At 36.9% G+C, this 144,179-nt stretch overlaps 1 protein-coding gene across 1 annotated transcript; it reads right to left on the bottom strand.

Annotated features, from left to right (window-relative positions):
• Positions 1-24,219: 24,219 nt before the first annotated feature.
• Positions 24,220-114,536, bottom strand: Slc15a5 (solute carrier family 15 member 5). The gene is made up of 9 exons (XM_078052401.1): positions 114,176-114,536; positions 108,696-108,918; positions 96,591-96,760; positions 86,410-86,630; positions 82,233-82,419; positions 59,815-60,003; positions 51,580-51,711; positions 28,923-29,031; positions 24,220-24,488 (listed from the first exon to the last, which is right to left on the bottom strand). The coding sequence occupies exons 1-9, from the start codon at positions 114,534-114,536 to the stop codon at positions 24,341-24,343; spliced, it is 1,740 nt and encodes a 579-aa protein (XP_077908527.1). The 3' UTR covers positions 24,220-24,340.
• Between the last annotated feature and the right edge of the window lie 29,643 nt (positions 114,537-144,179).

Raw genomic sequence — 144,179 nt, 5'->3', positions numbered from 1 at the left:
TTTAATTTCAAAAGTCTCATCAATTTTCTTTCTGATTAAGAACAAGTCATTGGGAGCAAGGTCCTGGATTGGACACGACTGTTAAGATTTGATGATTGGTGGAAAGGTTAAAGAAGGTTGGAGAAGGGCCCACAGGTTCTGCAGAAAGGATTGTGAAAAGCAAGTGGATGGGCCTCGCGGGAGAAAGCTTCAAAGCCAGATGCATGTATTTATCACTTGTTAGAAGGTGGCTGCCCCTGGGTTAAGTGGCTTGGAGAGCAGATACACCAATGAGTGTTCCAAAGGTTTTATTTTTGGAGTCCCCTCGCCTTTAATCTGTTTAGGTTGTCCTTTACATTTATCTGCCCTAAAAATTTTCCACGTGATGGGAAGAAAAATTGTAATCATAACAAAGTACATTCTAGGTGAAGAACATTTGCATATTACTTCATCTCATTTCACAGCACTACCAAACAACTTTCAATAATTTCATTCAAGGGAGGCTTAAAAACATGTGGGTTCTTTCTTTCCTCAAATATTCCCATATCCAAATTGCACTAGCCAGTCATTGAGACTTCTTGGCTTTTCAATATTTTTGTTTTTCTTTATACTGCTATAAGGATGACTCCTTTTAAATATTGGTGTCGAAGGTTACCTATGTAAAAAAGATTGAGCCAACAGTCTATTTTTTAGTTATGTTTAGATTTTTTTTGTGTGGGGAGAAAGTTAAAATTATTATGTACTTTGCTTTAATACAGTGCATCATTTTGAGCAGTGGACCATGCATGACTCAGGTGTTTACAAATAGAATTATTTGGGAAAATACACTGGCCAACAGGACACAAATATGTTGGCTACCAAAGGATCACTGTTGCAATAGTTTACAAAATTGGAACCAGAAACCTTTTAAGACCTTTTCAACAAAAAAGTCTGTATCAAAATCCTAGCACATCTTTGTATTGATAATTCAGTTGTTATCAACCTACGTGGCCACTGGATGTCCCCACTCTTCCTCAAATGCAGCTGAGGTATCACTTAACTGGCAGTTATAAAAACAATGCATTTGCAGGGAACCTTCGGAAAGATCCAACAAGAGTTCTGGGTGCGTGTGGCAGCACCACTGCCCCTGGTAATAGCAGGAGGGATTAGAAATGGGTGATTTAAGAGACCGAGTTTGGTGGGAGGAATTCTCTGGGTCCTGCCACTCTGTGTCATTGCATCTTTACTTTCATGAATCTCTCCAGCGCTGTTTTTCTAAAGTGCTCTAAGAAGGAAGTAAATCTTAGTACATTGCTATTAGAATTACTGGAATGAAACAAGTATGCATTGGGAAGGGTGAGAATATGGGGAAATGACAAGGGAAACCTTGTAAAATACATGGAAAATTGCCTCATGGAAATATGGGATATAAAATATATGGCATTCTTTAGCATGAAAAAAGGTCTGAATTTGGACAACTCATTTGTTCTCAGCAGTTATACCTAAGAAGGTAGTAATTTTGTAACACAGGACAGAATGTTGGACTTATAGACTTAGAGTCAGGAAACTAAGATTTAAGCTTTATTTCTATTAAGTGATGACGTGTCTCTGAACCTCAGGCCCTTGTCTGCAAAATGGGATAACACAACTTTCCTCAGATTTGCTGAGAAGCATATATATGCTATTTTATATATGAAAAAGCCTAGGACCTAGTGGTTACAGAGAAAAAAAAATGTCATTTTTTTTTTAAGAATTTGGGAGAAACTCAAAAATTAGAAAGAATTTTCAATTTCTTCAAAATATATTTTTTTAAGTTGTAGATGGACACAATACCTTTATTTTATTTATTTTTATGTGGTGTTGAGGATCAAACCCAGTGCCCCACACATGGTAGGCAAGTGCTCTACCACTTTGCTACAACGGCAGTCCCTTCAAAAGATTTTTGATCTAGTTAAATGGAAGGATTTAGTATTACTTATAATGTATTTCATTATCTACTAAGTGTTAGTAAAAACCGTTTAACTATATCAGCCTCCACTTTTCAAATGTCCAGAAGAGAGAATTACACACAGCTAGTAAATGCCTTACCTAAGAGAGCCCCAAAGATTAGGAAAGTGGAGTCTTCTCAAAAGAAAAGCACTCTAGATAATTAATTCTTAGAATTCATAGAGAAACAAAGGAAGTGCAAATAAAGTGAATTTCTTTACTGATGAGAAGCATGAGCGCAGAGCACCGTGAAAAGTCAAAGCAAAGAGCCTTTGTGCCATCAATCACATTTCAGGGCAGAAGTCAAATTGAGAGGACACAGTGCAGTAGATTTTGTCATTTGTTCTTCAGAGAATATGGAAAACTGAGGATTTCCCTTCCTGAATAGTTCTGATCAGCCTCCTGAATGAAGTCTCATTCCTCTAATTCCATTCTACCACTCGACTATTTTATTTCCATTTAGGGAAAACAATAAAACTTGCTTGTAACTAAGGAGCAGTCCCTGCACACAGTTCCTGCTGGGAAAACAGTATTGGAGCTCATCTACTGGGAGAGCGTGCTTCCTCACTCCTAAGCACCAACTACCGGGCTACTAATTAGTATTTCTCAAAGGAAGAGGCTGACTTTGCTTTTTGGTTATGCATTCTTTACAATAGCATCCATGTCTCTATATTCTGTTACATAAGTAAGTAAATAAATAAAAACCCAGTGGTACTTCTGGCATTGGCAGCTTACATAAAAGTTAAGTCAGATGCTGTCTGTTTAGAATGACTATCAGTAAGATTCAAAGGCTCATATTAGCATTGGCTTGGTTGATTCTAAACTGCTGGAGGTTTGGTAGTTCAGGGGTAGGGTGGATGAAGAAGTCATGTAATTGGAGCCCATGGCCAGAGCATAACTCTTTGTAAATTGGTATATGAAAGCTTTTATTGACCATATTTTGTAAAAAGAATGCCCACAGTGCAACCATGCAAGAGACTGTATGTAGCAAATTATAGTCTCTGCTGCCTTTTAAGATCTGTGGACCTAAGGCATGGATTTGAATTTATCAAGAACTCGAGTAAGGTCTCACAGATGTTTCCCATTTTTGGAAACCAGTCCTATATATTGATTGTAAGTCAAGCACTTTTAATAATGTCAATGGGGGAAAAAATTCCTATTGGGAATAAAAATGATGCAGCTGAAATTCACTTTCCCATTTGGGTAATAAGCCTGACTTTATTTGTCCAGACTGTCTCCCTATGTCCCCATGTTGTCTCGCTGTTCCTAGTTTGGAAGATAACCGAACAAATAAGGAGAAGGGTAGGCGTGAAACTGCCAAGCGAAGTTGGCCCTTCTGTCTGAGAACTGAACTGTAAACCTAATTAGTTCTCAACAGCTGAGTTACCAGTCACAGAAGTCTAAACTGAACTCAAACTTTGGTGTGTTCTGGAGTCACTCAAGGAGCTTGTTTAAAGCATAGAAATTTGGGTCTCCCTCCTAGATATTTTGAATCAGTGGATCAAAAAATAGGACCCAAATATCTATATTTTTAAAAACATTTTTATTTTTAATGGACATGTACCACTGGCACATATCTCTGTTGTGCCATTTCAATACATGTATACGAGGGTTAATGATTAGATCAGGGCAGTGGTGTAGCTATCACCTCAGATATTTATCATTTCTTTGTGTTGGAATGAAATCTATATTTTTACAGATATGACTGGTGATCCATACTCAGATGATTCTTGGACCAAACTTTGAGAAATATTGGTCAATGATATGGGAGTCCTTTTGATTCATAGAGGAAATCAATCAGGATGCTATGAAGAAGCAAAGCTTTACCTTCCTCATTGAGGAGGAGAAGTGATAAAGGGCAGGAAAATTGAGGGTAGAGGGAGGCGTGGAGGAAACAAAGTCAGCTAAATATCTGTAGTCAATACTACATCTTGGGAAATACATGAACATTTTATTTCATCATTGGATAATGACTACCCATTGTCCATTTGGCCTGTGAATCACCACATGGTTGGAAAGTTAGAGGGACCAAGAATATGGACTTGGTAAGTCTGACTCTTGGCTTTGCCACTCATTAGCTGTGTGGCTTGGGCAAAGTTGATCTCTGAGTGCCTGTGTTTCCTCATCTATAAAATGGAAATAATCACAGTACTTATTCCTTAGTGATGTTGTAAAAATTAAATAAATGATCATAAGCAAAAGTGCTCAGAATGGTGCCTGTTTTAGTACTAGATAAAGGTGAGATATGCCTACTCTCATTTTTAGTTCCGTGCTTTTTGGGGAAGGATGATGACACAGGTGATACTAGAATACAAAACACTGGGATAGAGCCACTCAGAGTAGAAGAAAAAAAAATGTAGAGCTTGTGAGCCTTTAAATTGTGCCAGCCCATTTTTGTAGATAGACTCGATTATTTTAAGATATCTCTATCTTATAAACTTGTCTGTATTTGAGCTTCTACATTTTCAGATTTTGTTTTAGGTTTTGTGTTTCCTTTAGTTATTTGGAAAGCCAGTATGAAATTTTTTAGCATCTATGTAAAAGAACCAATGCCCCCCACCACTGCCCCCCCAGCACTCACTCTTTGGCTTCAGAGGATCTTCGAGGTAAATATTTGCCTATAGATATTGAAGTTACATTAGCAGATCCCAGGTGAAAACTTTTCCCCACCAAATTCTGGAAGAGTACAGAGACCCCAAAACATCAGAAACATTCTGAGCTTATTTGGGGCTTTCTCTTGAATCTGTTTTCTATGATCCCCTCAGATGAGTAGTGTTCAGCCAAGTGCAGTCGGTTCCAGCCTCCTGTGGGAGAAGTTGGCAATGTCTTGAAATATTTTTGGTCATCACAAGTAGGTGGTGCTAATGGCATCTACCTGGTAGAGGTCAGGAATGCCACAAAACATTCCATAACGCACAGGGCAGCCATCTACAACAAAGAATTATCTAGTCTGAACGTCAACAGGGTTGAATTTGAAAAACCCTGCCTTAGAGCAGTAACTGCCAATGGAAATAATATTGCCCACTGGGAGGAAAAACCATGCCATTGAAATCAGTTTTCTAGTTCTAATCATAAGCTCAACTTCCTCTACCCAGAATGCTTTTCCACGTCCCCTTGTTGTCTCGATGTTTGCAACAGCAGAAGTCCAGGTGGAGCTCTAGGGAAGCTGGGAACTTTCTGGGGAGAGGTAGCAGAGCTGGGGCCAAGGGAGATGGGCATTCATTCATTCCTTTCTGGGCTGTTCTTTAGCAGTTGTGTGGACTTTAGGCTCCTAATGTTGATTTGTGGAGAGGACACTCCTGCCAAACTCTCTATGGGTCTTATGACTTGGTTCCACGGGATACCCTCCTACCATGTTGAGTCATACCACGTATCCCCCTCGTAGGTCAGATATTAGGTTCACTTAAAATTTGTATGCTTGATTTAAAAGCATCCAATTTAAAATTTCTTTTCCTGTAGCATAGACTTTATCAGGGGAGACATTTTCTCACTTGGGCAATGGAGTCCCTATAATAATTAGCACTAATTGAGATCCAGGTAGGCAGCTTAAGGAGAAAGGCTGATAACTAAATCACTCATGGTGGTGACCTATGGGACCAGTCTCACAGGTCCTCATTTAGTCACACAAATGAAGAAGGAGGATTTAACGACATTAGTAAGTTAGTTTTCAGGAAGCATTATTATTTGTTACAAATAATCAGCCAAATATTTCTTTGGGCTAAATGCCACGTGCCAAACATACACACACACACACACACACACACACACACACACACTTCTCTCAAGGGGTATCTAATCTCTACCTAACAATAATAGAGATCATAGGGCCAGCAAAATTATTCTTTGAATAATATATAGGTCTGTCTGGTAGCCTGGGGACAAGATCACATGCATCCCAGTCATGTCCCTGGGGTGTCTTTGTGTGACTCTCACTTAACTTTTCTTCCGTTTCTCCATTATTAAAGTGACCTAAACCTTTATTGTTTTCTCTTCTGTGAAAGTCCTTCTGTACCTCTAGAGAACTACATTGGAGGTGAGGCCAACATCAGAGAGAACTATGAAATTTAAAGAGATGGGAGTTCATTAGCTTTCTAGAGTTATATCCTAGCTTGTGGGTGAAACAGTGTGGCAGTGAGAGAGAAAATCATACCTGCCATAGAAAATAAGATGTGCATTGGTAAGACTCTGGCTTTGTTGTATAGACCCAGTGAATAGATGCCATTCAAAGTTCACTGGATTTTGACAGTTTCTCTCTAATCTCTTTTTTTTTTTGGAGTACAGAATAAAAAGTGGTTTGGGTTATATGAGGGTAAATTTTTAATAATCCAGGAAAAATGTGTCAGATGCCAAGCTATAAGAGTGGCAGTAATCTTTATACTCTTGCTTGTTCTTTGGATTTTTCCATAAGAAGAGAAAAAAATTATCTAGATTCTAGTTCTAGCTTTGAACTAGAAAAAAGAAAGGAGAGAGAGAGAGAGAGAGAGAGAGAGAGAGAGAGAGAGAGAGAGAGAGAAGGAAGAAAAGATCCTCCACATGCCAAAGTGAAGAGATTGAACTAGATAACATTTAAGTTCCCAAAGATGTTTCTGAACTCCGTGATGTTCAAGAGGACTAAGTTCGGTCCAAAACAACATTCTATGAAAAAAGTGTCTGTGAGAAGGAGAGTGACATTTCTGTGATCTATAACCTGGAAGTTCCTCAATCCTGAATGAGATCTGAAGCTCAGATCTTACCCTGGACAAATTCATCACCACACTTAATTACTGCTTATGAGTTCCAAGCTGGAGTGTAAGCTGCTGTCACCCCAGACAACTGAATGCCTTTCTTATTTTGGCAAAACCAAGCCAGTGAGGTCACCTACCAGGAGACTATTTACACAAGAGCCCTGCAAACTCTATGTATTATTTGTCCAGGGAAGAAATTCTTAGAGAGGGCTAGACACAGCCCTCTCTTAACCACCTGTGGGTGGTTAAGAGAAAGTTGAGTACATAGTAGTGTCCATTTTTTTCTACTTTCCTGTTTACACTAATGCCTCCATAAGACCTGAGAGTTCTTGGCTACTCTGCTTTGGTATTGGTGTGGCAGAGTGGAGCCCAGAATGAGGCAACTCTAATGTGGCATTAGCAAACTGAGGGCTTCAGAATACAAAACAAAATAAATCAAAAACAAAGAAAAAAAACCCACCAAAATGCTCTAGCAGAGTAACTATGACTAGAACAGTCAAGATACTGAGCAAACTCTTTCAAGGATATCTGGTGATGATGGTGCTTGAGTGATTTGGGGAGACCTGGGAAGCAGAATCCTTATGATTTAGGGTCTCATTGTAGGTACCTGCTGCAGCTGTGCTAGTGGGTTCTTCTTGAGTGGCTTTTTTGAAAGTGTGTGTGTTGGGGAGGGCAGGGAACTAACACAACAATGATGTGCTCCATCTGGAATGAGGAAGGCTTCCCTGTGAGAAATTGTGAAGCGTCCTGGGTGAGAGCTGAGTAGGGGAAAAAAATCTCATAATAAAAGGTCCAAGGAAGAACTGGACCAACGTGTTGTATAATGTAAATGTGGGCCCCCACCCCCGTTTTCAGTTCTCACACCTGTAATGCTCCCTTCAACCTCCTTCTGATAATTATTCCTGATGCCAAGATGGTATCCTAAAAATTACACGGTTAAAGGAGGAAATCTCCTGGGGAGTCTGAATAGAATAGAAAGAAACCACTTGCAGTGCTGGGTACTGCAATGTTTGGAAGCCACTCCTATATAAAAGCTAGAAATGATTTAGAGGGTACGACAGGATAATTTGATGGTAAATTTGGGATGATGGTAGCTAGACTGCAGGAGAAATGCCCCAAGAAGCATTCAAGGGGAATATCTTGGAGCAGCAATTTTATACCTACCCTAGGAGCTTAAGATGTCACCCTGTGCCCATCCACATCACCTGGTGGATCTACCTTAGAATGGAGTAACAGTCAACATGAGTTCTAGGACTTTTCCAGCTTCAAAATTAAGTATAATTTCTTAGTTATACTAAGTCTCCTACCCTGACATTCCAGATCAGGTCCTCTGTAATGGTCTTCAAAATTTATTTTATTTTTGTTCCTTGGCACCCATTTACCCTACTTGTGGCAGCTCTAGTCCAATTTTCCTCCGCTAAGGACTCTCGTCCAGCCTTATCCTCACATGTTTTGTTCCATTGAGTTGTTTCTGTCTCCAGCTTCAGAAGGGATGGGCAGTGGGAGAGGGTCCTGGGTAACTAGAGAATCATATTGCTTTGACTGCAGTGATTGTTTCGGAAACATGCATGTGACCCGTTAGAATCAATGACATGTACTGAGACAATTACTGGAACTTCTGAGAAAAGAAGTTGTATCTAGCTTCTTTTATGAAGCTAACTGTTGTTCATAAAACAAGAGTCTGATTTTGAGTTAAACATGGAGGAGAGTAGATGTAGAGAAGAGGCATTGGATTCTGATGTTTTCATGAGCTTTCCATAACACCATATCAAAGGACCAGGACTGACTTCAGGGACATACCTACTGTGTAGTTGTGCAAGGCCCAATGAGCAGAAAGACCTTGTCCTTGGTTTAATGTTCTGCTGTTGCTTCCACTGCTGTTGGAAGTAAAATCCAATAGGAAAATGGAGCAGACATTTGAACAGAAGGGAATGTATAATCTGCATGCCTGACATTTCTTGCAAATAGCATTCATGATGAACCATAAACACAGAACTCCAGTGAGTCCTACAATGTGTCCAGATTTAGTGAGACTTGAAGTGAGTACAAGGTAAGCTTGTTATGTCTACAGTGAGTAAACAGGGTGCTGATATAGGAGAGCCAATTTTCCTTTTGAATTAGAATTTACTTCTAAAGCAGGAAGTAATGATGTTCTAGGAAACACACATGACTAAAGAACATGTTCAGATCCTTTCTTTTGTTATTTCCCATTTGTCAACTATTTTCACTAAAAATGATGATATGGAAGGACGAAGAAAGAAAGGATAACCACAGCTGCAGTTCCTTTTAATCTTTTCTTACTCATCAAAAAATCTAGGATAGCGTGCGGCCAGGGTTGGATCCTCAGCACCACATACAAACAAAGATGTGTCTGCCAAAAACTAAAAAATAAATATCAAAAAAATCTAGGATAGGGCATTGGTAGAATGTGCACACATCAAGAAGTGAAATAAATGCACCAGTAAAAAAATGTGGAAAAAAAGAAGTGAAATAAAAACAGTTGAATTAGTTTTTGCAGGATTCCCACTGCTCAGGGAGGAATGATACACATGTATACATGTAGGTATAAGTTATGAAATATGAATTGTGTGATTTTGGTGTTCTGTAGGTGAGTTAAGTGCTCTTATTATTTATTTATTCTTATTTTTTTTATTTTTAGGTGGACACAATATCTTTATTTTTATTTTTATGTGGTGCTGAGGATCGAACCCAGTGCCTCATGCATGCTAGGTGAGAGCTCTACCACTGAGCCACCATCCCAGCCCAAGTGCTCTTTATTTTTGCATTTAAAAACTGGCAGTACGTGACACAGAGAAGAATGGTGAAATTCATGCTAGTAATTTAAAATTTTAATTTTTCTTTACTTAGAATCACTTAAATAGCAGAAACAGACACAAAACCAAAATCAAACCAAACCAACCAACCAACCAAACAAACAAACAAAAAAACAAAATCACCATTACAAATCAGAAAGAGACCATAGTACTGGGGAAAGAAAACTTATGTTTTAGGACCATTAATGGTTTTTGGAACTATGTAGCCAGCTCTGCAAAGAATTTCTAAGAGTTTGCTAGGATAACAACATACCACAGACTAGATGGCTTAAACAATGGAAATTAATATTTTCACAGTTTTAGAGGCTGGAAGTCCAAGATCTAGGTGCTGGCAAGGATTGGTTTCCTCTGAGACCTTTTTCCTCGGCTTGCAGGTAGCCAACCTCTTGCTTTCTCCTTCCTCTATGCCTGCAGGACCCCAATGTCTCTTTGTGTGGCCAAATTTGCTCTTCTTAGGGATATCAGTCAGACTGGATTAGGACTCCTTGAACTTTGTCTTTCTAAATGCCCCAACTCCAATATAGTCATGTTCTTAGGTAATGAGGGTTAAGGATTCAACATAGACTAGTTTTTCCTTATCCCTAGGGTTCCAGAAACCCTGAAGCCACGAATAACACTGAATCCTGTAATTTCATGCTTTTTGAAATCTTAATTAAGCACTTATTATGTACTATTCTTTGCAGTTGGAGGTAAGTCAACAAAACTAGCATAGATTTTTATTTTCCTTCTTCACCATTTCACAGACAGAAGACTTTGTTAGTAACCTTAGCAGATGACTTCTTTTTGTTTCCTTTCTTTAGGTGAAAAGGTAGAAGTTCAAGTTGAGAACGGCTACCTTTTCGCCTAAAGAAAGAACTCTGATTTCTTTTCATATATCATAATTGCCAGCTTCAATACTTTTGTGCTTTGAGCCATTTTTAAGTAAAATAAGGGCATTTAAAGATAATCATGGAGACATTACAACTGTCGATCTGTACGGCTAGTGACAGACAAACAGGTAGCATATAGAGTGAGGACACTTCGGACAAAAGGATGAATCCTGTCCTGGTAAGGACACAGTGGGATGGTCCAAAATTTTATCACACTGCTCATACAGCACCTGATTTAAAACTTATGAATTGTTTGTTTCTGTGATTTTTCCATTCACTATTTTGGAACATGGTTGACTGTGGATAACTGAAACCATCTAAAGTAAAACTCTGTAGAGGGGAGAATATTATATACATGAGGGTGGGTGAAATTTAGTCCATAATAAAACTTTTCAATGGAATGATCCAATAAATTTCCTTTTTCTTTATATCAAGTTAGTCTTTTTATTTTAATCAATCTGAATTTGAAAGGTTTGAAGACAGTTTCCCAGTACAACCTCTCAGCATCTACTCCGTATTCTACTACCAATGGTCAGAATATACATACACATATTAACTGTTCTTTAGCAACTTGGAAATGAGGGAAAAGAGACAGCTAAAGTTGTCATGAAATGGAAACAAATCCTTGTGAAAATATATCTTTATACTTCATTCAGGAAACTCAGAAAATACTGGTTTTAGTGAAGATAAAGTATTAGCTCCTTCATTTCACAGATAGTAGAATGAGGGAAAAATTGGAGAATTCAAATTAAATCCACATAGCTCAGGAATCAAATACCAGAACCCACAGTCCCATGAAGACTGGGTCAGAATTCTTCCCATTCTACTTGGTGGTACTTACCCCAATTTTCCATAGTAGAGATGAAGGGCAGAATTTTGATCCCTGAGTTAGTTCACTTGTTTGATAAAAACTCATCTCCCAGGTTGTCTTTGTGTATTTTTTAAACAAAGGATCATCTGAATAAAATATTTACCAATATATTAAAATCTCTGGCTAAGTTCAAGCCAGCAAAACAAGAACTGCAGAGGGTTTTTTTTTTCTCATTAAAATAACTTTAAAAAAAAACAGAAGTTATGCAAATAAAGGCATTTCTCATTCAGGAAAAATCACAAATGCCACAATCTAAGCTGAGATTTTTACAGATGTGACTTCAATGGCAGTATGTATAAAATAATAATTATAGAAAGCAACTTCTCTGACACAATAATGGGCCTCAGAATCAGGATTGAAATTTAAAATTTAGAATACACTCCACCCATCCTCTGGAGTTAACTCCACATGCAGGGCATAGACTTTTGGTCTTAAGAACTAACAGGGAGCAGAAATACTAGTTTACTTGCACAATTTTCTAAAGAGGAATCACGTACAGGGTGGATGGATATTTTTTATTTATTGGATGTTCTCAGCATTTCTCATTGGTGTCTCTAAGCAGCAGAACTAAGATCAATAGAAAGGCATAAAGTTGTAAGATGGGAATGAAAAATGAGATTAAGAGTAATGCTTGTAAAAATGCAAAGATACCTGCTGGAGACACAGTGGGGGCTACATGACCCAGGCTCTCTTAAGCTCTCCTTTTTTCTTGCATGACAGGCCAATGCTATGGCTCCTTGGAAAAGGTTCTTTCCAAACGGTGGAGAAATATAAGGCACTGAGGAGACAGAGGCAGTGATAGATAGCATGGGACTCCCAGGGAAACGATTGTTCAGTTAGAGATGAGGTGTTTGTCACTGCCCTAAATACACATGACTGCAAAGCAATGTGGCTGGCTTTTGAGTTGTTTACTGTTTCCCGCAAATATACTAATGCATCCAAATGGGTGTTTTCATTCAAAATAGTCACCTCGACAATCCACATGTTATAACACAGTAGCCAATACTTAAAACATTTGGGGGATTGCCTTTATTCTTTTAATAGATTCAGAGCTAATGAACATTTGTTGAATTTCAGAAATTGCCAGAAGCCAGCAAGTGCCAAGTTTGGTGGATAAAGCCATGATTTAAGTGAATCCTACCATTCACTCCTCCCTTCCTTTCTCCCTCCTTCACAAATGTTACTTCCAAACTGAGAGCTTTGTAGATGTGACTTCAGTTACAATAAGTACGAGGTAATCAATAGAAAGCAACTTCTTGAAGGCACAAGACTGGGTCATGTAGCCCCCACTGTTTTCCCTCCCTTCTTCCCTCTCTTCCTTCCTTCTTCCTTCCCTCCTCCTTTCCTTTATCTCTTCTTTTTTCTCCTTCCTTGTTTTCACAATTTGTAATAAAAATTGAGACTCAACATAAATTAACGGAATTGATTTTCTCACATGGTTTATAAAATGATGCTGAAGACTAAAGAGTTTCAACAATGAAAACATCATAATGGGTGGTTGTTCTGGAGGCTGCTGCATCCAGGTACCTTCAGATTCTTGTAAAACACACAGCTTGGATACAGGTTGTGATATTTTCAAGTATCTTGGTTAGTTACGAAATATAATTTTATTTTATATAGTTCAACTAAATGTACATTCAGAGCTACTATTATTCCATGGCTATAAACAACACAGTCTTAAGTCAATTCTGAGTTTTCTTTCTGTGCTAAGTTCCATCAAGTCATAATTTTTCTCCTTTTTCCTGGAGAAAAAGGAGAAAAATCAATCTAAGCTGTGAGGTTTTCACAGGTCACCACAGTAATGAAGAGAAGAGAGAATCCATCCTTAATGTTCACCTGCCTGCCCGGTTCTCTCCTGAGCTTACAGTTCTCCCTTTGGTCCTCATGCTGCTTCCCACTGCCCTGCTCTCCACTGTGACCACAAGGCCCATCCAGGGACACTTGTTCTTTGTCTTTGCTCTTACTCTCAGTCTCCCCTCTTTCAGAGACAGCCTTCATGTCCTGACATGGAGGTGCTGGAGACTGGGTCTTGGGTCCTCTGTTACATGACATCTCATGAAGTCATTTGGCTCTATTGCTGCCTTGCTGTTGTGGTAAGGAAGAAAAATTCAACCCTATAAGGGTCTACCTGGCACACAGCAGGGTTTCTATGAAGATCTAGCCATTGCCTGATTGAATGAATCAGATGCTGTTTCCGAGAATTCCAGAAGAGAAGTGGAGTGTATGTTTTCTCTTTTTTGGGGGATTCCCCCAATTATGCAAGCATTCTTTTCTCTTTTCCACTCTCCTTCAAACTACTTCTGGATGAGAGTGGGGACAAGAAGATGAAACCTCTTCTGAGAGACTCTGCAAGAATAATTCCAAGTCTCTAAGGATACCCTATGGTAGCATGATCACCCAAGAAGTTGCCAAGTGCCCCACCTTGTTTGGTTAAGTGATACTCTTCTTTGAGGTGTTAGATGAGACCCGCTTCTGGATTTCTCTCAAGACTAGATGCTCTGTCCTCATCCTTTTGTGTTATTAGGTACTGTACTTGGCATATCAGGCACCCAATGCAGATAAGTAGCTAATGTAATTTTTTATAGGATGATTCACATTCATAGTTGAACTATTTTGAAGCATGCTATTTTGACATTTCTGAGTATTTCTGGTGTTTTCTAGACTTCGTTAGTTATCCCAGAAGAATGAAAATATTGTTTTAGGATTAGCTGCATCTTTGTAAACCTCTTAAAGTTTACAAAGTGGGTTAAGACCAAAAGGTTACAATTCCCAAGTAAACATTCTTTATGGTGTCCAAATGTTAGGGAGCTGACCTCCTTTTAAGAGATTGTTTATCTAACTTTTTAGATACTTTCTCAAAATAAATTTTTTTTGGCCCTAATTTAAAGTCTGTTCAAGTGCTTTGGGACAACTTTCGAAATAACAAAGCCAGTAATCATATGTAGATTTTTGGTTATATAACCAACAGTCCATTTCTTATAGTTCATATTCCTCAGTGGCTATAAATGACTTTGAAAGAAGGAGTACTCCTCACCAATAATACAGAGAAATCTCCAATGCACTCTTTGCACAATGAAGATTAGGAATGGCTGGTAAATCTTTAATGGACAATTGGCTCCATTCTTCATGGGTTTATGAGAGCAGCTGCACCAAACCCTCTAAACTAAAGTGTTCTGCATTCTGCTGAGAAGGGTTAGCTTTTCTCCTTCCTTCCCATCCTCATACCTTTTTTCCTTCCCTTTTCTTCTTTTTATTTTCCCTATTATATTTCTAGATAGCATATCTTTAATCTAGTTAACTAGATTTGCACAGAAGTAACTACTTATGATTGGCCTGGGTGTGTGTGTGTGGAGAGTGTGTGTGTGAGAATATTTATTTCTAGTTGCTTAAACCTCATTCTTATCCAATTCAGCTGTATATAGAAGCTACTTTTCTTTTTAAAGAGAAAGAACAAAATCCAAGGAAGATACTAGTAGTCTGAAATACACAGTTTCCTTTCATCTGATTCCGAAACCAGAAAGTTATTATATGTCTTTAGAAGCAAGAAAAAATTTTATCAAATGCATTCAATACTTGATCTTTATTGATTTGGGTTCATTACAGTGAGGCACAGCCAGTAGGAAGGATGGGAGTTGGAAAATATTGTTGCTTAATCTTAGATTTAGGACAGATTGTTTAACTATAGTTTTGAAATCTGGAACTTCTTAAACTGAGGCAAGTCCATAATTCAATGTTTTTTATATGGTATTTTTCTTGTTTAAGTTTTGACATTAGATCTTCCAAACATTAAATGAAAAAATTGGACTATCAAGAAAAATATGTTAAGCAACTAATTGTATATATCTTAGATGCACTGACAGCATTTGTAACACATTTAAAATTTTTAAATTATGGAATAGTTCAAACACACCAAAAAGTAATATGGATAGCATGATAGAATTCTATGTACTCAAATCCCAACTTTGATATTTATCAGCTCATAGCCAGTTTTTATTTATGTAAACTCTCATCCATTTCCTTACATTTCAAATTATTTTGAAGCACATCTTAGGCATCATGGCATTTTTATCCACTGGTATTTCCAGGTAGCTATCTAAAAGATAAGGATTCTTTAAAAAATAATCACTATGTCTTTATCATACATAAAAATTAACAATAATTCCTTAATATTTTCAAATATTATTAGTGTTCTTATTTACCTGATCTTAAACATTTGTTTACAAAATCAAGATTTAAATAAGTCCCAATATTGGACTGGATTAATATGATTTTTAACCTTCTTGCAATCTAAAGATGGATCTTCTCTCTTTTTTTTCTTTCTGACAGAAATTGAACTTTTTATCCTGTAAGTCTCCTTATGTCTTGATTTTGTTGATTGCATCCCTGTGGTGTCACCCAACATGTTCCTACATCCCCTGTGTTTTCTCTGCAGTGTTAGATCAAAAAGCTTAGTCTTAAACATAGGTATGTGTCAGATGAAACCTAATGTCTAATATTTTTTCTTTTACATACATTTTAACATTTGATTATGCATATTATGTTTGACTTTGTTAATTAATGAATATTTTATCTGCCAAGAGATTTTACATGTCTTTACAGTGAGTTTGGCATCCCACACACTTCCTTTTCCAAGGCTGGGCTCGCAGTAGGTGGCCTGTACACTGTTTATTGACTTGCTCTCTGTCTTCCACATGAGAATGTAGTACATAACCATTAGCAAACATGGTGAATCAGCAGACTTCATTTTATTCTTTATTAAGATGCTAAGGCAGGAGTACTGGTGAATTTAACAACTTCTGTTCCTTAAAGAGGAAAATAATTTAAATTTAACTCTACCAGGGATTCCACTGTTTTAAAGAACAACCCTATGTAAAGATTTCATGTGTAATCCAGACCTATTTGTTTCTTTGCTTTTTATATGGTGATTGTCTATGGTATGCTCTAACTCCATCTACAATTCAATTATGAAAGGAAGGAAGAATTCCAATTCCATGGAGTAAACATTTGTTATGAAGAATCGAGAACTTTTTGTTCTGATAAATGAAAATTCTGCCTCTTTATCTCTTTTAGTCTGAAAATGGATGCATTAGGGTTTGATATCAAGGTGAATCTTACTAGTGGGTAAAAATTTTGTTTGGCATAAAATAAATGGGAAAGACAAATGATTTTCATTTTTCTGAAGTAATGATGAGAAATATATTAATTAGTATATGCCCACGAAGAATTTGAGAAATTAATGTTTGGAAGATCCAATGTCAAAACTTAAACAAGAGAAATTCCATATAAAAAACATTGAATGTATATACTTGCCCCAGTTTAAGAATTTCCAAATTTCAAAACGATAGTTAAACAATCTGCCCCAAGTCTAAGATTAAGCAACAATATTTTCTAACTCCCATCCTTCCTATAGATGATATCCAATAAATATTTGATGATGGAAGAGAAAGGAAAAATAGGTGGTGATTCATTGGCATTGGCCATTTCCATGTCTGAAGGTCTGCACCATATTTGTTAGTATATGTGTTGATGTGCAAAATCCTTGGAAGAATATATTCTTACTCTTATTTTGCAGATGTGGAAATTAATTTAATCTCAGTGAGATTAAATAACACGTCAAAGGCTTCCCAGCTACTCTTTGGTAAAGACCTAGTTCAAATTCTGTCTTGTCTGATTCTCAGGCCTATGCACTTTCCACCCTACCAGCACTTACCCAGGATCTAGTAAACACCATTGTTGAGAAGTGGTGCAGTGAATTTAGAAGACTCTAAACACCAAGTCAATTTACAATGCACATAATAAGGCTTCTTGAGAAGTCCTACAGAAATCAAACCAAATTAAATTTATTAGAGCCAGTATTGGACTATTGATACTTTTCTTCTTCCCTAATAATTCTTTGGGAAATATACATTTTACTAAGCTGGACTGAGGAAAGCTGAGGTTTTACTAATTACACAGGTGTTTACCTATGGATAGGTCACATTGCCTATCTGGACTTAGACTTCCTCATTTATAAAAATAAAAATCTGGCTAGATGTTCCCTAAGGTTCTTCTTAAGTGTAACTGTTTGATGACTGCAATTCATTTCTGCATGAACTTTGCGCTTTGTATAGATCACTAAACGGGGAAGAGTAAATCACTGTGTTTTCAACAGACACCTCAAACTCATTATGTACAAACACACTTTTTTCACTTTCTGGTCTTTCTGATTTTATTTACCTAGTTAAGTAGCATGGACAGTCTCTTAGTTGCTTCAGTTCAAAACCTGGTAATATTCCTGGACTCCTTTTTCCTCGTTGCTAGCACATCCAGGTCAGGACAGCTTTGTGATTAACTGTGTGGCCTTCAGTGCTGGGCTCTTTGGATGTTGGCGTTCCCTGGACAAGCAGCCTGACATCTCTGTGTTTCAGTTTCCTTACATATGACATGAGAATAATAAGAGGGATTTATTGACAAAATGACGTGCGATAATTAAATGCTCAGTGGAAATCCAAAATATGGTTTATTCTGATTATTCTATCTTTGAATCTCATCTTTTTTCCTTCTCATCTCTGTTCTATGTTCTATCAATCTAACCCCATACCTCTTTACCTCTGACTGATATTGCCGTAGTCACCTAACTAGGCTCTTTAAGGCTTGTTTAGTCCCTGTCAGTTTATCCTTGACGTTTTGACCAGGTGGTCTTTTTGAAAATACAAATCTATCATCCTACTCCGCCCTTGATGCTTGTGGTGCAGTCACACCAAATGATCTGCCATTCCCAGAATAAGCTATGCTGTTTATTTCTCACTTTGGTCTTTTGCTTATGGTACTTATTTTTTTTTCTTAATTTTTAGTTATAGATGGACACAATGACTTTATTCTGTTTATTTTTTATGTGGTGCTGGGAACCGAACCCAGTGCCTCATATGTGCTAAGCTAGCGCTCTGTCACTGAGCTACAACCCCAGCCCTATGCTACTTTTTAAGGTTACCTGGAATGCTTCTGTCCCTACCCTTTATTTGTCTAGCAGATATCTATCTATCTTGAAATTTAAAATGTACACAGAAACATTTCTGTTGTCGATGAGATTCTAGAATCTTGCTACTCAGCAAGAGATGGTGTCCTACTCCCCACACTATACAGCATGACTACCCTATAGTCATGGGAACAGGAGTCCAGAAATATTACCAGGTTTCAAACTTAAATCTAGACAGAGCTTTATGATTGCCTTAATAAATACAGCAGGGTAGTCATGCTGTATAGCTCTGAATGAGGCATAGAAGGCAATAAGTTTTCTGCCTGGCTTTCTTTCTTTCTTGTATCACTTGCCCATGAATGCCAGCCACCAAGCTCTGAAGAAACTTGAAGCTGACCCAGTAGAGAAACAACATGAAGAGTCCCACATGGAGTTTTCTAGTATAGACTGTTTACCTCTGTACGCATTGCTACAAAAATCTCTGACTTCCAACAGCCCATATTCTCTATAATCTCAAGGTCAAATATAGGAAATCAGAATACTAGTGAAAGAGGTTTCCCTACCCAGACAAGAAAAGAGATTTTGGGGAAGTAGACTTACTAATGTGAAGACTCACTTATTATTTAGCGTGAATTAGAGGAGAAAGCTTGTGAACTAGCTGGTGAACTTCATGGCCGGTTGTACGTTCGAGCTCCTTTGTAACTGAAAACCTTCTCCAGGGTGTTGCATATGGCAATCTGCGCTAGCCGTCTGGGATGCGACTCCTGCTTCAAGAGTAGTGATAAAGTTTCTCGCACTCACTGTCGTTGTGGGAAGCAGACTGTTGTTGAAGTGTTATTATTAATGAGAATTACTGCTGGACAGCTTGAACTAGAGGATAATTTATTCTCCGTGAACTTCTAATTGCAGTAAACCGGTTCATTCACTGCCACACTTGTCCATCTTGTTTGTTCCTGTCTTTCAGCCACGGTTGGCTGCAACGGAATAAGGCAGAACTGCACTAGCTGCATGAAGGAAAAAAGTCTGCATCTCTGGACACACCATGGAAATGGGTCAGAACAGTATAACTCTAAGAGAGGCTTGGGAAAGGGAAAAAAAAATCAGTCTGTTATACACAAGGGGGTCATAATCAACTCCTGCAAATCAAAGCACCTACTATGTGCAAGGCATGGCACGGCAGTTGAAATCTGTGTTTCCAGATGGCCACTGACTACACTCACATTTGATGTGTGCACTTTCTCCTCTGGCATTTCTGAAAGAGAACTCTTTCCCTTATTTTAAAATTCAGCATGTCCTCTCCACTCACTTTCTCATTTTACTTCGATAGATTTGCTTGGGGGAAATTAAAACTGTTCTTGATGTTTTCTTGGTGGTATCTTAGATGATAAAACACCCTCCCCCTGATTTTTGCTAAATTCCTGTCTCCCATGGATTTCATTCTTCTCCTTCTTTTTTTTCCCCTGATAGAATCATAAAATTGTTGCCTTGCTCTTTGCATAAATGTCATGAAATATGTCCCCGACTTGCTGCTACCATGGTAATAGACACTTGTCGTAGGCTATTGACTCATTACTCTATTTACATGCGATTTGGTCACTTGTGGGTTGGCAGGCTTCAGAACAACCTGATTCTCAGCCAGTAAATGGATTCCAACCTGTCTGTGATGGATGATAGATTAGAGTTTGGGTGCTGTTATTATTTAATAGTTAGTAAGGTCTCTGAGTGGGCTAATGACAGTGCATCAACTGGGGAAATGATTCCAGGTATTGATTAGCATATATTTTACTATGGATGACCTTAGTGGGACACACAGCCAGAGAGAGGGACTGGGGAGTCTTGTCATCCGGATCCTTGATTGTCCTAGACCATTTTATACTTGGTGGAAAACAGGGCTGAAAGGATCCTGGGGAGTGTCTGTGTAGGTGCTAAGGAAACAGCCTTGTTGACCTCCACTTCCCATCTTGACTAACGATGGCTATTTTATGCAAGAAACAAGATGGTTTACATTGAGATTTGTGGGACAATGGAAAAATACCCATCTAACAATTCTTAAGTAAATGTACCTGCTCACTGCTATATAGAGTTGTGTCTTTGTGTATAAGTAAGAGACAAGTCATTATTTATGAAAGGGGAAGAGAGGGCACACCCAGGGAGTGTTGAGAGTCATCATTTTGATTCAGTAATTTTTCATGGAGTAAGTCATATTCTTATGTGTTGAGAGATAAATAATGAAATCCATTGTGCTAAGGTGTCTCCCTTAAAATTCCCCTGAGCATATAATATCTAAAAAAAACTATTGTAGACAAGAGTTATGCTGAGAGGCAGCTAGGTGGAGGGAACTAGCTCCCAAATTTTGCAGCCAGAGCCCTTGTGTTCTGGCTTTGTCTACCCAGCTTTCATAACCTGTGGAATGTTTTTAACACCTCTGTGCTTCGGTTTCTTATCTATAAGGTGGAGCTAGTAATTACACTTAACTCAGGGTTATTGTGATGGCTAAATGAGCTAAAATACCCAAGAAGTAGAACTGCATCTCAGGCTTAGTAAGTAGTATGAGAATTTTCACAACTACTAATTATACTTTGGAATAAATATATTTCATTCAAATTGTTCTTTATCAAGGCACTTTAGAACCCACTGTAGTACGCCCAGGTCATTTTGATGAAAGGAGAGCTGAAAGAACAGTTTTGTGTTGGGACCCATCTCTGAATGTGGTCATTTGGAGTGGGTTTTCAATGAGGTGCATTCACAGGAGAATGGTGCCTGGCTCCAAAGGGCAAGGTGAGTGGGGGAAAAGAGACATCAGACAGATGATTTTTTTTTATTAACCATTTTATTAGTGTCTCTAACTTTGATGTGATCTTTTTCTCCCATTCTCATTCCCTTTAGGATGATGTAGAGAGAGTTGCTCTGAAGTGATTGCAGATGATCCAGTACTGATGACATTATGAATGTTGTTTGTAGAAGGAGCTGGCCCTTGAGGGTCAGGCAGACCCAGGTTCAGGTCCTATCTGGGTCACCTGCTTTCTCCGTAACTCTTGATAAATCACTTACTGTCTCAGAGTTGCAATTTCTCATTTACCAAATGGGCATGCTAAAATGTGCCTGCCTCCCCGAGTGCTGGTGCTAATCAAACGTGATAATATGTGTGTGACAGCAACTTGTAAACTGTAAAGGGTGACATAGATATGAGCTGCTGTTATTAGTGATTCCTTTAATTTCCTTGCTCTCTACAAGCAGACCTGAATTTAGCAGCACCTGTGTGCTGTCATCACTTGGTAGCTGATTTTATTTGAAGCTTTTACTCATAAGCCCGTGACCAGTAATTGTACACTGGCTTCTTTTGCAGTAAAGATGGTATATGACCATTGCCGGATTGATCCAGGGGACCAGTGCAGAAGCTCTGTTCTCACAGAACAAGGAATTCTGACAGTTTTCAGAAGAAGTTGTTCTCTCTCCTTCCATTTGTAAATCACATATTATTAATAGGAAACTTATTGGAATCGTGAACTGTTTGGTGCTATTGTTACTCTGAGAGTTGATAAAACACTCAGAAACCAAGGGAATTAGAGGTTGGCCAGGGTGGAATGAATGCTATAAATCAAGATTACCTGAAGGGGATATGAGAGATAAGGGATTAAGCCGAGTACAGAGATAACAAGGGGGAAGTATCCAAAGAGCTTGGGAAAAAAAAAAAAAATCTCCCACCTTCCAGGAACAAATCTGAGTGTTATTTTGTGCTCTTAAGAAAAAAGTCACACTGATAGAAACATTTTCACTGATAAATTCATGTAATAAGAATATGTTTTTCGTCATTTTGTATACACAGGCTCAATGCAGTAATTTTTTGCTACATCCAAGTATTACAAGAAAAAAAAAAAGGAAGAGGAAAGAGATGTCACTGTCAGTTGTGGACAAGATCCAATGGGGTCAGACCTGTGCTCTGTGGGTCACAGAAAACATTTTCAAAAATCTTGCCTTTCAGGTCTCACTCATGGACAGAAATAGAGCACAGAAGGAGCTTCTTAGAGAAGACTGCATTTTTCCAATCTTTCACCACCACTGAAAACTGGAGCAAATGAGTGGCTGGTATAGACCCTTGGCACCAAGTGGCTGGAGTAAATGGAACACTGCAGGGACACAGAACTTTGCCGCCACTGAGCATATTACCAGAGAAGTACAGTACGGAGCCCAGCAGGCTTCTGCAAACAACGCATCCCTTTAAGTTAATTGGTGTTATATAGAAGCTGAAATGCTCCGCTTATTTACAAAGCTACAGATTTATGTAAAGCAAAACCAATTACACTTAATGCCTAAACTATTCCAGGTGCTCAATGATAATGTTGCTAGGCACTAGAGAAGAGACTGCTGTGTGAATGCATCCTGTTCCGAATGGAAGCATGTGTAGTTACCGCAATTTAGCTAATCACAAGTGTCAACCCCAATGTGAGAATTCTAAGCTCTTTTGGTGTTTGCTTTGGGTCAATTTTATAATTCTGTAGATCTTTCATCTCAAAGGGCAAGCGAAAGCATAATGAGCACTTTTTTTATTGTAAAAAAAAAATTAAGAAATTAAGGTGATGAAGGCAAATTGGGGTGGGGGAGGGGGTAACAAAATAAGGCAGATTCTTTTTCTAAGAGGGAGTGAGACTGTTAGAGCTTCCCATTTGTACTGAGATGAGGTGTCCAGAGGTTTCTTGATCTTTTGGGTGTTCATTAAACCCAAATTGCAAACTTGGCCTTTAACCTTTTGCAGTAAGGAAAGCTTCTAAGGCATATTAGGGGTCTGCCTCATTGCTTTGCCAGGGAACAAATGCTAAACAAAGAAGGATTCTAAAAGCAAGGAAAGAATTTATGCCTGCAAGAGTTTATTTGCTTGTCCTCAAAACAAACAAGCAAACAACAACAAAAAAATAATTTGAGTAAGAGAAACACCTGGTGCTTTACAGCTGCTCTTTTGCAATTAAAAATGCATATCATACCTAATCAAGTTGAATAAATCTTTTATTCTACAGATTTAAAATATTTTATGTATACACAGGGGAGGTGCTTAATTGCAGAATCATTTGCAATCAGCTGACAGACCCTCCTACTCTATCCAGCATGAACCATCCTGGAAAGCAGTGCCTCTCAAACTTTAGGGAGCCTAAGAATGATTTGAGTGTTTTTGCCCACCAGTTCCAGGACCTCAAGCTGAAGAAGACATGGGTTAAAGCAGTCTGTCCAGGGCCAAGAAATATTTACCTGAAGCAGGCAGCCTTCAACCAAACTTTGATAAACACTGTGACAAAGAGGAGAGCCATTTTGATTAAAAGAAGGGTGTCCAAATTTCTTTGATTATAAAAAAAAAGAAATCTTTTTGGAAGATGATTTTTCCAAATGCATTGGATTTGTAGCAGTGGAGACCCAATGATGTCATTTGGGTCAGGGAATCCCTGTAAGTGTCTCTACGTGGTTTGGTCATTTACCCTCCTCCTAGCACCCGTTTGACCTTCCATAAATTCTCTTTTCTTTAATCCTAATAATTCTATCATCTATATTGATCTTTCAACTTCTTCAGTGTGTAGATAGTCTCTCTTTGTTAAAGACCTCATTTTAGTAACATTGATTTTGAATTCAGAGAAAATTTCCTTAAGTTTTATCTTGAAAGTGTTATATCAACATCCAATATAGCAGAAAAACACATAAATTTTACTCAGTCTTATATAGTATAAGGTCATAACACCCGAACAGCAATAAAGGCCTAAAAAAATGTACTGAAAGAAAGAATATTATCATACTATTATTTTGCTTCTAATGACTTGTTAAAACTCTAAAAATATCTTACGGGTTGCTTTGAATGGCTGAACCATCGTAAAAAGCTATAAAATATTATTGGCATATAGGAAATTGTCATTTTCTGATGAGAGGAATTATCTATACTTTGAAATTACTTTATTAATATTAATGCATAGCATGTTAATGCACGAGCATACTGGTTAACTTCTAGAAGGATCATAATTGTTTTTTAAATAAAGTACACAGGTAATATTCATAGATTTGTTCTCCTACATATTATCTCTCATACTAAAATGCATACAAATGTTCAACTGAAGAAAAAAACAACAAATACTGTGTTCATAAGACAGGTAGAGTCAAATACAGTTTCATAGGGCTGTCTCCCAAAGATCAATACTTGAAGAAATTTCCTGTGTGCTGCCATAAAATTTCAGAGACTTTTCATGGAGGAGAAGTGTTTCTTCAAGATTACTTCCACTGATGTTCTGGGCATTAAAATGATTTAGATTACAATATCTAAAAAAGAAAGAAAGAAAGCTTTTCTTAGGACCAGATGTAGATTACTTGATAAATCATTTGCTTTCCTCCTGTGCTTGTCTACCTTTTATGATGGGTTCGTAGATACTGGCACAAAGGGATGATTATTTAAGAGTGCTGTTCACCAGAACAGTCTTTTTATAAAATGGCAGGAGGAGTTTTCGTACACGTTAAGGCTCTCATAAGGACCTTTAGGTGGTGCTGTCTTATAATCTGCACTGAGCCCCTTCAGTGCTACCAGTGAGACTGTGGAACCCTGTTGACCTTCTGGATTTGACATTTAACATTTTGCAGCAAGGGAAAAAGTTGCCTGCACCCATAAAGACATATGAGATGCACTGAGGACTTGTAAATATGGTGTTGAGACTATTTGACTATTTTAGACCATTGTCAAAGAAGGGATCCATGACTATATTTCTAGAAATGTTCATTCTTCCACCCTCAACTCCTTGCCTTTCCTGAGTGTCTTGTAAATAGCAGACACCATGCCAGGGAGGTATGGAATCATCCCCACACCACAGATTGGAAAACTGAAGTTTTTAGGGCTAAATAGATTTTTTTTTAGGGTTTATATAAATAGTAGTAGGCAGAGCCTGGCTTTAAAACCAGTACTTGATTATTTTAAATCCTCGACTTTTTCTATGGCATGCTGGTCCTAAAATTATCTAATATTGCCCACTATATTCCTAGTGCCTAGACCAGGACTTACTTAATATGCTGCTGATGTTCAATAAATAGTTATCCAAGAAACAAAGAAATATGATCTAGAAGTTCAATTTTATCAAATATACATAGGATTACCAAGACCAAAACCAAACAGAAGATCGATTTTTGATACGAGAAGATTTCAAAAACTAATTGTACCTTTTTTTCCTTCTCAATATACTGCTAAAAATAACTTCAGGAGAACGAATACCACCTGAATAACTCTGATTATTTCTCTCTGATTTATGTTGCTTTCAATAATTGTTACAGGTTATGCACAGATAATTACTTGTTATCATTGACAAAATAAGTGCAGCAATAGCACCTTTAGATGTATTCTACAACACTGGAGGAACAGTGTCGTTGTTATAAAAATCAATGCTCTCTTGCCCCTTGCCCTCAAACACCTTTATTTTTATTTTAGCATCCAATATGGGATACATTTTTACATTAAGCACGTTAAGTATATTTACCTAATATTACTTTTCAGCAGGGAAAAGACATTTCATCTGCTTCATTCCTTCACCCCCAAACAGGCTAGCTTCAAGTATGACATGTCACCACTGCACTGTGTCAGATGTGGTTGAAGAGAACTCTAATATAGAGAGCAGGAGGCCAGAGGCTGTTTTCTCTTTGTCTTTGGTTTTGGTTCATGTAAGAGGTAATTCTGGCTTGACATTCATGGATAATTTCTAACTGTATTCTGCTGAGGATTTGAGGTGATGTCCCAGAGACCCTGACAAACTTACTTGGGTTTTAGGATTAACACTAGGTTTGTATCCCATGGATATTTGTGGGAGGAGCACCTTTTGGTACTAATACAGACCTAAGGTCACCTGCATATTTGTAAGGATGTTGTTTCGTAATGAATCCACTAACTTCAGTAGGACTGCTCTGTTTTTGATAGATTTGCCACAATTACCTGGCTCTGAACAGGTAAATCTTTGGATCTGATAAAAATTGGATTGTGATAGGAAGTGTCCTGAGATCAATCCTGACTTATAAACAACATGTTTCACTAATACTGTCCCTGGGACGTGGTGAATCTCCTCATTCTTTGCATCCTCTGATTCATTAGTGCTTGACAATAATAGTATAGAAATAAGTTGGAACCATGCCCTCCTCACTGTGGACACTCATCTCAGCCCCTTCCATTCCATAGGGCTCTTTGCTAACTGCTGACTTGGTGTGTCCAATCACAATGGCCAATAGGTCCCCAGGGAAGTGCATGCTTTCACACTGACATAGTTGGTTCTACCTATTACTCTTTGGAGGCAAATTTTCTGCATTCTTCTTTCTCCTTGTGCAACATCCATTCTTTTCCTGTGGGGCTGCTGATCAACAAGTGGTAATGAGTGTAGTTACTTTAATTAAAGGGACTAGTTTTCCCCTAACAGACAAGAGTTAGGAGTTGTCACTCTTGTCTGGTACTTAGAAGCTGAGTTCCTATACCCTTAGGAGTAAAGAAGAATGGGCTTTGGAGACAACCAAATTTGTGTTTGAGTCCCAGGTATGAGAATGTGGTAAATTTGATTACTTGTCTTTGAATTTTAGTTTTCATATTTACACAGTGGTAAGATCTATGTGACAGGGAGGTGTTGGAAATTAAATGAAGTTGTTTGTATGTAGATAGCATGCTAAGACACCATATGCTTGACACATGGGAAATTAATTGTCCTTCATTCTTTGTTTTCTACTTTCTCCCCTCCTCCTCCTCCTCCTCTCCTCTCCTCCTCCTCTTCTTTTTTTTCCTTCTCTCTTTTAACCCCACCCCACCCCGTCTCTTCCATAAAAATATGTAGGAGAAAAGAAAGTAGATGGAGATGGAGGCGATCTTGAAAGAATTAGATTCATTTTTGAATAAACTCTACATTATTACTTAGTACTTTAACTTTGGTTCCTCCAATCTCCAGTGCCTGGTATATTCTTATTCTTATCTCCTTCTCTATCTCTCAATTCCTTCCAGGAATTCATTTGTTGAACAATCATCACACTTGAATATTTTAATTTGAGCACTCATGTTAGCTTCATGTAGGCTGGTACTTTGCTTGGTTTAACTCTATTTCTCTGATACATGGAACAATGATTATCATTTTGGTTGAATGCATGAATGAATGAGTAAATCCCTGGGCTAATAGATTCTGATTCCAGTGCAAGTTCTATCTGAACTGAGTCCAAAATCATGGTCCTCTTGCTCACACCTCAGTATAAGTCTAGGAGAAGAATAAAAGGGAGGAAGAGGGGAGTACAAGGCTAAATCTGAGGCTATTATTATCATTACTAACATTTACAATTACTATTCTTTCTGTTTCTATTTTACAAACAAAGAAGCCCAGGCTTAGAGAGGTTAAACAGTTCCTGAAGTTCATACAGCTGATAAGTTGTGGAAGTGGATCTAACTAAGCTAACTCTGGAAACCACCTTCTAAACCACTTCATGGAAGACAAGGTCAAATCGTACAGAAGGATAAAGAATGAGAATTTGAGAGACAGTGCAGATTTGTGTGAGTTGACAGATAGACATTCCTAATGAGTTTGGAGATGGTGGATGAAGAGGAAAGAGACTTTGCCTTCAATTTCAGTCTCCATTACTGAATCTGGTTTGCTGCAAAGCTGAGGAAATTCCTGTCAGATCTTTCTGTAACCCTCAGATTCTCTGATTTCATTTTCAATCTAAAAATGAGACTGGCACTTAAGGAAATTACGTAGTCTAGAAGAACAATTTGAGAACTCATAGACTTTGGAGGGTAAGAAATGCAGAAATCTGGGGAGCCTTAGGCTTTTAGTTTTGTTGCCCATTCCACCTTGCATGGGGTTTAAGTACCTCTCACCCTGGACCATGAGCTCCATGAGAGCAGGAGCATGGACGTCATTCTGTGAGCATTCATTCCCTTACTGGCTTTTCATCACTCAGTTGACTATACTACCTCCATGAAGCTAATGTTCCAAAAGAGATTTAGAAATGAAGGATTTAGGCAAGGGAGAAGTGATGACAAGTGAGATCATTTATGACTCAATAGATAAATGGAGGAAAGTAAGGAAAGTGCTTAGTTCCTGCTATATGGCAGACATTACGCTTAACCCGTTTACAAAATTCATTTCCCTAAAACCTGGAAGCAATTGATATTATTGTTTCTATTTTACATGTGTGAAAACAGACACCCAGAGAGGTTAGAGAGTACACAGTCATCCAAGAATATGTGGGATATGGAAAGACAATGACCGGATGGTAGATGATACATATGCAGTCACTGAATGGTCTCAGGTGACTGGCTAAGAGATTTTTGCACCATTTTCAATTGACCTTGAAATGGTCACTGCTGATTTAAAGGCCTGAATGGGATCCAAATCTCAAGCATCATTAGATTCCTAGCTATTTGTTTAATAAAATTTGCTTTTAATGGTAATGATTTATTCATTCTTATTATCAATATGATTATTTCTAATTTTAAAGTGTTACTATGTAATGAAGATCAAAGTCTTATTTTATAATGCGTTTTAGAATTGAGTAAAGCACTATTTTATTAGGAGGATCGGTGGGAAAGTGAAGTCTAAAGTGAAATTTCTTGCTCTGAACAATCTGTTAAATTTCTATAATGTGCTGATATGTCCATTCATGGCCTACTGGACTCCCATTGGCTCACTGATGGTTCCTGGACTAATATTTCATGGACTCAGAAATTGTTCATCTTACCACACACTTACTTACCTTTGCGAAACACTCCAGAATCCCAGGACGTTCAACAATGTTAATGATGCCAGCAAGAAGAAGAAGCTTTCTAAATTGCCTTTGTTTAATGTGTTTGGAAACCAATTGCCTGTTTGGAACAAATGTAATTGTTATTCAACTGCAGAGTTGTACGTTTCTGTGAATATTTTATCATTCCACAATTCATAGAGCTTTATTCGCTTCAATAATATCTACAAAGCAAAAAAAGCTCATCTAAGCCTTTATTGTCAACATTCATTTAATTCTGTAATTAACAGTAAAATGATAAGCAAAGCACCCCAAATATTTTGAGGTGAAAAACAAAACCCTGGGTTTGGAAGGTAATCCTGATTATGCTATTAATTTGTAGGAAGCATGTTTGTCTTATTTATCCTTATATTTTCAGTATCTAGAGCAGTGTCTGGCACATGTCAATTGTTTAGTAAATATGTATTGAATGAATGAAAAAATTTTCATGATTAGAGAGTCTGTTGCATTTGCTAATTGTTAGACAAGTGAGATAATGCAGGTAGATGATAGGTGTCACATTATTTTAACAACTTAGATAAATCCCGGATTATTTTATAATACAATGTACCTATGTCAAATTACTTCAATTGCTGATTGACATGGAGATTTTCTTTTGACTCAATGAATAATTTCTTCAATTTAATACCCCCCAATAAAGTATCCCCTCTTGCTTATGAGGTCAAGTTGAGTATATACAAACTTATTCAGGATTCAAGGCAATTGCTTTAGTTTGCTCTTAAATATTGAATATTGATTTAAATCATTGCTATAATTTTCTTCCCATTTTCTATATCTACATGTACCTATATACACACTCAACATATCTTCAGTGGTTTCTGATACATTACTATTCAATATATTATACATATTACATATGCAACACTCAATTTAAAGCAATACTTCAGAAATAGCAATGACATCTAGTATTAACAACTATACTACAGATATATAATATTATAGAATGTGTAAGTACAAACTTTATCCTTACTGAGAGAACTTAATTCAATTATAGTTCTGAATGGGTGGAATATTTTCAAAAAAATATGCATTAGGAGAGCAGAAACAGGTCAACCTTGAACATTGAAATGCCAACATTTTGGCATTTTTGTTGTCTTTTTAAAGGAGAAGCTCCTACAATGGGTGAGGAAGGGGAGTCCGGGACCACAACAAACAGTCTGTGCCTAAAAGGTTGGACCTTCAGTGCCATCTTTGGCAAATGGGTTGTGGATTGCCACTTGCGCCGTAGCAACTGAGAGGCCATTGTTTCTTGGTCTTTCCCTTGACAGTGCAAGCGTTTGAGTGGGATTTGAGTTAAATGCTCTGTTCAAGGTTGATAGCCAGCAAGTGCATAAGCACGACAGCTGTGATTAATTGTGCCATTTCCCATTTAAAGCTGTTTCTCTTCTGTCATTTAACTTCCCAATGACCATTATTGTGGATCAACCATGAAAATTAGCTTGTGTCCATTATAGTCTTGGACCCATAAATAAAAGTTGGTACTGAGTTTAGAGCTATTATGCAAGTTCTACTTCCCCATTTTATTAATTTGGTGCCATTACAAAGGAAATTTATGGTTTTATTGCTGTGTTGACATGATGCCTTCATCTGGTGTTTAAATGAGCAGTTTGAGTATTTCCCTATATACCTGTGTATTGGATATTGGGTGGCTCTTGTGTGTGTGCCTGTGTGCGTGCACGCATGCACAAATATTTGGAACCAAATATTTGGTTGCACTTAAATGGGGAGAGTTGGAGTAGAGGTCAAGATAAGGTGAGATAACATTCCACTTACTTTCAGGAAGAACTAAACTATCCTGCTAAGCCTATTCAAATAGTCCTATTTTCTTTTTCTCTTGAATTAATATCCCAATCATATTTCCGTCCTTTTCATTTCACATCAGCACTTTGCATGTCATGCGATTATACCATTTTATCACCGTGTTTCTCTGGCTAGAGTAAGAGGAGTTTGCACAGAGTATGTGAAGCTTCAGAATTAACATGACATTAATTCTTCTTGGAGCATGAATTTTGGTCCATAATAAGTAATTGAAAAGACTATCTTTATAATATAACAAAGTCAGATGAGGGAGAAGAATATAAATTTTGTAAGATCTTTAAAGGTAAAACATAATATTTCTAAGAGATTGTGCAATTACAGCAGATACCAGCCTTTCAGGAGACAATACCAGATCCACTGGCATGCCAACACTCTTGTGTCTGTCATTGGGGGGGACACCATGGCAGGCACAAATGAGAAGCACTGTGACTTGGTATATGAAATGTGGGGTGACAGGACAGAAGGATATAAAGCTAGCAAGGTTAGAGAAAGGTGGTAGAAATTTAAAGATATACACAAAACACTTTTTGAGAGGAGTTATTTAGGAAATAAAATGGAAGACTGCCATATCACCTATTCAAATTCCTGATAATGCTCTTGTATTCCTTGTTTGATATCATTTTTAGTGTTCGGCTGTCTTGGCAGTGCTGGTCTTCACTCTGGTTCCATATTCTTTACTTATTTAGCTATAACCTGACACTGTCTACAGAGCTAACTTACATGGCGAACTCCACAGTAAAGAGAACCATTGTTTGAATTAATTGCATGGGACAAACACTAACAGCAAGATGGACAGAGATTCTTAGAGCTTGGCTTTACCTATACGGATATTATCTATGTGATGAGGAATATGGGGTCTCAGGCAGAGAGATTTTGAAGTCAAAGCTTGCTTCTATTATTGGGCAGTTTTGTTACTGAGCAAGTAAGTGGACCATTTGAGCCTCAGTTTCTCCTAAAATGATGACACCAATACCTTCTTTGATGAGTTGCTATGAGAAGTAGAAGAGATGATGGTTGCCAAGGGCTGGACCCAGCGGATGCACTCCATAAACTTAGATTATCACCCCCCTACCCCGTCCCTTTTAGAGGTAGCTCACACGAAAATCAGATAATCAGAGACCGATCTTGGGCTCACTTTCTGTCGGATCTTTCTTCATGTTCTGTGTGCCTTTTTTTTTTTTTTATCATTATCTCAGGACTGGTTGTAAAATGTTCCATTTAACATTGTCAGTTGACTCAGCTCTTAGGTACTATAACTTTATTTTAGTAGCTTATAAACTTTTATTGTCGTAATTCACATTTGTGCCATTTTTCATCTGACATTTCTAGTAGCTGATTGAAACCAGGAGCATCCTTGCAAAAGGAGACAAAGACTTCAGGTCTTGAATGAGACTAACTCAACTTTCTAGAACACTGCTCTTGAGGACAGGAAAGGGGCAGCATGAGAAAGAAGGGCCCACATAAGAGTCTGGTGGTTCATTCATCAATGCTCACTGCAATCCCTAGTTCCGTGTTAATAATGTAAACTGCTAGTTTGTAATGAGTGTTAGACTGTTGAGGTAGCAGAGCACCGGTGAAATACTTGGCATTGGGTGAAATACTTGGCATTGTTCAGAATTCCCCCAAGTAGCACTTACTCAGCTTTATCTATGTGTTCATTGAAAATCACTTTTTAGAAATTTCCATGCGCCAGGAAGTGGACATTCCAAGTTGCTTAAGAGAAGAAATTAATTAGAAAGGGACATGATACTAATACTCTGGAGCATTAGACTAAATAAAACTAAAATGTTTCTATTTATTTTAACTTATATGGCCATTTTAGTAATAAACAGACCATAGAATTCTCTAGACCAGTTCTTTTATTTCATAGACGGACTCACAGAAAGGTAAAGCGAGGTATTACACAACAGATTCCTCATCTTCCCGCCCTTAAAACAAAGGTACTGTGATAGTCCCTTACTAAGGGAATTGCCATTGTTATGACTTTTCTTAGCTCCACAGTTAAAAATGTCTGTGTGGCAGTCTTTGAAATAGCTTTACCCAAGTTCTTTCTTAAACACCCAGTACAATACAATACAAATCCTGGGACTCACATTCAACCAACTGTGTGGGCTTTGAAGAAATTTACATTACATTTACAGTTGTTAAAACTGGATTGAGAAACATACATACATGGAGGCCCACACATGCTATGTTACTGAAAAAAAACATGACGTTGCTAATATGAAAGGGAAATACATTGTATTCTACTCCGATTGTAAGCCACAAATTTCATGTTCTGCTTTGAGTGTCTCAGCCTCACAGAGCCCCAGAGGCCTAACTGTGTTTCCCAGTTCTCCTTTCATATGCTCCCATCCAGAAGGAAAGTTCCCACATGATTAGTTCCCCTCTTAGCCAGATCAGCTGCAGTTTACCTAGGCCACAAGCTGACAGATTTCACCTCCCTGCCAGCCCTCAAGATTATTCAAACAAACCATCACGTCCTCCTGCAGGAATCAGGGCTCACCATATCCCTTGGTTACTGCAAAACCTGCATCCTGTGCACCCTGCTGGTTCACACTATTGCTGGGCACCACCCCTATGTGATCCTGCATGGCAAGCTGTACCCTCTTCTCCCTTGATGTGAGTATCTATGGCTAGTAAACTGCTGTAATTCACTTATGCCCAGTTCAGAAGTATGTTTTCAGCCACCTCAACCTATTTGGGGAGCAGTGGGGAGAGCCTTCCTTACCAAGTGGACTAATAGGAGGTGACCAGAATATGCTCCCACCACAGAAATCAAGGTCAGTTCTAGAAAGAATATTAGTAGCCATGACTCTGGTGCATAATTACTGATTTTTTTTTTCTGAGGGAAAGGAGGAAGGAGTATTCCTAGCTCTACCTCTACACCACTACCCAGTACCAAATATTTCTACTTCAGGGAGAGCAACTCCCATGAAACCACAGGACAAGAAGCAATGAGAACAGAAGACAGGCAGGGCATACTCCATCAAGGAGGTTTTATACTCAGAATTAAAATGTAGGTATGAATTCTGGGTGGACAAGGTAGCCAGTAATGCTTGACACTGTAGTCTACAAGCATTCTATCTGAGCAGTGTTAGGGAACTTGAAGGTGCTATGGTTAGACTTCTCACTTCAGCCAAGCAGTCTAGTTGCTACAGTAACTTGGGCTTTAGTGGCACACATTCACTGTAGACCAACAAAAATATCTAGACACACTTCCAATTGATAAACTTGGCCTCAGTAAATCTCTCCTTTGAAGAGGAGTCAATAGACACAAGACCAATATGGGAAATAAAAATGACTATGATACATGTTATTATCGCTGCTTACAAGAAACAACCCTAGCACAGAATGGCAAAGTTAAAATAATACTAAAAATGATAAGGAAGAGGAACTCATAAGAAAAAAGAAGGAAAAAAAGCTAGGATGTTTTCATTGCTGTGTCAGAATTCCAGAGAAAGTAAATTTAAGGAGGAAAGATTTATTTTGGCTTATGGTCTTAGATATTTCAGTCCTCGGTCAGATGGCTCCATCTGTCAGCTCATGGCAGCTAGAAGCAGGAGGTACAAGAAGGTGTGTGTGTGTGTGGAGAGAGAGAGAGAGAGAGAGAGAGAGAGAGAGAGAGAGAGAGAGAGAGAGAGAGAGAGAGAGAAGAACAGGGCCAGGAACAAGATATACCCTTATATCCTTCCTGGGGGCACACCTCCAGTAACCTTTTTCTCTAACTAGGTCCACCTCCTATAGCTTTCAGGTAAAGTTTAATTCAAAGGGAATACAATTCAAAGAGACCCCAGGGAACTTTTTATATTGATATAAAGTACAATCTGAATTAAGATTTGTTAATGGACATATCTTAAGTAATGAAAACAAAACAAAATCTTTTGGAAATATAGGACAGAATAGAAAATCAATTCTCATGAATGCTTATATCTCACTGTCAGTTTTTTGGTATAACAGGCAAATAGTTAATAACATGGAAAATCAGAATAACGTGATTGATAAAAGTTTAAAGAGCACAACATTGTTTAGTATAAAGAATATACCCTTCCATAAAATCTGAAATAAATCAATAGCAAACAAAAACTCCTAGAAATTAAAGACATGGCTCTTCAATAACAAACTGGTTAAAGTATAAATAAGATCTATAACCACAAAGTAGTTAGAAAATGAGAAAAGTAGATTTACAAATTTAGAGATGCAAATTTTGCTCAGATATACATTTAAAGGCACATAGGTTTTCTTATTTATTTATTGTGGTATTGAGGATGGAACCCAGGATTGCTCTACCATTGAGTTAAATGCCCAACCTTTTTTATTTTCTTATTATGAGACAGGGTCACACTAAGTTGCCTGGATTGGCTTCAAACTTGCTATGTTCCTCGTTTAGCCTCCATAGTCACTGAGATTATAGGCATGTGTCACTGTATCCAGTTCAGGTTTTCATTTTTAAAGTAAGAATAATGATGAATAAACTAAATATTTAAGATTAAAAATTTTAAAATAAATATTATAGATCTAAAGAAAATAAGAGGAAGGAAATGAACATGAGAGAAGCAAATCAATATATTAAAATAGATTTAATAGTTCTAAAAGCTAGTGAATCATTCAAAGAAAATATAACAAAATACATAAAACTGAAAAATCCAATCAGGATACATGACAAAAAAAATACAGAGGAAACAACAAGGTTTGGTTATGAATATGCAATATTAGTATCAAATATTATGGAAATGGAGTGATTATTTGTGAAAATATTTATTGCCAAAATTAAGCCAAGAAGAAATGAAAATACTTAATAGCCAATAATAATGAGGAAAAGTCATAAAGAACGATCTTCAAATGAGACCTTAGGTCAGGAACAATGGCACATGCCTGTAAATCACAGTTATTAAAGAGAGTAAGGAAAGGAGGATCACAAGTTTGGTATCAACCTAGGCAACTTAGGGAGACTCTGTCTCAAAATAAAAACAAAAATGAAAGGGCTGGGGATGCAGCTCAGTGGTAGCGTATCCCTAGGTTCAACCCCCAGTACTGGGGGATAAAAAAAAAAAAAAGAGAAAGTCTGTTGACAAAAGATGTGTATCATCATAATTCCAATGATATTTTTTTTCACTGAAGTGGAAAAAACAATCCTAAAATTCATATGGAACCACAAGACTGCAAATAGCTCAAGCAAACTTGAACTAGAGGCTTTGTTCTAAATATACCACAAAGTTAAAGTAATCCAAACATAAGATACTAGCATAAAAACAAACACATAGACCAACAGAGCCCAGAAACAGAGCCCACAAACCTGCACATTTACAAACAACTGGTTTTTTAATAAAGGTATCAAGAACAGGCAATAGAAAAAAAGACAGTCCTCAACAAGTGGGAAAACTGAATAACCACATGCAGAAGAATGAAATCAGCCTTAATCCACAACATATCAACTGGAAATGGATTAAAAACTTAAGATCTGAAACGTAAAATTGATACAAGGAAACCTATGTTTTCTTGTGTTAATAAGGGAAGGGAAGCTGCTGCTTCAGTGATACTGATCTGGACAATAATATCTTGAATACGGCCCCAAAAGCACAGGCATAAAAGCAAAAATAGACAAATGGGTTCACTGTACTAAAAAATCTTCTGACCAACCAAAGAACACAAAAAACTGCAAACAAACAAAAAGGACTTAGCAGAGTGAAAATACAAATCCACAGATCCACAGATTGGGAGAACATATTTGCAAATCTTATGTTGGATAAAGGGCTAATATTTAAAATACATAAGGAACTCCAAAATTCTCAGAAATACAAAAAAACTAAATAACTCTATTTTTTAAAAATGGGCTAAAAGGCTGGGATTGAAGCTCGGTGGTAGAATACTTGCCTACTATGTGTGAGGCTCTGAGTTTGATCCCCAGGGTCTGGGGCTTGGGGGGAAGCAAAGGATAGATATTTCTCACAAGAGATAACACCCTCCAACAGATACAAGGAAAAAGGCCTGTTGTCACAACATCAGGAAAGCTGAAAACTGAAGCCCATGGGAGATAACACTTCAGATGGTTAAAATGGCTATTGCTATAGTTTGGATCTGGAATGTCCTCCAAAGTTGCATGTTTTAAAGGCCTGGTTACCAGCCGGTGGCACTATTGGGAATAGGTAGAACCTTGGGAAGGTGGGTCACTGGGGGCATTTGCATTAAAAGGGATATTGGCAAGCAGATTTCTTCTCGCTCGCTCTTTGCTTCTTAGCTGCCATGAGGTTAACAGGCCTCCTGTGCTATGCGCTCCCACCAGGATGCTATGCTTTGCCACAGACTCAAAAACACTGGAGTCAAATGACTGTGGACTGAAATCCTGAGACAAAGCCAACCTTTTCTCCTTACAAGTTGATTATCTCAGGTATTTTGTCACTAATTCAGCTATTACCAAAAAAAAAAAAAAAAAAAAGATAAGGGTTGGTGAGGCTGTGTTGGTGAGAAAGTAAATAAGTGCAGCCATTACTGAAAACTGTAAGGGGGTTCCTCAAACACTAAACATAGAATTACTAAGTGATCCAGAAATCTCACTACCATGGATATAGCTAAAGGAATTGACATTAGTATGTTTAAGAGATGTCTGTACTCCCATGTTCACTGTTGCATTATTTGTAACAGCCAAGACACAAAAACAACTAACCTGCCCATGAACAAATTAAAAAAAAAATGTGTTACACATTCATAACACAATACTATCCAGCCTTAAGAAAATTCCGATATTTGCAACTACAAAGTTGAGGATATAATATTGTATTAAGCAAAATAAACCTGGCATAGAAAGACAAATATTCCATGATTTCAGTTACATATAGAATCTAAAAACGGCAAACTCAGAAGCAGAGAATAGACTGGTGGTTACTAGAGGCTCAGTGGGAGACGGAAAGATACAGAAAGATGGACATGTTGGTCAAAGGGTAGAATTTCATTTTGACAGGAAGAGTAAGTTCTGAAGATCTGTTGCACAGCATGGTACTATAGTTAATAATAATGAATTGAATATTTAAAAATAACTATAAGAGGGAATTTTAAATGTTCCTAACACACACACAAAATAAGTATGTGAGGTACTGGATATGTTCTTTAGCTCAATTTGATCATTCCACTGTGTCTGTATGTATCAAAATATCACTGTACTCCCTAAATACATATAATTATTATTAATCAATTCAAAATAAAACAAGGAGACATTAGGTCCTGACTGTATCTCTTAAGTTTCATGGAAAAACTGGGTATTTCATCTGGATTTTTCCAGAGCACAGCAAAAGAATCATAATTGCTACCAAGTATTACCCCTTGCATGTACAAAACAATGATTTAATATTGGAAAAAACTATTAATTAAACATACAATAATGATAGATTCAATAATAAAAACAAGTAGGTGATCTCAAGAGCTAATTAAGAAGCCTCCAAGAAAATTTAACTTATTTAAATCTCAGAAAACAAGAAATTTCTTATGATAAAGCATATCTTTTTTTTTTAAGAGAGAGAGAGAGAAAGAGAGAGAGAGAGAGAGAGAGAGAGAGAGAGAGAGAGAGAGAGAGAGAGAGAGAGAGAGAGAGAGAGAGAATTTTAATATTTATTTTTTAGTTTTTGGCAGACACAACATCTTCCTTTGTATGTGGTGCTGAGGATCAAACCCCGGGCCGCACGCATGCCAGGTGAGCGCGCTACCGCTTGAGCCACAACCCCAGCCTGAGATAAAGCATATCTTTTAGGCTATCTTTATAAACCTACAATATACTTCATAGAAAAATACTAAAGATGCATATTAAGTTCTTGAAGAAGATAAAATGTGACTGCTCTGGAGTTTTGAATCCTGATAGAGATGCAAAGCAGAAGAGGAAATATTGTAATAAGGAGGGAGGTGTGCAAGAAAAGATGAAATATTGGGGAATGACACTGGCCAAGTAATATTGTCCTATTGTGTGCATGTACACAATTATTTATAACTATAATGAACCAATAAAATATGGAAAATATATTAGAAATAAGGATAAAAATTATATATATTTAAAGATGAGAAAATTTTGCTGAAAACTTGAAGAGATCAACTTACATAACCTTAAAATTTGCTAAGAAAGTTTAAAAACTTTTGTACAGATGAAGACATGAACATTAATAATTTTACTATATAATAATGATAATCCCAGCAAATTGTAGTGAGGGGAAACACTAATTGCAAAAGAAAAAAAAAGATCATAAAATTCCTGCAATATTATCAACAAGAAATTCTGAGATACATATGAAAAAAAGAAAATTTATTGAACTGAGTTGAAGAATATTGAATAAGGGCTAGGGTTGTGGCTCAGTGGTAGAGTCCTTGCCTAGCTCGCGTGAGAACTGGTTTCCATCCTTAGCACCACATAAAGATAAATAAATAAAATAAAGTTATTGTGTCATCTATAACTAAAGAAAAATATTATAAAAAGAATATTGAATACATGATAAATCCATGTAGATGGGGAACATAACTCAGTGGCAGAGCACTTTCCTAGCATTAGAAAGGTCATGAGTGCAAACCCCACTACTTCAAAAGAAAGACACAGGGTTTATATATACACACACACACACACCCGCCCCCCCCCACATAACATATTATAAAGAGTTTAGTTTTTAAAAAGTAAAAAAAAAAGTTTTATTTTTTATTTTATTGAAACAAGATAAGTTTGGGTAAAACTGATAAAAATAATTCTAAAATTCATCTGGAAGTATAAACCAGATAGAATGTGGTATCAATAATTCAAAAATAACCATAAAGAGAACTGTGATAAGTAATACCATTTGACCCAGCTATCCCTCTCCTTGGTTTATACCCCAAAGACTTAAAAGTAGCATACTACAGAGACACAGCCACATGAATGTTTACAGCATCACAATTCACAATAGCTAAACTGTGGAGCCAACCTAGATACCCCTCAATAGATGAATGGATAAAAAAAAAGTGGCATATATACACAATGGAATTTTACTCAGCAATAAAAGAGAATAAAATCATGGCATCTGCAGGTAAATGGATGGCACTGGAGAAGATAATGCTAAGTGAAGTTAGTCAATCCCCCCAAAACAAATGCCAAATGTTTTCTCTGATATATGGAGGCTGACTCACAGTGGGGTGGGGTGGGGGAGCATGGAAGGAATAGATGAATTCTAGATAAGGCAGAGGGATATGAGGGAATGGGAGGGGGAAGGGATTAGCAAGGATGGTGGAATGTGCTAGACATCATTATCCAAAGTACATGTATAAAGACACGAATTGGTGTCAACATACTTTATATACAACCAGGGATATGAAAAATTGTGCTTATACCCGTAAAAAGAATTGTAATGCATTCGCTGTCATTTTTTAAAATCAATAAAAAAGTTCAAAAAAAGTAATACCATATACGAAATATATCATAAAATTATAATAATTAAAAGGAGTATGATATTAAGCTAAAGTCAGGTGGACAGCTAAAGGGAATAGAACAGAATAGTTCTGAAATAGTTCTAAGATAACATAGAAACAACATGTTAAAAGATATATTACTAATTGCTTAACTTAATTCCATTCATTCTATAGTTATGGGATATTTATGATGTAACCAACTTTTCACAACATATGCCAATTACATTGTAAAACAAGTTATTTGCTTTAACATCACAATGAAATTCACTTGGATAAGAAAATTAAATTTAAAATGTTAAGCCATTAAAGTTCCACAACCAGTGATGAATGAAATAAAATTAATCACAATGAAAAATATTGACAGATTTGATGACATATATCAGCAGAACCTGTGTAAAACAAACTAGTCTATAAAATTACAATATTGAGTCAAAACCAGAAAACCTCGCTTATTTGCTGAGGCTGGCTTTGAACTTCTGATCCTCCTGCCTCAGCCTCCGGAGCAGCTGGGATCACAGTCATACACCATCACGCCTGGCCCATTAGATTTTTTAAAAAAGTAATTTCATGGTGCTGGTAACCTTGCAAACGCACAAAATTGTTGACACAAAATTGAAATGGGTTTTATATCCTGCTTTATTTTAAGCACACTTTCACTTCACTATTGCTTTTTGCTTGGGAGCAAAGAAGTGTGCAATTACAAAGAAGTACTAGTCATTCTCCAGGGTGGATATACTTCTGCACCATGGGAAATAAACCTAGGGTAGTAAAAAGAGCTTTGGAATCAGGAACCCACCATTGCTATATAACTGTGGCAACTTATATAACTTTCTGAGCTCATTCTCTTCTTCGATATATTGGGGCTACAAGTATCTACCCCCAAAGAATTGTGACGATTTAATGAAATAATATCTTTGTGAAATGCATATAGCAAGGTCTGCATATAACTGACACTTAATAAATGTTAATTTCTTTCCTTCCTCCTTTCAGTAACCTGATTTAAATGCTTCATTTGAGATTCATAGCTCTCCTACCTGAGTTAATTTTTAAAACACATTAATTTTCATGATACCTGAAGGAAATAATACCTAACAACTGAATTCTAACTTGACTTTTCTCCAATTTTTCATATTTATCTAATAAGAACTCACGTTATTATTACCTTTAATTTACAGACAACGAAACAGAGGCACAGAGCAGCTGAACTGTTTGCCTAAAGTCATATAAAGGAGACAGAATAAATATTTGTTGAATGAGTGGATGAGCTGAGTTTGGGCCTTAGATCCACACATGCTCAATACTTTGCTCTGGATCATAATGTCTGCATTTCGACTTCAATTTGCATTTTCAGTTCTTGGGAATTGTGGATAAAAATGCAGTCAGGTTGCTGTTTCCAGGAAGGGACACAGTGTCTTTCAAAATTGGACAGAAATCACTAGGCATTGTTCACCTGAACTGCAGAGAGAACAAGCGTGGATATTTGCCATAACAAGCTTTCTTGTAAGGGTGAGTTCATTCTGTTGAAGAGCATTGGGAGGGAAAAACCCATCAAGATAGTGTGTTCTCATGATGATTTCAATGAATTATCATGGAAATGAGTTTTAGAAGAGAGGTAATGCTTTGTGATAATAGCCCGATAATGCCATTAGCTATGAACTGTAATTGTAATAGCATTAGTCAAATGAATATATCTGATATTAATTTGAGTGTCAAATATTTCTATAAGGTTCTTCTTGTTAATTAAACATCAGCCTTGGCATTATTAATTCAGTATCTAGTCAGTGCTTGCACATAGTAGGAACCCAATATGTATTTGTAGGCTGAATTAATAAATCAGTCTTTAAGTGGAGTTATTTAAAATAGTAAAATATTAAATTTGAATAATTTCATGGACAGAACTAAAATTGATTTTTTGCCTAGGAGCTGCTTGTTAGTACAGTCTGTCCTTCATTTGCAACTCTACTTAGTTAATAGCAAAGACTTATTAATTTCAGAATTTTAGAAGAAAGCCTCTCTCATCTTTTGCATATTTGGAGGGAAATAGCCTTTTTTTTCTCAAATGATTTTAATTCAAGTATAGAGTTCATGCCTTTTATCCTGTGTCATTTTAAAATCTAGAAGACATTCTCTGGCTTGCCTCAAGCACCTGAATATCAGTGAGCGTGATCATGCTTTCAGTAGTTTGGAATCACTGTTCATGATTACCAACACCAACTGGGCTTTCAACATTGACACTGATCTTGACACCTGGCTTCTAAATCATCTTTTCTTGCTCTCAGCAAGTCCACCACTCTCTGTGCTCTCCCACTCCTCATCCTCATCCCCTTTGCTCTCACAGGTAGATTACTGCATATTCATAAAGGGAGGTGGGGGTTGGGGGGCTTCAAAGGGAGACTCCAGCCTCTTCCCAGTATTAGAACTATGTATCTTTTTGCATTTGTACCACCTTCTCTGTTGTCTTCTGTTTCAGTGCAGGAAAAAAGATAGAAATCAATCTCTCTTGGGTGGTTCCCAACAAAACTCCCTGTCCACTTTCTTAGGTCCCTGCTTCCATCAGTTCTGTCTTCTTTCACCTGCATTTTGAACTTCTCCATATATATCATGTATTATCATCAGTTAAATACACTCAGGCATCTCCCCCAAATAAAGAAGTATCTTCAACCCACACATAAAGTTCCCAGATAAAATACAGGATTCCCAATTACATCTTGTAAAGGTAAAATTTCTAAGCTGATTCTAAGCTGCAAAAGTCTGAGTTAAAGTGTAAAAGACTGGGCATTGTAAAGCTTCTAAATGGTAAGGCCTGGGCTAAAAAGTAAAGACTAGGTATTGTTAAAATTCTTCTGCTACCCCCGGAACCTGTAATCTCTTTAAATTGTTAGGACAATGCGGGAACTGCCCAGTAAATATCTCCATTGATTCCCTGGTTGTTTAATAAGCTAAGGGCTCCAGGTAAATTGGCACGTAAGCATCCAGGCTCCAAAACCAATCAGTTTAAATTTGTACCCCGCTTAGGAATGACCAATAACCCCTGCCCAGACTGTTCCCGCCAATGAATGTACTAATCCCGTCTCAAGAGTTGTTGTTCAATTTTCCCGCGCCTCATGATGATTTGTTCTGATGTATGCAAAGCCCCCACCCTCTCCAGAAAGTGTACTTAAGCTCTGCTTGACCTCTGCTCTGGGCCCTGGGCTGCTCTCCCTTCTTGAGTGAGTCTTGAGCCCCAGCATGCTGGTTCAATAAACTCCCTTTTGCCAATTGCATGGAGCCAGTCTCTTGTGTGGTCTCTCCCTCCGACGCTCCGACGAACCCCCTTTTACAATCTGAATTTCAGAATAATGGTGAGTTACGGCGGATTAACATATTTAGCATGTCTTAAATACTTCATAAATAGGTTTTTTTTTTGTATATGCTCTCAATATTGCATGGCACATGTTTAAATACTGAAAAAATAATCTTTCACTGTTTGTCTTAAATTAAAATTTAACCACTCATCCTCTATTTTTATTTGCTAAATCCAGAAGTCCTACCCATATCCCTTTCTAACCACCACTCATTTCTTAAGTCTTCTGCAGCCCCAAGTTCTTCAGAAGAGTTACTTGAACATGATGTCTTTATCTCCTGACTACTAGCTATTCTTCAGCCTATTGCAATCTTTGCATTTCCATTTCACCATTGAATGGTTCCTATTAAAGTGATCAGTGACCATAATGTAGCTAAATTTTATGGACACTTTCTTCATCCTACTGATTTCAAGTAGTATTGACACATGTACCATCCCCTGCTTGAAACAATCTTCTTTTATATTTAGTGCACACACACATACACATTACCTGTGTGAATGGATCATGTGCATATATACGCACATGCGTGCACACACACACATACTCATGTAAATATACATATGTGTGTATGTAACATATAGGATACGCCCTCTCCCCAGCTGCTGTCTTTCTTTGCCAGCCTATTTCATCTCCATTCAGTCTCTAATGTTGAACATTTCAGATCTAAGCCCTGGGCTTCTTTTTTCTTCATTCTTAATATCCACACTAGGTAATTTTATTTAGTTTTATGATTTCATTTTTATGCCAAAGGTTTCCATATTTATGTATCTAATCAAGATCTTTTTTTCTGAGCTCCAGATATGTCTATTTAGATGTTCTGTGGTTATGCCAAACTTAGCATGTGAAAAAGTGAATGAGTGACAAATTTGAAAATCCATTCTTCTTCTAGTCTTCATTTAGTAAATGGAATCTTTGCCCACCCGGTGAGTTACTCAAGGCAGCTGAGATGCTTCCTTGGTGCCACCTCCTCCGTCCTGCATCCTACTGCATCCTAACTATCAAAACCTTCACTAAGGGGCTGGGGTTGTGGCTCAGTGGTAGAGTGCTTGCCTAGCATGTATGAGGCTCTGGGTTAGATTTTCAGCACCACATATAAACAAATAAAGGTCCATCAGCAACTAATAAAATATTTAAAAAACCATCACTAAGCACTTTTTATTCTTTTTACCTTTAAAATAGAGCTTATCCCCATTCATTTCTCTCCACATGCCTTCTCCCTCTCTAGTTTATCACTTAGATTTGACTAAATTGTTTCAATGATACCCTTCTTGCTTCTCCCAAATCATTCTTTTTATCTTCCAAATTATACTACCTCCACAGATCTTAAAACACCAATCGAACATATCACTCATCTAAAATGTTTTTTATGTTTTATTATTACATTCAAATTTTTAAAAAATGCCTGTAAACTAGACATTCCACATGATTTTTTCTTTAACTCCCCAACTTGACTTCATGGCATTCTCTCCTTTTCTGGAAAAAACAAACAAACCAACAACAACACACACAAAAAAAATTCCAGCCTTCTCTGATTTCCCCTTATGCATCTAGCAATTCTCTACCTCTGGGCCTTGTTAAATGTGCTCTCTATCAGAAATATATCATACCTAGGCTCAACACACTAAATACCACACATCCTTCTTGTTTCATGTTCAATACCATTTCTAGGCTCTCAGTGTGGATATGCATGTGTATCTAAGCTACCCAGACTTATACATTTGCCATGTAGAGAAGGAGGCTCTACTAATGACATGGGTCCATGAGGCTCTGAAGAATCTCAGAGTACTGCTTCACAGCATCTCATCCCAGTCTGGACCAGGAATTGAAGTTGAGCAGGACAACTGAGCTTTGGATTTATAGAATACATTCTTTTTCTGAAGAATTTTAAAGTGTCACGCCAAAATACAACATGGCAAAACATTACGCCTATGACATCATTGTGTGTGGAAGACTTTGTGTCTAATTCTGACTGATGGTCATGAGCAGAGTTTGCCAGTGGGAGTTGTTGGGGGCCTGTCCAGTTAGCTACAGGAATGCTGTCACTGAGCCAGTTGACAAACAAATAGGCATGTTCCTGGCTCAATGTGGGTTACTGGGTAGCAGGCCACTGCTTTTCTTCTCTAAACTTAAAAATCTGCAGTCTCAAAACCCATAAGAAGTTGGACCTGAGTGATAGATCTGAATTAGAAGAAACATCTCTCTGAGAAAATAGGCATGGGCCCATGAAATTCGTTTTTTTTCTAGATGCATAAATATTGTCTTCTTTCAAGTTAACTGCAACTGCAAATTTATGTTTCAAGAGTGACTCAGTGATTCACGCTGACATGGCTGTCACTGGCCTTAATACTCACAGATGTTAAATGAGCATTTTAAAAGATCTCATTTTTAATTTAAAATGTTCTTTATTTGAATTAAACAGCGAAATTCTTTGTGCCTCTCCTGAATTCCAAGGAGGAGGGACAAGGAGATCTACAACTTGACCTCTTGATTTTTGCCCAATTATCCTTTTTCTTTTAAACATTTTTCTTTGGATGCTTCCATCATCTGCACGTCCATAACTAAGATGTCATTTTTCACTGAGTTCTATTTTGTTATTTTTGTCAAAAGGTAAGTTCGAAGTCATGAGTGTAAGAAAATTGATCTTGCTGCTAATGGGATACAGTTGAAATAAGCAGTTTGACTGACTTCTTCACTCCCTATATTAGCATTGCTACTTTTAGATAAACTATTCCTGAAATGATTAGTGTAGGAGGATGGGTTTAGTCTTGTATCTTCTCCTTTAAAGCACTCAGAGTTAGAGATCCCAGAAGGATCAGTTTTCTCACTTGTACTGAAAATGTCACTCTAACAGTTATCTGTCTGCACAGTCAAGTTTTGAGAAATCTTTTGAATTTACCGCATTCACACCATTCTCCATCATGGTGCTAAAAATGACTAATGTAGCTTGGAGACTGGGAGACTGTGATAGCTGATCTTCTTTTCCACTCGTACACCAACACTCACACACACTCTCAGGCAGACATGCTCAGCTGACATAAATCCTTAAAGGTTGAAAATATCCTAAATGCTAAATGGAATGCTGAGGGGGTAGGGTGCCTAAATATAGACTTATAGTGTTGGTTTCATTATGATCAGTTCTGTTTAAAAATTTGGGCTGGTGGTTTGACTGAATAGGCTGTTTTAAGCTAAGTGGGCCATTCTAATGTATGACTTAATTTTATATTAAAAAAGTCTGGCATTGAAGTTTTAAAATACTTTAATGTTATTCTTTTATCACTTCTGAAAAAAAGTAAAGAGCCTTGTCCCTTTTTTTTTTTCATTAAGAGGAAACAACCTTAGAGAGATAATGACCTACCCCAAAGTGATATTTATTGTCAAAGGGTCACTCTCTTTTAGGGATCCTAATTAGTCACTACAAGCCTGTACAGGATCATGAGAATCAGATTATTATTATTCCTTTCTTAATGGCTAAAGGGACTGTCATAAACACAGATATATTCCAATCCCAGAAAAATATATGACAAAGTCTCCTGTGATGTCATTTAGGGAATGATTGAGAAGTGTGTGGGCTGAATGAGAGTAATTAGGTGAGTTGGGAGCTGATTACAACCAAAAGACGGGAATTAATTGATTGCCATTAATTTGCAATGAGGTCTGTAGGAATTTTCCATAAGGTTCTATTTTCAGTCCTGTCCAATTCAACAATTTTATCAATTACCTGGAAGAAGTCTAGGGACTTGCTTACTAAATTTGCAGATAACACAAAGCTAGCAAAGAAGATTAGTAATTCAGTGAATGACAGAATCAAGTTTCAAAATGTCTGTTATTTAGGTTGATGGGTTGACATTTATTAAGGAAGAAGATAAAGTCCTGCATTTAATTAGAAAAAAAACATTGTGATGAGTGGAGCTGAACCCAGAACAGCTGCAAAATAATAATAATAAAACATTTCACATTTTAATTGACCTGATGGTGTGATGTAACTACTGAAAAAATCAACACAATCTCTGTTGACATTCTGAGAGACAGTGTGTCTGTGTGTCCAGGCTGATAAAAGTTATACATCTGTCCTGTTTGTACCTATCTTGAGTATTGTGTTTGATTTTGGAAACCATGTTCTAAGAAAGATACAGGCAACTTGTTTGTTTAATGGATGGAGGGGCTTTGAGACTGAAAAATCAGGAAATCATGCAATATGAAAAAATAAGGGTGACTTTGTAGAATAGATTTCAATCATGACTGAGCAGTTACTATGAGCATTAATCACTGAATTAGGAAAACACAAAGTGAATTATATATTATCATTGGTTACATGGAAACAGACTTTATTGACATTGAGGTGGTCTGACTCCAGAACCTATTCTTTGAACCACTATACCATGCTATTTCTAAAAACAGTTATCAAATGTTTGAAAAGTTGCTATGTGGTAAAAAAATTAGATTTATTCTAATAAATATTATCAATAGAAGGACAAACAGATGTTATGTCTTAAAGAATTTTTATGGATGCAAGAGGATGTTAGTACATTTTCTATTTTTTGGTACAGTGTTAGACCAGATGATCTGTAAGGCAACAACTATAACATTGCAATTTCCTGGGATATGATTTGATGTTACACAATTTTATTATGAACAGAAAAAAAACAACCGTAAAAGAAGAAGTAAATCCATTAGTAGCAACCAAAATGGTGTTCTTTTGAGAACAAAGTTAGAAATGTCCCACATTCTTTTTTGGGAGGTATCAGGGATTGAACTCAGGGGCACTCAACCACTGAGCTACATCCCCAGTCCTATTTTGTATTTTATTTAGAGACAGGGTCTCACTGAGTTGCTTAGTGCCTTGCTTTTGCTGAGACTGGCTTTGAACTTGTGATCCTCTTGTCTCAGTCTCCTGAGCTGCTGGGATTACAGCTGGCATGTGCCTTGGTGCCAGACCCACATCCCATTTTCTAAGATGTCCTCACTGTGTGTCCTTGGTAATCTTCTTTTCATGGGCAACGAATTCTGCGAACGTAATTTAAACTTTTGTCTCTCCGACTTGATGCTATATCTAGATAATTATCAATGCTATGTCATGTGCATAAGTCTACCCAAGGAGGTTATATTGTAGAAGTAACAAATGCCGTTTTAACTTGAGGACCTCTAATAGTTGCCTGATTTTGGTGTGCTGAGGGAGTCACACTTGTCGGATACTAGTTGGGATGAGTGGAGCACTTTTATTATTATTTTTTTCTGCCTTAATTATTATATTGAAAAAACAAGAATAACTGTCTTACCTCTATAAAACTGTTGTGATAAACACAATAATGCCTGTAAGAGCGCATTACCATACTGTGCAGATTCTCAATAAAAATTTAGGTTTTCAATGAAATGTTTTTGCAAGAACAAACTATATGTAAGAATTTGCCAGACCTGGTTCCTGGAAGGTCAATGCTGGATCTTTTGAGTTTCTTGAAGGATTACAATGTCTTTGTTATTTATCGTAGGTCCCTTAGACCCCCAACTATTAATTTATGCTAGTGAGCCCTTGGTTCTAGTTTATGCTAATGAGATGACCTGAAATAAGGGCAGTTCAGACAGAAAGACTGATCTTGTGATTTTAGAGGGTTGGGACTTTGAGCCTAATGATAATCAGCTCAACTTCTGGGGGAAGGAAAGGAGCCTGGAGATTGAGTTCAACCATGTGGCCAATTATTCGATCAGTTGTGCCTGTTCCGTAAAACCTCAACAAAAGCTGGACTCTGAAGTTCAGTGGGTGTCCTGGTTAGCAATATTCTCCTTATCGTCACAAAGTGATGTGCCAAGAGGGTACTGCATCCCAGTACTTTGGAGCCCTCCCAGGCCTTGCACTGGGTGCTTATCCATGTGGCTTATTCCAATTTGTATTCTTGTGCTATGATAAAATTAAATCATGATTATTATGCTTTTCTGAGTTCTCTGAATTATTCTAGCAAACTGTCTAACGGGAGGGGGTCGGTGGAGGCACCCCAAGCACAGCCAGCTGGTCAGAAGTGATGACCGCCCTGGTGTCGCCATGCTTATGGTGATCCTTTACTAGAAAAAGATGGTGCCTCCCTGAGTAGGCAGCTCTCAATCCTTCAAACTAGTAGCACAAGATTTTTTTTTACCCCAGACTCTCCTGAGTTCTTTCCTTCACCTTCAAGACTGATGCAAACTGGGAGATTATGGGTTATCAAATTTTCTCAATCATTTCCTCCTTGGGATAAAAGGAGCTTGGAACCAGGGTTAGGTTAAAAGGGTCTTTCCAGAATGCTAGTCCTCCATTCTTGGTCTTGATGGCTTAACAAACAAATCTTTTTCCTTTTATTAATCTGTTCTCCATGCATTGGACACTTTTGAGTGATGAATAAATGAACTTAGGTTCACTAACAATGGGGACTTCCAAATTTATGTCTAATGGCTAAAGGGAAGGTAGTTTTGGGGGAGGACTTAACCTATGAAGTGTCTAACTCTGAGTCAGTTGCTTTTGGCATACAGATGAAAAACTTAGATTTATATAAAGGTAAACTGGTAGTAATATTTTTGACTTTTCCGTTCTTTTAGAATATGTCAAACATGATTCGATGATAGAAAATATTTTAAGATAAAATTTTTGAAAACATCTTTGTTGAGTTATGTAAAGGAAACATGTTCAACACCTAAAATGTTTTAGATATCGAATATAGGTGAGATCTTTCTAGGTTATTTTTACAAAATCTTAATGCTGTGCTTTGTCCCTTGTTCATATACAAAGGATCTGATCACCAGAGGCCAGAAGCTTGCTGCCGTTTCCAGTTAGCTATGACAGTTTGGGTTTGAGAGATCTTTGAGAAATTTCAACTGTATATTACACCATTCTGTGTAGCAGAGGGCTTGGCATATAATAAATATTAAATATGTAAATTTCTCAGATAATTAATTAAAAGCCGGGGTTTGATCTCAGACATCCATCAAGATTGCTAGGTTTCTCCCCTGAACTGCACTGTACCTACCCATATTCAGCACTCTCAATTCTATTGCTTCCTTGCATTCCTGGGAATATATTATGGGTTCAGAAATTTTTATTTTGCTTGCCAGGGTATGCCCTATGCCCAATATGGTAGCAGGAAAGGAATGAGTCCCTGATAAAAAGTTTTTGAATGGAGATTTAGCATTATTCTCATGCACAGAAGTTATTTTTTTTCCTAATTTGAAAGCAGGTGTATTTAATTAGTTTGTTCTAAGAGAACACAAACCAACACTTTCTTTACATTGTTTTAAGTGCACAACCAGAAGTATTTTTGAACGTAAAAAAGAATGTTTGTGATATTTTACATAAAATAAGCAAAAGTAAGTTAAAATAAAATACAAGCTACAGTGACATTTTAAAACATTTTTTAAAAAAGTCTTTGAATTTAAAATACAGCCAAAGGCATTTCACTGTGACTACCAATCATTATTGTCATCATGTCTGAATTATTTTTTCACCCACATGTGTAATTAAGAGTAGAATTCAAATATTTGCATCTGAATTTTTCCGATTGGTTGTTTCTGTCTAAAAATCTACCTGAAAAAAAAAATTTCTAAGATCATTTGTTATTTAACTCATGATTTCTCTTTGGTGACACAGACAAAGTTTGCAGCTAATAACGAGGAAAACATCATCCAAGTACCCTGCCCTCCTACATGTGCACAGATGCTGACTTCTCTGTGGGTTGCCTGTGACAGCTATGAGGCATGGTTGAATATGGCCTCATTAAAAGACCTAATACGAATACAATGACCAGTTTGTTTTAGAATACACTAAAGAAAGACAGCAGACAGGGTCTCATGGGAAGTGACATTCTGTAATTACCTCCTCCTATCAAAAGAAAAACAATTCCCAGAAATTAATGAATACAGCAAGAGTCTATTCCCTATCTTAATTCTATCTTAATTGCAAAGTGGATCAATTAAAAAAAGACCACACTGGCAAAGCTCCCCTCTTAAGGTTTTGTCTCCCAGTTCCTTAGTCATCAAATCAATGTACATACGCATACTATAAACCTATTTTTTACCTTCTGAGATGAGATAAACCAACTCCACCAGCAGTGCCCCTGTGAAACAACCAAATCCATTGAACAGTGTCAAAAAATTCATAGAAGTTCCTCGGATGGTTCTTGGAACAAATCTGTGTGCTATTATGGAGACTGAGAGAAAAAGAGAGGATCAAAATTTAGAACATTCTCCCTAAAACACTTTCATAGATGCTGTTCAAATTAATATTGATTGTACATCAAAGAAAATTTTCTAATAAGATCAAAACTTAGGTTGGACTGTAAGATTACTATTGTAAAATATGATACAGCTTACATACGTCTTCAATGAATGAAATATGGCAAAAATATTCCCTTATACAACTATGAGGAGAATTTGATAACTTGGTAGTTGTGAGTCCTACTATACTTACCCAATTCTCTCCAATTTAAATATTTCTGATAAATTTTGGATTGACATGAGATCTGTACTAGGTGGTATGACAACAATGTATGAGATGTATGATTCTGGGATTCTATATATTCTATATAAACCATTGGATTCTATATAAACCATTGGATTCTTTGTGGAAAATTTGAATCTATCATATAAAATTTGCATAGAGATTAAAAGAATAGGCTCTGGAATAAAAAAAAAAGAATTCACTAAAATCTCATGTCAGCCATTTAGTATCGCTGTGATTTGAGTAAGTTACTTGAACTTTCCACGCGTCGATGTCATCCTCAATGAAATGGGAATAATGTCATTACTCATTTGGCGAGGTGCTGTGAGACTTACCTGCTATCCAGAGCTACAGAGAGCACTTAGTACAATGCTAACTTGTAGATAGTGAAGGAGGATTAAAAATATAACAATATTAATCTTAACAAATCAAATAGCTCCTGCTTGTGCTAGGCACCGTATGTTATCCCATTTAAGAAGAGGGTATCTACCAGATTTCAAACTATATTACAGAGCAATAGTAACAAAAACAGCATGGTACTGGTACCAAAACAGGCAGGTGGACCAACGGTACAGAATAGAGGACACAGAGACTAATCCACAAAGCTACAACTATCTTATATTTGATAAAGGAGCTAAAAGCATGCAATGGAGGAAGGATAGCATCTTCAACAAATGGTGCTGGGAAAACTGGAAATCCATATGCAACAAAATGAAACTGAATCCCCTCCTCTCACCATGCACAAAAGTTAACTCAAAATGGATCAAGGAGCTTGACATCAAATCAGAGACTCTGCGTCTGATAGAAGAAAAAGTTGGCTCCGATCTACATATTGTGGGGTCGGGCTCCAAATTCCTTAATAGGACACCCATAGCACAAGAGTTAAAAACAAGAATCAACAAATGGGACTTTCTTAAACTGAAAAGTTTTTTCTCAGCAAGAGAAACAATAAGAGAGGTAAACAGGGAGCCTACATCATGGGAACAAATTTTTACTCCTCACACTTCAGATAGAGCCCTAATATCCAGAGTATACAAAGAACTCAAAAAATTAGACAATAAGATAACAAATAACCCAATCAACAAATGGGCCAAGGACCTGAACAGACACTTCACAGAGGAGGACATACAATCAATCAACAAGTACATGAAAAAATGCTCACCATCTCTAGCAGTCAGAGAAATGCAGATCAAAACCACCCTAAGATACCATCTCACTCCAGTAAGATTGGCAGCCATTAGGAAGTCAAACAACAACAAGTGCTGGCAAGGATGTGGGGAAAAGGGTACTCTTGTACATTGCTGGTGGGACTGCAAATTGGTGCGGCCAATTTGGAAAGCAGTATGGAGATTCCTGGGAAAGCTGGGAATGGAACTACCATTTGACCCAGCTATTGCCCTTCTCGGACTATTCCCTTAAGACCTTAAAAGAGCATACTACAGGGATACTGCCACATCGATGTTCATAGCAGCACAATTCTCAATTGCTAGACTGTGGAACCAACCCAGATGCCCTTCAATAGATGAATGGTTAAAAAAAATGTGGCATTTATACACCTTGGAGTATTACGAAGCACTAAAAAATGACAAAATCATGGAATTTGCAGGGAAATGGATGGCACTAGAGCAGATTTTGCTTAGTGAAGCTAGCCAATCCCTAAAAAACAAATACCAAATGTCTTCTTTGATATAATGAGAGTAACTAAGAACAGAGCAGGGAGGAAGAGCAGGAAGAAAAGATTAACATTAAACAGAGACATGAGGTGGGAGGGAAAGGGAGAGAAAAGGGAAATTGCATGGAAATGGAGGGAGACCCTCATTGTTATACAAAATTACACATAAGAGGTTATGAGGGGAATGGGAAAAAACAAGGAGAGAAATGAATTACAGTAGATGGGGTAGAGAGAGAAGATGGGAGGGGAGGGGAGAGGGATAGTAGAGGATAGGAAAGGCAGCAGAATACAACAGTTACTAATACGGCATTATGTAAAAACGTGGATGTGTAACTGATGTGATTCTGCAATCTGTATTTGGGGTAAAAATGGGAGTTCATAACCCACTTGAATCTAATGTATGAAATATGATGTGTCAAAGAGCTTTGTAATGTTGTGAACAACCAATAAAAAAAAAAACAAAAAAAAACAAAAAAGAAGAGGGTATCTAGAAAGAGACGATAACATAATCATGAGGTCTCCAAATGGTTATCTCTTCTTCTCAAATCATGGTTGGGGTACTGGTAATGGTGGTGGCAACCGACTGAAAGAAAATTATGGAAGAAAGTTTTTAAAAATGTGAACTAAAATTATTTTTTTAAAATCAGAAATAGACTAAATAAGTATATATGATTTTGTATATACCACATTAACATAAACATATTAAAATATGCACGGCAATCTTTGGGATGCAAATTTAAAAATTTATTATACTGTGACAGCTGAGATTTGCTTTAAAATAATGCAACAGAGAGGAAGGAGGTATGGAAATGAGGATAGAGATAAAATAAGTTTGATCATGAGTTGAAAATCGTTGAAACGGTAAAATGTAGATATGAGTTTTATTTGCTAGTCTCTCTCTATTGTACCTATGCTGAAAAAAATCGTAAAGAAATACATTAAGTAACATTAACAGTTTTAACTTTGAGGGTTGAATGATTGGATTTCTAATTTTCTTCTTACTCTTGTGCTTTGCAAATTTTCCTACAGTGAGATCATAATAAATATTAAAGCTCATTTTAAAAAGAAAAGATAATAGAAAACAGATGTACTGTAAACACCAAGCCTTCAGTTTCCTTGTCTATAAGAAGAAATAAACCTTATTATCTTTTCCCTTTCCTCTCAGGAATATCTCATCCCTGGTTTACTTGTCCTTTCCCCTAGGAAAACTCCATATCTGCCCAGCACTTTTAAATGAACGTCCTATTGCACAATCAAATGTACTAATGTTCCTTCTTGCATCGATGGAACATTTCTGATTTATTTTGTGTGTCCTCCACATGTATTTATTTTACTCACCCCGATAAACATTTGGGGAAGTCCCTATCTGGGATCCAGGAAAAGTGCTGGGCACTGGGCTGAGCATGGAAAATGTTATAGGTTTATCTTTCCTAGATTTTAAGCTCTGGAAGGACAGAGAGCCGAAGAATGCACCTTACACAGGGCAGTGCTAAGAAGGCATTCAATCTCACAGCAATTGCAGATGAAGGTAATAAGGGTGTTAGGTAAAATACAGTGGAGAAGGTCTTCTACTATTGTGGCAAGCCCCACAGCTCTTGTGTAGTGCAAATCACCAGCAGGAGCCTAAATCCAAGCCCTGGAGTGTTTTCAGGAAGATCCAAATGGGACTATGACAGTATGCGGAAGGGGGCCTTGGAAAGAATTGATTCACAGCCATAGAAAAGATGTGGCTTATGAACTTTCCTCTCTATAAATACGAGGAGACAAACAATGGACAGAAAGAGTAAGTAGGTCTATTTCTTTCTCTGAGAAAAAAGCAGAACGTACAAGCCCATTATTATCTGCTGGTTAATTATTAATCCTATGCTTTTCTCTTGCTAGAACTTCTGGTGCGGTGTATAATTCATGAACACACTTTGCCAGCTCTCTGCCTGCTGGTTAATCTCTCTTTGGTGTCATTTTAGTCGTTTTTGAAAGTCTCCAGTTCCCTTTTATAGGACTTAGTTTTTCAAGTCTTCAAATCTCCATTTTTCAGGCATCTACTTGCATGTTCTGATCTTTTTCAACTTTAGTGATCATTAACTTGATTTTTTTAGGCTACAAGAAACTTCTTGCAGCCCATTAGAATGTAGATATTATCAACAAGTCTGTCCCTGTTCTGAAATTTCTATTCTACTATGAGGACACAATAAGAAAAATTCAAAGCGTATGTGAAAGCTGTCTTTCTTGCCAACAGGAGCTAGAAATGTGCCTCCAGGTGGTAGCTGGTTACTGTTTGCAAGGATGCCATATAACAGTATACGCAGACCACAAAATATAGGGCCATAACTACCTTCCTAAGGCACCTGGTGCTGGGGACTCATTGCTGGGATTCTTTTTGACTCCAGTTGTTCTTAAACAGTGAAGATATGTTTATTGTGCTCATGCAGTTATTTTGAACATGTAGAGGAAAAATAGTACAATTTTAAAAAATGGAAGTTTGTCCTTTATCACTTTTGGACTCTTTATCTCTAAAAAAACTCCAGCTTTAAATCTTGTGTTATCAGAATGTATTATGTATCACCTTTCTTTTGTGCTGTCGTTTACCATCGGGGACATTTTCCTCCATTTCTCAAAGTTGCCAGATCCTTTCTGTGTCTTGTGCTCTCTAGTATTGCTCTGGCATTAATTCTTGGCTATTCTAACATTATAGAAATCGTCTAACTTTCAGGCTGCCAAGTCTTGGTTCCTTGGTTCTTTGACCTCCAACGTCATTGTCTTCTACCCCTTTAGCTTCCACTCCATTTACACGCATAATTACAGACTGTACCTTGTGCACCCGATCAGGGCCAGCCAATTTAGCCAAGAAACATCCATCCCACCACTTATTTTTTATAAAGTTTTGTTGGGACACAGCTCTGGCAATTTGTTACCCATTGTCTATGGCTGCATTTGAACCACAATGACATGGTTGAATACTCAGAAACTGGCCTGCGGAGCCTGTTTATTATCTGACGTTTTACAAAATATTTGCCAACCCATGTCCTAAATTAGTAACTGCTCACTCCATAATCTCAGTTTCTTCCTGCCCGCTGATTACCACCTTCTATCTCTCCAACTACTCTCCACTACTTAACCATTAAAATATCACAAGCTCTACAAAATTTTTTTGTTGCTTTCTTTTTTTTTGTTTTTGTTTCGTTGTATTTTAGGGATGTGTTTAAGGCTCCCACAGCAGCGTTAAGCACATTTTAGTATTTCTGTAATAAGCAAACACGGGTAATGAGACAGCTGGAGTACAAGCTACAACAAACAAAACACATAGTTTGAAAAGTTTTCTAATTTTTTCTCATTTCTCGTGTAGCTTATCTCCAATGACCACATGGCCTGGTAGGGCAGTCCACTGACATTTATGGACTGATCCACTGTGCTTTCTTTCTCAATGCCAACGGTGCAGGGCATTATCAATAGTTTAAAAAAATATAGTACAATATAGAAATTGCTGCAGATTTCATTCATTCATTGGCCTATTTAATAAAAATATATTTATTGATAACCTGCTCTGTATGTGTAATTTTCAGGAAAGAGAAACACAAAGAAATATGAGTACGAGCCAGGAGGACAAGCATCCTGCCTGCAGGGAGCCTTCGTTTTCTTGGTGAGAGGAAGTAACACAGCAAAAGCAAATAAGGTAATTTCAAATTTTGATAAGCACAACTAAGGTATAAAAGAAAAAAGGAAAAGAAAAAAAAAGAAACAGCAAAGGGTTGGAAAGTGATAATAATAATGACTCCCAGGACAACTGGTAATTACCAAGTACGGTTTGTATATAAGGCATTGTTCTTTTTACTTCATATGAAATATTGAACTAGTCTTTCGAATAGCTCCTCATTTTATGGATGAAAAAGGCTCAAGAGTGCAAAATAATTTTCCTAAGTTCATACCACTAGTCAGTGGCACAATTGGGTTTGAACTCAGATTTGTCCAACTTTAGGACCAAAGAGCTTAACCATTATACTGCACTGCCCCCAGGAGAGTAATTGTATTTGTGTATCATTTGATTTCCAAGGAATGGCCTCTCATTTCCATGGACTTTTATCCCATGATATAGTTCAAGGCCATGCCCCCAGTGACATACTTCCTTCAGCCATGTTCTACGTATAGTTACCACCTGATGTCCATTCAAATCATTAACCCACTAAGGAGGTTACAGTCCCATGCTCTAATCATTGTTCAAAAGCTGTACCTCTGGACCTTGCTGTGTTGGTGATAATGCTTTCGAAACATGAGCTTTTCAGAACACTAAAGATCCAAACATTACAGCTGTGATATTGAGGAAGAATGGTCATTATTTGTATTTTAAAGATCTGAAGGAGAACCTCAGAGATTAAGTGAGATCCCAAGGTCTCGAGGTAGACAGAGAAAAGCTGGAAATCAAACCAAGACTTCTGTACTCTGGCTCATGTCCCCTGTAGCAGAGAAATCTATGACAGAGTTGGCGCAGTTTCCTGATGCGTAATTGAAAGAGGATGGACTGAGTGACTTGTATTACATGATGTGCCTTTTAACTGTCAATGGTGGTGAGTATGCTGAGTCACTGTTGCTAAGCTGGTTAGGATTTTCCTCCTGTATTCATTCACTCCCTATCTTACTCCACATGTAGCCCAGAAAAATCTTGGCTGACTACTTCCAAGAGTCTTTTAGAAACAGCATCAGGGAAGATCACTGAGTTTGCATAGTGGCAGTCAATTACCCTCCTTTTGTATTCCTTGCATTGTTAAAAAAAATGGTGTTCCTATCATAGAATGTCACAAAATAACTTATGCAAAACATATGGAATAAAATGATTTAGCATGATAAAAAGAGGGTGATGCACCTATGTATCTGTGACTACAGTTATACAAATTTCATTTTATTTTGATTGTTTAAAATGAATTGTTTGGGTGTCATATACATGCATATCTGAGTGTAAATGAACATTTATTAAATATATGTATTTAAGGCATTTGTAAATAATTTTTTTTTATTGGTTGTTCACATCATTACAAGGCTCTTGACATATCATATTTCAAACATTAGTTTCAAGTGAGTTATGAACTCCCATTTTTACCCCAAATACAGATTGCAGAATCACATCGGTTACACATACACATTTTTACATAATGCCATACTAGTAACTGTTGTATTCTGCTATCTTTCCTATCCTCTATGTAAATAATTTTGAAGAAAAGAGAACCATTGAAGATTTTAGGCACAAATGAAATGATTAGAATTGTCATTGTAGATGATTATTCTAAAAGGTTGTGAACTGGTTGATAGAAGGAGAGAGTTACTGGAGGTAGGAAGACAGTTAGAAGTAATAAAAATATTCTCAGTAAAGAATAACTTGGGCTGGAGTTACAATTAGAGAAATATAAGGAAATATAAACACAAGTCATGATAGGTCACACTGGTAGATGTACGTACACACACACAAACACACATAGACACATTTTACTGCACATTTTAAAACAGGAAGTTACTGAAACGCTGTGACAAATTTTAAAGTGGATACTTTAATTAATAGAAGCAATCTAGATAATACAGAAACCCTTGATATTTAATAAACTTATTTTATTAAACTAGTGATCACATTTAATCTAGTATAATTTAATTTAAAGACATTGAGTTATCAAGAAAATTGGGTCAAGTATTCATTTCATTTGCATGTTTATACACTCTCAAAATACATTAAAATGTCATTTTTAGAGGGAGTCTGTGTATGAGTTTATCTGTGAATAAGAGGGAGGGAAGAGGGAAGTGGGAAGAGGGAAGGGCTGAAACAAGAGTCTTCATTTAAGCCTGCAGGGGTTATCTCCTAGGTTTTAGCAGTTTGCCTCTTCCTGTCCTGTATCTGACCAAATGAGGATGGCCTCTGATCAGCTTAGCAAATCTTTCATTCCATCTATATCCAAGCAGAATAAATATCTATTATTTGTGTGGTAGAGGAATGAAGAAAAATATATATTTTTTTCAATGAGGGTGTTAAATAGGCTTGTTTGAAGCGCTAAGGGAAATCTCTAGCAGCGATAGATCACCTGCCACTTCAGTTGTTCCTGTCGCCAAGTGCTTTGTGGTAAAGGTCCAGTGTCTTTGACATGAGTTGATAAAATTGTTACTCACGGGCAGGGTTTACCAGAGTTTCAGCCACTCCAAGTAAAACGTACTGAAGAACCAGGTGGAAACAGGGCATGGAGGAGACAGGCAGAACTTGGCCTAAAAGAGGCTGTTCCAGCAGTGGAAAGTGTTTTCTGCGTATTTCAGAGAAGCCAGCTACCATCACAGACAACGCAGCAGAAAGATTTCCAGCAACTAAAGGAAAACAATTTTAAAAAATTAAAGAAGAGCTAGAAATCAGTGTAATAGGCCATAGTGTTTCTTACAAGTTGACACTAAGGGATATTTCCTTAACACTCCACCCTCTCCCCCCCCCCACCTGGGGAATGTCCTGACTTTTTTTGCTTTTTTCAATGCTTTATTCACTCGAATCACTCAATACAACTTCACTGTATAGTTCTCAATCAAGCAAATGATAATCCTTAATGCTGGACACTGCAATACACATAATGAATTCAAAACTAAAAATTCTTTTTTTTTTCCCTGTCCCAAGACTTTGATAGTCTTTATTTATTTATTTATTTATTTGTTTGTTTGTTTGTTTGTTTATTTATTTATTTTTAATTGGTTGTATGGTTGGTCACCTAGTGCTTAGCATCTGGCCTCTGAAAGGGCTGAGTTCACTCTCTGTTGCCTGACTCATTGGTCATGTGACCTCAGGCCAGCTATTTAAGGACAGTATCATTTTCCTTGGCTCTGAGATGGGGCAATGATGCTTTGCTTTGTAGGGTGGTTGTGAGATTTAAATAAGATGATGTTCTGGTATTATAAGGGTTCCTGGTAGGAATTAATAACCATTATAATTGAAGGTAAAACAATAGTTTTAAAACTTTATTCCCAGGTAAAATATATTATTCTAGATTTTTTTAAAAAAAATAGAAATATATATTTGAATCAAAATGACTTTGGGAAAATTTAAAATAAAGTGATCTCTTCACACAGTTTTAATATTTAAAAAATGACTTCAAAATAACATGAAAGCATATAAGTCTTAGTTTTCTGTCCTTTGATATTTGCAGAAAAAGTAAAGCAGCTAATCCAGAATTGAGGGCTAGACACTTTTGTTTAGAAATGATTTTTAAAGAGGATAATTAGTGAAGAGAAATGTATAAATGCTGGCAGTTACTCATACAGTGGTCACACTCTTGCTCTTCCTTTTATTTTGCCTTTAGGTATTATATAGGACATTTTGGTTGCAAAAGAGTAGGGGTTTTGTTACAGAGTTTGTATCTACTCTGACCATTCCATTTCTCAATTCTTCATTCATATTACTAGACTTAATCCCATCATTGGAGTAGAGGCAATCTTTGGCTTGATGGAATTTACTTGAAATTTAGAGATAGTCACATTTTGCTAAGTTGCATAAAATTTTAGATAAGGCAAAGCTTTCAATTCAGAAAAATCAATCTAATGTTTAAATAGCTTCTTGTTTATTTTGGTTGATAGAGAAACCGGTAGGTAAATTTTTGATTCTATCTCAGCATTTAAATGTGTCCACAAAGACTGCTTTTTACTGGGTCCCCAAGAAATGAAAGGTCTTTAAAAAAGAATAACAGTTAACAATTGTTTGAGGAAATTTTTACTTATCACTATTTTAAATTTAGTTCTGTATAGACTCATTCATAGAGAAGCAGACATTTGGGTTCTTCTGTATAGGATTCATAAAAATATTAATCTCATAAATAATCACCTTTAAGAGAAAATTCCTCACAAATTGCATTTATCTTCATTACTTAACACTTTATAAACTCATCAGAAGGAATACTAATATGTCACTTAGTATTTAATATTTACTCCATTGCTGCTACATGCAAGGTAGTATGCTGGGCACAGTAGTGTATAGAAAAGGAAAGTCTGTTCTCAGTCATTGCAGACTCATATACTGTTTTGGGGAATATAAAAAAAGGACTCATTTCTAGTAGGAGAGGTGAAAAACCCTTGCTTTAAGGAAAGAAGAGTTTCCATATGAAAAGGTGAAGGCATCACAAACGGCACAAACCAAGACTGTGAAAGTATCATACACATTTCCAGAATGGGGAGAAGCTCAAGTTATTTGGGAATCAGGGGAGATGATAGATCGAGGTCAGATCATAGAGGCATTTAATACACTTTGGAGGAATTTAAAAATTACTCTGAAGATAATAGAATCATTGAAGATTCTAGACACAAGTGAAATGATGGGCCTTGCCATTTAGGATGATGACTCTCAAGGTCAGGTGCTGGTTGATGGAATGGGAATGACGTTGGAGGTGGGAAGACAGGAGGTTATAAGAATAATCCTGTAAAGTATAAAAGGGGCTTGAGATACAATCAAGACTTCCACGTACTTCAGGGAAACACAAGGAAGGTGGAAACAGAGGGGGGGAGAGTCCACTTATGAAACCATAGGAGTGAAGCCAGGAGGAAGGAGGACGGTAATATTGGGAAGAGTCCTGGTGACTGCAGAGGTGATACTGACAATGTAAATGAGATCCACAAGTAGATAAAGAGAAAGGAATTTAATTTGGGGTTTAACTGGAGGTACAAAGGGGTTCTCTAGATAGAAATGATTAGGAAACAATTGAAAATATGAACCCTAGCTCTGGAGATGGCTTGAATCAAAAGAAAGGTTAATTATATCATTTTCTTAGAGTGGAAGTTTATTCAGGTGGCATGGCCAGAGGCTACAGTGAGACTTTAGGATCAGGTGAAATCAAGAAAGGATTGAATTGGGGCTGGGGATGTGGCTCAAGCGGTAGCATGCTCGCCTGGCGTGCATGCGGCCCGGGTTCGATTCTCAGCACCACATGCAAACAAAGATGTTGTGTCCACCGAAAACTAAAATAAATAAATAAATATTAGGAAATTCTCTCTCTCTTTCTAAAAAAGAGAGAGAGAGAGAGGATTGAAAGAGAGGAGAATATCTAAGCAATTGCATTTGAGACAAGCAAAAAGAATAAAACTAGTGAAATAAAACAGCAGAAAGATAAAGATTGAAGGAAGGTTTCTAGGAGGAAGACATACCAAACAGAACTTTTCAGTGCTTCTCCTTCACTCTTCCCAGACTCCTTCACATCTTTTAGATTTGCTATTAGGAGTCTCGTTTCCTTCCCTCCATCTCCAAATATATCATTAAGTTTCGTAGATTCTATTTCTAAAATACATGGAAAATTGACCTGATTCTCTTCATGGCCACTGCCACTATTCTAAACCAAATTATTCTCATTTTTAACCCAGACTATGTGCTATAGTATATTTATTTATTTATTTTTTCTGATTTGAAATTCTTTTTATTGGTTGTTCAAAACATTACAAAGCTCTTGACATATCATATTTCATACATTTGATTCAAGTGGGTTATGAACTCCCATTTTTACCCCGTATACAGATTGCAGAATCACATCGGTTACACATCCACGTTTTTACATAATGCCCTATTAGTAACTGTTGTATTCTGCTACCTTTCCTATCCCCTACTATCCCCCCTCCCCTCCCCTCCCCTCCCATCTTCTCTCTCTACCGCATCTACTGTAATTCATTTCTCTCCCTTGTTTTTTTCCCTTTCCCCTCACTTCATCTTACATGTAATTTTGTATAACAATGAGGGTCTCCTTCCATTTCCATGCAATTTCCCTTCTCTCTCCCTTTCCCTCCCACCTCTTGTCCCTGTTTAATGGTGATCTTCTTCTCATGCTCTTCCTCCCTTCTCTGTTCTTAGTTGCCCTCCTAATATCAAAGGAGACATTTGTTATTTGTTTTTTAGGGATTGGCTAGCTTCACTTAGCATAATCTGCTCTAATGCCATCCATTTCCCTGAAAATGCCATGATTTTGTCATTTTTTAGTGCTGAGTAATACTCCATTGTGTATAAATGCCACATTTTTTTAATACATTCATCTATTGAAGGGCATCTAGGGTGGTTCCACAGTCTAGTTATTGTGAATTGTGCTGCTATGAACATCGATGTAGCTGTATTCCTATAATACGCTCTTTTAAGATCTTTGGGGAATAGTCCAAGAAGGAGAAAGGATAGCATCTTCAACAAATGGTGCTGGGAAAACTGGAAATCCATATGCAACAAAATGAATCTGAATCCCTTTCTCTCGCCATGCACAAAAGTTAACTCAAAATGGATCAAGGAGCTTGATATCAAAACAGAGACTCTGTGTCTGATAGAAGAAAAAGTTGGCTCTAATCTACATATTGTGGGGTCGGGCTCCAAATTCCTTAATAGGACACCCATAGCACAAGAGTTAATAACAAGAATCAACAAATGGGACTTACTTAAACTGAAAAGTTTTTTCTCAGCAAGAGAAACAATAAGAGAGGTAAATAGGGAGCCTACATCATGGGAACAAATTTTTACTCCTCACACTTCAGATAGAGCCCTAATATCCAGAGTATACAAAGAACTCAAAAAAATTAGACAAAAAGACAACAAATAACCCAATCAACAAATGGGCCAAAGACCTGAACAGACACTTCTCAGAGGAGGACATACAATCAACCAACAAGTACATGAAAAAATGCTCACCATCTCTAGCAGTCAGAGAAATGCAAATCAAAACCACCCTAAGATACCATCTCACTCCAGTAAGTTTGGCAGCCATTAGGAAGTCCAACAACAACAAGTGCTGGCGAGGATGTGGGGAAAAGGGTACACTTGTTCATTGTTGGTGGGACTGCAAATTGGTGCAGTCAATTTGGAAAGCAGTATGGAGATTCCTGGGAAAGCTGGGAATGGAACCACCATTTGACCCAGCTATTGCCCTTCTCAGTCTATTCCCCTGTGCCATAGCATATTAAGTGGTCTTCCTACTTCCACTCTTGTCCATGTCTAACCTATCAAGCACCCAGTCTGAGTGATCCCATGTAAATGCAAATTGAGATGTAACTCTTCTGCTTAAATCCCTTCTACCGGTCTCCATAGGATTCAGAGGACATCCCTAATCCATAACATGGCCTACATGATCTTGCCTCTGCTTGTTACTTCTCTCTAATTGCTTCCCACTTTCTTTTCTCTGACCATATTTCAGCCTCATTGATCTTCTTTGTCTTTCTTGTGTATCTTAGACTCTCCTGACTTTAGAGACTTTAATTTGTTTCTACCTGTAAAACATTTTCTCCCACTCTTCATGGGTCTAATGCCTATTTGTCCTTCAGATATGCACTTTATAATCTAAATTAGATCCTGCTTGTTATTCTCCCCATTATATTCATCTTTCCACCATATTTACCCTAATTTGAAATGAAATGTTTTTAATGTGTTCATGTATACCATGCCTGTTTCAGTTACTTGTTTGGAAGTTTCGTAGAAGATTAGATGACACAAATTGGAAATGATTGGATTTGATTGGAAATGATTTTGTTTTGTTTACTACTTTACTACCAAGACAAGTTCCTTGGTCCACCTTAGGTAAAACACACACACACACACACACACACACACACACACACACACACACACGAGTAAATGACCACATAATTAAAAATCTTGAGAAACAGAAGATAAGGAAACATAGGACAAGCCAGCTGTGCTGATGAGTGTATCGGTTACCATTTACATTCAACAGGACTCCCATGATGAAATCATAAAGCAAGGGTTTGAAGTAAGAGTGGGGGTGAGTGTGTATAGGTTTGTGTCATCTAATCTTCTAGGAAGTTAGATGTGTAGAAATGGAGAACACTTAACAATTGCTTAACAATTTAGCAGGATGACAAAAAACTGTTTTGTAAGAGGTGAAGATTCCTTTCTCTTTCTATGCAGAGAGGAAGAGCCAGTAGAGATGAGAAAAAGTTAAAGATATAAGAGCAAGAAACCAATAATGCAGAAATGTCCTAAAGAAGACAGGAGAGAAGAAGAAGGATAGTGAGCTCCAAGAGGATGATGATAGCAAAGAATAAAACAAGCTCCTTAAAAGAAAAATATACATATATATTCAGAATATAGAGAAGACTGAGGAACAGAACGGTGAATATGAGGCGATATGTACTATATATTTTGACAACCACTATTGGGTTTAGCCAAAGACAGGAAGTCTGATGAAATTAGAGTTGTTGTCTTGATTTGTACTTATGTTACTAAGGCTTTTTTTTTTCCTCTCAAAGTGCAAGAGCTGAATGATCAATGGATATACAACTCAATACTTTTCCCATTTATACTTATCTTTTGACATAAAGGTAAACGATTAAAATGATAATGCATTATATAATTTGTTTACAAAATTTAGAGGCAGTTTAAAAATGCTTTCACCAAGACAATGAGACATTGGAGGATTTTTATTTTTAGTTAAGAAAAGGGAAAAAGTTGTCCAACAATTATATTCTTCAATTCATGATTAATCAGGTTTAGGACTTAGAGAATGGCTAAGCATCTTTCTGATTGAATTGTCTCCACCAGCAGAGCTGAGTATGATTCACACTAGGTGTGTGACTGTCAGTGGTCAAATCACTTTGTTTCAGAGTCCTTGATATCTTTTGCAGAGTTTGGTATGAGCTGAGATGCAATGGTGAAGGTTCTTTGCATGTTGGAAAGAGCTATGGAAGTTTGTGAGAGTTTCAAGATTCTGCTGTACAACCAATAGATTTTTATGTCTATTCCAATATTTAAATAGATACAAAGACTGCTAGTTAAGATGGCTGAGTGATCATACAATTTTGTCTCCTTCCCCTAATACCAGTTTAATGATAGTAGAGAAATTTTAGAAAGGTAAAATATCAGAAAGAGAAAACACTGGACAGGAGATTCATTTTTTTTTTAAATTAGAAAGAGAACTGATTGGTAGCTACAACCTAAACTGCTGAAAGAGAAACTTAAAAATTATAATCCTAGTTACCTTAAACAATCGTTTAGGAGCTTACAACTTGGAGACCCTGGCTACTGTTGAGAGCCACAGCCAAAGGGGCCCCAGCAAACTTCCAGCTGCCAGCAAGCTTCAGACTGCCCCAGCAACATCTAGCTGATTGGCTCCTCTGCGGTGATGTTCATTGGGCTGTTTCCCTGCCCTTCAGACTGCCAGCTGATGATTGGCTCACAGCGGCCCCAGCAACATCTAGCTGATTGGCTCCTCCACGGAGCTGCTCATTGGGTGACTTCTTTGGCTCTGCCCACGCAACCCAGCCAATCGGCCTCAAGAGAGGAGGATTGTGGGAGGTTGAGAGGCTGGTGTGGGGGAGAGAGGCTTGTGGAAGCCGGTGGTGGCAGTTGGGCTCTGAGGGTTTTTCCCTGGAGCTGTTTTGTTTGGCGTTTGTAGTTCTAAAAATAAAGTTAGTTTCTTTTTGACAAGTGGCTCCTGATTTGTGCCAAGCCAGACTTCGGCATTTGGTGGCTCGCACGGGGAACAACTGAGGGTAAGTAAACTGCTCGCCCCTGAGGGCAGGGCTAGAGGATGGGTAGCCATTCTAAGTCTCCTCTTTTGTTTTGCTTCGTTTTTGTTTTAACTTGCCTGTCCCTGGAGATGAGTGAGAGGGAAGAAAAACCACTCACATCTGAGGAAAAACTATTTGCGTTTGAGGAACAGATAGGGAGAAAGGACGGATGCATATGTCAGGAGGATAGAAAGGCTGTTATAATGATTTTGTGTGGTTCCCTTTTTATTGGATTCTGTCTCGGTTTTGTTTGGCGTCATCTTGTTGGGTTGTATTATAGTAGAAATACGGGATCAGCAATTAGTAAAAAACAAACCGAAAGAGTGTTAAGTAAATTGTTAGAGGAAGGAAGCTTCCCAGTAAAATCAAGAGCAGTCAGGGCATACGTTGATGTAATACAAGAATATAGCCCATGGCTTTTTAAGGAGGAGTTGTTAGATATATCACAATGGAACCATCATGGTGAAGATTTAAAAAGAATAGAAAAGAACAACCCAGGGACTCTGCCAGTTGGCACATTGTCATTGTGGACGTTGGTATCTAGTTTGCTTAGTCCAAAGCCTTCAGTTCAGACAGAGGTAGAGGAAGAAGAAGACATATTGATTCAAGTAGAAGAGGAAGTCTCTCAAGTTAGTCAGACAGAGGAAAAGATTCAAGTAAAAGCTCGAGCTAGTCAGAAAGAGGAAAAGATTCAAGTAAAAGAGAAGGTCTTTCGAGATAGTGAGACAGAGGAAGGAAGTTTAGAGCAGAAAAATCTATCAGGGGAAAAGTTAAAACAGGAGACTGCTAATAAGACCCTTTTATTAGAGAGCGTAAGTGTCCAACCAACAGCACCGCCTCTACAGGAGACTGCTACTAACAGCATTCTATCACCAGAGGGCGTAAGTGTTCAACCAACAGCGCCACCTCTACAGGAGACTGCTACTAACAGCACTCTATCACCAGAGGGCATAAGTGTCCAATCAACAGCACCACCTCCATATGCTAAGAGACTCCCAACCCCCGCAGTTGATAGTTGGGATCCTGAGACAGGATCTCAAGTATGCCCTGTATTTGAGGTAGGAGGGCAGCGAACTTACCAGGGTTTAAATTTCAAATCAGTGAAGGAGCTAAAAGAGGCTGTAACAACCTATGGTCCTCAAGCACCCTTCACTGTAAGCTTGGTCGAATCCATTACCAACTTAAGCATGACGCCAGCAGATTGGGCTAGTTTGTGTAAAGCTGTGCTAAATGGAGGACAATACCTGTTATGGAAGGTTGCCAATGAGGAATTTTGCAAGGAGATGGCTAGTCGAAATGCAGCAGCTGGTTATCCTCAGAGAAATCTAGATATGTTGTTAGGAAAGGGACCTTATGAGGATCGGCAGCAACAAAATGCATATGATCCTGGTGTATATTTACAAATTGCTGTAGATGCAGTTAGGGCATGGAAGACTTTACAAGAACCTGGAGGTTTACAAGGTCAATTATCTAAGATAATACAAGGAGCTAATGAACCTTACGCTGAATTTGTAGATAGGCTTATTCAAACAGCTACCAGAGTTTTTGGGAATACAGAACAAGCAATGCCATTAATAAAACAACTGGCTTATGACCAAGCGAATCGTTGGTGTAGAGATATCATTAGACCATGGAAACAGGAAGATTTAAACACATATATTAAATTATGTAGAGACATTAATGAACAAAGGCAAATTGTGGCAGCTGCAGTAAAACAGGCTTTAGATGCCAGAGACATTAATGAACAAGGGCAAATTGTGGCAGCTGCAGTAAAACAGGCTTTAGATGCCAGAGACATTAATGAACAAGGGCAAATTGTGGCAGCTGCAGTAAAACAGGTTTTAGATGCCAGAGACATTAATGAACAAGGGCAAATTGTGGCAGCTGCAGTAAAACAGGCTTTAGATGCCAGGCCAAGAACATGCTACAATTGTCAACAAACAGGACATTTTAAAAGGAATTGCCCCATAGGAGGAGGGTTTAACAAAACTAGGTATCAAACAAGTAGAATACCGGGTATTTGCCCACGATGCCGTAGAGGGAGACATTGGGCTAATGAATGCCGTTCTCAAACCACCATAGAGGGTACTCCATTATATTGGGCTAATGAATACCGTCCTCAAACCACCATAGAGGGTACTCCATTATCAAAAAACGAACAAGGACAAGGTGTTTATCCACAATATCGTGGACAAAGGCATCGGGCTCCGTTGCCAAAAAATGGACAGGGGGCCCCAATGCTCCGGGGCCCCAAACCACAAATATACGGAGCACTGGAGGAACCCAGCAACCCCAGCAACCCCGTCAGGGTAGTGCCCAGCACATCAGATCCCTCATCAGACAAACCAGAGGGAGCGCAGGGTTGGACATCTGCGCCTCCACCAAATCAGTACTAACTCCAGAGATGGGAGTTCAAATCATTCCCACAGGGGTAAAAGGACCTCTTCCCAAAGGAACAGTAGGCTTATTATTGGGACGCAGCTCTTCTACTCTAAAAGGACTTTTGATAAGTCCTGGGGTAATTGATTCCAATTATGAAGGTGAAATAAAAATTATAGCCAGTTCTCCAAAGGGTATATCAGTAATTTCACCAGGAGATAGAATAGCACAGTTACTAATAATACCAAGCCTACATGATAAATTTTCCAGTCATGTTGTAGAAAGAGGTTCCAAGGGATTAGGCTCCACAGGTGTAGATTGGGCTATGCTTTCTTTAAATTTAGATTCTCGCCCCATGCTAAAACTATTCAAGGACATGAATTTAATGGGCTACTGGATACAGGTGCAGACCTTAGCATCATCTCTCGTCAAGAATGGCCAAAACATTGGCCATTACAACAAGCCACTCAATCGCTTCGAGGCCTAGGAGTGGCGACTAATCCCGATAGAAGTGCAATGCTATTAGATTGGAAGGATCCTGAAGGATGTGAAGGAACTATACAGCCATATGTATTGGATCATCTTCCCGTAAATTTATGGGGACGAGATGTCTTAGATCAATTAGGTTTGACATTAACAAATAATATCAATCAAAATGCACCCACTATTATGGCTAGACAAGGTTTTAGGAAAGGAAAAAGATTAGAAAGACAAGAACAATGTATAGCAGCACCAATACAAATAGATCAAGGAACAGACAGACATGGGTTGGATTTTCACAAAGGGCCACTGAGACAATAAAAATTACATGGAAATCAGAAAGACCAGTATGGGTTCCTCAGTGGCCCTTGACTAAAGAAAAGACACAAGTAGCCCATGATCTGGTCAAACAACAATTAGCGGAAGGACATATACAACCTTCTGTATCTCCCCATAATACTCCCATTTTTGTCATCAAAAAGAAATCTGGTAAATGGAGATTACTGCAAGATTTAAGAGCCATTAACAATGAAATGGTCATTATGGGACCTGCTCAATCGGGGATTCCTCAATTGTCTGCTTTGCCAAAAACTTGGTATGTTTTAGTTATAGATATTAAAGATTGTTTTTTTTCAATTCCAATTCATCCTGAGGATAGTCCACGTTTTGCATTTACTATCCCTGCACTAAATCATGAAGGTCCTGATCAGAGATATGAATGGAAAGTACTCCCTCAAGGGATGGCTAACAGCCCAACTATGTGTCAAATTTATGTTAACAAAGTAATCCAGCCACTTAGAAATCAAAATCCTGAACTACAAATATTTCATTATATGGATGATGTATTATTAGCACACAAAGCTAAAAACACATTGCTAGAATGTTATGCCACACTTACAAACTTATTAAAAAATTATAATCTAGAGATAGCAATAGATAAAGTACAATTAAATTTTCCAATTAATTATTTGGGAGTTCTATTATCCTCAACCATGGTCCGTCCACCAAAAATTCAAATACGAGTAGATCAACTCAAATCACTTAATGACTTTCAAAAGTTATTAGGAGACATAAATTGGATAAGGCCTTATCTAGGTATTCCAACAGGAGAATTGGGACCTTTATTTGATATCCTAAAAGGTCCATCAGATCCAAATTCACCCCGAATGTTAACGCCTGAAGCAAGAAAGGCATTAAAAATCATTGAAACATATATGGAAAATATGCATTTGGATAGAATTGATATAAGTTTGCCTTTATTATTTATTGTACTACCAACAAAAAATATTCCTACAGGAGTATTTTGGCAAGAAGGTCCATTATTATGGATACATTTATCTTATTCTCCTAACACTATTCTTACTAGATATCCTGAGGCTGTAGGACAATTAATACTCAAAGGAATAAAAACAGCAAAGGCAGTGTTTGGAATTTCTCCCCATAAAATTATTACTCCATATACTATGAATCAAATTGATGAATTAGCTAATGAGTTAAATACTTGGGCAATAATAATGTGCAAATCTAATGTTTCATTTGATAACCACTTACCATCTAATCCTTTATTGTCTTTTTGGTCATTGCATCCTGTAATTTTTCCAAAAATGACAAGAAAAACACCTATCATGAATGCTCCAAATATATTCACTGATGGGTCAAATAATGGTACAGCAGCAATAGTTACACCTGATCAAACTTTTACATTTTTAGTACCCAAACAATCAGCTCAAAAGGTAGAGCTTAATGCAGTATTACAAACTTTTGTGATGTTTAAAGATTCTGTATTTAATTTATTTTCTGATAGCCAGTATATAGTTAATGCTATAGTATCCCTTGAAGATGCTGGTAGAATTTCCCCTTCTTCTACTGTTTTCTCTTTGTTTTCCACTATACAAAGTTTAATCTGGGACAGAAAAGATCCATTCTTTATAGGACATATCAGGGCACATACAGGATTGCCTGGAGCCCTTAGTTTAGGCAATGATTTAGCAGATAAAACTACACGTGACATACATATTTTCTCTGTACTAGAAGAAGCTATAAATTTTCATGAAAGATTCCATGTCAATGCTAATACTTTACAAAAGCGTTTTAAAATAACTAAGGAACAAGCTAGACAAATAATAAAACAATGTCAAAATTGTGTGACCTTTTTACCACAAGTTAATCTTGGAGTCAATCCTAGAGGATTGATGCCTAACCATATTTGGCAGATGGACGTCACACACTTGCCAGAATTTGGAAAATTAAAATATTTGCATGTTACAGTTGATACTTCTTCTGGATTTTTGATGGGCTCCCTTCATGCCGGCGAAAAAACTAAAGATGTTATAGCTCATTGCTTACAAAATTTTGCCACTGTGGGCATTCCAAAACAGTTAAAAACAGATAATGCCCCTGGTTATACGTCTACTTCTTTTAAACAATTTTGCTCATCATTTGGCATTACTCATATAACAGGAATCCCATACAATCCACAGGGACAAGGCATAGTTGAAAGAGCTCATCAAACTATTAAAATGTATTTATTAAAGCAAAAAGATGGAATTGGGAAGGGGTATATATTCCCCAAAGATAAACTTAAAATAACCCTTTTTACTCTAAACTTTTTAAATTTGGATTCATCAGGACTTAGTGCTGCAGAAAGGCATATGTGTCCAAAAAATGTACATAAGCCCAAGGTACTTTGGAAAGATATTCTAACAGGTCAATGGAAAGGTCCTGACCCAGTAATTGTCTGGAATCGGGGGTCTGTTTGTGTGTTTCCACAGGAAGAACAGCAGCCAATTTGGATTCCAGAGAGATTAACCAAGGTTCTGACCCAGAACAACAGCCGATTTGGATTTCAGAGAGATTAACCAAGGTTCTGACCCAGTGATTGTCTGGAGTCGGGGGCCTGTTTGTGTGTTTCCACAGGGAGAACAGCAGCTGATTTGGATTCCGGAGAGATTAACTAAAATCCTGACCCAGTGATTGTCTGGAGTCGGGGGTCTGTTTTTGTGTTTCCACAGGGAGAACAGCAGCCGATTTGGATTCCAGAGAGATTAACTAAAGCGATTTCTACAGACCAAAAAGAAGATGATTTAGCTCAAATCCATAATAGCTGATATCCAAAACTCCAATTTGGCTATCCTTACATCTGCAACAGAACCAGGATGCTTTTTTCAATATCTATTTTATTATTGCCCTTTCCCATATCATGAAGTTCTATTTTATTTTTTTGAGCTCATACAGACCTAGGTTAATGTTTTGCTGATCAGTTCTATTTTTTTTTGACTATAGAGTTTTTAAACATTGCAATAGAGATTTTACCTGTAAAAAGTTATAAGGCCTTTACTATTATGTTATGTGTTGTATGTATTATATTATGTGTGCACACTTGTGTTTTGTGTTATATGTTTGAATGTACGTATGTCCAATGTACGTATTTCCATATATCATATATGATGAGCGCTCATGAAAAGATGGATCCAAATATTTTTTTTTATTCACGTGATTTAAATGGTTTAATTTAAATTGGGTAAATAACTGTTAAGAATTGTTTTAATATGTAAACAAAAAAGGAGGTTAACAGATCTGTTTATTTACTCTCACCTTTCGTTTTCATTATATTTAATAATTCTCTTCACTATAATGTAAATTGTTAAGAAAATTGTTTTCTTTTAGTGCCTTCTGAAATGTTACCTAATTTTTTCTTTAGCCATTATTGCCAGAATTTCTATCTTCAGATGAAGATAATATAAATTATTAAGAAAATTGTTTTCTTTTAGTGTCTTCTGGAATGTTACCTAATTTTTTCTTTAGCCATTATTGCCAGAATTTCTATCTTCATCCCAGTGCCGATGAAGATAATATAAATTGTTAAGAAAATTGTTTTCTTTTAGTGTCTTCTGGAATGTTACCTAATTTTTTCTTTAGTCATTATTGCCAGAATTCCTATCTTCATCCCTGTGCCGGTGAAGACAAAGATAAAACTAATCTACAGTTTCTGCAATAGCCATCACTGAACTGCTTACAGAACTTGCACTGAACTGCTTACAGAACTATGTGTCACTTGTATGCATTATGAACTATCTGTTGGTGCAGCGACTTGTGGTAGTGTTGGGGTATTTTTGCTGATGATATCATCGGTGGTACAATTTTCCCAAAAGGAGCCGTCAATTGACTTGGTATATCTTCCTCCCTTCTGCTTGTCATGATCATTCAGCTAAAATTTGGGGGTCAACAGAGGTGAGGCAAAGAACCTCACCACCCCCCCACCCCCCCACCCCCCGCTGAGACCTCTCCACAGGTGTGGCTGTATACTGGACCGGTAGTCAATGACGGGTAAGATCCAATTACAATGGTACCAACCTAAGACAGGAGGCTGACGCCCTGAGGTCAGCTCATCCGAAGACGGGTAAGGACCATATGTATTGGACAACCTAAGGCAGGCACGGTCCCTAAGCCACATGCTTGTTGTTTAAACAGAGAGGGGGAGATGTTGAGAGCCACAGCCAAAGGGGCCCCAGCAAACTTCCAGCTGCCAGCAAGCTTCAGACTGCCCCAGCAACATCTAGCTGATTGGCTCCTCTGCGGTGATGTTCATTGGGCTGTTTCCCTGCCCTTCAGACTGCCAGCTGATGATTGGCTCACAGCGGCCCCAGCAACATCTAGCTGATTGGCTCCTCCACGGAGCTGCTCATTGGGTGACTTCTTTGGCTCTGCCCACGCAACCCAGCCAATCGGCCTCAAGAGAGGAGGATTGTGGGAGGTTGAGAGGCTGGTGTGGGGGAGAGAGGCTTGTGGAAGCCGGTGGTGGCAGTTGGGCTCTGAGGGTTTTTCCCTGGAGCTGTTTTGTTTGGCGTTTGTAGTTCTAAAAATAAAGTTAGTTTCTTTTTGACAAGTGGCTCCTGATTTGTGCCAAGCCAGACTTCAGAAAGTGGAGATAAGAGTCTCTCTGTTTCTCTCTCTCTCTCTCTCTCTCTCTCTCTCTCTCTCTCTCTCTCTCTTTCTTTCTTTTTCTTTACTCTTTTTAAGAAAAAGAAGTTAGTCTTTATGTGTGATGCGGATAGCATATGAAAAAAATCCTTAAAAATGTAAAAAAAATACTATTAAAAGTAATAGGTGAATTCAGCAATGTTACAAGTTGCAAAGTCAACCTACAACCTGAATTATATTTCTATATATTAGGCAATGAACAACCGAAAATAATTTTTAGATGCCATTTACACTTATGGAAAAGTGGGAGGACTGGTTGACATTCTGCATACTGAGCAGCAAGATTCCCAAATCTCTACTTCTACAGTGAAGAGACTGGAAATTATGGAGTTTAATTAGGTGTGATCTTGGACTCAAGGAGGAAGGGTTAGGCTGAAAATGGGGAATAGGAACAAATTATGATTCTGAATGTTGAAGAATCTCCCACTTTACCTACACATTCCTCACTCTCAGCACTAGGGAATATTCTCAAATCAGGAGATTGAAGGGATCTTCTCTCAATAAACTGAATGACTCCTTGAAAAGAATTCTCCATGTATTATTTGAGGAAGAGAACTGATTTAGCAATATGAATGGAAGCTACAACCTAAACTGCTGAGAGAGAAATTTAAAAATCATAATCCTAGTTGCCTTTACAATAACATGACTGGTTCCCTGAAAAATGATTTTACAGGGAAGCCCACCTTTTGATAATTTCCACCTCTGTCCCTGGGCATACTATCCACAGTAATACAATTATCCTCATAGTCATATTATTCTTGGTCATACTATTCTGTTATAAACCATATGAATGGACAACTGAAGATCATCAGATACTTGAGAAGAGTTTTCAATATGAAAAAGACAAAGAGGAATTAGAGATAATCTGTAGTTAATATTTTCAGAAAATATGAATATAAATAAATTTTCATGAAAAAGGAATGATAAGAAAACTTAGGAACCAAATGTGAATATTGCAATTAAAAATTTATAGACCATTTGGAAGATCAAGTCAAAGACACGTAAGAAATTAGATCAACAACCAAAAAAAAAAAAAGAACAAAAAGGAAATAAAAACAACCAATTAACCAAAGAAACAAAAAACAAATGATTGTTGCCATTTGGAAAGAAAATGTTAAGAGACTTGTTGGGTTATTTTAGGAAGGTCCAATATCTGATCAATAGGAGTTCAAAAAGAAAATACAAAGTAGAAGGAAGGAAATTATTTTTATAAAATAATATAATTTTTTTTCTGATTCAAAGAGTCCAAATGAGTCAACAGTATGGTGACTGAAAAAAATCTTTATCAAGGTACAATAACATGAAATTTTAGAATATCATGAATACAAAGAAGAGACTTCTAGTTAGGAAAAGAGTTCATAAAAACAGGGATCAGTATCAAAAGAGGGCTGGAGTTCTCAATAGTAATTTAAGTTTCAGTCTTTGAATTCCTCTTTAGATTTTGAGGACCAGGATTGTAGCTCAGTGGTAGAGTGTGTACATAGCATGTGTCACGCCCTGGGTTAATTCCATTATGGAGGAGAAACTTTTTTAGAATTTAGATTATATGACTATTTTCTAAGTCAGCCCTCAATCTAAGTAATTAAAGGCAATCTAGATTTTTTGAAAAATCACACATTTTTTTGTTTTTTATTATCATCATCTATGCTATACAAAACAGCTTATATTTTGTCCCTGAAAGTTTATAGCATTTTTAGCAATAACTTATATCTGGGGCTATAATTTTTGTTTTCTATAAATGACCAATAATAAATATTTAAACTTTGTGGGATGGAAGGTAAAATCAATCAAAGATAAGCAGGTACTTCTGTATTAGGAAAGAACATAAATTTCTCAATTTTTTATGAATTATATTCAAAATAGTAATTTATTTGAGAGGATAATTTCATTTAGTTGGGTTTCAAAGTTAATATTTTCTATCACCAAATAAATAGCAAATGTTCACTAATGAGAACCATTCTTTGCTTATAAATCATACAAAAACAGACAGTAGACCAGAACTGGTCCATGAGTTACAATGATTAACTACCTTTTGGTTTAGTCATTGGCTTTATTGACTGTTATTGGATTTTACCTCTGGCCTGATAATAGTGGGGTTTTACTTAGGCCACTGTTTCCTGAATACTTGTGTGAAACCCACGAGAGCAGTCTTCTACCCTTTTCCTCTGTTCTTGACATTTATTGTGTTTTGACTGACCAGACTCTAGGTGTGACCTGACAGCTTGTTAGACATGCAGAATCTCAGTTCCTCTTACCTCCTGCAGAACAACTGAATCAGAATCTAGATGAAAACTAGATATCTAGATGATTTCTGTACACCTTAAACTTTGAGGACTGCTTTATTAGAGCATTATCAAACCTGATAGAGCAAAGTCCAATAAAAGATGGTTCTCCAATTTCAAGCAAAAAACATATGCTTAAATTATGGTATTCCATTTGTGCTATGAAAACAAAATGCCTATTTTATGAAAAATACAAATTTATTCCTCACAGTTTTGCAGACTGGGAACTCTACTCTCTGCTTCCAAGATGGCCCGGGAATGCTGCCCCCTTCTCCAGAAGGTGAAGAGCTCTGTTCTCACGTGACAAGGTGAGGAGCAAAAGGAATAAACCTTCAGGCCCCTAATCTGATTAATTTACTTGGTAGATACACAGATGTATCTCTGTAAGTCACCTCCTGAAGGCCACAGTTCCCAATACTTTTATATTCGGGATTAAGTTTCAACATAAATTTTGGTGGGAACAAAAACATTTGAATCTTAGCACTCATTTACCCAGATATTTTAGGGCAAAGAATATTGAATAATCTAGTTAACAATGTTTGCTTTTTATTTGCTATTGTACTCTGGTGCCAATGAAAAATGACTTTTTAAAAATTCAAAGCAAAGTTTTCTTCCATCCTAAATTTAATATAATCCATTTTTAATTCTTAACTTGTATGTGATCACGACACATCCAAGACATAGTGCAGTTTATCAGAATGCACACATTTTAAACCTCTTACAGATCTGTGTTTACAGGATAAAGCACAATGGTTCCAAAGGAGACATTATATTCAGATAAATAATGTATGTTTTAATATTGGCTAGGTGGTTGCAGACAAGCCTATAAGAGTCCTGAAGCTCTTATAGTTTATTCTATCACCCTAACATGCAATAATTTTTCAAATTAGACCACAATGAAATAAAAGAAAGTCAGAATTCAAATTCATTGAAACATTAAGGTTGTGCTTTCCATCTTGTATTGAAGCAAAATCTAATACTAAAAAGTGGATATATTAAGATTCTTTAGATATTGGCTAAACTTATTCACTGAGAAAACTAAGAGGTTTTTATGAGTAGTCTGATGTATGAGTCTCTGATACGTAAGTTCACAAGTGTATATATGATATTCTGTTGAGTACTTGAGAAATTCCCTTTGGATCTATAATTTTGGAAAATTTCTGAAATAGGAAATTGGCTCATGTAAGAACACACTGTTGTCTCCAAGTCACTCTAAAGAGGCAGTTAAGATTTTATTGTCACATGCATTTGCTGCCTTTGGGGAAGATATTTATCGTTCACTGTTAGAATGGCCTATGTTTTTTTTTTAAATTTTTTTTCCTATTAGCAGTGTGTTTCTATATTTGATCTGAGCTATTTACTCTAGTTTGTTTCTTGTTAGATCATTGGAACTTACTTCAGGAAATTTAGCTTCACTTAGTATTTTAATTTATGAATGTAGAACAGGTAGCTCATTTACCTAGAGATTAGATATGCTGATGTATCTCTATAAGGAATAAAGTACTGCTTCAGGTGCTATGTGAAATTGTCTACTTCATCTCAAATTTAAATCCAATTTGATGTTATCTTTTAGAACTGAGAACATTAATGTGCTTTTATGTAAAAAGGAATAATTAAGATGAGGTAGGATTTCAAAGTTAATATTTTCTATCACCAAATAACTTTTTGGGGGGGCTAGATATTTATAAGTTACTATCTTTTCTTGATAGTTTCTTCTATCAATTATTTTGCCATGGGTATAAACCTTATATAGTTTGAAAACTATATAGAAATACACAATTTTGCCTGAAATAATAATAATTTCAATGATCCCTGACTCAGTTTTCCATCTACAATTACTTTGGTTTCAACCCCAAATGGAACTTTATGTGACAGTCAGTTATTAGAAGTAGTAGGATGTGTAGTAGTAGTCAGATATCAACATCTTGACTAACCTGGGTCATAAAAGACTTTTAATTAGAATTTGAGTTTTCAGATTATTTTAAAGAAGGTATTGAAGATATTTGAATATATTTCATCTGCATTTTAATTTAAATGATGTTTAAGAGCCACAGTAATTGCTACCCAGTGTGTTGTACATTTCTGCTTTGTGTAAGACTTAATAACTGTCTTAATTAGGCTAATTTTAGTCAGATTAATATTTGCGTATGTCAGCACTAGCTGCTGAATGCCACATGCTGCAGGATTTTAATTAATGTTAAGGAAAGGAAATACTCACGGTGTAAACATTTTTTAATTGAAAAAGGCTAAAATGAAGTATGACCAATTATGACATAGGATAAATCACAATGATATCACTAATTCTAGATTTTAAAATTGAGGTTGACCTTAATTCTATGTAAGCATTGTATTAGGAAAATAAAGTTTGGATAAAACACTTTGAGTATATCAAATCATCTTTGGCTTCACAGACCTGAAAGGCTGTAGAGATTTTTTTTTAATAGTTGGTATTTTGACATACTTTTGATTTATTAGATGAAGAACTTGGGAATGTCATATTTTGAATCAGAAACCCCTCTTTCCTTGCATTGTTTATGAACCATATAAAGAAAATAAAAATTTAGTTTTTCTTTTGTGAAATTTGTAGTTTGACCAGCTGGGTGAGATTTCCTCATGTCTCAGGCTTGGTTTGTCAAACCTTAGCCTCTGGCATTGTCTATACCATCTGCCTCCCTTAAATATGGCAGTGATGGAAGCAGAATGACTGAATATGGAAGGTCAGGGAAGTATAAGGAGTAGCTGTCATTGTGCTAACTGGAAAGGGCAGTACAGAGCTCAAGTAAACATTGATAACTCAACTTCTAGAATGTAACAGTAAGGTAAAGCTGGTGGTGGACTAATTTTTAATGATGATAATAAAATGGCCACAGAAAACTAGAATGCCTGAATTCAAATGACACTGTGTTTGTGATCCTTGGTCTATTAAATGATGGTTTATCATGAGGTTCAATAGAATATGCATACGAAGCTGTAGAGGTTCAAACCAGGAACTCCTAAATATATGTTCATTCATAATTTATATACTTCTATACTTCACCCACATTTTCAGGCACTTGAGTTCAAAGTGAAAGAAAATTTTAATATTAGACTAATTCAATTATGTAAATTAGTATCAAGAAGTACCCTAGGTTTGTACTTTCATGTCCTGATAAAACTTGTTAATCTTCTATAATCATAACCAGAATATGGAAAACTTAAGCAAATATCTAGTTTAAAAGATGCATATCACCACACTTTTATATTCCCATAGCAAAATATTATGCAAATAAATGAACAAGTATGCAAATGATGAATGAATCAAGTCAGGCTTAGAAACAACTGAATTTAGTATTCAGTACCCAGTGGAACATAGCTTAATTTCTTTGAAGTGAGTCTAGTTTTTCTTTTTTCCTGTGCAACAGGTCTTATTACCAATTTTAAGGGGGAATATTTAGTTCATCAACAACATTGAACAATATACTAGATAACTCTTACTTTATCCAGAAAAAAATACCCTCCTTTAAGAATAGATATTATTTTAAATAGGCAGAAGTGGGTGTGATCTGGAATATCTTGTTGATAGCTTTAATAAACACCAGGAAGCACATACCCTAAAATGTAATTTCTGTAAACAGAAATAACAGGAAGTATATGTAACCAGAAGACTGTATGGACATCACAGTAGAGTAAGGGGCTGGGGATGCTGTCCAGGGGTAAAACACTTGTCTAGCATGTGTGAAGCCCTGGGTATTCCCCAGAACTGATTATGGGTGGCAGGGAGAGGGAGAGAGAGAAAACAGGTTCTGGGTATAACCATAAAGATCTAGTAATAATAATAATAATAATAATAATAATAATAATAAAAAAAAAACAGGTTAACCAGAAGAGAATCTTCTACATTCCCAACCTTGACTTTCTCAGTGGAATTATTTCTCAAGTAGAGGATGTTTGGTTATCATTGCATGATGTTTCCTAAAAGTTTCAAACTCCCTTTGCTTCCTGCTTATGCCCATCAAACAATTAGATGAGATGGCTCGTAATAATGGCTAACATTGACAGAGCTTTCACTATGTGTTAAGGACTATATATGGGCACTAATGTCATCCTGAGTGCTTTAAAATATCTTACAGAACAAAGGAACCCAATATTTATCTAGGCTATGCCCACAAGGGAAAAAAATAAGCAAACTAAATACAGGAGAGATTAGGTCATTCAAAGTCACTCCATGGCGGATCGGTGGTAAAGTAGGGCCCAAGACTCAGATTCCCTGATTCTGGTTTCACTGAACCAGCACTTGTGCCTGAGGAAACATGGTTAGGCAGAGGACAATGTGATCAGAATGGACTGAAGTTCCTTCTTTCCCATTGCCATTAGAAAAAAAAAATTATGATTTATTGATTGTGTCCTAAGATATTCTAACTTCAATTGTTTCACTTAAAAATGCTGTAGATGTTACCATTTTGAGAAGCACTATATTGAAGTTAGGTATCACAATACTTAGTTCTGTTCTTTTCTTGTTTTTAGTGGTGCCTGGGATTGAACCTAGGTCCTCATGTATGTAGTCAAGATCTTTACCATTGAGTTACAGCTCCAGTCCCATAATACTAATTTTTAGTGAATTTTGTTACTGGCTTAGAAATTTTAAAAAATTGAATCCATTGTCTGTGTTCATTTTTAAGAACATATTTGGTGTTGACTTAGGAGGAAGAACTGCCTTATTGAAGAAGGATAGGCCATTTAGTGATACTGGAAATTTTACCATCTCTTTCTATCAATAGTGAATTCTGAGGAGGTTACAAGAGGAGATGAGGATTTGGTAAGCTGCATGTTATCATTTATAAATTTACCTTCTTTGCAGTTTGTGAAAATCTGACTGTACTCAAGAGCATGTAGCTAGTTTAGATCTCAGCAGAGTGCTTTTTTCTCTTTTTTAAAGAAGTTGCAAACAGTTTACTTGAAATGGAAAGCTGTACTTACTAATGCATGCTGACAGAAATGGTCCATCTCTCTTAGAGGGAAACAGGCAGGTGCTGAAGTACTCCATAAAAGGAGCCAGAACTAATAATGGTAGGCTGCTGATGGCATTCATTACTGCAATTGGCAGAAGAAATCCATCCAGATTCAGGTTGGAATTCATGGTCTGCAGATAATATGCCGAAGGAATCTACATTGAAGGGAGGAAGCAGCCGTGCATTAAGACAGTGGTTTAATTTTGAACAAAGCGTAAGATGCCTGTCCCTTGCACGTACTCTGTGACAGATGAGTTGGATGTTCCCCAGTTTTTCATGGTCCTAATTATGAGCTGATAAAGGGTCTTCATCTGTGACAGTAGGAGCTCTGTTTAGTCAACTGACAATACTACTGATTCTTTATGGAAAACTCTTGTCACTTAGTTCATCTTCTTAATTTTCCTATGTGAAGTTCTGGTGGACCTAATTTTGTGCTTAGGATGACACATAAGAAATCAAATCACTTAAATTCTACAAATAAGCAGAATAAGTTTTTATCACAAACATTAAAGCAAAAATATCGCAGAAAGTATTAACGATGTTAATCTTCACCCTGATGGCAAAAACTGGAGTCTAGAATAGATTCTTTAACCTATAGTTTAATGGCAAAATAGATAAGAATGGGTTTTCCCAAGAAGGAACCAATGTGGCTATACATTATTTCTTGTAGATTTTCTTTATAGGATTCCTGAATTGAACTTGTTTCTAATCATAAGCCTAATGACATTAGATAAAGAAGAGAAATCCTCCTGCATTTGCGATCTCCTTTTTAAAATGAATTGCATAACACTAGTAGATCACAAAGAGGACTACATGAAAAGGTCTGCATAATAAAGTAACAGATATATTTTTTTAAAACACTACTGCTCTATCCCAGCCCTCCATGTATTGTGAGTTTTTTTTTTAATTTAAAATAGTCCCAATGCTAACTGAATCCGTTAATACTAATTTAGAGCCTCTTCATGTATGCCAAGCCTCAATGGTAAGTTATAATATCAGAACTAAGGTCCTGTGTCACATGAAAGCAAATCTCTTATTTTCTGGTTCATGAGTTAGTGGCACATGATGTTATCTGTAGTTCCTGGCGTCACACAAAGATCCTAAGTGGCATGGAGAAAAGACCACCAGGTCTTTTTGAGGAATGGATTCTCGAAACTGTTCCTTTTTTTTTTTTTTTTTTTTTTGAGACAGGGTCCTAACTTTTCCTTACAGTGTAGGAATTGCGTTTGGACTCCTGCCTAGTTGTCCTGGGAGAGCAGCCTTTCTCAAACACCCACATCAGAACTTCTCATTTGAAGTTCTGTCTAATAGATTGTGCAGTTCGAGAACATTTCAGGAAAATCAGAGTCAGAGGCAATACAGCTGGTTAACAAGCCCACCAATTGTAAAATGAGTCTCTGGCTACATCAACTGCCCAGACATGGGAAAGAGCCTCATTTTCACTGATCTTTTTTTCTATCTACATAAAACATAACCTGGTGATAATTTATCTTCGAAGTTTTAATTTGATCCTTGGGATAATAAGCAAAGATTGTTTTGGTGAGGTACAGGAGGCAAGAGTGAAGGGAATATCAGCTAGTTCTGGCCTACTTCAGGGAAATTATTAAGCATGTGTCCCTCGATTAGAGGGAAATGAATGATGTATTTTTTTTTAAAAAAAGTGTTGGCAGCACACAACGTTAAGACTGAAAGGCTCCCAGCATAACTTGGAAGTTTCTGTTACTGATTTGAAATGAGAATTATTGTTAATAGGAATAAAGTTATTATCGGCATGAATCACAGACACAGAAACCTGTTAACTTAATAATGTGGCAAATGTACTATTAATCTTTAGTGAAGCAATATTAATATATTGCCTAATCTAAGAAAAGGCTCCAGTGTCTTGAAAGCTTGAAATCATTTCTGCTTCTGCCTCAAGTTCTGAAATCATCCCCTTTTAAAATTTTAAATACTTTTATTTCATACAAGCCTCTGACTATTCAGAAATAATTGCTGTCAATAGAGATTCATTTTCACCTTTGAGTGGCCAGTAATGTCAAATGGCAACCTCATTGGCCTTAATATCAACATATTTTAAATGTATGCCTCGGAACTGAAGGTCAATAATGGCTACTAAATTTAAAATATGGAATTCTCTGATGCTTTATTCTTGGTAGTTTGAATGCCTTTGTACTGGTGATTATTTCATCTGGGGGCAAAGTCTAGTATCAGCCTCTCCTTATAGAGCTTCCTCTGCAGAAGCAAGGTCTAACATTTTCCTTCAAGTTTCTAGCATAACATTACTGTGTATAAGTTTGGAACCTACAGAGTTTGTGTTGGGGATTTTTAACCCAGTGTAAGAGAGCCACTGTGGGTAGTAAAAAAGCGCGGGCTTAATACCAGCCCCATGTGAGGATGATCATTCTGATATATGTCCAAGTTATAAGTTACTTGGTGTTTCTGAGCCTCAGATTTATGATAATAATTTCAGCCAGGTAATGCTGGCTGTGAGAATTAAATTAGACATTAAAAAAACATCTTTGGAAGCTATGATACCTACTAGGTGATCAATAAATATTAGTGGTTGTCCTTTGCAATAAACTGGGAATCTAGATTTGGTGAGATGCTTAAAGTTAATTTATCAAAGTTTATTGTATCTATGTAAATAAGAAAATATGTAAAGGTTTACAGAGAAGGCTCAACAGTAGAAAAAAATATTAGTTATCATTAATAATGTAGATAAGGAATTAGTTATTTGTGCTATTTTCAAAGAAGGTTTTGAAGCTAGCTATGAGCCACTTAGTAACCAGGTATTAATTTCTCCAATATAAGCTGTTTTTTGATATAAATGTACATGGATAATATTTTTGCTATATTCTGCTCTTGTCTCTGCTCCTAATATAGAATCCAGAGAGAGGTTGAATTCTCCTAAATCAGACTAGCTTTCATGCATTGTTTAGACCAAGGGTCAGCAAACTTTTTGTAAAGGACCAGATGGTAAATATGTCTACATATGGATTCTTTGGCAGCTACTCAGTTCTGCTGTTTTTGTGCATGAGCAGAGAAAGATATAACAAATCAATAATGAGTGTGTCAATGTTCTGATAAAACTTTATTTACAGACATTGAAATTTAAATTGCATATAATTTTCACATGCTAAAAAACATTCTTTTGATTTTTTCAAACCACAAAAAAATACAAAAACCTCGTTAGCTTGCATGATGTACAAAAAATAGGCCATGGACTCAATTTGGCTTGAAGGTATCAGTTTGCACACTCAGTTTAGAGGAGCAGACATTGTTCTGAGACTCAGAGGATCCCTTCTGCTGTTCCTTCTACTACTATTCACTGTGACTTAACACCCATTTCCCCATCAAAAATCACTTAATTTTTATGAGTTTGTTTCCTTTTTAACAAATGAAGCAGTTAGTGCATTGATCTGTAAGTTTCTTTGCAGCTCTACTGTTCTATGATTGACACCTATAGTTCCCTTTTAGCCTTCTAAATTCCAACTGGGGGTCAGCAGTGGAGAAAGTCCCAAGTTGGTTCAGAAACTTTTGTAAATCATCTAATTTTCTCCATAAATAACATAGCCTTTGACCATAACTACATTAAAAATTTGTAAAAATCACATGTATCTATAAAAGATACTTTGGGCTTAGTGTTTTCTCTTTGATTTCCTCACAGCATAGGCACTAATTCCCCCATGGAACTAACAGAGTGGGTGGGAAAAGCATCCTTTGCTCATTAGTCCTTCTACTTAAGAGGATAGTGGAGGTGGGACTCAAATCAGTCAGTTTAGCTCCTTATTAGTGCCACTAATAAGGAGGAAGGCAAACCTTTGGCTAAAGGGAAGCTTGGTAATTGCTTATGGATCTGTTTTTCCTTGTGTGTCTCTCATGCCTTCTGACTATGCCCTCTGCAGTATTGTCTGCACCTACCGACAGACATTTATAGTTCTCCAGAAGAAGGACATGCCAAGGAGTTCCTCAGAGATGCTTCTGCTGACCCCACCTAGCTCCTGAAATCGGAGAGCTCTTTGATGAATAGAAGCTTTTGTGGAATTACTGCCTGATGCAGTGTAACATTACAAGTAGCACATGTCTAGTTGTAATGGTAACAAGCAGTTTATTGTTATTGCATTAGTATTCATTATCCTTCTTACCTGCATAATGCACACTCTGTATATTAGTTGAAAAATGAAGAGAGGGAGAAGGGCGAAGAAAGGTTTTGTGTCTTCCACGAGGAGCTCACTGTAGTGGCCGCCATTTTTTTCCTTGGCATGGTCTAACCAGTCTGTCACATCTCTACCAAGATGAAAATACTGCAGGCAGCATGTTTTCAGTGCATTAACAAACACCCCAAATGTTGCCAGGAGGGAGCAACCTGCAAATAATGGGAGATGTTATGTAACAGCATAGTAATGGTTCTTCAATCTTCCCACATATCAATCAGAAGGATGACAATTAGAAGGATGAAGGGCAAAATGACTGAAAAGGTTTCAGCACCCAAGGGGTTTCATTCAAAGGAACAAGCTCCTGACAAGGATTCTGGCATCCTGATGACCAGCCCAGGGTGGTGCCTGACAGCTGATGTAAAAAATGAAAAAGGTAAGATCAATGAGAACATATTAAATAGGGAAAAAAGGTGACAAAAGAAAACACCAAAGTAAAGGATTTCCGAGTCTCTCAGAAGTCTCACACTTTAACTCATTAATGAATAAGATAACCTGAACTTTCTTTTACATCCTCAACACAAAGAACCGGTACTATTTTTTTTTAAATATAAATCATTATATAAATAATCTTCACTTTACTTGGCAGGTAGAGGGTGGTTCTTATTTTGACACAGAGATGAAGGGAAATGTATTCTTTGCTTTGACTTTATCCTTGAATATCAGACATGAGGTTAAACTTTGAACTCTTGAATAACTTTATGAATGTCGATAGTGTTACTGAAAGTTCAGATAGGATAAGTTGGCTTTTGACTTTTCCAGTAGTTTCCCCTGGGTTTATATGGCTGTTGCTTTAGAAAAGAAGCATTTTATTGCCTCAGATGTTTCGAAACTTAATTGTTGCTTCTTTTATGATCTTTCAGATTCTGCCTTTTTTTTTTTTTATCCATTTGGACTTCCTAATACAATGATAGATAAGATACCCCCATATGGTTAGCAGTTCAGCTGTGTCATTGTGATTGTTACAATTTTTCACAGCATTCCCTTTGACCAGATAAATCATTCTACGAACTACAGAGACAACAAACTATGGTTCCAAGAAAAATAGTATAATAAATGTGAAAACATTTGGATTTCCCCAAAGAAGTCTAATATAGGACTTCCAAATATAGCTTGATTGTCATTTTGATTGCGTTCAGATTTCCTATAATAAAATTCTTGATAAAATATATTCTAACAAGATCCCTAAATACCATAGAGTCTTGGGCTTTGTATTCAAATAAATAATATTGGTTAATGTTTCTTTTTATAGTTAGGAAGTTGGTTATGTTGATTTGTTCTGATCTTTTCTTTAAGAGTTGTAATAGACTCATTATGTCAGTCTTTGATTAATTGAGGAAGCTGGGGGCCTGGTAATTGAATATGGAACCTTTCACCTCCAAGTCACTGAATCTAATCCAGTCCAAATTGGTAGTGACCAAGAATGATTGCAGTTGTGGCTCTTCAGTGGCCTTTGTGAGGTGTGTCTAGGTAATATGGAAGTATGTCAGGATAATTGCTGGCAGGAGATAGGCTTATATCTATGGTTGTCTTTACTTCTTCTTAATCATGACTGCCAGACATAGATGAAGGCCCAGGGACTGATATATTCAGGGGGATAGAAGTATCTGTGAATGACTGAGATTTGTGTCTCTTAGAAAAGAAGTAATGGGCAGCTTTTTTATTTTTGCAGAAAGAACTGCTCTTTCTAGAGCAGTTTCCTAGCTATTACAATTAGTTTACTTAAGGTTTAAGTAAGATGAGAACTGAGAACATGTTGATGAACAGTGGAGAGACTAAATCTGAACGGGCCTGGAATAGGAGGCTTAACTTCCTGACATTTCCTTACAATCTTGTCTCTGTTGCTCATCAACCCATTCTCTGCTCCACTCTTGCAAAACAGTGCCATCGATAGTAGGGTTATTATTAGCATTGATCCAGATTACTTTATATTTCCAAATAGGCTTTATTATTAAATGACAGTTATTTACAATGAGGATTATTCCTAAGGATATTTTCCCCAATTCATCCTCCATACACAATTTTTTAAAATCCAGGAACTTGGTCCAGTGCAGTGGCATATGCCTGTAATCCCAGCAACTCTGGAGGCTGAGGCAGGAGGATGGCAAATTCTAGGTCTGCCTCAGCAACTTAGCAAGACCCTGTCTCAAAATAAAAAAATAAAAGGGCTGGGGTTGTGGCTCAGTGATAAAGCACTACTGTGTTAAATCTCCAGTACCCCTGCCCCTAGCCCAGCCCCTGCCGCCAATTCAGTGATTTGTATTGACTATAATGTTTTAACCACACATTTTCTTGTTTTGTGTTTTAAAAAATCACTATTTTTGTAGGTTAAATTTGGATTTATCCAGGCATGGTGGCACACACCTTTAATCCCACCAGCTCAGGAGGATCATGAGTTCAAAGCCAGCCTCAGCAATGGCGAGTTGCTAAGCAAATCAATGAGACCCTGTTTCTAAATAAGATACAAAATAGGGTTGAGGATGGAGCTCAGTGATTGAGTGCTCTTGAGTTCAATCCCTGATACCACCTCCCCATCCAATTTGGATCTATTCCTAATACATGCTGAATCAATATAATTTATTAAAAATAATTAAATATTACTAATGTTATTTCTAAATGCAGATAGAATAGTGCTTCTTAAGCTGTGTTAAAAATAAGATATTGAAAAAAAAAAGAAAAAAAAATAGAAAAAAAAATAAGATATTGTACTGGGAATATAGCTCATGGGTAGAGTGCTTGCCTAGCATGTGCACAGCCCTGGGTTCAATCCCCAGTACTGCAAAACAAACAAATAAACAAACAAATAAATAATAAGTTTTTTAAAAGTTCTCAAGCTGTAATCAATATGTTTGTGAAATACAATTAGAATGACATACCCTATATTTTATTTTGAGATTTGTCAGACATAAAATGTAACTTTCCATAAGTATTTCTATGTATTTTCTTTCAATGTTTGTTATTTACGAGTTACAAACAGTATATAGATCAGCCCTGATCCATTGACTAGGTTTTGAGTAGCACTGGTATTAAATGACTATCCACTTTTGAAAAACTTATTTAAACAAAATGTATCTGATGTAGTGTCATCAAGGAACAAAAATAAAATGGTCAAGAAATAGGAAATTATTAAGTATGAATGAGATTTGAAACTCCAGTTGGCACAGCAACTACACATGATAGATGCCAAGGAAATGTGAGTGTGATAGCTCAATTGTTCAACAGAGTTATTGAGCATCTACTATGAGCCAGGGACTGTTCTAGGCCCTGGGAATATAGCAGTGAACAAAATGTGTAAACTGCTGGTCTCCTCTGTAGTGGGAGAGACACTATAAGCAGGAAGATATTAGGCTAGTTCTAGGATGAAAATAAAATGGGCTGATAGGAGAGACCTCCTGTGGGGTAAGGATAGAGGAAACCTCTAGGGAAATGACACTTGAACTGGGGACTGAATGACTAAAAGCAGTCAAAAGGTCTGGAGGGGCATGTGTCAGGCACATCATGAAGGAGAAAGTATCTAAAAGAGGTTCTGGAACAGTGAAAGTGAATGGGGTAGTAGCTGAGATAGAAGAAGACTGGGGAAAAGATGAGTCTAAGTAAGAGGGGGTTAGGGTTAGGCCATACAGGCCAAAGGAAGGAGCTTGAAGTTCACCCTCAGTATTATGGGAAGCCATTCTGAAGGTGCAATCAGAATAGAGATGTCTTCACGTGTACTTTTTAACAGTTACTCTGGAACTCTGGTAGCTGTGTGGATGTTGGATTTTAGTGGACAAGAGAAGAAACCTGGAGATAGGCAAGGGATGGAGGTGACATAGACGAGTGCAGTGGTGACAATGAAGAGAAATGGGCAGAAGGGGAGGCACTGGTGAACCATCGGTGGAATTTTCTGATGCGGGAAGTGGTTGGAGGAATGAGACTATTTGAGGCTGACTCCTTTTTTTCTCCTTATCCACTGGGTGTTCAGCTTATATTAAGGAGTAAACCAAAATGGTGCCAGTTTGCAGTAGGGTAAGTCAGGAGTTTGGTTTTGGTTCAGTTTGTGAAATTATTAGATAACCAAGTCAAAATGTCAAATCAAATGTGGAACATATGTTTGTCAAGGTGACGAGAGAGGTCAATACGAAACAGAACATTTGGTGTACAGATGACACCAAATGCCATCTGACTCGGGTGTATAAAAGAGACAAGATCCCTGAAATGAATACTAGGTGCCCATTATCAGTTAGGAATTTATCAAAGGAGGAAGATGAGTCAAGAGACTGAGAAGAGAGAGACAATGTGCCGGATGGGTCATATCAGGGAAAGGGATCAGTGAAGCGATAAATCTAAATTGATCAGCTAGACTGAGAGGGAACCAATAAGCCAGCCAGAGAGTGCAAGAAAGGGAAGGAGACAGTCATCTGTCTGCCAAGTGGAGTGACAGCTGTCATGTGTAACTGTAGTTACCACTGAATGTCAGGATGGATATTCTGTTGAAATCACCTACATCTAAGCATTGCACCACCTCCTTGGATTAATCCATTAGACTTAAGAGAAAATCATGCCTTTATACAAATAATTTTGGGTGTCATATAGACTCAGCCTTTAAAAAAATCTACTGTCATTATAATTCTCAAATTACTTTTGTGCATCAGGAGCAGAAATGGGAAGTCGGAAAAAAAAAACTGGGATGAAAAATTCAACTGAGACTTCAAACCCTGGTTTAAATATGCACGACAAACACACCAGGCATGCACATTTTAAAATAAAACAGATGAGCTATTTTAAATGTTTTATTGCGAAACTTAAAGATTGTAGCTATTACTATTTAAAAAAACTTTTAGAAAGCCATTTTTCTATTCTTTGTGCCTTTAAGTCCTTGGCTCTGATGTTCTGCTCCTCTGACCTTGATCTAATCATGAATATCTATGCTACTTAATTATAATAAAAAAAGCCTACATTGCACTCTAGATGGTAGATGCACATTTTTTCTCCTTTGGTCACCTGCCAGTTCTCAAAATTATAGCAGTGGGAAGAAATGCAAATGAAGGCCGTGCTTGACAGCTAAACATAATGGAATGCATGGTCCACATTTGAAAAGTTACCTTAAAATAAAAGGTAGCATATAAAAAATCATTTCTTTAAGGTCACCTATGGCTTTGAATTACAGCTTTGAGGAATTTCCAATTTAGTCATCAGAAAAGAAGAAGCCAAAATAAGGATCAGATACTTTGCCAGAGGGAGGATAGAGTTTTACTTCATCATAGTTGGGTGATCTAATAATTTGGAAATAGTCAACAAAACAAAACAAAAAAACCAAAAATAAATAGTCATCCCAAAAATTCATCGGGTAGAGAGACTTGTGGAACAAGAACCATGGATGAACAATTTTTATGCTAATTATTCCTACAGCTAATAAATATTTTTTTCTTGTTAATATTCAAAGGATGTTTACCTTATCATATGATAAAAATGTAATATATAGACTATAATAGACTGGCGATAAACATAATTGGTTATATAGATATGTACTATGTGAACAAGAATTAGATTTATTTATTCAGATGACTATATTTTCAAATAAGGTATTGGGAAGCAAATGGATGGATATAAATAGTGCTTTTGAAAATTATAACCTAAAAGCAATGTATATGTATAAATGTGTGTTTGTGTGTATGCATCTATATTCACAAAAAACCTAAACTACTTGATAATTAGACACTCTGGAGAACGCGTAAGTGATTTTTTAGCCAAAGGAAAAAAAAATGTTTTATAGTTTTCTTTATTTTTGCTGTCCAAGACAGGCAGAGACACCTTTTTGCATATTGACCCCGTTTGTAGATTAGTGAGAGGACATGTATGGCTAGGTGATGGCCTGCAGCACAGGGCTCTGAGAATTGAGCAGGGACTTCTGTGGATAATATTTTCCAGTGCTTCACTGCCTCAATAGGTGGTATAATAGAATGAGTTCAAGCCCAGGAAAAATAAGGCTGTAGTTCTAATTTCACTATTTTCTATGAGTAAGTCATTTAATTGAATTATGTCTCAGTTTCTGCACTCAGTTTAACAAACACAAACACTGATTGAGCTATTTCTATATTCCAACTATTTATGAGACACAGGATTTCTAATTCCTAAAGAGGCAATTTCAGCATTATATGGTAAATGAAATGGCAATATAGGCTCAGGGTGCTATAGGAGCTGAGGCCTATCACCCTGTTTCTCGCCAGTTTGTTATAGTCTATGGAGTCTCTCTGAAAGAGGACACAGTCCCACCTGCCTCACAGGTGTGTGGCAGAAACAATGTGACACTGGTGAATGGCACTCATGAAAGCTCTGAAGTGCTGCATTGCTCTTGGTGGTAGTTGTGCAGGTAAGTAGTAGAGATAATGGTAACAGTGAAAGAGAAATAAGTCATAAATTAAGAGGAGAGTTAAAATGAATGGAAAGACGGACCAATGGACAATGGAAATTCCAGAAATGCAAGTGCAAATGTGGAACCAAGAAGGCATCTGAAATCTCTGGGAAACACACAGACTTGATAAATGAGATTGTGTAACTTGATAGTGATTTGGAAGAAGAGAGGCAATTGGGTTTATTCTTAAAACCTATTCTTTAAAAAAAAATTTGTATTTGTTCTAATTAGTTATACATGACAATAGAATGCATTTTGACCCATTATACATAAATGGAGTATAACTTCTCATTCTTCTAATTGTACATAATGTAGAGTTACAGGGGTCCTGTAATCATATATGCTCACAGGGTAATGATATTCAATTCATTCTACTATCATTCTTAACCCCCTACACCTTCCCTCCTTTCCCTCTCCTCTGTGTAATTCAGAGTACCTCTGTTCTTCCCTAGCAGCCCTGCCCCTCTGCCCTTATTGTGAATTAGCATTCGCTTAGCATGATATTCTCCAGTTCCATCCATTTACCTGCAAATGCCAAATTTCATTCTTCTTCATGGCTGAGTGATATTCCATTGTGTATATATACCACAATTTCTTTATCCATTCATCTGTTGAAGGGCATCTAGGTTGGTTCCACAGTTTAGCTATTGTTAATTGAGCTGCTATAACCATTGATGTGGCTACATCATTGTAGTATGCTGATTTTAACCCCTTTGAGTATAAACAAAGGAGTGGGATAACTGTGTCAAATGGTGGTTCCATTCCAGGTTTTCTGAGAAATCTCTATACTGCTTTCCAGATTGGCTGCACCAATTTGTAGTCTCGCCTGTGATGAATGAGTTACCTTTATCCCCACATTCTCACCAACATTTATTGTTGCTTGTATTCTTGATAATTGATATTCTGACTGAAGTGAGACGGAATCTTGGAGTAGTTTTTATTTGCATTTCTCTAATTGCTAGAGATGTTGTACATTTTTTCATATGTTTGTTGATCAATTTTGTATCTTCTGTTAAATGTCTATTCAGTTCCTTAGCCCATTTATTGATTGGGTTATTTAATTTTTTGGTGTTAAGGTTTTTTGAGTTCTTTATTTATCCCAGAAATTAATGATCTATCTGGGGTGCATGTGGCAAAGATTTCTCTCCCATCCTGTAGGCTATTATGCAATTTCTATTGGGTCAGAGGTGTGTGTAAAGATAGAAAAAAAATAAACCCCCATATAGTCTGAGTTTAAAAAATGAACAAAGTACTTGAATAGACATTTCATCAGAGAAGATATAGATGGCTAATAAGTACACGCAAAGATGTTCAACACCACTAACCATTAGGGAAAATCAAAAAGCACAATGAGATACACCTCACACTGTCAGGATGGCCACCATTAAATGAACATGAAATACCAAGTGTCAGTGAAGATGCAGAGAAATTGTGAAGAACTGTTAATGGGAATGTAAAATGGTGCAGCCATTTTGGAAAATGGTGTTATGATTCCTCGAAAAACTAAAAGCAGAATTACCACATGATCTAGGAATTCTATCCACTTGTGAGTATATAGCCCCAAAAATTCAAAGCAGGATCTTGAAGTATTTGTACACTGATGTTCCTGACAGCATTATTTACATTACCCAAGAGGTGAAAGCAATCCAGGCGTCCACTGACATTGATGAATGCATAAAGAAAAAAATTGAGGTATATACATACATGGAATATTATACAGCCTTAAAAAGAAGGAAATACAGTCTCATGCTACAAAACAGATGAAACTTGAAGATATAAGACTAGACAAAATAATTCAGTCATCAAGGGACAAATACTGTAAAATTATAGGAAATATTTAAAGTAGTTAAAAAATCATAGAAACAAAAAGTAGAAAGGCTGTTGTCAAGGGTTGGGAGGAGGAGGGGAAATTCTATCTAGTGGATACAGAGATTCGGTGCTGTTAGATGAAAATTTCTAAGGAATTTTTACACTGTATTGTTTAAGGAGTATTAGTATAGATCTAATATTTTTTCCTGAATGGACTAGTGGATTTAGGGAAAAGCTGTCATTCGCTGTGCTCATACTGAAAAAGCAAAGACATTATTTTGTCTCTGGATTGAAGTAGGTAATGACATCACTAGAGTATTTCGCCAACAACAACAACAACAACAACACCACTAGAATCTGATCAAGTATCTGGTTCTATTAGAAAATTTATAAGAAATATGGAGAGGAAAATTTTGTTTAATGACACCTGTAGATGTGATCATCAAAATCCACTCTATAGAAAAGGTTCTACAGAATGTTCAGTTTTCTTAAAAAAAAATAAACTAAGACACAGGGATGCATGGATACTACATATAGCTCAAGGGACATATTTGCCATTTGGAATGTATGAGCTTTATTTGGATTTTATTTGAACAAACCTTGAAACAAACAAAAAACCCAATACTTATATTGTTTATCATTTAATAAATATTTAACATATTTAATAAAAATATTAAAACAAGCTGAGAGATTTTAGCAATGATGAGATAGATAGATAGTTGATGGTGTTAAATTCTTTCTGCACTCCCTTGTTCATTTCAGCCCTTTTCTTGACAGCCAAGGAATGGAAGTAACCTAAGTGCCCATCAATTAATGAATAGATAAAGAAAATATGAAACAGATATCATGGAATACCATGCAGCAAAAGAAAAGAATGAAACCCTGTCATCCGTGACGACACAGATGGAACTGGAGATTATTTCCAGTGAAGTAAGCCAGGCACAAAAAGACAAATACCCCACAAGCTCAGTTATATGCAGAATCTTAAAAAAAAAAAAAAAAAGTCAACCTCATAGAAGTTGAGAGTCGATGGTACCAGAGTCTGCAGAGTCTGGGGGGAGCTGAGGGGAAAGGAGGGTTGGAGAAGGTTGATCAACGGGAATAATTTACACTTAGGACTAAAAAGTTCTGTTGCTCTATTGCAGAGTAGGGTGACTATAGATAGCAGCAATTACTGACCATTTCTAAAAACTAGAAGAAATGACTTTAATGTTTTTGCCATAAAGAAGTGATGAATGTTTGAGGAGACAAGTACATTTAACACAAATTTAAACATTACTCAATATAGGCCTATATCAAACATCACATGGTACCCACAAATATGTACAATTTTTATTGTTTGACGTATCAGTTAAAAATTAAAAAAAGAAATTTCCTCTGTCCACAAATACTTATATGGGTATGGGTGTTCAAATAATAAGGACTTTGTGATTGTTTTTAAAGTGTATTTCACTTTTATGTATATATACATTCCTATAATATGTAATATATATATTAGTGTACTTTAATTATATATGAGGTATTATATACCTCATATATAATTAAAGTACACTAATAAAATTCTATAACACTTAGTTTTGCTTCAAATTACAGGGTTGGATAGAACAAGGGTGAGTGGAGATGAGGAGATCATTGCTGAAGCTGAGAGCAAGGTGGGTGGGGTTCATACATGATTCATTTCTACTTTTATTTATATTGGAAATATTCCAATAAACTGAAATTGTTTCAACAAGGAAAAAAAGAAGAGAGAAATTATAGATGTTCTTGCAGACTCTATGGCTATCAATTGTAATAATTAGCAGAATCTTCAAATTCAATAAGTTGAAACAAGTTACAGGAAATTAAAGATTAAGGAGCTATCGTGAGAAAAACAACAACAACAAAAGTTCAATGCAGACTGTGATTTACTTACATTTTTCTGGTTGATAAATGAGGTTACAGTACATCATATGAAGAGTTATCAGAGCCATGAGTGTAGACATAATAGGAATAAGTAAAACAAGGGTCCAGGCCCCTGAGTGCTGGATGTAAGATATTCCCAGGAAGACAACAGTTGCATTTAGGTTCATGAGCCAATAAAACCTGGGAGACACAGAGAGGCACAAATAAAACAGCATTGAGTTACTTCAGATTACAGTTGCTGATTTTAATGCTTTTATTAAAATGTAAGTATTAACTGGTGGCATGTTAGCATGAACCAGATTTTGCAAATATTGGGGTTTTTTTAGATTTTGTTAAGAAGTGTATACATATCAACCTGTCTTATCTGTTTCATTATCCTTGCTTTATTTCTCTTTAGATATTAAAAAGAGTATACACCCTTGTATCTAAATTGGAGCTCAAAAAAACTTTTTCTGTAAAGTGCTTTTTAGAGAGAAAATACACGAATTAACTGTGGAACTGAAGAAGCTTAGACGATGCCCGGTCACTGGAATAACCCCCAGGAGCCTGGAAAATGTCTCATGCTTAGAGATGAACGTTCCTGTATCTTCTGGTTTTCACAGCACAAGGAGACAGAGCAGTGGTGAGGGGCGGCCTTGGTGGTCATGAGCATAGTGCATGCGACCTTGCATTCTGTGCTGTGTCTGGGGCTGTGTGAGCCCAGCTGTGAAACAGCGGGGAGGTGGATTCCACCAAGACTGCTTTCTCCACCACACAGGAGAGTATCACACAGTGAGAGGAGGGAACCAAGGGATGGAAGATGAGGAATCATCGGATGGCTGACTGATTGAAGACCAGCCCAACCTTATACATTCTCATTCACCTGGTGGTTGGGAATAGCGACAGCCCCTCTGCTGCACCCAGCTGCCATCACCACGCGGGTGCACTAGAGCGCCTCCACTGGGCGAGGGTGGAAGAGCAGCTCCTCACTTGCCCACCAACACCGCCTTGGTGGGAAATCAGCGGCCCCCTGGCTTTTGCAGGTGTGTGTGTAGAATACTAGAATCCCCCTCCCTCATCTTTGCTTAAAGTATAAGGGACAGTGAAGGATGGACAGTTTATTTCAGAATATTTTGCTAGAGCAGGGCAAGTATTGCAAAAAAAAAAAAAGTTTCTCCTATGTCAGGGACCCTTTCTTTGACTAAGGGGAGCAGGCTTTTCTGGGAGTTCCCTCTCCCTCTCCTCTGGCTCAGCTGGTTGGTTGCTCCTGATCCAGCCTTCTCCATTGCCCCAGCTAAAAGAAAAAAAAATCTCATGAAACTCACTGCCATCTTTGCTCAAGTTCCAAGGTTCCTAGGCAGCATCTGTCCTCCTTCTACCTTCCAGAATCTTCCTATATTTGTTTTCTGTGTTACATGTAATATATATTTTTTTCCTTTTCCCTGTGAAAAGGAATACCAAGAAAAAAATGGAGCCATAATGGAATCTTCCACTTTGTTGAATTGTACAATCTGTCTTCCTATTATTGATGTGTAAAAGTTTTTCATATATTCTGGATGCAAATATTTCATTATATATATGTTCTACAAATACTTTCTTATAATCAACAAATTGCCTTTTCATTTTCTCAGTGACAACTTTGGATAAGCAAAACTTTTAATTAAAAATAATCCAAGTTGATTTTTTTTTTTTTTTTGGTCTTTGGTTCATACTTTTTGTGTCCTATGTAAACAATACAGTTTACACCTGGGTCATAAATATTTTCCATTACAACTTTTAAAACTAGTTTTTTGGTTTTAGAACTTACATCAACTTAATGATCCACTTTGATTTTTTTTCAGTATGGTGATATGAATAATTTGTTTCCTATATGGAATTTCAATTATTCTGGAACAATTTATTGAAGAGATGGTCTTTACTTCATGATTTTTTTGACATCTTCATTAAAAATCAATTGATAATATAAATGTAGGTCTATTTTCTGACTCAGTTCTATTCTACTAATCTATTTTTGTGCCAATACTATACTATTTTGATTACTGTTGTTTTATCTCTCTCTTTTTTGTTTTAAGAGCTTTATTGAGATATAAAATTGAACTGCTTTATTTAAAAATATTTATATATTTATATATATGTATATACAATTATTGCTTTATTTAAAATATTTATATATTTATATATATACAATTATTGCTTTATTTAAAATATTTATATATTTATATATGTATATACAATTATATATATGTATGTATATAAATATTTTGCAGTTCAATTTTATATCTCAATAAAGCTCTTAACACAAAAAGAGAAAACAACAGTAATCAAAATAGTATAGTATTGGCACAAAAATAGATTAGTTTTATTCTATATATAATTATACTATATATAATTGTATATACAGATATGTATATTTTATATAAAGGTATAATTTGATAAGTATTGACATTATGTACCCATGAAATCATTACCACATTCAATATAAGGAACATATCTATCACTCCTAAAAATTCCTCAAGACACTTTTGAATGCAATTCATTTCATATTACACATATAGAGCACAATTTTTTCAAGTCACTGATTGTACACAAAGTATTTTCACACCATTCATGTCTTCATAAATGTACTCAGGGTAATGATGTCTAACTCATTCCACCATCATTCCTACCTCCTGACCCCCTCCCTTCCCTTCCTTCCTCTTTGCCCTATCTGAAGTTCCTTTATTCCTCCCATGCTTCCCTATTGCCAGTATGAATCATATATATCCTTATATCAAAGAAAACATTCGCCTCTGGTTTTTGGGGATTGGCTAACTTCACTTAGCATTATATTCTCCAACTTCATCCATTTACCTGCAAATGCTATGATTCGATTCTCTTTTAATGCTGAGTAATGTTCCATTGTGTGTATATACCAAAGATTCCCTATCCATCCATCTACTGAAGGGCATCTAGGTTGGTTCCATAATTTAGCTATTGTGAATTGTGCTGCTGTAAACATTGATATGACTGTGTCTCTGTAATATGCTGTTTTAAGTCCTTTGGGTATAAACTGAGGAGTGGGATAGCTGGGTCAAATTGTGTTTCCATTCCAAGTTTTCCAAGGAATTTCCATACTGCTTTCCAGATTGGCTGCACCAATTTGCAGTCCCACCAGCAATGTATGAGTGTGCCTTTGCCCCCATATCCTCGCCCAGACTTATTGTTGTTTGTATTCTTGATAGCTGCCATTCTTTATTTTTTTTTTACATACCAGGAATTGAATCCAGAGGTGCTTAGCACTCACTGAGCCACATCCTCAGCCCTTTTTTGTATTATTTATTTATTTATTTAGCATCAGGATATAAGTTATTTAGGGCCTTGCTAAATTGTGAAGGCTGGCTTTGAACTACCATCTTCCTGTCTCAGTCTCCTGAGCAAGTGGGATTGCAGGCATGCATCACCATACCTGGCTCATTTTAGGAAGTTTCAAAGTGATTTCAAGTAGTTGTAATGCACATGTATGTGAGAGTTCTTATCCTTCTATGCTGGGTATGGCAAATTTACATTCATGTCTTGTGGTTGTACTGTGCTTTTCCCTAGTAACATTGAACATCTTTTCAAGTGCTGATTGATTATCGGTGCATCTTCTTTGATGATGTTTTCTGTTCAAACATTTTGCCCATCAAAAAATTGGGTGGTTTACTGTTTTTTGTTATTCAGTTTTAAGAGTTCTTTATACATATAAGGATATAAGTCCTTTATCAAACATGTGACTTGCAAATGTTTTCTTTCAGTCTGTGAATTGCCTTTTCATTCTCTAAACATTGCCTCCTGAAGAGCAAAGGTTCTTAATTTTGATGAAATGTAATTATTTATGTTTTTTTTTTCATGGATCATGCTTTGGGTTGTTTTTCAGAAATGTTTGCCTAACCCAGGATCACAAAGGTTTTTTCCCCTCTTATTTAGAAATGACATCTGAGACTTGGAGAACGAAAGTGACTTTTGGAAATTCATGCTATGGTATGCAAAAGCCATCTGTCCTGGGGTAGCCTCTTAAGGAAGGGGTAATTGGGCTGGATGTCCTTTTTGTACATCTTTCCTGGTCTTTGCAGTTACAGTTTTATGACACTATAATTTCCTTATTAATACAGGCTTTAACATTTGAAATTACCTTTCATTCATCCTTCTCATCACATTTTACATACCATTAGTTATAAATATTGTCCTTCCTCTTTGAAATGGTGGTCAGAAGACATGGGTTTGAGCCACAATGCTGGTAATCACATGAATGGTGACCTCATGCCCTCTGAGATTCAGGGTACTTTTTAAAATGAGGATCACACTGTCTAAACAAGGTTTGTGTAAAGAATTGAGTGAAGAATACAGACTGAAGCTGTGTAGTGCTAAGCAAGTGTTGTTGCTATTCATTTTTCTGCAATCCTGATTTGGAATAAAAAAAGCAGTGAAGTTGGAGTTAGCGAGCAAGGGATAGAATGTCAGAAGAGAAGATCACACAGGTAATTGTGGTCTCTGTCGTTTAGGACCTGGTGGCCATGGAAAGGAGTTTGGATTTTATTCTCAGTGCATTGATAAGCCATTGGAAGGGAAATGAGCAGGGGGCCTGTAAAATCTGATTTTAAGTGGAAAAAAAAGATCATTGTGTGAGTTCTATGAATTGTAGAAGAGACATGGTAGCCGGAATGATGAGAAAACTGAACCAAAGTGACAGCAGAGGAAAGGGTTGAAAGTGGACAGACACAAGGTCTATGTTTGGAAAGGAGATATGTCAAATTGGACTAGTTTCCTCATTGTTCCAGAAACATAGCCACTTATTTTTGTCTCTATGACTTTTCATGTTTCTTGGCTTTCCATGTCTCTATATCAAGTCTCTTGTCTTTCATTCAACACTCTCTTGAATTCTACTTGTTTTCGTCTCTGAACTTCTAAAGCAGATGTTCATTCTCCAATTATTTCACTTTTGTCAGTTTTGATCCTCATCTGAAGATTATCAAGATGGCTGATGACAACACCTTATTCTTTGTCTCCATGGGACCTAGCACAGAACTAGGTCCACAATAAATGGCTATTAAATAACTAATTGATTACTGATGTGCCATCTGTTATAAAAATGACTAAATCAAACACACGATGTTAAAAATTCCTCTGAATAATTGAGATAGGAACATAACAGAATATTGAATACGGTCATGCCGAGATAACTGGTTTATGGTAGTGTACTAATGGAAATTTATTTATCCCAATACAGGTGAGGTACAAAGTCAGAATTTTCTAGGACAACTGGATGGAGTCCTGAGGCTCAGCCTCAGGGTATCCTTTCAAGCTGTTGCAAGCTGTGCAGCTGAATTCTGCTGCAGAGACTGAGATGCTGGAGCTGAGAGCATTGTTACAGTTCTTTTGGTCTTTAGGAACCCCTCCCCACCTTTTAAAGCTCAGCACTGTTGAGAAAATCCAAGATGACACTATGTGACTTTTCTATACACCATGCGGTGATGTAAACAGAATTGCTTTAAAGAAGGTCAAAGAAAAATTACAATTATTCTAAAACTTAAGACTTGGGAAAGGTAGTTAGAAACCAAAGAATTATGGTGCTGCATATCTATGTATAAAGAGTGATTTCACATAAAGTATTAAATGTATTTTAACAAATGCCATCCCACCTATTTGATTGTGTAATTTTCTGAAAGAATTACCTAGTATGGGCATGTTTTATATATGTCTTTGTTGATCCATGGACAGGACAAGCCCCAGATAATTAAGGGTGAAATTATATATGTGTCATCAGTAAAGAAAAAGGAAAGAAAGAAAAGAAATAAAAAGCCACCGTCTTCCAACTCACCATTAAGATGCCTTTCATCTCATAGCTCACTAGCAAATTGAATGGATAAAGCACCTCTCACACAGAAAGTCAGAGAGCAAAGCACTAAAGCAAAACAAATACCGGTGATTAAGGAAAATTGAAAGCATCAGTAAAAATATGTTTCTTTACTCTACTTTTAAATACAGACTGGAAACTGCAAATAACTGGTAGTATATAAGTAGCAATTTTTTCTTGTCTTCATGATTCTATGTTGTTGAATACAAATAAGAAAAAGAATTTGTTGTAGAAAGCTCAGCCATCCTTTTGAGATAACGTATTTTAAATATTCACTTAATTTATTTAGTGATAATTTTACAGTCACATGAATATTTTTGTCATTTCCTGGACTGACTAACTTTGACATGCTTTGGATTGATTTTAAGTGATTTTAGGAGAAGTGATTTAAGAAGTGATTAATCTGAGAAAATATCCAGGAGTAGGGAAAACTTCCTGCAAATTTTTGGTCTTCATGGTATTACTGGACAATTTAAAGACTTCAGAGTGAGTATCTTAGTTCTACGTTGAACAACACTGAGATAATTCTCTGGGAATTTGTGACTCTTCAGTGGGATAAAACTGAACTGTTTAGAAGAGTCAGTGACACACCTGGGCACTGATTTTCATGGTGGTTGCTTCTTTTAGCAAAATCCTGAGCCCACTGTACTTCAAAGAATATTCTGGCAGCCATGTATTTGGAGAAACAAGGAGCAAATAGAATTTTTTTTTTACTTCTTTGTTTTTACCTGTGAATTTTCTTTTTTAGCAGAGCTTTGAAAGAAAAATCAGTTTAATAAAAGATGATTATTGATCTTGATGAATAGGCAGCAAGATAAAAACAGAAGTCATATTTTAAATTGAGAAATGTTGGGCACTGCTTCCTTCTCTTTCTCACACTCTTCCTACCTCTCTCAGTCTTCAGACCTGCTTTTATACCTTTCCTCTCTCTTCTTTTGCCAACACCCCAATTTTGGTGTATTATTTTCTTACTTCCTGCATTTAAGACCTTTTAACCACTACATGTTTACTGATTGATGGACAAATAATAAATCCTGACTTACATACCTACCAAGACTAAAAGGACCCACAAGGGCTAAGAAAAAGTAGGCTGCAACAAGAGCAATAAGAAATGCAAAGACTTTGTCTTTTTATTCTCAATATTCTTTAGTTTCCAAAATTATTTACATTTATAGAGGAGTTCTGAGTGTATTTCCTTAAAGCTTATGGTTTGGTGCAGGCAGAGAAAGAAGTTCCAGTTGAGAGGGTAGCATTTGTTAAAGGTAGCTAACACAAGTGCAAAAAGATTTTAGAAGGTATAGTGATTTTTTTCAAAGCTATTTAGAGGTGACTCGGGAGTTTGCAAGTCACAGGATATTTTAGTATTAATAAAATCATTCTATGCACCACTTTCTTCTTGTTGGCTAACACGTACCTTATAAATTGCTACTTTACTATTGAAGAATATATACATAGGTTTATGTTTGGTTTCTCTTTCTTATCCAAGATTATGCAGAATTTCTCCATCAGGTAGATTTCTAAATGCTATGAATCATCAGCACTTTTCAAAGTACTCTGGCATGTAGTTGTGCTCAGTGTTTAGTTCCATTTCTTTTCAAAGTTGTTTCAAGAACCAGTTTGCAAATCCCTTTTCCTTATGGCTATGGAATTGGTTTCAAAATCTGCTCCATCTTCTTAATCACCTGAAGAACTTGCTTTACTTGAAATGTTTGTTTATTTTCACATTCGTATGTTGAACGCTTACCCCACAAGGTAATGGTATTTAGAGGTGCGGCTTTGGTCATAGAATGGAATTCACTTGCATGGTATTAGTTCCTTTAAGAAGGAGGCTCTAGGGCTGGGGTTGTGGCTCAGTGGTAGAGAGCTTGCCCAGCATGTGTGAGGCACTGGCTTTGATTCTCAGTATCGCATACAAATAAATTAATAAAAAAAGTCCATCAACAAGGAGGCCCAAGTTAACAGTTAAAAATGAGTATGTTGAATTCAACATAAGTGGTATTAATCTTCATAAATGTTTAAAAGGAACATCTGGTTAATTTGCAAAGTGAAAATATTAAAATGTCAACTTTTAAATACTACTGACTTTTTAAATTCTATAAGACAATATATTTGGGTCTATTAAATGTGCTTTTATATGTAAAAACAAAACAAAAAGGCCCAAGAGAGCTCTTTTGCTCCTTCTACCAGGTGAAGACACAAGAAGCTGTGAATTTGCAACCCATGCTGGCTTAGGGATCTCATCCTGGTCTCTAGAACTTTAAGAAATGAATTTGTATTGTTTATAAGCCATCAAGTCTATGAAAATTCGTTACAGTTGCCAGAACACACTAAGATAGTACATATTAAAAACATATTTCCTCAACTATCCTAGGAAATTCTGATCCAGGAGGGTTAGGTTGGGTCTCCTGGCAACTTAAAAACCCAAAACCATCCTGCTCCCCGGGTTTCCACCTCAAAACAACACCATCATGACCTCTGGTGGCTGGGCCCAGGCACCGTATATATGTGTGTGTGTGTGTGTGTGTGTGTGTGTGTGTGTGTGTGTGTGTGTGTGATTTTTAAAGAAAATAATTTCATTAATAATTCCATTTATAATAGTGTAAAAATAATAAAATATTAAAGAAATTTTTTTACAAAAGAAGGGCAAGATTTATACACTGAAAAGTGTGAACTACTGAAGAAGGAAATTATAGTATATCCAAATGGATGTAAAGATATCACCCATACATGGATCAAAAGACTTTTTAACATTTTTTAAGAATCCTCAGGTAGCTCTAATGTACACGTAGGGCTGAGAATCACTGTTCTTAAATAATGCTCAGGCAACTATTGAAATGAATTCTGGAAAAATGCTGTGGGATAATACATTTTTACTTCCGTCATTTCCTTAAAATAAAAGATATTGCATTTGAGTATGAAAGTATTAAAATCCGATGATTTCTGTATGGGACAGATAACATATAGAGCCAATTTGAGTATCAGATATTAATGATTTCTGACATGAATAAATTCCTTAGACTTCTTCAAGAACTTCACCAATATTTTATTTGGGCTTTTAATCATACATGCTTTGCTCTGGTGCACCTTTAGCAACAGACTGTATGTACAGATAGGAAGCAAATTATCAGGTGAAGTAAATAATGTGAAGCGAGTGGAGGTTAATTGTGATAGAATTTAAATTGTGGCCATGAACAGACTTAATTATCCACACCATTGTTTTGCTTCCAGAAAAGAATCTGCACGGGTATATTTACCTAGATTATTGCCAGTGTGGCAGCTCATAATTGTACACTTAAGACTTTGGAAAATGCTGAAAGAGCCAGGTTCTGATCTGGATAAGAGCACGAGGATGTTGGCAGGTTATTATGCTTCTTGATTTCGGGGAGTTCAGCTTTATTCTTTCAATGAGGTACACAGTTGAGGAAGATCCAGTACCAGATGGTGATGTTGGCTAGGAGTGGTTTTCTCACCTACATTTGGCAGCCTTACTCGGAAGTGGTGCCTTCAGTGCCTGAGACTTCCAGTCTAGGCTGCTTAACATGATCGCGGGGAAGCGTTGGGTGGTACGGATGCAATGACACATCTCATTAAAGGTCTCGCAGCTATGAACATCTGACATCTGTGCTGAAAATAGGACTGAATGCAGCTTTCAGTGGTTATAGATGCAAGTGGCGTGTTGTCCTTTAAAGGCACTACTGAAATTCATCACATTTTCCAGGCTGGTAATTTCTAGGGGCATTTTGGACTTGGAGACGTGGATCTAATGATCTAATGGACTGCCCAGTTTAAATATGGTCTTCTGTTAAATAGGTTCTCTCTTTCCCAGCGTTAAGATAATGATTTTAGCTGATGACTTATTTATCACTTAATAATTATAATGATCATAATTTAATACCTAAGATCTGTTATGATACTGTATGTGGAGGCAATACAATGGCCCTCGAAGGCGATTCGTTTTTTTTGTGGTTGAGGAACCTGGGGCTCTAAGAGATTAAGGAACTTGCTGGAGGCCATACAACTCCTAAGCAGTAGAGCTAGTATTCTGCCAGCAACCCAGCAAGGACTCTGTTCGTCTTGCCACCAACTCCTGCAGTTTGTCCTGGAACAGCCTTAGCATGCATTTCTGTAAAGTGCAGAAAGTGGATGTCTATAAACGTTGGTTGTCTTTTAGTTTAGTGTTAAAACCAAGAAGAAGAAGAAAAGCTAAAGCAACTGGATTCAACCTTCAAGGAGCTTCCTTTCCAGGCTTTTAACTCATTAAAGAATAACATTCTCTTTCTTTATATACATCTATAGAGGCTTTAAGTCTTTAAAACACTACATGATTGCTTTTTATCAGAGACGCTAATGAAATTACAAAATAATAAGAAGCAAATCTGGATGTGTTCATCTTAAATTTGGCCTGGCTCCTCACAGAGGCAGAAATTCAATTTCACTCCCTTCCCTGTCCTCCTTCTCAAAGCCCTAAAGCATAATCCCATCGGGAGTCCCCTCTATTTCCCAAAGGAAATATTTCATTCATATAATGTCTCCTTTGTAATCAACACTGAGAAATGTCACTTTGATTAAACACAACTCTGAATGACTAAGACCACAGTACAATAAATTCTCCAGAGCTATCTTTCAGAACAACTGATTGCTCTCCGGTCTTAATCCTCCAGAGTCTTATTTAATCAAAATGATGTTGCTAATTAAGGATTAAAACCTCCGAATAGAATAAAAAAGAAGGATTTTTCTTTCTCCTTTGGGCAGGTCAAGGAGGCAGAATTTGCCATAAGGAAGTAAAGAGTCCCTTCCACCTTCAGTAAACGGCATTTTCTCTGACATTAGGACTTAATCCAAAATAGGCCTGAGTGCTGTGTAATATTAATATATTGGGGGTGGGGGAGGGAGAGAAAGAGAAGGGGAACTGCTTGGATGACTACATATACCAAGACAATATTATACTTTAAATGTTTCTCATTTGATGCTTTTAAAATGAAAATTTTAAGCATTTTTGTTTGATGCTATCTGTGCATTGCTGTTAACCATTGCAAACACTGATGGAAAGACAAAATATTTTAGAAAAATGTTGGCAATTCATTTCACAAAAACAGAGGGAATAAAAGACTTAATGTATCTGTGTTAGTCAGCTTTCAGTCTCTGGGCAGTGCGTGGTGACAGGGAACACACGGGGAGTAAAGCTGCTCACATCTTGGTGTCCAGGCAGCAAAGAGAGTGAGTGAAAAGGGCTGAGGTTCCATTGTCCCCTTAATGGGCACACCTGCAGTGACCTGCTTCTCCTGCAAGGCGCCACCTCCTAAAGGTTCTCCTGCCTTCCATTATGGTCTAGGGACAAAGACTTCAATACATGGGCTTTCCAGATCCAAACTAGAGCAGCATCTCCCATCTATTTGACATCTGATGATGATTAACAAAAAAACTAAAATATTCTATGCTAAATTCTGAACTCGTCTTCTTTAAGTTCCAAATTTCAATTTTTTTTCTTGAGTTTCTATTTAATTATAGAAAGTGGTTCCTTTAAAAACACATAAAATAATGAACGACGTATGAATGCAATGGAAAAGACAAAGATTCACAGAAAAGTATTTTGGTTTTTCATGAAACACAAACACTTAAATTTTGGGGTGAATTGGGTTAGAAACAGGTGCTGGTTGATGTTAACGAATTATAAAATACTTCCATATTTTGTCATCTCCTCTGTGTATTGGCCTGTGAATTTATAATCCCTGCCAAATTAGTCTATTACAATGTAGATATAACTAATAATATAACAGCTACCATTTTTTTGATCACTTGCTATGTGCCAAGTTTTCTGCAGGTGATGTGCATAATATTGCCTTTAATAAAACCTGAGAAATATTATTATCTCCCTTCAGAAATGAGTAAACTGAACTAGAGAACAAATGATTTGTTCAAGGTCAGTAAGTATGTACCAAGTGCAGTTGAGACTTCCAACAGGCCTGTTGTGGCTCCAAAGCTGTATTCTATTCAACACATCAAGCCACTTTACATCTTTTTACTTGGAGGATAAATTTATCAACGTGTCATGGGAGTGGGCTGATTAGCTGGGCTGGTCTGACCCATATGTTCCCATGATTATTGACTGAAGCATTGTCACAGACATCATCCATCACGTACCCAGTTCAACCAGGGACAAATACCAGCTGGTTGCTGCGAACATGAGACCAGGATTGAACAATGAGAAAACCTAAAAGCGAGAAGATGGTCATAATTTTTTTTTTCTTAACCAGTGCTACCTACCAGTTAAAAAGAGATGTTCGTTTCTTTGATTTGTGTTCCTGAAGACCATAAGCAGCCTGTGGACAGACAATGGCTCTGATTCCTCCGGTGCCAAGGGAGATGGCTAGCAGTGCTACGTGAAACAGCCTGTTCTGCTCCTTGGTGGGTATGTGGTTAATCACGTGGTAAGAGCCTATGTAGGAATCTTCTGAGGGGAAAGCAACCCCAGATAACAAGGCAGTGCCTGAATGGAGAGAAAAAAAACACATGGAATCACCAATCGCAGCACAAATAAGGTTTTTCCTCTGAAAGTGGCATCATTATATAATTGTCTTATTAAGATATTTATGTTAATCACTGCAATTTCAGAGATAGCCTGATTTTCATAAGTGTAAAATTTTCCTCTATTGCGTGTATTAACCAGAGTTCTTGTGTTTTTGTTTCCCGTCCCTACCCCAAACTTAAACTATCTTTACTTCTCAGATTGTGTAAGCAAATTGTGTTGATTTTAACAAAATTAAAGCAATTTAGAAAAACATCATGTCAAAAATTAGGATGTCTGTATCACCCCCCACTCCACCCACCATGTAAGGGAAAATCACTGTTAACATGCTATTTGTTCTTAATAGAGTGATAGGAAACATGGTGATCTCAGATAGCTCAGAAACTTGTTAAAAACTTTTGAGAAGAATATTATAATAGAGGAAAGCATAAACCATTGTTTCCATTTCTATATCTCTTTCTTCCTTCAGGGCTCTTCTTACTTCTTTTCACACAGTTACAAAATGGAACCCCTGACACACAGAGGTGAGAAACCTGAAGAGATAGGAGTGGGACTTGGGTGATGTGGTACCTGCTGGAGACGGGGAAGACATAAATGGCCAAGGAGGGTTTGAGCATCCTCGTCACTTCCATGCGTAGGTGACATACTAGATGGTTTTTCTTGTTTAATGAACAGGCATTTGTTTAACTCTTTATATTTTGCAAAGAATTTTAATATACTATATTGTTTCCTCTTGGAAAAACTTTGTGATGTCAGAGAATAGATTTTCTTATTCCAATTTAAAAGAAAAAATAGGTTCAGTGAAGTTCAGTGACTTGCTCAATATTATAGAGCAGCCCAGATGTAATCTCCTTCTTCTTGTGCTTACTATCAGCAAGTGGTCAAGTGATCAGGTTTTCTGAAATGGCATCCCCTTCCCTCCACCAGATTGTAAATGTAATAATTCTTATTTCAGAAAATTTGAGAAATACAGGAAACTATCCCTCCCCACAAAAATGCCCATACTCTCATGACATGGAAATAATCTTTAACATTAACTGTATTTTTATAAGCTATATTTATAGTTATATTTTATATAAATAACAAATTTGAGATTATACTGTTGATTTCTTTAACCAAATAATATGAAAAAATTTAAATGACTTTATATATATTTTTCAATATGATTTCTAAGTCATTATTTGTTTTAAAATCCCTTTTTAATAATTGTGAATGAATACTGCACAAATATTGTGACATGTAAATGTTTTAGACATCTTTGATTATTTCCTTAGCCTAAGTTCTTATCCATAGCATTCATATTTTTATGATTTTTAATACCACTAACAAATGTTCTTTAGAAATATAACCAATTTACCTCCCACCACTATTTTATGAGATGGCTTGCATTAATACTAGTTATCATCATCATTTTTTTTTGGCAATTTGATGAGTGAAGAATGGCTTGTCCATGTTAGTTTTGTTCTCTCTTTTTTTAAAATTAATTTGGCATTAGCATTTTTGGCATGAATTATTTTATGAGCTGTTTAATGTGCTTAGTTTTCTCATATAGACAAAAATGACATATCATGCTTCTGTCTTCTTACAATGGCTTTTACAATGTGAAGAATATATGGACTCAGTTATCATTCAGTAACAGACTGATTTACTTCAAGGGTGGATCCCTTAATTTATTGGGTTTGAAATGTTTCCCCTCAGGGTTAGCCAGATGTACAATTAATGGTTCTTTTTTTCTCTGAGGAACAGTATGAGGCCAGGTAGGCAAAGGGTTAACCAAATATAATAATAAAATAAATTATTTCATGCAACAACCACTTGTTTAAGGACAAGACATTTTAGTCCATATGGTACTTTGTGTAGGTTAAAAAGGCACTTTATTTTCATCTTTTGAGAAAACGTCCTAGTATATTGATTCTGTTAGATCAAAATTTTATCTCTATCTGCTATAAAATTGACATAACAAAAGTACAAATTTATAACACATTGGACTAAAATTCTCCTCTTTGGAATGTGCTACCACGTCCCACACATTCGTCATGTATGTATTTGACAGTCTTGTTTAAAGCACCAAGATGTGCCGTATCTCATTAGATGGTAGGGGTCCCTGCCTCTTTCCTCTAGGAGCAAGTAAGTCCATCAGAGAAGTCATGGTGTGTCACAGGCCGGCCATGGGCTGTGTGTGTGAGCTATGATCCTGAGAACAGGAGGGGACTGGACTGACGTTGCCTCTCTGTTTGGGCTGGCGACGTTATGTGTCCTTTTCGCTCGCTCTGCCCACGGTCCCCACACAGCCCATGAAATGGGCATGGCCTTCCAAGATGTCAGTCAATCTGCTGACCACAAGACATCGTGAAGCTAGACTCAACCCCCTGAAACCTGACCCCTTGCCTCATTGGGGTGGAACTTTCTCCAGTGTCTTCCGCTCAATAAAAAGGGCTTCACAACGTGCTCCTCTCTATTTTGTCTGCCTCCCTTGCCTCTCTTGTGGGAGCTGAAGAACCCCAAGAAAAACATATTTTCTCTCAGTGTGGTTATTTGTGCCAACCCAGTTTGCCTGGAGTGATGCCGACTGTGTCGCTACAATGGTGGTGGTTTGTAGCAATTCAGAAGTCACTGTATGATAAAGAAGTAAATGTAATCAAATGGGGATGGTCAGCATGTAGTTGAATACAGAGAAGCTGGTAAGCAACACTATGTGGACCTTGGAGATCAGCAGAAGTTTTTGAATGTTGAATGTGGGGTGGAAAGATAAAGGAAGGTCATAATTTCAGGCAAAGAAGAGAATAGTAGGGAAGTTAAGGACAAGTTGAGCATGTTGGAGTTGCACACTGAGAAAGAAGTTTGCATAGATAAATTTTGTATAGTTGTAAAGTTTCTTGTACACTTTAATAAATTTGGGTTTTATTTTTTAGGTTATTAGATCCTGTGTGTGTGTGTGTGTATATATATATAATATATATATATATATATATAATATATATATATATATTTCTTTTTAAAAAATCAATGTCATTGGTAGAATGGCATATGGACTGGAATCCGACTGACAACTGGTTGTATAGTAAGTTGGCCATGGTCAAGAAGAAGAAAGCTGAATTTTTGAGCTAAGTTTATAGCAATTCAGACAGAAGACACATTTCTGATAGAACCTCTGATATTTAGTGACAGGCTGGAACCTAATGGTACTTGGGAGCGGGAAGACAAGGAAATAACTTGTAGTAAGGAAGTGAATGGATATGGAGTTGACACAGGCTTTCTGTTTGCCAAATTCAAAAGTTTTCTGTTCTGGTCTGGTGACTTTCCCTGGAATTTAGACTGATAGGAATTATCAGGTTAAGCAAGAAGAAGTTACCAAATGCTGCTGAAGTGGCCTGTTATGGAGTCAAGCAGAATAAATTATTCATGTTTCTGTTTAAATGTTTCTTTATCAGAAAGCATTCCCTGATAGAAAATAGCAACTCTGTCACTGTCTATTTCATTCCATACCCTTAGGGGGCTCTATTTTTCATTGTAACACTTATTACCACCTGACATAATATCTATTTGTGTGTTTATTTTCTCTCCCCTTACCTGAAAATCAGCTTTAGCAGAAACTGACGGTTTTTCCCTCTGTTACATTCCCAGACCGTGGGACCATCACTGGTACAGAGTGGTCAACAAGAAGTATTTGCTGAATGTTGAGTCTATATTTGCCATGCAGCAACTTGGCTTTTATTTTGCAGAACTTAAGCAGTGACATTTACAAGTTCAAATCACGCTCTAATCAGTTTTCTGAATGGTAATTTGCTACTGTCGGAAATTTTGTGATAGGTAGAGCACCTGGTATCTGTTATCCTTTCTTCCTTTTTCTCCCTGCCACATGCATTTCAGTTGCACTTCTTGCTAAATAGTGAACAGTAAACCACTTTCTCAAGTTCCTCTGCTCAGGACTGTGGAGATGAATTTGGCTTCCCCATTGTTTTGTATCTATATTTAGTTTCCAAGTTTTTATAGCTTTTCACATGTTCTTTCCTGACTTGACACTTCTCTATTGCTTAAACCATCATCCTGAGACTTTTTTTTTTTTTTTGGTCTCTATTTAATTTCTAACTGTGGTTTGCCACCCTGTTTATTGATGAAAACCATTTTCTCAAAAGTTATGCCCATCATATCTTCAGTGACTCTTGTCTAAGAAGAATAACTTGAATATTCCAGTTTAAAATTCTAGACTATTCATCAACTTGACATTTCCCCAGCACTTCTCACAAGATCCCCAAGCTTTTTAGGTATATTTATTTCTCTGTGTACTGAAGCACAGTGTAGTGCTTCAATGCACACATTTTCAAAAGCATATAACCATAGTTAAAAATATAGAAGTTATAATTTCCTGTGCTTTCTTAATTACCCTATGGTTAATTGACAGACTTTTTTTTTGGTGGGGGAGGGGCTGGTACTGGGGATTGAACCCAGGGTACTCTTCCACTGAGCTACGTCCCAGCCCTTTTTATTTTTTATTTTGAGACAGGGTCTCACTAAATTGTCCAGGCTGGCCTCAAACTTGGGATCCTCCTGCCTCAGTCTCCTGAGTAGGTGGGATTATAGGTATGGGCCACTGGACCTGGCTTAAATACAGGCAAGAATACTGAGACAAGAAGATTGCAAGTTTAAGACCAATCTCAACAACTTAGCAAGGCCCTAAGCAACTTAGTGAGATCCTGTCTCAAAATAAAAAGGACTGAGGATGTGGCTCAGTGGTTAAGCCCCGCTGGGTTCAATCCCTGGTATCCAAAAAAAAAAAAAAAAAGGCTATCTTTTGATGCAAACATTCCTCAATTCTTCCAATTATTCTACATGAACTACAAAAAACTTTCCATCACATTTCATCCTTTTTGTGAGGTGAATTAATTTCATGTTTCACATAGAATTTGTAAAAAAAAAATTGTGTTTGGGATATTAAGTGGGAAACAAAGGCATTCTAAGAAGAACAGAAGATAGACATGTAAAGAAATAGTTGTTATATAATAAATGCTGTGCTATACGTATCAAAGCATCCTTTAACACACTCATATTTATCAGCATCTTAAATAAAATACACTATGAAATAGACTGAAACAGCATTCTTACTTCATTTATCACACTTTGTGCTAAGAGCAGGATAAGAGTAACATAAACCAAAAAGTCTAACCAAAATCTCTTCAGTTAAATTGCAAAACAGCTCAGTCAGCAGGGGAGCACTTACCTAGGAAATGTAGAAATAAGCAGATATACACCAGTTTATTTCTTCCTAGGAAGATGTCAGCCAGCCACCCCACAAGCACAGGAGTAAGTATCGAAGTTCCAATAAAACACAAGTTCAAAATGGCTGCCTGGTAATTGTGGTAGCCCAGTTTGACGGTGCAAAAGGGGATCATGTTGCAGACCACTTCAAAGAAGGTGAATCTCTCACACAGCTCCACCAGAAGCAAGCAGATTCCAACCTGAATTTTTTTCACAGAGTTTGGTGATGAAAAATAACCAATATGTCTTACAGTTTTCTCCCTCTCAATGCTGAGATGTAAGGCCACTTCCTCATCTGTTATTGTAAAGTGTGTAACAGACATGACCGCCCTCCTCAAAAACAACTTGTGTTAGTGGTTTGGACTTGGTGATTTTTACCCCCATCTCTCTAATGAGAAAATAAGTAAGATTGTTGCTTTGAATTTCACATACCTATGCAAAAATTTTTTAAGGCTTTTGCACATTAATGTTGTTCGTTTTCATGATCCAGAAGCACAAGAAAGGAGACTTGAGTATTTGAACATTCATGGTTCAGTGTAGCCAAATCTGATTTGTTTGTTTAATTACTTAGAGACTAAATTAGGCTCTTCCTCCAAAATTATATTGAATTACATGAATCCAGTTGCCTATGTATGGAAACTCGTCTGCCTCACACTGATAAAGGTTTAAATACTGAGGCAGAAGAAGCAGTTTTTCAGGAGAATTTGAGCAGAGATCAAGAAATAATTTGAGTCTAATAATTTCTGATATTTTAATTAAACAAGCCAGAACATTACCAAGAGATAAAACGCAAAAGGAAATCTGTTTTGAGGGGGCAGGATACCTTATCATTATTACATTTCTTGTTATTTTTGGTTGGGATTCTGATAAGAAAGTTAATTAGGTAACAAAAGTGCTAGTACATTTAGGTAACAAGCAGAGTTTACAAGAAAGTAATTTAAGTGTATTAATGAAAGGAGAAAATATTAAACAAAACCCCACTTCCTTTTAGTTGACCCCATGCTTGTAGAACAGACTCTCAGAGGAAATCAGAATCAAAAGGCACCATTTGACTTCCTTATTATTAATCAGCAGTTAGGGATATAGCAACCAGCTTCCACTTGCTTTGGGGAATATTGGATCTGGTCTTACCCTGACCTTCCAGCTGGGTGAGTGGATATTAGCATTCTACTTTGGAAAGCAGGAGGGTACCAATTAAGCTAAAAAAGTGCCATCAAAACACCACCTTATCATTTAGGGTTTAGCTACAAGGACATAGGAAGACAAGAGGATGGAACTATTGGGTTAAAGTCATAATGATTTAGAACATGAGTATAGGAATGTTATTTTCTTATTGGAGTCAAAGCTAAAAGACCAGTGGGCATGGTGACACATGCCTGTAATTCCAGATATCTGCAAGGCTGAGACAGGAGGATTGTTCAAGGCCAGACTCAGCAACTTATCAAGGCTCTGAGCAACTTAGTGAGAGCCTATGTTGATATTTAAAAAGTTAGGGAGCTGGGGATATGACTCAGTTAAGCTCCCCTGGGTTCAATCCCTGGTATCAAAACTACACAAAACAAAACAAAAACCAAAAGACGAATGAAGATTTTAGACTATTATATGATAAGTTTTTGTCCTGAGAGATTGGAGCAAAGCACTTTCTTTTGATCCCTTCTGATAGTCTTATTGCACCAGTAGCTATTTTTATCTGCTCAGCATCACTTTTTCCCACTTTATCAATCATGTTCTATTTTTCCTTTGTGTAGAGTGATCAGGCAATTTATTACTCAAATTTTGACACTTTTGTGAGTGAAACGTACATTACCTGTAGTTACTACTGAAAAACTGGTGTAAACTAAGATTGTCCAGGGCCAACTCCAACATGGTGTCAACTTACTTTTGGGGAATAATGTCCATTTAATACATGAATTCATGGTGGGGCTGTCAATCATAGTGTCACTGTTTTTCGCACCAAGGGGATCAATGCATGGCCTAAGAGATTCTTTGTACTTCTCCCCTTAGCAGTTGTAGTCATGTGTGAAATGACTCAAGAAAGCACATGTTACAAGTTGAACCATTCATAAAGCAGTACCATATGAAATTGCCCATGAAACTCAGCCCTCTCTGGTTCTTATCCTTTAGGAGGCACGAAAAGGTTGCCCTCCTGTAAAAGGAAATCAATTTAGAGAGGTCAAGGTCTTCAGGAAAGTGTTTGAGCCTTTTTTAGGAATCCTCAACTGAGTCCAGAGTTTTATTTGGGTTTCAGAATTACCTCCCAATCTTTTTCTGTCCTCATCTAAGACTATATCTTCCAAAGAATATGTGCAGGGTAGAGGCCAAAACGAGGTTGGAAAAGGGGTTGGAACTAAAGACCAGGAGAAAGAAGACCTTGAGTCCATCCACGGTGGCTCTGTGGATCTAGAGATTCTGTAGACACTGATGAATCCTTTGCTGTTGCTTGGGATGGTCAGATCTCAGGAACTGTCAGCAGCACTGATCACATCTAGGTGGTGTATATCTGGTATGTACTTTCATATGTCATCCAAGCTTATCAGAATAGAAGAGGAACCATGTACAAGTTTCCCACCTGCCATCTTCAGAACTCCACTAGTATGGGCCACTGGGCAACATGCCATAGGCTCAGCTCCTCAGCCTCCTGCTCCATCTCGTCCTGGGACCAGCTGCATGTTAGAAATTGGTGGTGATGGTGGTTGCGGGGTCCTTCAGACCTGAAGGTACCACAGTGGATGTCCCAGCATCACCCATGCTTTAATTTTTGTTTTGTGAAAAGACATTCTCTGTGTAAACCCCTATTTTTCCATTATAAAGAGGTTCTGAAAATTATACAGTATGTATACATTTGTCCTTGAGCCCAGTGTGAGAGAGAATTATTTTAACCCTAGATGATAATACCTCGTAGAGTTCCAAGCTCATAATTCTCCAGTTTGATATATATGTTCCTTTTTCTGAAGATGACTAAAAGGAAAAACTGGGTGTGGTTGCATGTGCCTGTAATCCCAGAAACTCTGAAGGCTGAGGCAGGAGGATTACAAATTTAAGGCCGGCCTAGGCAATTGGGTGATAATCTGTCTCAAAAATAAATAAATAAATAAATAAAAAGCTCAGTGGTAAAAGCATCCTGGGTTCAATTTCTAGAAGAAAAAAAATTTGAAGGTTGTTGTACTCTTGCAGGGTTTTTCTTCCACACCATACAGTGACCATTCTGGATCTTGCTATTGGGTTGAATTCTTCGTAGAAGTGTATCTATACAATGTAAATAAGATGAATGAGTTATCACATTATGATGGTTAATTTTAGTGTCAATTTGGTTGGGCAACAGTGTTCCTATATTTTGTCAAGTGTTCTGGATGTTTCTGTGAGGGTGTTTTTGGATTTTGAGTAAAGTAGATTGACTCATCCAATCAGAGGGCTGAATAGAACAGAAGATCCACCTTTGTGGAGCAAGGGGGATTTCTCTAGCAGGCTGCCTGTGGAGTTCATCTGCAAAAGGGGCTGGTTTTCCAGCAATCTGCCTTGGACTCAAACCTCCACTCTTTTCTGAACCTCCATTCTTTCAGCCTCTCCTGTTAGAATGTGGGCTCACCACACCTCCACAATCACGTGAATCAATCCTCTGAATAAATTATTTCCTGTAATGCACATCCTACTGATTGTTTCTTTGGAGAACCCTTACCAATATAGATACCATCTATATTAAGGCCCCACCTTTTCTTTCTCTTTGATCATGAAGGAAAAATAAAGAGCTTAAGAGTATGGAATCCATAGCTTCCAAATTCATATACTTAACTGAGACACATCTCCTGAGTTCCCAAATAAACTGATGGACATCTTCCCCTAGCTTTCTCACTGAAAATCAAATAGGTGTTCTAAGCTTAACTTGTTACCTTCTTCCACATTCTGTTCCCTTTGCCTTGTTTTCTGTGTGGTTTACAACTTCACCCCTTACTTAAATATTCAGGTTAGAAGAAATGTCTCTTTGTTTCTTCCTGTTTTATTATATCTACGTTTTCCCAGGAAAAAATTCTTTTTCCATATTTTATTGATGCATTATAACTATACACAATGGTAGCATTCATTATTACATATTCATACATGCACAGAGTATAACAATATAATTTGGCCAATGTTGTTCCCCATTATTTTCCCTTTCCCTCTCTTCCTCCTTCCCCTTAAACCCCTTGCTCTATTTTACTGGTCTCCCTTTGATTTTCATGATATCCTTTCCCCCATCTTTCTTGTGATTTTTCCTCTCTAACTTCCACATATGAGAGAAAGCATATGATTCTTGATTTTCTGAGTTTGGCTTATTTCACTTTGCATAATGGTCTCGAGTTCCATCCATTTTCCTGCAGATGACATAATTTCATTCTTCTTTATGCCTGAATAAAACTCCATTTTGTATATATACCATGTTTTCTTTATCCATTCATCCACTGACAGATAAATAGGCTGGTCCCATAGTTTGGCTATTATGAATTGTGCTGCTATAAACATGGGTATGCATGCATTTCTACAGTGTGCTGACTTTAGGTCTTTAGGATAAATACCAAGGAGTGGTACAGCTGGCTCAGCTGGTGGTTTCATTCCTAGTTTTTTTTTTTTTTTGAGGTATCTCTATACTGTCCCAGGAAATATTTATGGAGTCCCTAACATGTTCCAGCCACTATTTTAGATTTTGGGGTTGGGGAGGAGTGTCAATTAAAATTTCTAAATATTTCATAAATTTATTCTTTTTCTTCACCTCTGTGCTGTGTGACATTTCTGGCTTGCATTTTTATCTCCAGTTGTGCTTCTTTATCAAACCTCAGTCGTTTGCATATAATTTTCATCAATTTTCCATAGTTGTATGCCCTCCTTTCCCTCTGACTGTCCTGATTTTTGTCATCTCTTATATTTAAAATGCTTTGATTTTTAAAAATCAATTAGTATGTTTAACAAGGAAACTTTAAGTTACTACTGTAAATGAAACCATTTGCCATAAATAGAAGGTAAAACAAATATAACATGAATTAAGAATAATACTTAACATTAAGTACTTTTTTCTTGGTGGGTGAGGCTCTTTTTCAAGTATGAATTCATTTATCTTAGAAACCATCTTATGAAGAAGATATTACTTTTATGATCACATTTGAACATCATAGGAACTGAGGCTCTTACAGTTAAAGAACTTAACACCAGTAATAAGTAGCAGAGCAGGCACTGACACTTAGGAGGCTGATGCCAAACCTATGCTCAACAGATGCTTTTTCTTTTACATGATAAAAGTGATTGAAAGATGATGGACAAACAACCACTTTCACTGCTAGATTCCACATTACCTAATGCCCATGCCACATGTCACCTAGAGGCAATTCAATTTCCAAGACAGTGGTAGATACTCTTCTATTTAATCCTTTTTAAACCTCCAGATTGTTTTTTTACATGTTAATTTTTCAATGTGTTCCCCTGCTTAAAGTCTGCAAATAGTTCTTTTGGACTATGGGTTCAAGTTTTGCTGGATCCTGGAGCATCAGGCCCTCTAAGACCAAGTTCCTAACTGGTGGCACTTCCCCTGCCACCTGCCTGGGCTGGGCCACATGCTCACAGTCTTGTGGCTGTGCCAGGATCTTGCTTCTCTGCTATATCATACACTGTTTCTTTTGCTGTGAATGTTTGCTTTTTCACTCACTTTGGGGACTTCTCTTCATTCTTTAAACCTCAGTATAAGAATTGCATCAACCTAGACTCTTCTTTGTGCTTTTAAAACACTGTGTACATCCCTTTTAATGCATATTATATTAATGAGTTTGTATGCCTATTTTTGTTGCTGACTATGAGTTCTTGGAGAGTGGGTGCAATTTCATACGTATTTCTCCTTTGCTTAGCACTGTGCCTAGGTTGTGGTAGTTGTTTTAGTATAAGACTAATGGCTTACAGTGGCAGTGCCATGTGACATACCCTAAAGTATTGATGAGTGTTAAAGCCCTCACTTTTAAGCTCATCATTTGCTTAGAAAATAGTTAAGACATGTTCTGAGGACATCATGTCTCCCTGGAAGGAAGTCATCTTTCCATGTGAAGGAGGGAGATTGGTGATACTAGGTGCAGTTAGGACTGGTGGCATCTGATTTTGAAAGTCCATCGTTTTAAACCAGCTGTCCTCTAATTTCAAGTGTATACAGCTTTGGTTTTGAAACCGACCATTTTGGACAAGCTCCTTATTTTAATTAAAGATCTGAGCAGTCAAGTGGTTGGTCTAAGGCAACCTGACAAATTAAAGCTCATCCTGCAATAAAATCCATGCCTCTTTGCTGCCAGTCTAGTGTTATTTCTGCAACATTGCAACTGGGTGAAAATCTACCCTGGAGCTTTGAAGTTTGAGTATCTTGAAAGTAGAAATTGAGCTGGACCAGTAGAACTTATGCCTATTCATATTCATAATGTAGTAGAAATGCTTTTAGACCCTGTTCTTATCTACACAAATTTGCACAATAAACTTAGCTTCTTGGGATGTTAGTGTCTTATGTAGTGACAAAGGGCTTTGGATTTAATGATATTTAATACTCTTTCTAGTTCTCTGAGTCTCATTTCCCTTGCTAAAGACTCTGGAAATTTACAAGGAATCATCTTCCTATAAATTTTACTTTTCATATATGTAAACTATGCACAGGGTATAAGTAAGATTTAACTATTTTAAAAGATGCAATCACCATGGCTATGGTTAATTTTTTATCTTTGTAGTACTGTCCCTGTGGATCCGATTTGAGAGGTAGGGATAGTGGAAAATGGAGGAAGAGCCACTGCATCTCTCTCTCCTCCTGGACCCCAAAGTTAAAAAATTATCCCTGGCTTTTCAAAATTATACAGGAGAAAAAACAGAAAATTTTAAAATATGGTTATAAATAGCTCTTTGGTTCTGATTTTATTGTTTCTTCAAACTCTGCAAATTTTATTCTAGAGACTTTATTCAAAGACTTGTAATTACCTAAGCTAAGCAGTTTTTCATACTTTCAAGGCTCTGGCATTATTGCACCTGTACGACGGCTTTATAATTCAGTAGTAATTGAACAGCAATTATTTTTCATGATGCATGTACATTTTTATATCAGATTGTTGGCAGATATTCTTTATGATGATGTCGTTTTCACTAATGAGGAAATTAGAGCAAGTTATCTCATAGAGTGAGATACCTTTTGCTAATTCATTTCCTAGCTCCTGACTTGAAAAGTTTTTGTATAATAAAGCAACATATACAAATGGAAGAAATGTTATCTCTAAATCCAGGAAGGTTGGGGGGTGGTGGTGAACTATTTCATAGAACTAGTAAGGTCCTAATTGTCTGGTTCACATAATGAATTCTCATAATAAGTTCGCATGTGAATTTATGTGTATATTTAGAGTGTAAAATTCTAGGAGAATAAAGACTTAGTCTTATCCCACTTTTAAGTGTTTTATAGGGCCTCCAATGAATAATAGACTGAGTTACACAATAGTTTGACCTAGGACAAAAAAAGTGGAAAACTGGTATGATTATCCAATAAACTGGGGCACCAAGTCATTCAAATTAGACCTATTAGAAGCAATCAAAATTTTAACATTTATTGAGCACCTGTTATGACAGGTAATCTGCCTGATGGTAAAGGCTTAAAAGTAAATAAGGCCTGATATTTAACTTTCAGTTCTAGTCTAATAAGTACTATGTATTTCAGATGTGCCACATGTACACACATGGCTGTGATATATAATTAACTTCATTTATTCAAGAAATTTTATTTAACACATACTGTATAAAGTAGGGAGGACACAAAGGAAAAGGCTCAGATTTGACCTTCAAGGAATATACAGTCTGGATGTACAGACAAAAATCTACATGTACAAAAACAATTAGAAAACAGTAACAATTGTTTTCCTAGAGGCACACACACAGGACATTTGGGATAATAGATGTAGTAACCTTAATAGGACTGTGCAACACTTCCTGGAGAAAGTGATATCTTAGGGATGACGGGTTGATAGGGCCAGGAAGGTAGGGAAGTGTAATTTGGGAAAAGCAGGAAAAGGGTCATCACTATGTGAAACCAAATGAAGTTTAGAACTTTAGGCACTTTTCTTTGTACCAGGGATTGAACCCAGGGATTTTTTTTTTTTAACCACTGAGTCACATTCCCAATCCTTTTAAAATTTTTTTTTTTTTAATTTTGAGACAGGGTCTTATTAGGTTGCTTACAGCCTAGCTAAATTGATGACACTGACTTTAAACTTGCAATTCTCCATGTCAATCTCCCAAGATGCTGAGATTATAGGTGTGCACCACCATGCCTGGCCTTCAGGCACTTTTTGATAATACTCAAGAATAAGGTGAAGAGGAGGAGTGGTGGGAGATGAGTTAGATGGAACAAAATTATGAATACCTTTTATGGCATGATGAGGACTCTAGATTTTGTTCTGAAATATATTCTAGAGAGAAAAAAAATTTTCCTAGTAGCAATTGGAAGAATGGGCAGGAAGTCATAGAAACTGGGTTGTACAGAACTAATCATAGATAGAAGTGATGAGGGCCTATTAATGGGCATTATTTTGGGGATGGAAACAAGGTACAGATTAAAAGGAGGAAAAATTTACTAAATTTACTACAGTTTATGATTGATTTAAATATCTGTGGTAGAGGAGGAGAAATCAGTTGGCTTCTAGAGTTTTGACTGGTGAAATCTCACAGTGTTATTCCCTGAGACAGATTAGTGGACGGGGTGGGCAACAGCAGATTGCATGGAAGTGAGAGATGAACTGGTAGGTTCCCATGTATTGCTTTTGAGACGCCATGGAAGATACAGAGAGAGACGCTCAGCATATTCACATCTGATGTTGAAGAGGCAAAACGTGACCAAAGATTTAGATGAATAGTTAGTTGAATGTTTACTGATAGCAGAGGAAACTGAAGGAGTGGTTGAGGCTATTTAATTGGGAGGTGAAAACAAGGGCAAAACAAAGCATCTTGAGGATTTCAATATTTAAGAAAGAAAAAGTTATTTCTGTGGTATCATAGGAAAAACTTAAAATGAGAGGTGTGGGATTGCCTGATAGATTTAGGAAGAACTAAATAGTGAAGTGTCAAAGTGATAAGAACTAAAATGTACCTATGTGATTTAATAATAATTCAGATATTGATATCTTTGGTGGGGATCAGTTTCATTGATACATTAAGTAATATACCAAAGGTGTTTTCAAAGTGGCTCAGGAAGAAGGAGGGATTCCACTGAGATACTTCCACTGAGATGAGGACTTGGGCAATATTGGAGGTGGGCATGAATAAAGAGGTAATCTGTCACATGGAAAAGATAAAAAAGTGAACTCCATCTACAGAAACATAATGGGGAAAATCATAGGGGCCTGATAAACATGGAAAAAAACCCTTTGGGTCTCCTTTGGCCACCTCTACTGAGAGAAATTAATATGCAATATGGCTGGAGATAACCTCTCTCCCTTCTCCAGACCTACCCATTGATCACAGTGAGATAGGAGTCAATTTGTAAGGGAGATTCAGAAGTAGAGTTTGCAGAAGTCAGCCCTCTCCTCCACCCCAGACCCAGGAAGCAGAGTATGGCAAGGCTGGGAATGGACCCAAGAGAAAATAATACTGAAAATGCAGAGAGAGACTCCACTGAGGTGTCAAAAGTACTGAGACCTAAAGATGTTAATTGACTGGAGTGGGCTAGAGAGATTGGGCCCAGAGAATTGTATAAATGATGACTGCATTTCCTTGCTGGGCCATACTCAGACTCCGTACACATTTGGGTGAGTGATATGGAATGGAGAATTTAGAGAAAATGCAGGTTGTGGTTGATAGTTTGTTTGAATTTGGGCATACCGGTCAAAATGACTGGGGATCATTCAGATAATGATGGAAATATGGGTCTGGGACACAAGAATTTGAGTAATAAGGATGTTTACATGGGAATCACTAATGCTCATTACAACCAATAGAACAGATGAGATCACCCAGGACAAACCCTGTGGGAACTCCAAAAGTTCTGGAAGAGGTAGTCATATATTTGTTATCCTTATTCACCCTTCCAGGTTCTGATGACATTGTGGCTGAAGGTATTTATGGTAAGTAAGCAAGTGAAATAGAAACTGTTCAAATAATATTATGTATTTTAAGAGTTCTTTTTAAGAAGAACTCCTGTAGTAAGTTTTAAAAGAGAAAGAACAATCTAGATTGTTCAATTCTTTGTAGCTTTTTTATTTTTTAAAAATATTTTGATCATCTTTTTATTATGATTTTTTTGCCTTTTTTTAGTTTTTTTTTTTTTTTTTTTTTGGTACCAGAGATTAAAGCCAGGGGTGCTTAACCACTGAGCCACATCCCCAGTTCTTTTTTTCTTTTTGTCAATTTTGAGACAGGGTTTCACTAAATTGCTTAGGGCCTCAGTAAGTTGCTGAGGCTGGCTTTGAACCCTTCTTTTTTTTTTTTGCTGGGCCTGATACATGCCTATAATCCCAGTGGCTCAGGAGGCTAAGGAAGGAGGACTGTGAGTTCAAAGCCAGCCTCAGCCACTTAACAACTTAACGAGGCCCTGAGCAAATTAGTAAGACTATCTCAAAATAAAAAATAAAAATGGTTGGGATGTGGCTCAGTGGTTAAGCATCCTTGGTTTCAATCCCTTCCTACAGTGATGATCCGATTTAGGTTGACTTAGATCTTTCCATTATGTTTCCTGATTCCTCCTTTTTTTGACTTTGTACTTACAGTCATAACCTGTTTATCTGCTTAAAAAAAAAAAAAACCCAAACCAAACCTTTGGGCCTTCCTTTGGCCACCTCTACTGAGAGAAATCAATGACTATTTCCTGAATCTCTTTGTGCTGTGCTGACAATCTCCATTTAACACCCAGAGAACACGGAGCATTTAGTTGTTGCACTCCCTTACATTTGCAATTCATTTTCTGTGTCAATTCGTGTGGTTGATATTATAAAAATCATTTTAAACCTAGTTTAACTTTTCTTTTTTAACGTTTGGCTTATTCATAATTTTATGAGCTATAAATTTTATTGCATTGTGAATTGCCTTTCCCATCTGCAGATAACTCTGAGGAAGTCCTTGGAGGAATTGCTTAGGATGTGGTAAAAAATGAAAAGAAAGGGACTTCTGTTGTGATTTGGTGCATGTTAGGCCAAAATGTATCCTTGAATAAAAAATGACCAGGAAAAAAAGATTTGGGCTTTGTAAGTCTGGTTTTAAAAAAATAGTCAAATAGATAAGCTCTATCCACAACATGCAAAATGAAAACGAAATTCAATACAGTTGCATAGTTTATTGAAGAAATCGTTTTAATTTTTACAGAGTCCTTTTCAGCTGAAGATTTTCTTTGGTGTGAATTATCCAGATAAGCTGTCAATAAGAATTAAAATAACAAGGAAATGCAAGTTTCTATTTTTCCTATGAAATGCTGACCTAGTCTTGGTACAGATTAAACCTAGGGTCATTAAGGTCATAATAAATATTTATTGTGTATTTTAGTCTTCCTTAGGCCTGTATTTTATCATTAAGGCAAGGAAGAAACTAAGTGCCAGAAATATGTATAAAGAAAATTATATCAATTGGTTTCATGTTGGATTTATTTATATTGAAAAAGTCTAAACAACTCAAACAATACTAAAGAAAAATTCCAATAAGTGTTGGGTTCAAGTTCATCTGGTTTGTTGATTCACTACAAATAGTTTTATCTTATCCTTCTCTGTTCACTATTTAAACCTGTCCTTTTTATGATTTCCCATAATTTATAATGCTAGTACTAAAGAGTTTGGAATCGTCCAATTTCTGAGAAGCAGGAAGTAGAAGATGCTAGTTTTGACTCTTGTTCTGATTTGCACCTTGCCTTTTTGTTTTGTACCTTATAGATTGTCCATCTGTAATAGAGACCTTCACTATGTGTATTCATGCCATGTATATGCATCCCCCCACCTGAGAACTTATCCTTAGCTCTTTCCTCTGTCCATGATGCTTTTCTCACAGATATCCACACATCCAACTTCCTTACTTCCCTTAGACTTTACTCAGATACCTTCTTCTTAATCAGGTCTACACTGAACTTCCTGTCTTAAATATTCCCACTCCACATGTGAGGATGATCTAATTTGCCTGGGAATTTTCTGGTTTTAAAACTGAAAGTCCCACATCCCAGGAACTTCATTGAACTCATTCCAAAATTTCCTAGTATATCCAAAGTTTGTTTCTTTCTATCTATCTCTCCATCCATCCTTCTATACCTATCAATCCACCTTCCCTTCTCACACATATATCTTTTTTATTTGTTTTAATTAGTTATACATGACAGTAGAATGTATTTATGTACTTTGATATGTCATACATAGATCGGATATAATTTCTCATTTTTCTGAGTGTTCATGTTGTAGAATCATATTGGTCATGCAGTTAACATATATATACACAGTAATAATGTCTGTCTCATTCTACTATCTTTCCAATCCTCACATCCCCTCCCATTCCCTCCCATCACTTCTCTCTACCTAATCTAAGGTAATGCTATTCTTCCCTAGTGCCCCCTGCCTTATTGTCACACATACATTTAATTGAATACTTCCTTGTACTAGATTAAGTTCCATAATGGTAGGAGATTTTGCTATTCCACCATAGACGCATTCCCGGGGCTCCAAAACAGTTCTCAATGAATATTTGTAAAATGAATGAAAAATACATATGTCAGGGCATAATAGTAAAAATGAGAGTAGAAATACCATGTTGACATTGTTCCATCTGTACAAACAGCTACCAAAATTATGTTTTGATTTTTATCATTCTCCTAACTCATACTTTCAGGTAAACTGTGACTGAGTCAGAGATTCCAAATGGCAGGAAATGTAATGCCTTACATCCTAGTGATTTGAACTGAAAATTGAGATTTATATAATGAAAATGCTGATTCATATCAGAATTGTGTTGCAGGATGATCAGATTGGACAGAAACTTTCAGCTGTGCCTCAGTATGTTAGACACTGATAGAAAAATAAAGAGAGGGAAATGATGGGCCTGAAAGAGCATTATAGAACTAGCTTGGCATGTGACTTTAAAGTAGTTATGGCACAGCCAGTGCTAGCAGATTGAGATTGAAATTCAATCAACCGAAACGTACTTAGGTACTTTCATGTATAGCAAACAGATATATGTTATCTAGTGAAAAAGTAAAAACCAGAAAACAAATGTAATAGACTGGGTATGTTATTACACGACATCTAATAAAGTAAAAATGAGAACACGAGGCCAGGGAAGTGACATGATTTACTCAGGATGACTCAGATAGTGTCTCTCTCTTTCCATGTCTTAATCACGGTTTCTTCCAAATTATGTCCTGGCTCTGTGACCAAGTGTTGTTGCTTTTCATTATCCCTCTTCTCTTTTCTCATTTAAAAGTCTGAAGATTAGGTATTTTTCCTCCCCCGCCATCTCCTACCTCCCATCAATCATGGGCTCTATCCATTTTATTTTAAAATATACTATAACCTCTTTTCTACCCTCAGCGCTCCTTATTCAGGCCCTTACCATACTTGCCATAATTATCAGAAGCCACTTCCTACTGTTCTTCCTGCCTCCACTTTTGTGTCATCACAATGTCTTCTCTACTCAGCTGTCTTCCATTCCTCATTCGCTCTGCTCCTGGAATAGACTCACATTGCTCACCGTGATCAGCCTTTTTCCAGTTTTGTCCTCTTCCGCATCCTCTGCTTCACCAACACCCAACTACTTGCATTTCATGACAACGTGGTGTTAGTTTCCTTCCCCTGCCGGGTACTGCCTCCTACTTGCTGTATACTGCCCTCCCCAGTTGGCTAAGTTTTATTTGTATTTCAAGATTAATTTCCAGCATTCTGGCCTCCAGAAAGATGTTCCCATGCCTCAGTCCGTGGCAGGTGAAATTACATTGCTATAACGTTGTGCTTCATGATACTAGATTATGAGGATCTATCTGTATCTCTTCTCCCTACCTCCTGTTTCATATAGTGTGAACTGAGTCTTATTCCTCTTTGCATCAACAGCATCTGGCAAAATGCTTGGTGATAAAACAACTGTTGGTTGAATGATTGAATTCACGAATGAATGACTGTTTATGGGACTTCTCTGTGATCAGCATTGTATCTATGGACATACTGCAGTCATTCATCCATCAGCAAAGGACTTCTTTTTACTCTTTTCAAAGGCATTTTTTTTAACAGAAAATCCTCTTCTATTTGAACACCTGACAAATGAGTCATACCTCAACTGTAATGAAATTTTCCTTATACTGCCAAGTCTCTGTTCCTGATGGAAGAATCCATGCTAAAACTTTTTATTTTATTCCCTTTGGACTATTGTAATGGTCTCTTGGCTGGTGTCCCAGTACACATAATTAGCAGACTTCACTTGGTATGAAATGTTGCTGCTAGAATCCAATCCAACACTGGATCAAATAAGTACGTAACTTTTGTTTTTGTGTCATCAAAATTAGAGATGAAAAATTATTATTAGTTTCACATAGAGTCTACTCCTCTGGGGAATTAAGGCAAAATTGTTTCCCTCTGGTGTTTTGTCCACTGAGTTTAAGTGAATTAAGCAACAGGTTCTCTGCTATTTCCCTTGGGAGAGTTTTCACTGTCAAGTAGAAGTGATTAAAAAAGAAGAAGAAGAAGAAAAAAATCCTACAACTTATATTAGATTTTCTTTACTGTTATCCTCCTAGTCTCTGCTCAGTTGAATTTTGGAGCATCTATAAGTGATGGAGGGTATCCTAGGACTGAAAGGTTTATTTTCCTTTGTGATGTTCATTGAAGGCAATGCCTTTATAATGACCCATTTAATCCCAGTCACTTAGAAATGAGTTAACTATTCCCTCCTTTGCACGATTTAAATTGGTTTAACATCTTTCAATGCAAGTTATTTGTGTAATTCCCTGCACATGCTAATGTATACACCTCAATCTGACTACATAGACATCAGGTCCAAACAAATGATTTCAGAGGCCCATGAGCGAATTACTGTATTGATCTATTAAATAGACTTAAAATGTTTGTTTGGATTTGGAAGTCACTTGTAATCAGCAGCATTTTAGTGAAAGGCTTTGCCTGTGAATAACTTAGTAGTAAGAGGCAAAGCCAGATTGCCTAACTACACATAGGGAGTGGAATTCCAAGAAGTTTCCCCCAAGGCTTTCATTACCAATGGGTCTTGCTATCAGGATAGATGTCAGCATTCCCCATTAAGATAATCCTCAAAGTTAGATTAGGGCCATAAGGAGAAATTTCCCCTTCCTACCTCTTCACCATTACATACAACTTTCATTAGGGAGGGCTTAACACAAAGGAAAGAAAGCTTGCTGGGATTTGAAGCCAGATGGACTACAATTCAAATACAGATTTTCCCACCTTCCAGTTGTGAGGCATTAAAACGATATTTGGCATTTCCAAATCTCTGATTTCTCATTTATAAATTGGGAATAGTAACATAGTGCTCATATGATTGTTGTGGGGATTAAATGATGCAGTGTATATAGTATGTCTTGGCACAGGGTAGATACTCAATAAAATTTAGATTTCTTTTTCCTTTACCTTTTTTGCTAAGAAGACTATTCTATTGCACAAATCGACGAGAGCATGTTGGCAAATGTAGATGAACATCTGGGATGAATTTAACATGCATTTCACAGAGATAGGAAACCAAGGTACACTTTATATTTAATTATTAATGAATTTCCATGATTGATATTAAATGGAAAGTTCCATATAAGTTCAAGATGCGACTGCTACTGCTAATTCATAATCCACTTACTGATCACATCCCCTCAATGACTCCTTTTTGATCTATAAAGCCTTTTCAACTTTTTCCCAATCTTTCTAACTATATTTGCAAATGTTATTTGGGGCACCTCAATCTTGCCTGTTCATATCAATAGAATGTAAATGTTTTATACTAAAAAGTCATTTCAGACATTCTAGAGGCCTTCCCCTATCTTATTTATAATTAATTGATCAATAATATTAATTAAATTTTCAGAGAAAGCAAAGGGTATGTTTATGAGCAAAAAGTGACTGAAGTGTGATACCATTTGACTGAATCCAAAAGCTTGTTACGCTTCAAGTTTATTTTTAAGGTCTCCAGAGATTGACTATTTGCTTTGTATTATTTTATATCCTTCTTTATTTCCCAAATAATAAAAGGCAATGGAGTCTTAAGATTTAGGATATAGATGTGGTATATTTAAAAGGTTTAAAGGGCTTTATGGGTATGTGGTATGGACAGGAGGGTCCCAACCCCACACAACTGGATGGATTTCTGGCTGGTACTGGTCAAGCCAGTGGGCAGTCAGCTTGATCAACATCCTGAAGAAAACCCAGGAGAAGTGGAGTACTGCCTGAAGTATAGTCTTGTGCTGATTACCTGTAAGAAAGCTGGAAGCAACAAGGATTTCTAGACTGTGTTTCACACTAAGTTATGATTTAGTAAGAAGAAACCAACCCTTTTTTATTAATTTGTACCCACCTCCAAAAAAAAAAAAAGATTCTCACTGCCTTAGCATTTTCATTGAATGTTGTATTTTTTTTTAAACTCTATGAGACAAATCAAAATCAACTCTGGTTGAAGAAAATAGTTCCTAAGGGCAGGTGTCTACTTTAGCTCATTTCAATCTAGAACTGGGCTCTGGTCCCATTAAAAGAAGTGGAGAGGAGTATTAATTTGCTTATTTTTACATAAATCTGCATTAATATCCATGAGGCCCTACTCCAGGTATGCAAAATTAAATATCATTAATTAATTAGTGCTATCTCTGGCAACTATATTCAAGCCTGAGATTCAAAGCATGAAAGTGACTGTAACACTCAAGTACTTAAATCCATCAGTGATTATTCATGCTTAGAGGAGACACACCAGGAAATTTTTCAGACACACACCTAGAGATACCCTCACATTTGTGACTGGAAACCTGACATTCCCATCTGCTATCACCCCTAAAATTCCATCACAAACAAACAGACATAGATTTTGGAAACAGATTTAGCAAGAGCTTAATCAAATCCTGTATATTGTTTTTCAAATTTTCTGCTCAGGTTTTGGATATGCCCCACTCTCAAAAGATAAGACACAAAGCTAAATGTGGAGGTCGTGGGTAGAAAGAGTTGAATTGCTCTCGTGTGAGTAAATGGTGGAGTTTAGTTTTGATAGAGATCCACGGAGAAGGGAAAGAAGAGGGAGAAAAGAGAACTGAGCAGCGAAGGAAGACTGAAGCTTGAATCCCTATAGTGGCCTACCACATATTTTGATTCATTGATGCAGATAATATTTCTTACGGGGAAATCACAGAACATGAGAAGGACAAAACTTTGGGAAAAATTAAAATGTAAGATGAAAAAGTGACATTCCAGTAAGGGAGGTTAAAAATGAGTTTTCCTTCTCCCAAATCTGCTGTTTGCTTAATTTTCACATCACAGAACTTGGCTCAGAATATAGTTGTCCCCATTCTAGACTATCACTGACAGCTTCTCTCTTAACCCAGGACTTTGGAGAAAACTTGGAAGCAACCTCATTTTCACCATTTATCAGTTTGATGGAGATTATATAAATAGCTTATATGACATTCACATAATGAGCACTGTATAACAGGTAAGTTGAGTAGAGTTGCATGGATTGGAAAATAAGAAAAAAATCTCAAACACAGAAGGTCAAATGATAAAAGGAATTTTCAGAATGATACATCTAAAATGGTTTTAACCATGGTTAAAAGCTAAAATAACCAATAATTAATATGGAAAAATACATGTGAATAGGAATGATAATCAAAAAATTCAGGGTAGAGGGTGTCTTCAGGGAGGGAGTGAAGGGATGGACTTGGCTAGAGGTGGACAGAGAAGGCTGCATTTCTGTGTGTAGTCTTGTATTATTCCATTTCTTCTCTGTGGAAATAGAAACTTTCACATGAGTTTAAAAGGGCGAATGGCTACCTAGCTAGAGATTAGGTTTTGCATTTTCCCTTGCAGCAATGCAATATCACGTGATTAAATACTTACCAAGGTAATGTAATTAAAAGTGATGTATGGGGGCTGGGGATGTGGCTCAAGCGGTAGTGTGCTCGCCTGGCATGCGTGCGACCCGGGTTCGATCCTCAGCACCACATACCAACAAAGATGTTGTGTCCACCAAGAACTGAAAAATAAATGTTAAAATTTCTCTCTCTCTCCTCTCTCACTCTCTCTTTAAAAACAATAAATAAATAAAAAATAAAAAATAAAAAAATAAAAAAAAATAAAAGTGATGTATGGACCTTCTGCTTGCTTCCTCAGAGGAGGTTGATTTTCTGCACATCCTTTCACTTTCCTCTTCTTTGTGCTTGGATACAGAAGTACCATACTGCCGGTGGTCCAGTCTCAGCCCTCATCTTGTGAGGGTTGCCCAAATAGAATTTAAGGGCCCATTATGGATCCAATTTTCTACAGTTTCATTATATGTCACTTTCATTCATTGAGTAGCTGCTCTGTGTCACATCCTAGGTCAAGTATCAGGGATGCAGTGGTAAGCAAAACTGATGTTGCAGAGACCCTGAAGGAGCATGTTTTCGCTCATAAAATTTCTGGATCTGAACTTGCCAATGAGTGGCCTCAACTCATTTGAGTTGAAAGAATACCGCAGAGAGGTACTGATTTCTAATGATTCTCCACCTAACAAAAACAATTTGAACAAAGGTTTGAAGAGAACTTCTGACAGAAGTCTTAAAATTTGAGTATTCTAATCAGAAATACTACTGCCAGTGACGTGGGCATGACTATAGGGACAGAGGGAAGCAGAGAAGACTCCCCGCCCCCAACTCCCCCAACCGCCAACTGAGAGGGCGTGAAGGTAGGGGCGGAGGGAAACAGAGGACACTCCAGACCACCAACTCCTCCTACCGCCAGTGGAGTGGTCGTGATTGTAGGGGCTGAGGGAAGCAGAGGGGATCCTCGACCCCCAACTCCCATTACCACCAGTAGTGACACCCAAGGTCTTAGCCGCCAGATCCCGAAGGTGTGCCCACCAAAGGGGTCCGGAAAAATTAAACTATTGACTCCCAGACCACAGCTCCACAGCACTGGGGCTTAGATGAATGACAGAGACAGTGCTCAGTCGTTAGGGAAATAGAGCACTCGGTGGGGCTGAAAGTGTAACCAGATCCTTGGGGAACCGCCTCCGGTGAGCAGGACCTGGCTGGCTGGCAGGAGGAAGGGGAGGAGGGGCCATAGAAGTGACCAACAGGATTGAGAGACTCCCAGGATCCGCCTTACAGGGATTGCTGTTGACACATTGAGGGCAAAACTCAGCCCAGAGGGCACAGCTCTACCCTTGGGAAGAGAAGAAAATGGATCTCTAAGACCTAATTTTATTTCTTATTTCATTTTATTTTTTCTCTCCCTTTTCCCTCTCTCTCTCCCCTTCCAAGTTTTATTGCTCTTTCCATTCTCCTCTATGCTATCTATCTCCCTCTCCTTCTTTCTTTTCAAGAGCACCTTCCTTCCCCTTCCCCCCAACTTTCATCCCAAGCATTATGTCCTCCATTTTGTGTAACTGTCTAAATGCAAATAGGTGAATGTTTCGAGGCTGTCTATAGGGCTCCTAAATACCTAGATACTACCAACACCCTGATCCAATCGACGGTTAGTATCCCCCTTCAGTAGAGCAATCTTCTAAAGTAGCCAAGACATACTAACACTTATACCTTCATAGCACCTAACCTAAAGTCCTAAGAACAAACAACAAATCACTATATGCATACAGAATCCAGAAGCCCTTTATAAATTGAATGAATCAGCTTTAAAGTACAATAAAGCCCAACATCTCTAGGCATAATCTCCCACCACAAAGGAGAGACAATAGAGATATACAAAGCCAAAACAAATGTATAGGAGAAAGCAATTACAAAGCAGTCAAACAGAGCTGGAAAGTAACGTGAACAACATGAAAAAACAAGGGAAAAAAGGATTACAGATAATGCAGGACAACTTAAATCTACAGGAGGACCTAGAAGCATCAGAAACATGGACAGGGAAAGAAATCAAGGCATACCTAACTCAGATGGAACGGAATTTTAAAGAAGACATGAGACAGCAAGTCTAAGAATTGAAAGTACATTTTGAAAATGAACTAAACAAACAAATTCAAACTGCAAAGAACAAGCTTTACCAGGAGATAGAGATCTTAAAAAAAAAACAAACAGTAATTTTAGAAATGCAAGAAACCATAAACCAGATTAAAAACGTGGACAAGAATATTATAAATAGGCTAGATCAAGTTGAAGTCAGAACAACAGATAATGAAGACAAAGTTTATCAACTTGAAAAGAATATAGTCAACACAGAAAAGATGATTAAATCTCATGAGCAATCTATCCAAGAGTTATGGGATCTCATCAAAAAACCAAATATGAGAGTCATTGGGATAGAAGAAGGCACAGAGGTTCAAACCAAAGGAATGCACAACCTATTAAATGAAATAATCCTAGAAAATTTCCCAGAGATGAAAGATGGAATGGATTGCCAAATCCTGGAAGCCTACAGGACCCCAAACATCCAAAACTGTAATAGACCAACTCCAAGACATATAATTATGAAGATAGCCAACATACAGAACAAGGAGAGAATATTAAAAGCTACAAGGGAAAGGAGACAGATTACATTCAGGGGTAAACCAATTAGGTTAATGGCTGATTTTTCATCACAGACTTTGAAAGCGAGAAGATCCTGGAACAATGTATTTCAAACTCTGAAAAATAATGTTCTCCAACGAAGAATACTGTATCCAGCAAAATTAAGCTTCAGATTTGACAATGAAATTAAAATCTTTCACAATAAACAAAAGCTAAAAGAATTCACAGCCAGAAAACCAGCACTGCAAAGCATTTTGGGCAAAATTTTACAAGAAGAGGAATGGAAAAATAGTGCCCAAAACTAACAGCAGGAGGTATCTCAGTAAAGGGGAGGAAAAAAACCAAAAAGTAAAAACTAGCCAAACTAAAATAAATAAATAAATAAACATGACTGGAAGTACAAACCATATTTCAATTGTAACCTTAAATGTTAATGGACTAAACTCACCAATCAAGAGACACAGGCTAGTAACCTGGATCAAAAAAAAAAAAAAAAAACAAATCCAACAATATGCTGTCTTCAGGAGACTCATATGATAGGAAAAGACATACACAGGCTAAAGGTGAAAGGTTAGGAAAAATCATACCACTCACATGGCCCTTGGAAGCAAGCAGGAGTGGCCATTCTCATATCGAATAAAATCAACTTCAAACCTAAGTTAATCAAAAGGGATAAAGAAGGACACTATATCCTATTAAAAGGAACTATCCACCAACAAGACATAACAATTATCAATCTGTATGTACCAAATAATGGTGCAGCAATGTTCGTAAAACAAACTCTCCTCAAGTTCAAGAGTCAAATTGACCACAACACAATAATTATGGGTGACTGCAACACACCACTCTCACCATTAGACAGATCCTCCAGACAAAAGCTGGATAAAAAAACTATAGAACTCAATGACACAATCAATAACCTAGACTTAACCGACATATATAGAATATATCAACCGTCATCAAGTGGATACACGTTCTTCTCAGCAGCACATGGATCTTACTCAAAGATAGACCATATATTATGCCATAGGGCAACTCTTAGTAAATATAAAGGTGTGGAGATAATACCATGCACCATATCTGATCATAATGGAATGAAACTGGAAATCAATGATAAAAGAAGGAAGAAAAAATCCTGCGGCACCTGGAAAATGAACAATATGTTACTGAATGATCAATGGGTTATAGAAGACATAAAGGAGGAAATAAAAAAATTCTTAGAGATAAATGACAATTCAGACACAACATACTGGAATCTATGGGACACAATGAAAGCAGTTCTAAGAGGGAAATTCATTTCATAGAGTTCATTCTTCAAAAAAAGAAAAAACCAACAAATAAACGAACTCACACTTCATCTCAAAACCCTAGAAAAGGAAGAGCAAAAAAACAGCAAATATAGCAGAAGACAAAAAATAATTAAAATCAGAGCGGAAATCAATGAAATTAAAACAAAAAAAAACATTGAAAAAATTGATAAAACTAAAAGTTAGTTCTTTGAAAGAATAAATAAGATCGACAGACCCTTAGCCATGCTAATGAAGAGAAGAAGAGAGAAAACTCAAATTAATAACATACGGGATGAAAAAGGCAATATCACAACAGACACTACAGAAATACAGAAGATAATTAGAAAGTATTTTGAAATCCTATATTCTAATAAAATAGAAGACAGTGAAGACATCGATAAATTTCTTAAGTCATATGAGCTGCCCAGATTGAGTCAGGAACACACACACAATTTAAACAGACCAATAACAAAGGAAGAAATAGAAGAAGCCATTAAAAGACTACCAACCAAGAAAAGCCCTAGACCGGATGGGTATACAGCAGAGTTTTACAAAACCTTCAAAGAAGAATTAATACCAATACTTTTCAAGCTGTTTCAAGAAATAGAAAAAGAAGGAGCTCTTCCAAATTCATTCTATGAGGCCAACATCACCCTGATCCCAAAACCAGACAAAGACACTTCAAAGAAAGAAAACTACAGACTAATATCTCTAATGAACATAGATGCAAAAATCCTCAATAAAATCCTGATGAATCGAATACAAAAGCATATCAAAAAAATTGTGCACCATGATCAAGTAGGATTCATCCCTGGAATGCAAGGTTGGTTCAATATACGGAAATCAATAAATATTATTCACCACATCAATAGACTTAAAGATAAGAACCATATGATCGTCTCAATAGATGCACAAAAATCATTCAACAAAGTACAGCATCCTTTTATGTTCAAAACACTAGAAAAACTGGGGATAACAGGAACTTACCTCAACATTGTAAAAGCTATATATGCTAAGCCTCAGGCTAGCATCATCCTAAATGGAGAAAAACTGAAGGCATTCCCGCTAAAATCTGGAACAAGACAGGGATGCCCTCTCTCACCACTTCTATTTAATTTAGTCCTTGAAATACTAGCCAGAGCAATTAGACAGACAAAAGAAATTAAAGGCATAAAAATAGGAAAAGAAGAACTTAAATTATCGCTATTTGCAGATGACATGATAATATATTTAACAGACCCAAAGGGTCTACAAAGAAACTACTAGAACTAATAAATGAATTCAGGAAAGTGGCAGGATATAAAATCAACACGCATAAATCAAAGGAATTCCTGTATATCAGCAACAAAACTTCTGAAATGGAAATGAGGAAAACCACCCCATTCACAATATCCTCAAAAAAAATAAAATAAAATACTTGGGAATCAACCTAACAAAAGAGGTGAAAGATTTATACAATGAAAACTACAGAACCCTAAAGAGAGAGATAGAAGAAGATCTTAGAAGATGGAAAAATGTACCCTGTTCATGGATAGGCAGAACCAACATCATAAAAATGGCAATATTACCCAAAGTTCTCTACAGGTTCAATGCAATGCCAATCAAAATCCCAACGGCATTTCTTGTAGAAATAGATAAAGCTATCATGAAATTCATATGGAAAAACAAAAGACCCAGAATAGCAAAAGCAATTCTAAGCAAGAAGTGTGAATCAGGCGGTATAGCGATACCAGATTTCAAACTATATTACAGAGCAATAGTAACAAAAACAGCATGGTACTGGTACCAAAACAGGCAGGTGGACCAATGGTACAGAATAGAGGACACAGAGACCACTCCACAAAATTACAACTTTCTTATATTTGATAAAGGGGCTAAAAGCATGCAATGGATAAAGGATAGCATCTTCAACAAATGGTGCTGGGAAAACTGGAAATCCATATGCAACAAAATGAAGCTGGATCCCCTTTCTCTCGCCATGCACAAGTTAATTCAAAATGGATCAAGGAGCTAGATATCAAATCAGAGACTCTGCACCTGATAGAAGAAAAAGTTGGCTCCAATCTACATATTGTGGGGTCAGGCTCCAAATTCCTTAATAGGACACCCATAGCCCAAGATTTATATACAAGAATAAACAAATGGGACTTAACTTAAACTAAAAAGTTTTTTCTCAGCAAGAGAAACAATAAGAGAGGTAAACAGGGAACCTACAACCTGGGAACAAATTTTTACTCCTCACACTTCAGATAGATCCCTAATATGCAGAATATACAAAGAACTCAAAAAATTAAACAATAAGATAACAAACAACCCTATCAACAAATGGGCCAAGGACCTGAACAGACACTTCTCAGAGGAGGATATACAATCAATCAACAAGTACATGAAAAAATGCTCACCATCTCTAGCAGTCAGAGAAATGCAAATCAAAACCACCCTAAGATACCATCTCACTCCAGTAAGATTGGCAGCCATTATGAAGTCAAGTAACAATAAGTGCTGGCGAGAATGTGGGGAAAAGGGTACACTTGTACATTGCTGGTGGGACTGCAAATTGGTGAGGCCAATATGGAAAGCAGTATGGAGATTCCTAGGAAAGCTGGGAATGGAACCACCATTTGACCCAGCTATCGCCCTTCTTGGTCTATTCCCTGAGGACCTTAAAAGAGCATACTATAGGGATACTGCCACATCAATGATCATAGCAGCACAATTCACAATAGCTAGACTTTGGAATCAACCTAGATGCCCTTCAATAGATGAATGGATTAAAAACTGTGGCATTTATACACAATGGAGTATTAGGCAGCACTAAAAAAATGACAAAATCACGGATTTTGCAGGAAAATGGATGGCATTAGAGCAGATAATACTAAGTGAAGCTAGCGAATCCTTAAAAAACAAATGCCAAATGTGTTCTTTGATATAAAGAGAGCAACTAAGAACAGAACACGGAAGAAGAGCATGAGGAAAAGACTAACATTAAACAGAGACGAGTGGGGTGGGAGAAAGCGAGAGAGAAGGGAAACTATGGAAATGGAAGGAGACCCTCATTGTTACACAAAATTACATGCAAGAGTTTGTGAGGGGAAAGGGGAAAAAAAACAAGGGAGAGAATTAAACAACAGCAGATGGAGTAGAGAGGGAAGATGGGAGGGAAGGGGAGGGGGGATAGTAGGGGATAGGAAAGGTAGCAGAATACAACAGCACACTAATATGGCAGTATGTAAAAATGTGGATGTGTAACCAATGTGATTCTGCAACTTGTATTTGGGGTAAAAAAAGGGAGTTCATAACCCACTTGAATCAAATGTATGGAAGATGATATGTCATGAGCTTTGTAATGTTTTGAACAACCAATAAAAAAAAAGAATTGTAATGCAAAATAAATAAATAAATAAAATCATTTTAAAATAAATAAATAAATAATAAAATTTGACTATTCTGATTCTTTTAAAAGGTATTTGATTATTGTGAAACAAATGATATGCATAAAAGCAAAGGAAGCCCTTCTGAGTAGTTTTAAAAATAATAATACAGTGAACACACATGAGCCCCCAGTTTAAGAGCAACATGTTAGGAATGCCTTGGAAGTCCCCTAAGCCCTCCTCTTTACTGTATTATCCTCATCCCTCACCCTCCCAAGCAGCATATATCTTTATATTAATATATTGTTACATGCACGTAGAAATGCATGTAATAGTAATGCATTCATTTTCTTTTTTTTAAATTTTTATTTATTTATTTTTAATATTTATTTTTTAGTTCTCGGCGGACACAACATCTTTGTTGGTATGTGGTGCTGAGGATGGAACCCGGGCCGAACACATGCCAGGCGAGTAATGCATTCATTTTCATTCCCATGTCTTATTTTATTGTGAGACTACATCACAGTTCATTCATCGTCCTACTGATGGACAATGAAATCATTACTGCTTACTGAGAACATCTTTGTATAAAACCCCTTTTCTCATAGTTAGATTCTCTATGATATATATTTAGGAATGGACTATGACTATGTTCAATTTTCCTTAGTAACATCAGGATACACTTTGTTTCCATGTGACAGTAACAACTAACACCATCACCAGCCTTGTGTCAGAGTCCCTCGCTTTTGGAGCCTGAATTTTAGTTTAAAAATTTATCATTTTAATTTTCGTAAAAACTAACTCTTTATCTCTGTGGCTTTAAATTGTATTTTTTCTGACTACTCATCAGGATGAGCGTCTTGTCACACATGTAGGGCCATTTGTGCTGCCTTGCCATGAAATGTCCATTCATATTTGGACTCATTTTCTACTGGGTTGTCTTTTTCTTATTAATTATATTTATGAATCCTTTGTCAGAAATACGTGTAGCAAAATGCTCTCATTCTGTGATTTGTCTTTTTAACTCCTACATATTGTGATAAATACAGTTTTTAGTTAATGTAGGGATATACCTTTGGCTTCATGGTGTTCGGGTTTTATTATTGGTAAATATCTCTGCACTTTGAGATCATAAAGATATTCTATATCTTATCCTAGAGTTTCTATAATTTTTACCTTTCATACTTATCTTAAATCTATAACTAGTAACTGATTTTTGAAAGCTATATGGATTAAGAATCAAACCTATGTATCTTATTGTGGATAACTAATTATCCCAGATTTGTTAATTGAATTGCCATTATCTGCCCTTCCCTACTCATCTAAAATCTCTGCTTCTGATTATTTGTATAGGATTATTTCAAGACATTGTTTTTGTGCATTATTCTGCTGGGCTAACCCCATGCAAATACCACATTGTCCTATTATAGCTCTAATAAAAAGTCAGAGTCAGTAGGACAAATCTTCCATGCCTTGTTCTTCTTATTGAAGATTGTCCTAGATGAATATTGCTTTGTCACTCTTATTTTAATTTCAGAATCACACTGTCATGTTGTTCTACCGCATTTATTTATCTGTAGATTAATCAGGGGAAGAAAGTTAGCTTTGAGTTCTTTATCAGATTTTAAATTTACTTAAACTCACTCCTTTTATATAGATTTATCATCTGTCTGACTTTATCGTCTGTTTTTACATGGGTCTCAATTTTGATTCAAAATTAAACAGTGAAAGTGAAAGAAAGAGGTAATCAGGAACAAACTGTTTTAAGAAAGAAGACTGAGAGTATGGTGGCTTCGTGATAGAGCACTAGAGCTCTTGTCTTGTCTCTGTGAGGTCCTTTTTTGTTATTTTTTTTTTTATTGGAGCTTTTTAGTAATACATGGCAATTGGGTTCATCCTGACAGACTCATACATGTGTGGAATTTGATCTCAGTACATGATTCCCTCCCCCCCCTCCTTCCTCTACTGATTTCTTGTCACTTGTCTATTTATAGTGGATTGGTTCTAGAAAAGAAGAGTTTTTATTTTTGCTTAAAGGACAAGTCTGTACATTGAAGAAAAGAAGGAATTTTAAATGGAAACAGTGAAAGAGAAAGTCATAAAAGATGGAAGTGAGCAGCAAGCATGTACCTGATCTGTTGAAGAGCCAGATAAGGAAGTGGAGGTCACTCTGGCTCCCAGCCAGGCTAGATTGGCTTGGGTGGCTCAGCTCCACTCTGGAGTATTCCCTGAGGAAGACAGCAGGGGATCTTGAGGTAAATAAATACTGAGGGTGGGCAAGAATGAGTTCATTATGTAAATAATAGTTGCAAGCCAGATGTTCCTAGCTGGGGTATACCTTACTTGCCTGAGGCAGTTGTACAAAGCATTTTGCATTTTGAGCTAGTTTTCATATCCCCAGGGGCTTTGCTATCAAATTCCAAAATTACTCCCTCTCCCCCCCCCAGCAGCTTTCCTCACAACTGCTGAAAAAAGAAACTGTTAGAATGGTCTCGCATTGAGGGAATTTTGGTAAAGTGTGTTACAGGCAAACAGAAAGAAAGCAGAAATTAAGCAATCCAGATAATTACTGTCATGAATACTAGATAGTGTGAAGAAGAGGAAAGATTTTGCTTTTCAGTGTTTATACTGAGTACATAAAATGAAAAAAAAATAGAATGCCATGGAGCTAATTTTTTAAAAACTAAGGAGGCTTATAGCTGCTCAGTTCCCATAAAAATCAAAAGGACAAATGTGACTTAAACTTGCTTTACTGAAGCAAATTTTCACAACCTGGTATTTAAATTGAGCTTTGGGGCAGTCAAATAATCCCACAGGCATGTAAAATCTGATACTATATCTGCATCTAAGTATTCTGCTCTGGGATTTGGAATCCCAATTGGCAACCTGGGAAAACGGTATTACTTACACTTGCTCAAATAGTCTCTAATTAGTTCTTCTGACCCTCTTGTATACTAATAAATGGCCCATTACAGAGCATTAAAACGGAATTCTTTCCATTAAAAATGATTTCCTTGCTAGTGAACATGATCTAGGTTTAATGTACAGTGTTAGTTAACATTAGATTGTTCTAATGTGCGGTGAATGCTTTCCACCAGGAAGTGATTGTTGCACTAATTAGGCTTTCTGGTTCAGTCAATTAGCTGAGAGGGGGATGAGTCTTCCTATGGTGATCTAAATATTGCTTATATTCTTAGTTTGTTTTTGGTCTATTACTTTTTGATTGAAAGAGCTGGAAACTCTAATGTGAAATTGTATAATGAGCCTTGGAAAATTATGAGCCTTAAGAGACATTTAGATCACCTCATCAGGTCAAGTTTCAAGTTTTATTTGGATATGCAAATGGACAAATGCAATAGGAACGAACTCCTTTTAGATTCTGGCCCACTCCTCATCCTGTCCAAGGCTTGCAGCTCCCTTGGCATCTAATGTAGTGTCATACATAGCAGGCATCCATTGATTATGTTGGATAAATGTGGCAAAGTACTTCTGGGTATCTGGTGTTACTGAACCAGCCCCGTTTTGCCCATTATGCTAATTACTGAAATGGCAAGTTTTGCAAAGGAGGCTTTTGTTCATGAATGGCCAATCACCGATACTAAGAGAGAGAGAGGTTCAAATCTGCCTCCCTAAGGATAGGGTTGAAGGGTACTCATAGGATAAAATAACAGGATGTTCTGACATGTAGGGAAATTATATTGGAAGTAAAGAGAAGTAAAGTTAGTGCATGATTAACCAAACTTCATGCCTCTTCATAGAATACCTGTTCAGAAAATGGCAGCACCAATGGGCTCTGGGAGTGGAATTTAGGCTTTATGACATCAAAATGTCATCCATTAAACACTTGTACAACTGAAGAGTTGGGGTTTCAAACAGGTCTAAACTACCTTCCTAAATAAGAACAACATAGGTATGTCAGACTTGTTGTCTAAATAAAGCGAATGGGAGTACACTGCTTAGCTAGGTGAGTCTAAAATTAGTGAGAAAAGCAAGTGAAGCTAGAGGGTTGACTCAGGGTTTTCTTTGGTTTCATTGATGATTAAAATTTTTAAAACATTTATCTAATAAATCAATAAACATATTTCCCAAGCACTTGTATATGCCCAGAAATATGAATGGTAAGTCCTAAGGAAAACTGAAAAGATATGTTAAATATGGCTCTATGAGACAAATATCATAGGGATTAGATAATTTTAAGCTATTTTACATTGTAATTATTCTGGAAAACCCAGGCCACAACCTCAACTAATTGCATGCTATCAGGAGGCTGAGTGGGAGGTCAGGAAAGATTTTAATACAGTTTTTTTCTGAGTCTCTATGGCAAGAATTTTTCTCATCAAACTGATTTTTATTGAACATCTGGGATGTGCCAGGTGCCTTGCTAGGACCTAGGCACATAGATAAACATTATGACTCCCCTTCAGAAGAGCATCATCAGAGGGGGAATTGGGCAGGGGTGGGGAGAGATATGCAAACAAATAGAAAATGGCATTTGCTTCATAATGGTGATACAAGTTTAGCTTGACTGATTCCATCTACCTGCTGAGCTAGGTTTTGCCCTTCTAGGTGGAAAGGTAACAATCCCTGTGACTAGATAGGGATAACAGGTGAAATCAAAGGAACTAGTAAAGGATGCTGAATAAATAAGAATGTGCAAGAGATGATAGG

The sequence above is a fragment of the Ictidomys tridecemlineatus genome, chromosome 6 (assembly GCF_052094955.1).
Source record: "Ictidomys tridecemlineatus isolate mIctTri1 chromosome 6, mIctTri1.hap1, whole genome shotgun sequence".
Taxonomy (NCBI): Eukaryota; Metazoa; Chordata; class Mammalia; order Rodentia; family Sciuridae; genus Ictidomys; species Ictidomys tridecemlineatus.
Note: the sequence above shows the minus strand (reverse complement) of the source record. Positions and strands in the feature narration are given on the sequence as shown.

What these genes read in the sequence shown, in the direction of transcription:
- Slc15a5 (XM_078052401.1), bottom strand. Translation starts at nt 114,536, where the DNA reads ATGTCTGTTACACACTTTACAATAACAGATGAGGAAGTGGCCTTACAT. An exon ending in CTTATTTCTACATTTCCTAG is followed by an intron (nt 108,919 to 114,175) that starts GTAAGTGCTCCC and finishes CTCTCCATTCAG; the next exon opens with GCACTGCCTTGTTATCTGGG. An exon ending in CATTTATCAACCAGAAAAAT is followed by an intron (nt 86,631 to 96,590) that starts GTAAGTAAATCA and finishes CATTATTTGCAG; the next exon opens with GTTGCTCCCTCCTGGCAACA.